The sequence below is a fragment of the Pseudophryne corroboree genome, chromosome 5 (genome assembly GCF_028390025.1).
Source record: "Pseudophryne corroboree isolate aPseCor3 chromosome 5, aPseCor3.hap2, whole genome shotgun sequence".
NCBI lineage: Eukaryota > Metazoa > Chordata > Amphibia > Anura > Myobatrachidae > Pseudophryne > Pseudophryne corroboree.
Window position 1 is genome coordinate 734040023 of NC_086448.1, and position 105075 is coordinate 734145097.

Here is a 105075-nt window from a genome sequence, read left to right on the forward strand (position 1 = left end):
CTCTTCATATTATACCACAGTTCTTCCACTTTATATTATGCCAAATACAGTTCCCTCCAGTTTATAATATGCCACATGACAGTGCCACAGTTCACATTATGCCACATAACACTGCCCTCTTACCATTATAACATCCGCTACACGCAGCATTGAAAATGGCATGTCATCCCATTCAGCCCCAGCACCCACTATAGCTACACCCATGGTAACAGTATTGGAAAAGCTTTCAGAGTGGGATCCTTACTACACTCATGTACCTTTAAAAAAATAAACTTGTCTGAATTATAAAAAATAATGTAGATGTGATATCTTGTTCCCTGGGACACAATAAAGGGTTTTCTTTTCTCCATGAAACTATTCATAGCCATTTAAAAATTAAAATATCTAAATGCACAAATACTTTATTCACTTTATACATGCGATGTGGAAGACAGGAATAAAAATGTATTACAACTTAGGTAAACGTTGTACTCATTCTGTGATTATTTCTTCAGTATAGAGTACTAAACTTAAATAGAAAAACGTATCTACTGTATTATAAAAATATATAAGATGTGTGTAAATTGTAATTTGTGAGGTCAGAACGCTTGATATTCATAATGAACATTCGGTGTTTGTGGAGACTTATAACTACATATATGGGTAATTATTCCTCTGGCTGATGTTAGCGAACTCGAGCGCAGACTTGGAAGGGCCGAGGGCTTAAGTTGAATGTAAATACAGGATCATCCCGGGGACGTGGCTGATCATCTGGAATGTGGAATTGAAAACGTTGCAGCAGGGATGTGAAGAAGATGAATAGATCCATTCTTGCCAGCTGTTCTCCCACACATATACGGCGGCCTAGAACAAGCGAAGAGCAATAAGAGAGAGAGAAACACAAGCCGAACATGTACTATTCTGAAGATCAGAAGTGTTCATAGCCACCCCAACCATCTCTTTGGGACATATAGTATGTACCAAACAGCGGCTTAGATAGTTTCTCTAAATGTGCACCAACTGAGGAATCCTGGGAACTAATTCAGTACTTGACACAGATCTCCACACTAAGAAAAGAAGAGATTTAGCAAACATTCTAAAGAGTACAGGTGGAGGTGGTGCCCATTTCAACTAATAAAATTCTAGCTATCATTTATCTACTACATACTATAAAATCATGGCTATGACCTCACACCCCCCCCCCCCCCTTCCCCCATAAAAGCAATTTTTATGTACTAGCAAAGCCAAGGACAATCATGCAGGGGTGGGACTAATATTTTTGAATAAAGGTTTTTTTTCTCCCCCTCTTATAACTGTACGGTTGTAGGAAAATATTATTGGCAACAGTAAGATCATTCTCTTTGAAACACTGTTCAGAATCTGGCAATCCATCTGGATTGTTCCTACCTGCTGAAAATGGAATGAATGCTTCGTTCTTTACAAACTTTCCCTCTGCATCCAAGAAATGTTCAGGGTAGAACTGATAAGGCTTCTTCCAAATGGTCTCATCTTTTAAAACGGATGTCAGGTTGGGTATAATTGTGGTACCCTTAATAAGCACAGACAAAATACATAAATAAGTTTTATTGGCTTTTATATCTTTAGACTTTTAAAAAACATATGTTCCAGTAACTGATGGGTGCATTTACTATTCCCTCTGAAGAATGGAGGTGTAGCGGTTACAATAAGACACGTCTGCAGAATTCCTTTCAATAGCCCGTTTTTTTTCAAATCTGGGTTCTGATTAGAGCAATGGCTTTAAAGCCTGATTCAGAGGCAGCTGGAGGTGCAGTAGTGGCTGAGACTATTGTCACAGCTGCTACTGCAAATTTATGCTAATGCGGCAACTGATTGGCTTCCTACTGAGACGCCAACCGGCTGTGGCTCTAATTCATTGAAAGTCACACCACTAGAAATTACAGCAACCGTACGGTTGCTCAGAATATCTGATGGTACCACTAATGCCAGTTATACTGCATCTTTTGACTCAGTCCCTGAAATCAGCACGCACCCGACATGCCTGCCAATGAGAGCCAGCCCCCAGTCACTGCCCAGGAACGCCTATCAAAATGACATAGATCTTCATGCAGTTCTGACATGTGTCCATCGGTGGGGACCATCAGGATTCATGTCTCTTGGACGCATGAGCAGATTTAGAACATTGGGCTCTTGCATCTGATTTTCTAAATCCATCCACCTCTGAATCTGTAATTTACAGTTCCTACATATTTGCACCATAACAAAGCCATCATGTGCTCTGACAAAAAAAACTGTATAAAATAAATGTATGTGGTAAAAGTGACAAAATGCTCAATAATTAATCATTTTCTGACCTCCTGAATTTCTCGCTACTTTTTTGGGTGGAGAAACTAGTAATATTACCATCATTTTGAAAATTACAATAACACTTCCATTTAGAGCCCATGCAGAGTACCTTGGGGATATCAAAGCCTTGGATGTTGGTGTCTCTGCAGGTCATATGAAGCAGGGCCATAGGCAAGATATTTCCATAGCGTTGCACCTCATAGATGACCGCGTTGGTAAATGGCATGTTGGATGCATCTTCTGTTGTGGGCAACTTATCTCGGCCAATCACACGGTCTATTTCTTCATGAACTTTTTCTGTATGACAATATAGTGACTTAAATATACTGTTCATTACAAAAGAATCAGGTTCCGGAAATCATTTACTGTAATAGACCAGTCTGCGAGTGTTTTAGAAGAGATAAAGATATAAGGACAGGAACATTAATGTATTTATAATGGGTGCCTGGGGGCAGGAGGGCTCCGCACTGTACACCCTGCACCCAGAGCAGCATAACTCACTGGTCACCAGTGGTGGGCAAGCAGGTGCCTCCCTCTATTTAGTGTGCCGCTCAGGGTAGATGAAAGGTATCCAAGGCAGGTGCAAGGTTTATCTGCACCCTAGGCAAAGCTTCGGTCTACAGCCCCCAAACTACCCACTTTCCAGCCCTTCAGATGAAAGTGTGACATAAATTCCACAGGCACCACTTGCATTAAGTATAGCAAGGATGTTTCCTTCAGAGACACCCTTAATTTTGTGATAGGCAGACTCAGTGGCAACTCCCCCCCCCCTCCCCTCGCCCTCCCTTCCCACCCCCAGATCCCGGCGCCATAGGCAGCTGCCTACAGCTGCCTAATAGTAGAGCCGGCCCTGAAGGTACAGTATGTCAACACCCTAGGGAAAACTTCTGCACTCTGAGGGACTGATGATCTGGGAAATGTAATGCTGCTAGGGTAGGGGAGCAGTAATATAGCAATGTGGACATATAGATACTGGGGGAAGGGGACGCTAGACACCCCCTAGGCATATTTCTTTCACAAAATATTTGAATACATTTTTTTTAAATATGTTTAGGACTTAATAAATTTAATGACAAAATCGGTAATCATGTAGAAAACGAGTGAATAAAGAAGTGTGCGCCTCCCATCCAATCAGAGATGTAGCGGTGCTGTTATATAACTAGTGGAGAATCCCTGAGAGGTACTTACCCTGGATGTGAGGGTGGAGCAGCATCATTAACAGGGACCAGCGTAACGTGTTGGATGTTGTATCTGTACCAGCTACAAAGAGATCGGCCATTACGATGAGAAGCGTCTTCTCACTGAAACTGCTGCTGGGGTTATCTTTAGTCTGAGACACAGACAATAGAAGGAGTAGTAGTTGATTTACCGACGGACACAATACCGACGGTCATAATCCCGACAGCAATTCACCAACAGTCAAAATACAGACACGGACAAAATACCGACATTCATTATACCGACATGTTCAAAATACCAACATAGTCAGAATACCGACATTTGAAATGCTGACATGCTTTTTAAAGGTATTTTTGCCCAAAAACAGACTTGTTCATACTTTACCATCCCAGTGGATTTGGAGGGGGAACATAATAGTGTGCCCGAAGTATGGCGAGCCATGCGAGGGGACACGGTACACTTACACGGCGTTCATGTCAACCTATGTCGACATTGGGGGGAAAAACCCAGAAAAACAGAGTTTTGAAATGTCGGCATTTCAAATGTCGGTATTCTCACTATGTCAGCATTTTGAACATGTCGGCATAATGAATGTAGGTATTTTGACTGTCGGCCAATGACTGTCAGGATTATGACTGTTGGAAGTGACAAAAAAATCACGTTAGTTTATTGAGTACAAAAAATAGGCTAGATTAAGGAGGACATTTACTATGCAGTGATAAGAGCGGAGAAGTGAGCCAGTGGAGAAGTTTCCCCATCAACCAATCAGCAGCTCTGTATAATTTTATAATATGCAAATTATAGATGTTACTTCAGTGCTGATTGGTTGCCATGGGCACTTTTCCACTGGCTCACTTCTCCTCACTTATCACTGCTTAGTAAATGTCCCCCATAAGCTAGAAATATAAGTGGGAGTATGGTAGTGAAGACCCTTAAAGTAGAAGTTTGGTATTTCAGATGGAATACAGAATTTGATAGGAAGCCAGCACTGATTGCAGTAAAAGAGTGATTGATAAGAAACCAGGAGATGAGCTTCTATCTCGGCAGCTGCATTTAGAGGGAGATGTATAAAAAAAACTGCAAAAGAGGAAAAGTGGGGAAGTTGACCATATTAACCAATTAGCTTCTAGCTATCATTTTAAAGAATGCAATAGATAAATTATAGCTAGAAAATTGATTGGTTTATATGGGCAACTGCTCTTCTTCTCTTTAGAAGGTTTGGTACTGTACATCTCCTCCTTAGAATGAATGAGAGTAGAGATGTCTTGGCTAAGGAAGTCCAGCAAGAAGGGGTTTACAGTAATCAATATGAGCAAGTACTGTACTGTACAAGTATTTGGCAGTGGTGATATATAGGAGACGTCATATTCTACCAGTGTCATGGAGTAGGAAAAAGTAGGATTTGGCTGTTCCTTTAATGTGTTCTTAAAATTAAAGAGAGGAACTATGTGACCCCTAGACGTGAACCATGTGATCTGGTTCAATGACTGTATTGCTAGCTGTGAAGCCTATTGATGAAGACTAATCTAGGTTAATTTAACCTCTATCTCTGCCATCCATATTAAATTGTCTGAGACATTCACAGCTATTAGCAAATTAGGTAGAGAGGTCAAATTTAATATGTTGGCAGATAAGAGCTTAGGACCCAAGACAAATCTTTGAGATACCCCTAAAGACTTAAGGCACACTTGGAATGCTTATTGCTCCATTTGGCCACAAATCTGCCCTCTTGAACAAAGCAACCAGATATCATCTAACTCCATTCTCCTTGTGTCCAGACATAGACAGTATAACTACAGTACAGTATGAGCCCATGTTTTTCATACTCGTCTGTCTAAATCAATTTTTAATAGTGGCGATGCTTTCACTTGTTCAAGATGTATTTTTGAGTCCCTCATTTAAAGCTTAATGCATAAGTTGTGTTTTATGTGAATTCAAAGCTACTCGATATACAAAAAGCTATAACAGTAGCAATTGTAGAAGCATCAAATTCTCCACCAATAAAGTACAAGTGTTAATAATCAGCAGTTGTATTTCCCAGAAGCTTTCTCCTTCCTTAGATAATTGTTTTAAACATTGAAGAGAAACAAATTACTAACCAATCAGCTCCTGTCATTTTTTTCAAACATTGCCTGTATGACCAACCAACAAATAACAAGTGGCGCTTGACAATCAGATGAAATTAAAAAACATTTATTTGTATACAATGTGTAAAAATTACAACAAACTCCCGGGAGAATAAAATAATAATATAAATTTCACAGCAATAAAAATGTGCACTATTTTATAGCTTCATTATCAATTACTCAGAAAACCATTAGTAATAGGTGAACTTATTTGCACATGCTTATTTGGTAACTGCGCCTGGGAAGTTTTCAGCTGTGTTAAGTTCACTAAGTACACACAAAATTTTAATGAAAAAATGTATGTAACTAATGAATATTAGATCTGAACATGAGTCACTCACGGCTTAATATGCCAGAAGAAATTGCGTGCATCACAGATCCATTGCAGTGGATTACTGGTTAAACAGTGAATGAAAGAGTTACCTCCGCTGGGCAGGAGCCTGTTCTATCCTTACTCCCTGGTGTCGTCTCACCGATCCGTCAGGGACACACACCAGAGCCTCAGCGGGTATGATTGATGCTGCGCCGTGCAGGGAGCCCCAACAAGCCGTTCCAAGTGGTCCACGCTACCTCCGGTACCTCCGCACTTTGCAGACAGGAGGCTATGTAGCTGGTGATCCGGAGTTTACCGGTCTGCGCCGGGCTGAGAAGGAGCGGCACCCGCTGCTTGCGCTTCCCCAGGTTACGTAGTCGGCTGTGGCCACGGGAACTGGAGCTGTCATGCAGGTGCTCCCGATGGTGATGATGAATAAACGGGCTCCTATGTACGGTTTGAAAGTTGAACAGCAGCTCTGCACGGCGCAGCATCAATCATACCCGCTGAGGCTCTGGTGTGTGTCCCTGACGGATCGGTGAGACGACACCAGGGAGTAAGGATAGAACAGGCTCCTGCCCAGCGGAGGTAACTCTTTCATTCACTGTTTAACCAGTAATCCACTGCAATGGATCTGTGATGCACGCAATTTCTTCTGGCATATTAAGCCGTGAGTGACTCATGTTCAGATCTAATATTCATTAGTTACATACATTTTTTCATTAAAATTTTGTGTGTACTTAGTGAACTTAACACAGCTGAAAACTTCCCAGGCGCAGTTACCAAATAAGCATGTGCAAATAAGTTCACCTATTACTAATGGTTTTCTGAGTAATTGATAATGAAGCTATAAAATAGTGCACATTTTTATTGCTGTGAAATTTATATTATTATTTTATTCTCCCGGGAGTTTGTTGTAATTTTTACACATTGTATACAAATAAATGTTTTTTAATTTCATCTGATTGTCAAGCGCCACTTGTTATTTGTTGGTTGGTTTTGGTTTCAAGGGACTGGCAATTCCCTTTATCAGGAGGCTGCTGACAATCAAAGTGCAGTGCTTCTCACCCAAGCGCTTAGTTTTTTTCCTTTTCTGCATTGCCTGTATGACAGTTGGAAGCTAATTGGTTGGTAACTTATCTCTCTCCTAAGGTTTGATATATCTACCTTTTACTCTTATAATTCATCCCACAATAAAGCCAGGTAAAAGTTCTCTTACTTTTTCCATTTCCTCAAAAAATACATCAATGAAATCCCTCCTGATGGCGGGATCCCAAGTCTGTCTGTGTTTCTGGATGATTGTTTCTAGGAAGTCTAGATAAGTACGTTGAATTGAGAAGAGCTTCTGATGGGGTCCAGGCATCTTCATGAGCCAAGGAAAAGGTTTGTATAACTAAAAGATAAAAAATCAAAATCAACAGTCAATTTAGATCAAATTCTCAGAAGGTGGAATGGTTAAACAAGTCGGATGTACAGTATGGACAGTCTTTTACACAGTGATGTGTTTAACACAAATATCTTGTCTGATATTTGCCAGTAACCTCACATCACTACTCGTGTTATATAAGGGATATGTATTAAGCAGTGAGGAGAGATAAAGTGGGAAGAGATAAAGCAGAAATAAATAAGAACCGGTCAATCAGATTCCACCATTTTACAGGCTGTGTTTAAAAAATGGTACTTAGTAGTTGATTGGTTGGTACTTTAACTCTCTCCACTTTATCTTTTTCCAAGCTTTGATACACCTCCTTCCAAGTATCTTTTACCCCCTCACTATCTAACTGTCATTCTATAGTTCCCTGCATCTTCCTGTGTCAACCCCCCCCCCCCCCCCCCCCCAGACCATTACACTGCCCTCTTACATGCACCCCATCCTAATGTTACACAGTAACATGAGTGCACGGGTGAGTGCCTTCCTGCACCATTACCACTCTCCTCTGAAGAAGTAAGCTTCAGTCACTCACTTGCCATACATGATGACTTCGTATGAGTTCTGGACACTGGCATATCCTGGTTCTCATCCTCCTCATAAAATCCCTTCTTTCAGTGTTTGTTTCTCTGGACCTCCATCTTCTGTATACAGTATTACAGAGGTTCTCAAATGTGGTCCTCAAGGCACCCCAACGGTCCAGGTTTAAGGTATATCCATGGCTCAGCACAGATGGTTAAAGTAAATTTACTGAGGTGCTTATTAAGTCACCTGTGGCCAAGCATGGATATACTTAATACCTGGACCATTGAGGACTGCGTTTGAGAACCTGTGATATATACCATTACTAATAGAAAACGAATATGCTTCTTTGGATTTCATTGTGACCTTTATGTGAATGAAACAGAAATCTATCCTCTTCGGATATTTCATCATCTGTTTTGGTCTTACTTAATGTCTTTCTGCCAATTCATTTTGGATATTCTTTTGCCAATTCAAAATCATTCTATCAGAAAATGAAATAATCTTCACACCAGTCCACGGAAGCTACAGTACTGTACTTACCTGACGTAAGAGACAACCATAAACCCTGTTCCATAAACTCGCTGACTAGGTGGTGTCATCCTTCACTCAAAACTGTCCTTCATACCCCACATGTAATATTTATTAGAAATCCTGTTAAAATATATAAGGTCGGCTGACCATATTATCCCTTTAACCTGGGACACTCATGAATTACACAGGTTCTGTGGCTGCTTAAAACCAGGTGAAATGCAGGCTTGTAGTCAGCCAGCCACAGAACCTGAGTACTTTGCATGTGTATCACAAAAAACACTATAACAATTTTAATTCATGCATTCAGAATTTCTTGCATTTACTATTGCAATTGTCTTCTTATGTTGTTCCTAACTAGACCCATGCACTTGAATGCAGTAGTTAGACTGATTTTCCTTGTAAAATATTCTGCCATTCCTCTGCTCTGACACAGTCTACACTAGTTATCTGTATTTTACCAAAACCCAGCCATCTACCTTGAGAGGACGCGGCCAAGCCCCAGCCTCTCTGACACAAATTTGTGCCCATGAGCAGCTATAAACAGTACATCCTTAATGCTGTGCTTTCAAGAACAGAGTAATGGTACAGCAGGGTGGCACTGTCAGTGCAGTTAGGGTGTTCTAGGGGGGAATAGGAAAGAGAGGACATGAGAGGGGAGCAAGAAAGGGGGCATATGAAGGAATCTGATAGTGGATTTTTCCACATGACCCTTACATGCAATCATACAAGCAATTACAAACCCTTAATAAACCATCAGATTCCGCTAAATGCCCCTTATATGCCATCAAACTGTTCAGCATGCCTATTTTTTGCTATCAGGCCTCCACATGTCCCTAATACGCCATAAATCTCACAGACCCTTAATATGCCTTTAAACACATTATCGTGCCAGTGGCGCACCCAGGGGGGATTTCCGAGCACCCAGAAACCCCCCTCCACTAAAAAAAAATTTTTATTTTTTATTTTTTTTATTAGCTGCATGAGTATTATTAATGGCTGTCTAGCGTCCTCTGCAGCCTGCTGTCTTCCTGGTGGCACTTGTAAGTGCAATAAAAGTTTACTTTATTTTAATTATAGTACATATATATCCATGTGCATACATATATACACATGTATATACATACATACATATAAACACACACACACACACACACACACACACACACACACACACACACACACACACATATGATATATATATATATATATATATATATATATACATGTGTATATATATGTGTACTGTATGTGTGTGTACATATATATATATATATATATATATATATATATATGCATGTTTAATATGCTATGTGTATATGTATGTGTGTGTGTGTGTGTGTGTGTGTATGTATATATATATATATATATATACACATGTATATATGTGTAGATATATGTATATATATATATATATACACACACACACACACACACACACACACACACAGACACATTAGTTTTACGGACCCAGCATATACTGGGTCACCTCAGTCCGCACCCCCATGATTGGCTCCGCCCAGTTCTGGAAACCCCCCCATGCGAAACCTGCGTTTGCCACTGCGTGCCCCTTATATACCATAAAACTCCTTCTCATGCCCTTTATATGATTTCATATAGGGTCATGTGGAGAGATCTTCTGTCATATAAGGGACATGTGGGGGAGTTTGAAGATATACAAGGAGCATAGAAAGGTGTTTAAAGGCATACACGGGACATGCAGAAGAGTTTGATGGCATACAGTATAAAGGGCATATGGTTGGATCTGATGGCGTAATAGAGGTATGTTAAGCAGTCCAATGGCAAATAAGGAGCATACAGCGCAACGGAATATGATGCACTATATAAGAAACTGTTAATGTTAATAATACGGTGGAGCATGATGGTATAGCGGGGGCAACGCACTAGTAACACACAAAAGTTCAGGAGTTAAATAATTAATACGTTTCCTCTAATCATAGTTGAATTCAAGTAAAGGTAGATGACAGAAATAATTATTTTGATTAATCACCTGAGTAAAGGGTTCTGCTTCAAGTTCAAACATAGTTCTCAGCAGGCAAATCATCCTCTGAAATGATGAGTCAGTGTAATCGAATCGTTCACCGAAAATAATGGAACAGATGACGTTGCTGACTGCATTATTTAGTACCATAAATGGATCAAAGGGACATCCTGAAAAGATATAAAGAAGAGATGGGGTCCATGTACTAAACCTTGGAGAGAGCTAAAACGGACGGAGATAATGTGCCACTGCCAACCAACCAGCTCCTGACTGACATTTATCAAACACTGGGGTCTATTTACTAAGCCTTGGATGGAGATAAAGTGGACAGAGATAAAGCACCAGCCAATCATCTCCTAACTACCGTGTTACAGGATGTGTTTGAAAAATGCCAGTTTGGAGTTGATTGGTTGGTACTTTATCTCCATTCATGCCTTAGTAAATAGATCCCACAGCCTTGACATGGCAGTTAGGATCTGATTGGATGGTATTTTATCTCCTTCCTCTTTCTATATCTTCAATGCTTAGTACATAGACGCCTTAGGGAGATGAAATTGAGAGGTTGCCCAAAGCAGCAAACAGCTTCTACCTGTCATTTATCTAGCGTAGTCATTGGTTACTATGGGTAACTGTATCTTATCTCTCTCAAATGTTTATTACATCTCCCTGTGAGGCTTCAAATTATTTCAAAGAGGAAATGGTAACAACTTTCACATAATGAACAGGTGTCTTTGTTGAGTCCAAATGTACACATTCTGCGTAGTGCAGGAAAGTACAGCAGCTGTAGACAGAATAGAGCTTAAATATACAGATTACAATTGTAAATTACAGTATTTGTACATCTTAGAGTCATCTTTTCAAAACTTTCCCACAGAAACCGAGTACAGAACAGGGATATCACTTGTTATATTAACTGTGCCGGCACGGAAAACATAAAAAGCCGTAACAAAAGTATCAAAGTAGACCAGTGGTCTCCAACCTTAATTGGGGTGTGAGCTACATTCGGAAAATAAAACCTCTGAAGGAGCTACCCCCTCCCCCCAATGCGCGTGCATTCCTGCGAAAGTGGGTGCGGCCTCACAACTACAAGTAATGCCCCCCCCCCCCCCCCCCGCGTAGTGCCAGACACACAAATAATGCCCCTCAGCAGTGCCAGATACACAAATAATGACCCCAGCAGTGCCCGGTACACAAATAATGCCCCCAGCAGTGCCAGATACAATGCCCCACCAGTGCCAGATACAATTCACCCCTGCAGTGCTATTTAAAATGCCCCCCCCCCCCACAGCGCCAGATAAAATGCCCTCCCCCCACCCGCAGTTTCCGATACAGTGCCCCACACAGTGCTAACCCTTGCTGGCTTCTTCTACTACCGCCAGTGCTGCTCCTCCTGTATGAGTGATGGAAGGGGAAGAGAGCGAATCGTGCGCCTTTCCTGTGAAGTCCGGAGAGCGGCTGCGGTGAGGGTGAAAGAGTCTCTGGCGGCGGGCATTTAAAATATGGTGCCGGTGAGCCAATCAAAACTCGCGGTCTGGCAGCTACCGAAAATACTACGGCAAGCTACCGGTAGCTCGCTAGCTACGGGTTGGAGATCACTGAAGTAGACTTTATTTCTTTGTCCTCTCCATCTAATTCACACAGTCCCATCAGCTTTGGTGCCACAATAATAGAAATTGACGTTTTGCGGAAGACCTTTTGGTAAATTGCTTCTGTGCTGCATTTAGCTTCTTTTTTTTTCTGGCTCAGAAATTTGATTTATGTCGTTACATACACTCCTGTACCCTTACCCTGCACACCCTAATGTACCCTAACCCCCCTTACCCTGCAGGAGATTTGGCATACACTGACTGTGGGGGCAGAGCCGGATTAAGGAGGGGGGGGGGGGGCTGTGGGTAAGTACCCCGGGCCCACCTTTATGAAAGGGCGCCCTGCACACCCGCCACATATCGGATCCTTCTTACTGATCTGATCTGTGGTGCTGCGCTCCCGGCTCCCCACTGCAGACTGCACTAACAAGCACCGGTGCTGCATACAGACAGTACACGCCACGCAGACCAGCTGTACAGTACAGGAAGGACAGCTGGGTGATGGCTCAGCTGTCCAATAATGGGAGAAGCAGCAGCCTGCGGCTCAGTCATTGGATTGGTTGTGCGCACAGGCTGCAGGGAACAAGAAAGAGAGATACTTTTGGACTCTCCCAGTGGAGCTTGTGCAGAGCAGTAACTAGACTTTGGTGCTCTGTGCCAGAGAGAGAATTGGCGCACCCCCATTTTTTTCACCCCACCCCCTTCCCCACTTAATGTTTTCAATAGGGACATAAGGCGCATGCACATTTATAGACTACTGCAACAAAATGGATTTTTAAACAAATGTTCTTTATACCACATCCATGCACTTAACTTGAGAGCGTGTTGTTATTCAGTTACAATACCCCTTTCTCCTTCATCCACTAGGGGCCACTGGAGCGTAGTTACAATGGGGAAATAGTAGGCAGTAATTGGGAGCTGGCACTTTAAAAAACTCTAACCCTGTGGCTAGCTCCTCCCCTACTATCTCCCCTCCAAGCCAGTCTTAGTTTAGTGCCCAAGGGAGCTGGTTCAGTTGGGTTTAGCTGAAGAATTTTTTCTTTTTTCTTTATTATTTTATTTTTTCTTTCACACACGCACAGACTGGCAGCTCTGCCACTGCCAGTCTGCACCGTGGGAGCTGCCGGCGGGGTCCCATCGCAGCTGCGTGCGGCTCGGGATGGGCCCCGGCTGAGGGAGACACTGAGCTCTCCTGAGCTGGCAGGCACCGCTGCGTGCGGCGCGTGTTGGGGCCACTCCATCCAGCAGAAGATTCCGGCAGCACGGCAGCTGTGAGTATCTGCGGCCGGACACCGCTGCGTGCGGCGTGTGTCGGGGCCACCCTCCACCACTGAAAGGTGAGTGTGTGTATTTCCCCCTCTTCCCCCCAGAGTGTTGGGATGAAGGGGTGACAGGGGGGTTTTGAATAGAATTAATTTGATTAATGGTGACTGACTGACAGGGGGACAGTGACAGGACACCCCTCCAGCACCCAAACCTCCCCCCCCCCTCGGATTATTATTTATTATTTATTTATTTAAAAAAAAAAAAAAAGAGAGAGAGAGCAGCGCAGTGCCGCGCTCCCGCCCGCCCTCCTTCCTCCCTGCTCGGATCCCCGCCAGCGCGGCTCACAGAGCCGCTACGGGGATCCGGCATAAGGACACACAGCAGCTTTGAATTTGGCGCCTTTGAGGAGGGGGGCGGGGCTTAGTCCCGCTCTGCGCGCCCGGAAGTATCGCGCGCTGGGGACCATTTCCGATCTGTAGCAGCGCAGGACGGTGACCACGCAGAGCAAAGAGAGGCACAGTGAGCAGTTACAGTGGGGAAGGGGGGCACTCGGGGGCACTGCAGGCACACTATTTGATTTGCTTCAGCCTGTCACTGCACACAGTATCGTGCAGGACAGATCGGGCTGCTGTGGCTGCATTCTTTTCCCTGCTTCCCTCCCCTCCCTCCCATTCTGCCTATAGCTGTTTTCCTGTGGGGGAAGGGTATCAAGTTTAGGTGCTGCCATGGCCAGCAAAGGCTCCAAGGCAACACAAAAGCAGGGGCAGGTTTTAGGTGAGGAGTCACAGCCATCGGCTCAGCCCTCCTCAGAACCCCAGAGCGCCCCGACATGGACGACACAACTCACAGAGGTGATGTCCCTGCTGACTGGGGAACTTAAAGCCTCTCGGGAAGATAGGGAGGCGGCCCGGTTCCGACAGCTTGTCCCGGTACCGGCGCCAGAACCTGCATGGGCAGTCTCATTGGCAAAGTCAGTGGAAGGGCTTTCCAGGGCTGTAATCCCTTCCCAAGCCCCGTCCTTTAGCCCCCCTCAACAGGCTGCAAAAAAGAGATTGCTAGCCTCTGTGTTGCAGGACTTTGATGATGATATGCCTCAATTAGATGAGGCGGGGTTAGATGTACAGGATATACAGGATGTGGATATCCAGGATACTGAGGACGATCAGGTATATGGGGACTCTGAACCAGTAGCTCAGGGTATAGAGGCTCTTATTACTGCTATTCGCTCAGTGTTACACGTGGAGGAGACGGAGGACACCTTACGCCCTTCAAGGTTTGGCACCGACCAATACCTGCCGGTGACTTTTCCAGTTTCGGAGGAGCTGGATGCGCTCATAACGACAGCCTGGAAGCATCCAGACGCAAAATTTCAGGTATCATGAAAACTGTTGTCTTCCTATCCTTTTCCCGCAGATAGCAGAACGCGCTATGAGACCTCTCCGATTGTGGATCCTTCGGTGTCTCATCTGTCCAAAAAGACGGTCCTGCCTGTTCCGGGGGCAACTTCACTTAAGGAGGCGTCAGATAGGAAGTTGGAATCTACCTTAAAGAATATTTACTCTGCGGCAGGGGTTTTACATCGCCCGGCGCAGGTAGATTGTTGGGTCAACAAGGGGTTCGAAGCTTGGGCGGAACAATTGTCCTCTGGAATTCGTGACGAATTACCGGCGGATCAATTGATAGAGTGGGCAGAACACATCCGTGAATCAGCCCTTTATCTTTGCGAAGCGTCCAAGGACATAGGTGTTCTCGGAGCTAGAATTTCCGCTTTAGCAATTGCGGCCCGCAGAGGCGTTGCCCTTTACGGGTGAGTTTCTGTTTGGTAAAGATCTGGATGCCTGGATCTCTACGGTCACCGGGGGTAGGTCGGCTTATCTTCCTTCTGCTGCTCCAGCCGCTCGCAGACCATATAGGGGTCCCTCTTTTCGATCCTTTCGTGCCCCTTCCAGGTTTCGAGGACAGGCCAGGGGTGGAGCTTCTACCTTCCGTGGCCATAGAGGTAGAGGCGGCGGCAGGGGTAGAGGTTCCGCAGCCTCAGCCCAGTCAGACGTTAAGTCTTCTACCACTGCCACCGCATGACGGGCCTCCCTCCCACCTGGGAGATCACAGGGTGGGAGCTCGTTTGTGGGATTTCAAGGAGGTCTGGATACAGTCCTGCCCAGATGCTTGGGTCCGGGATCTCATCACTTGCGGTTACAAGCTCGTTTTTCAGGAACAACCGCCCCAGCGGTTCTTTACCACGGGTTTGCCAGTTTCCGACAACCGGGGAGTTGCCTTACAAGCCGCGGTCCAGAAGCTTCTATCTGCAAGGGTTGTGATCCCTGTTCCCTCGCATCATCGGAAACAGGGCTATTACTCAAGCCTGTTTCTAGTACCGAAGCCGGACGGCTCAGTCAGACCAATCCTGAACTTGAAAGATCTCAATCCGTATTTGAAGGTATTCAAGTACAAGATGGAGTCCCTCCAGTCTGTTATTGCGGGGTTGGAAAAAGACGAGTTTATGGCATCCTTAGACATCAAGGACGCATACTTACATGTTCCCATTTGGCCTCCTCATCAGGCTTTTCTCCGGTTCGCAATACAGGACGCTCATTTACAGTTCCAGGCCCTTCCTTCCGGTCTCTCTTCTGCTCCCAGAGTGTTCACAAAGGTCATGGCGGTCATGATGGCCCTACTTCGGAAGCAGGGTGTGACAATTGTTCCCTATCTGGACGATCTGCTAATAAAAGCAAGCTCAGCAGAACGGTTACTTCAGAATATCCGGATGACACAGGACCTTCTGATTCGACACGGGTGGATCCTGAAATTCCCGAAGTCTCACTTATGCCCCTCACAACGGCTGTTGTTTCTGGGAATGATTCTCGACACAGTCCATCAGAGGGTTTTCCTTCCGCAGGACAAGATACTGTCTCTGAAGACACTGGTAAAATTGGTCCTTCAACACCGTCGGGTGTCAGTGTATCTGTGCAATCGCCTGCTGGGAAAGATGGTAGCAGCGTTCGAAGCTCTTCCATACGGTCGCTTCCATTCTCGACCGTTTCAGCTGTGTCTTCTAAATCAGTGGTCAGGATTTCATCTGTTCCTTCATCAGCGGGTGACGCTATCTCCAAAGGCACGGTCGTCGCTGCTCTGGTGGCTCGACCCATCTGTTGGAAGGAAGACGGTTCGGCATATGGGATTGGACTCTCCTCACCACGGACGCCAGTCTGCGAGGCTGGGGGGCAGTGACCCTGGGACATCGGTTTCAGGGGCGCTGGTCAATCCACGAATCCGCTCTCCCCATAAACATTCTCGAACTAAGGGCGGTGTACAACGCCCTGCTTCAGGCACATCACCTCCTGCGCGGTCGAGCGGTCAGAGTTCAGTCCGACAACGCCACGACGGTAGCGTACATCAACCGTCAGGGCGGCACTCGCAGCCGCGCGGCGATGAGGGAGGTCACCAACATCCTTCTCTGGGCGGAGAATTATGCTCTGTCCTTCTCGGCAATATTCATTCCGGGAGTGGACAATTGGGAAGCCGACTATCTAAGCCGACAGGACATGCACCCGGGAGAGTGGTCGCTACATCCCCAGGTGTTTTGGCAACTGGTACGTCGGTGGGGAAAACCACAGATCGACCTCATGGCATCCCGCCTGAACCATCAGTTGCCTCTTTATTACTCTCGGACAAGGGACCCGGCGGCGGCCCTCACGGCTCCTTGGAATTTCCGGTTCGTTTACCTCTTTCCTCCGTTCCCGCTGTTACCGAAGGTTCTGCAACGCATCAAGAGGGAAGACGCTTTGGTTCTCCTAGTGGCTCCGGATTGGCCACGCAGAGTTTGGTACTCCACTCTGCATCTGTTGTCGGTGGCCGAGCCTTGGACCCTGCCACTACGAGACGACCTTCTACAACAGGGTCCTTTTCTTTATCCAGACTTACGCAGGCTACGTTTGACGGCGTGGCTGTTGAGAAAGCCATCTTGACAAGGAAGGGGATTCCTCGTACAATTATACCTACTATGCTTCGGGCTAGAAAGTCAGTTACATCTTCTCACTACTACTGCATTTGGAAGGCTTATGTAGCATGGTGTGAACGTCGAGAATTTTCTCCTTCCGTGTATAGCTTAGCCCGTCTTCTCCGTTTTTTGCAGGCGGGTTTTTCAGCAGGCCTAAGACTGGGTTCGCTAAAAGTGCAGGTCTCTGCTCTTTCGGTTTTCTTCCAGAAAAGGTTAGCCTTGCTGCCTGAGGTTCAGACCTTCTTTCAAGGGGTTCTTCGAATACAGCCTCCCTTCCGTCCTCCGACAGCGCCATGGGACCTCAGTCTGGTCCTGTCTTTTCTGCAGTCTTCATTGTTTGAGCCCCTGGAATCAGTAGAGATAAAATATCTCACCTGGAAGGTGGTACTTCTCCTGGCGCTGGCTGCAGCTAGACAGGTGTCGGAACTGGGGGCTCTCTCTTGCAGGTCTCCTTACCTGGTGTTTCATGCGGATAGGGCCGTGCTTCGTACTCGTATGTCCTTTCTACCTAAGGTGGTGTCGGATTTTCACATCAATCAGCCGCTTGTCGTCCCGGCCCTCTCGGGGGACTCTCCGGATGCGAGATCATTGGACGTTGTAAGAGCGCTCAAGATCTATGTGGATAGGACTTCAGCTATTCGGAAGTCAGATTCCTTATTTGTTCTGTACGATGCTGCCCGCCGTGGTTGGCCGGCCTCTAAGCAAACCTTGTCTCGATGGATTCGACTGACCATCAGACAAGCTTATTTGGCAGCTTCTCGAGAACCTCCATCTTCCATTTCAGCACACTCCACGCGCTCTGTGGGACCTTCGTGGGCGGCTGCCCGGGGGGTCTCTATGACTACTTTATGTCGGGCGGCTACTTGGTCCGGCCGTCATACGTTTGTCAAATTCTACAAGTTTGACACTTTTGCGGCCTCTGCATCTCAGTTTGGCCGAGCGGTTTTACAGGACTCTCAGCACTCTCCCACCCGTTCTGGGAGCTCTGGGACGTCCCCATTGTAACTACGCTCCAGTGGCCCCTAGTGGATGAAGGAGAAATCAGGATTTTGGTACTTACCGATAAATCCCTTTCTCCGATTCCACAGGGGCCACTGGACGCCCGCCCAGCGCTGTTCCTCCTTGTTTTTTGCTTAACGGTTTGCGGTTCAAAAAATGACCGCTTGTTGAGTTCAGGTTAGCCTGTTTGTGGTTAGGTTCTATTCCAGGTTTAGTTTGGGTTATCCTGGTTGACTGGACGTCATTAACCTCCTCTACCTTAAGGTTTTCTTTATTACAGCTCTCCTTGGGCACAGTTTTACGTAGACTGGCTTGGAGGGGAGATAGTAGGGGAGGAGCTAGCCACAAGGTTAGAGTTTTTTAAAGTGCCAGCTCCCAATTACTGCCTACTATTTCCCCATTGTAACTACGCTCCAGTGGCCCCTGTGGAATCGGAGAAAGGGATTTATCGGTAAGTACCAAAATCCTGATTATTAAATAACACATTTCAATATACTGCCATGCCCATATAACTTGCTGAATTCTAATCAAACACTCTACTCATTGAGCTATTTGAGCCTACATAAAAACTCTGGACACTATATGACGCTACTGGTACTTTGAAAAAAAAAAACAGCATTGCAATTGAGCAGATCTACTGTATGTAGTGTGCAGCCACACATCCAATCTCTTGCGGCCACACCCTGCATAGATCTGCTCAGCCGCAATGCTGATCATTTTCACAAAGTACAAGGTAAGCTTCAAATAGTTAGAATTATCTAACTTAGAGTTTTCTAGCTTTCTATGAAAAGGGAAGATAGCTCAATGAATAAATTGTCTTACTGCAATGCCACAGGCGATGGGTTTGAATACCAGGTATGTCAGCATTTTGAAATGTAATAAAGGACAGTGTGACTGAATAACAAAGAAATCTCAAGTTGAGTTCATGAATGCTGTATAGGTATTAGCGACAGAAGTGGTCAGGGTAGGAGACAGGGTTGGTCAGGAAATGCTGGTCTTCAAAAAAGGGGGGAAGCTGCAAGTGAAAGTAATTAAAACAGATAATTGACAAGTGCTGACAACAGCGCCCCCTACCCTGCAGCGCTATGTGCGGTGCCCCCTCAGCACACACCTAGTTACGGCTCTGAGCTTGTGTTTGCTTCTGGAGAAAATATATCAGTGTCACAGCTGCCTGCCGGCAGAGTGTAAAAAGTAAGGCTGGAAGTATTTACATTATAGATTCTGGGTCATCATATGTATATATATATATATAAATATATATATATATATATACTGTGTATGTGTATATATATATATATATATATATATATATATATATATAATATATATATTCAGAGCCCCAATGAAAATACTACTGGCATTGAAACGTTGGTGAAACTACCAGGTTTGCTTCATGTCATTTTTTCCTGAGTGCCGTCGTTTTTCTGCATTCATGTGGTAGCCTGGCTACATTTGTGGAGGGCAACAGGGTCAGCTATTTGACATATTAGTGAGTGCCGGATATATATATATATATATATATATATATATATTTATATATATACATGCATACATCTATATATATAATCATTTTAATTTTATACCTTAGTACCCCCCTGTCTTAAGTACCCCAGGCCACCTAAAGCCTTAATCCAGGTCTGACTGGGGGGAGATTGTTTGAGTAAGGGGGGTCCCAAATTGGTACCTTGCTTAGTGCCCCATGAGGTCTAAATCTGCCTGTGTATAGATGGCCTTGCCTATCGGGCACAAGCTGTGGAAAGTTAGTCATTCTGGAGCTTGATGCATATAGGGATTGCGCCAAACCTTTGAAAACCTACATCCCTTAGACTATAAGATCTCAAGACCAGAGCCCTCTACCACCCTGTACTGTGCACAGCCCATCGGCGCTGACGTTACTGTAATGTCTTTCTGTCACTAGTACAATGACTGGTACCTAGTACAAAAATAATAATGAAGCTGTCTCATAATTACTGCTTCTAAGGAATCCATAATAAAGGTTAAGGTCCCTTCCAGTGACAAACAAGGTATATTACCAAAGCAGCACTACATTCTAATGTCATACATAGTGTCATACATAGACACACAAAAGCACTAAGATACAACTGATATTCACAACGTGTGCACAAAGTGACAAATGCTACTGCCAAGAAAACCCTGCTTTTGTGCATACAATAAAACATTGATGTCTTACCTTCTTCATCCTGAAAGGCTGAGCAGAGGTAGCCAGCCTCCTCCCGTACACGCTCTTCCATAGATTTCTTTCCCATGCCAAAGTTCCTTAAAGTTGAAAGGGCAAATCGCCTTTGCTCTTTCCAATGCTGACCATATCTTGTGAATGCGATGCCTAAAGAACAACAATAGCATTTTGGAGCTCTTTAAAAATGGAGAGAATAAGAATACAAATAGTGCATACATCTCATTGCTCTATCTAAGGAGTATGTTTTATTAAGAAATTCCCTATTTAATGTACTATGTGATATCTCCTGAGTGTTGGTCAACCCACCCTTTTTCCACCAAAATGACAAGTCCAGCCAGGGTTTTTGAACACAGCTCCAACCCATGTCACAGCCGGGTTAGACCACGATCACAGACAGGATGGACCTGACATATTGGCATGAAGACCACTTTCAAACTGCACCCATATGCAGTCTGCCTGTTTTGCCGTCACATGTGTCACTGACCTGGGTTGGGGATGTTGTGAACTCGGGGGTTCTTCCGATGGTCGGGAAGAGGAGCCACAGCTGGGTCGGAGCAAAGATGGTCGGATATAGGTTTTCCTCATATAAGACTCTGACAGTTTAGGATTGGTGAAAAATGCTGAGGAACTTTATTATGGGAAGGGAGCAATACAGCGACACATGAAAGAGAGCTTGTGGGCAATGTCAAAGGCTACTGGAGAATTTGTGAGCAATGTTTAAAGACACTGATGAATGAAGAACTTGTGAGCGATGGTTAAAGACACTGATGAATGAAGAACTTGTGAGCGATGGTGAAAGACACTGAAGAATTTGTGAGCGATGTTTAAAGACACTGATGAATGAAGAACTTGTGAGCGATGGTGAAAGACACTGAGGAATTTGTGAGCGATGTTTAAAGACACTGATGAATGAAGAACTTGTGAGCGATGGTGAAAGACACTGAAGAATTTGTGAGCGACGTTTAAAGACACTGATGAATGAAGAACTTGTGAGCGATGGTTAAAGACACTGATGAATGAAGAACTTGTGAGCGATGGTGAAAGACACTGAAGAATTTGTGAGCGATGTTTAAAGACACTGATGAATGAAGAACTTGTGAGCGATGGTGAAAGACACTGAAGAATTTGTGAGCGATGTTTAAAGACACTGATGAATGAAGAACTTGTGAGCGATGGTTAAAGACACTGATGAATGAAGAACTTGTGAGCGGTGGTGAAAGACACTGAAGAATTTGTGAGCGATGTTTAAAGACACTGATGAATGAAGAACTTGTGAGCGATGGTTAAAGACACTGAACAATTTGTGAACGCTGGAAACACTAAAGTTGTTTCAGCCCGCAGGTCATGCTGAATCCAGGGAGTGCTGGCGACTGCACTGCAGAGGAACACACTAGTTGCTAGGAACACTGGAGACTGTGCTGCAGGAAGGCACCCTGAATGCTGGAAGCACTGGAGTATAGCTGCTGGGGAACACACTACGTACGGGAGCTCTGGCATCCACTACAGAAAAGAGACGATACTCAGGTGCCGAGGCTCTGCCCGGCGTCTGGTTTTGAATCTCCCGCCTCTACTGGATTGGTTAAGCGGGTTAGTGATGTCACTCGCTCCCCGCCCACGTGACGCTGGCTGTCATGGCGGCGCCCACGCTCCGGGGAACCGCCGGGAGCCGCGCCAGCCAGACGCCGGGACCCAAGGACCGCCTGAGGTGGGGATCGCCAAACGGACCAGCAGACACGCAGGGGTAAGCGAGGCGGCCGCTGCCCCTGGCGTTTGACAGTACCCCCTCCTCCAGGAGTGGCCCCTGGACACTTCCCGGGCTTTGTTGGATGTCTGGAATGGAAGATCCGCACCAGTCGGGGAGCCATAACTTCAGTAGCTTTGACCCAGCTCCTCTCCTCAGGGCCATAACCTTTCCATTCTACCAAGTACTGCAGATTCTTGTGAAGATAACGTCAAGAATAGCTTTGATTTCAAATTCCGTTCCGGCTTCAGTCTCTACAGAGGTTGGCCTAGGGGACTCTGAATGGAACCGATTTAAAATAAGGGGACGAAGGAGAGAAACATGGAAGGAATTTGGTACCTGAAAGTGGGAAGGCAAACCCAATTTGCAGACAACTGGGTTCAGAACTTGCAACGCGGGGTAAGGAACAATGAACCTTGGGGCAAACTTCATAGCGGGCACTCTTAAACGGAGATTGCGGGTAGAGAGCCATACCCTATCACCAACTTTGTATTAGGGAGCTGCCCATCGCTTCCTATCCGCAAAGAATTTGTAGCGGCCGGAGATTTTCTTGAGGTTAACGTGAAACCTACTCCAGATTTGACTGAAGTGCCGAAGAGTAGAGGCTGCAGCAGGAACATCTTCCGGAGGACAGACGGGTAATTCTGGAACTTGAGGATGGAATCCATAATTAATGAAGAATGGGGACTCACCAGTGGAAGAGTGGTACAGATGATTATGGGCAAACTCGGCCCAGGGCAGCAGTTCCACCCAATCATCTTGTGAAGGAGAGAGATAAACGCGGAGAAAAGTCTCTAAATCTTGATTGACGCGTTCAGTTTGCCCATTGGTCTGAGGATGGTAGGCAGATGAAAACTTGAGTTTTATTTGTAAGGCTGAACAGAGGGCCCTCCAGAATCTTGCAGTGAACGGCACGCCCCGATCAGAGACTATTTCCTGAGGTAACCGATGCAGGCGGAAGTGTTCACGGATAAATAATAAAGCCAATTTGGGAGCTGACGGTAACCCGGTCAAAGGAACAAAATGTGCCATCTTAGAAAAGCGGTCAATAATCACCCAGACGGTATTGTGACCCTTGGAGAGGGGCAATTCGGTGACAAAGTCCATAGAAATATGGGTCCAAGGCCTCTTAGGAATGGACAACCCTGCAGGAGGCAGACGAAGAATTTTGTGCTGAGCACATTGAGGACATGAGTTGACATAATCTTGTATGTCCTTCTTCATAGTGTCCCACCAATATGACCTTCGTAGAAACTCCCACATTTTTTGAACTCCAGGATGACCGGAAAACTTGGAGATATGAGCCAACTGCAGCAACTTCGGTCGAAATTTAGCTGGTACAGACATTCTCCCAGGAGGAGGACCCAGAGCGGTGGGAGCTGCCGAAATAGTAACTGGACTGAGAATCAAAGCCTTTTCAACGGCATTCTCCTCATCCGAAGCCGTTAAGGAACGAGATAGAGCATCAGCCTTAGTGTTAAAAGTCCCGGCCCGGTACTTAATGACGAACGAGAATCGAGTAAAGAAGAGCGCCCATCTAGCTTGACGGGATTCAAGCACTGGGCCGTCTTGAGATACAGCAAGTTCTTGTGATCGGTGTAAATCGTAATTAGGTGTTTAGCACCTTCCTATAGGTATCTCCATTCTTCCAGGGCAGATTTTATTGCCAAGAGTTCCTGGTCTCCGATGGTATAGTTTAGTTCAGCAGGAGAGAACTTGCGAGAATGGAAACCACATGGATGTAACTTCCCATCAGAGGAGTACTGTGAAAGCACGGCACCGATGCCTACTGAGGAAGCATCGACCTCCAAGAAGAATGGTTTTGAAAAATTTGGTTGCTGGAGTACCGGAGCGGACATAAAGGCTGCTTTCAACCTGGCGAACGCTGCTACAGCTTCAGAAGACCAGTGACTTGGGTCAGACCCCTTTTTGGTTAGGGCAGTAATAGGTGCCACAATGGTAGAGAATCCCTTTATGAATTTCCGGTAGTAATTCGCAAAACCCAGAAATCTTTGTACCGCTTTCAAGGAAAGAGGCTGAGTCCAGTCCCAAATGGCAGTAAGTTTTTCCGGATCCATGCGAAGCTCCGTACCTGAGATGACGTAACCAAGAAATGGAATTGAAGGAACCTCAAAAGTACATTTGGAGATCTTGCCGTAGAGATGATTCCTTCGTAGACGAAGAAGTACCTCCTTGACCTGTACTCTGTGCTCAGTGAGATTCTAAGAAAATATCAGAATGTCATCCAAGTATACCACTACACTTAGGTATAACAAACATATCTCGGAAGATTTCATTCACAAATCCTTGGAAGACGGCAGGGGCATTGCTGAGGCCAAACGGCATTACCAGATATTCGTAATGCCCGTCCCTGGTATTGAAGGCCATCTTCTATTCGTCCCCCTGTCGGATACGTATCAAATTATAAGCTCCCCTTAAGTCGAGCTTGGTGAAGACATGGGCTCCACGAACCCTATCAAATAGCTCCGTGATGAGCGTCAAAGGATATTTGTTCTTAATGGTGATATCATTTAGGCAACGATAGTCAATACATGGTCTCAACCCTCCGTCCTTCTTCTTCACAAAAAAGAAGCCTGCTCCCGCCGGGGAGGTAGAGGGGCGAATTAATCCTTTCTGCAGATTAGACTTGATATAGTCCGACATGGCTTGGGTCTCGGGTAATGATAAGGGATAAGTGCGTCCCCGGGGTGGCATTTTCCCTGGGATGAGCTCAATGGGACAGTCCCAGGGTCTATGAGGTGGTAACTGATCGGCCGCCTGTTCCGAAAACACGTCTGTGAACTCCCGATAGGCCTCCGGAATGAGCTCCTCATCCGACTTGGAAGATACACGGAGCGGGTAGACAGGAGTGAGACAATTAGAATAACAAAATTAACTCCAGGATACTATTTGTGACGACTTCCAGTCGACGTGAGGGTTGTGTATTTTAAGCCAAGGAAGACCAAGAACCAGATCGTGAGGCATCTCCTGAATCAATAGGAACTCCAGATGTTCTTGATGCAGAGCTCCAACCTGCAGCTTGATTGGCACTGTGCGACTTGAAATAAGACCATTAGAAATTTGGGTACCATTGATAGCAGTCAACGTAATAGGTCGTTCGACAGACTGTAACTGTAAACCCAGATTTTGGACACAAGAAAGAGAAACAAAATTCCCTCCAGCAGAGCCTTAACAGGTTTGGCTATAGACCCAGAAAACAGAGACACGGAGAGTAAACAGTCCACTGTCGGAGAAGGTTTAGATGTAACCCCTAACTCCTCCGGAACAAGCTAGGACTGCCCGTTTCCCGGACGGGACTTACAAAACTTGAGAAAATGATCCGCAGCTCCACAGTAGAGGCAGAGTCTACCCTCACGACGGCGCTGTCGTTCTTCCGGGGACAGCCGAGATCAATTAATTTGCATAGGTTCGTCTGGACTTGGGCTAACCATTTGCTTAGACGGGAGAGACCGGAATCTGGATCGTTCTGACCGACTACGTTCACCACCTCGTTCCTGCATACGAAGATCCACCTTTACACAGAGTGAGATCAACTGTTCTAAGGAATCTGGCAGATCCCTGGTGATCAGTTCGTCCTTTAGACGGTCGGAGAGCCCATTCCAAAATGCGGCCCGGAGAGCATCATTATTCCAGCGCAGTTCTGAGGCTATGGTTTGGAAATGAATCACATACTGTCCCACTGAACGGGAGCCTTGTCGGACTCGGAGCAAGTCCGAGGAAGCAGCGGTCGTTCTGCCGGGCTCATCGAAGATCCTTCGGAATGACGTGATGAAATTGGTGTAACTGGAAACCAAAGTGTCAGACCGCTCCCATAACGGAGACACCCAATCCAACGCTGAACCTTCAAGCAAGGAAATAATGTACGCCACCTTGGACCGATCTGTGGGGAAGTTGTGTGAGAGAAGTTCAAAATGTACCTCGCATTGGTTGAGAAAACCACGGCAATTCTTTGGATTCCCATTATAGCGAGAAGGAGTGGGAAGCTGAAGGCGTGACCTGGTTCCAGACAAGGATTGAACATTACTAGGGATAACCACAGGAGCGGGTACTGGAGCTGGAGCCGGAACTACTGAAGCCAGAGAAGCCTGAATTTGATCCAGCCGGCCGGATAACTCCTGGAGATACTGCATCACCTGGCTCTGTGCCGCCTCCTGACTTTGAACTCGGGAAACCAGGTCCTGGATGGCGCTTGCCTCTGGGTTCCGATCACTCGGGTCCATGGGACCTGAGTATACTGTCACTGACCTGGGTTGGGGATGTTGTGAACTCGGGGGTTCTTCCGATGGTCGGGAAGAGGAACCACAGCTGGGTCGGAGCAAAGATGGTCGGATATAGGTTTTCCTCATATAAGACTCTGACAGTTTAGGATTGGTGAAAAATGCTGAGGAACTTTATTGTGGGAAGGGAGCAATACAGCGACACATGAAAGAAAGAGAGCTTGTGGGCAATGTCAAAGGCTACTGGAGAATTTGTGAGCAATGTTTAAAGACACTGATGAATGAAGAACTTGTGAGCAATGGTTAAAGACACTGATGAATGAAGAACTTGTGAGCGATGGTGAAAGACACTGAGGAATTTGTGAGCGATGTTTAAAGACACTGATGAATGAAGAACTTGTGAGCGATGGTGAAAGACACTGAGGAATTTGTGAGCGATGTTTAAAGACACTGATGAATGAAGAACTTGTGAGCGATGGTGAAAGACACTGAAGAATTTGTGAGCGATGTTTAAAGACACTGATGAATGAAGAACTTGTGAGCGATGGTTAAAGACACTGATGAATGAAGAACTTGTGAGCGATGGTGAAAGACACTGAAGAATTTGTGAGCGATGTTTAAAGACACTGATGAATGAAGAACTTGTGAGCGATGGTTAAAGACACTGATGAATGAAGAACTTGTGAGCGATGGTGAAAGACACTGAAGAATTTGTGAGCGATGTTTAAAGACACTGATGAATGAAGAACTTGTGAGCGATGGTTAAAGACACTTATGAATGAAGAACTTGTGAGCGATGGTGAAAGACACTGAAGAATTTGTGAGCGATGTTTAAAGACACTGATGAATGAAGAACTTGTGAGCGATGGTGAAAGACACTGAAGAATTTGTGAGCGATGTTTAAAGACACTGATGAATGAAGAACTTGTGAGCGATGGTTAAAGACACTGAACAATTTGTGAGCGCTGGAAACACTGAAGTTGGTTCAGCCCGCAGGTCATGCTGAATCCAGGGAGCACTGGCGACTGCACTGCAGAGGAACACACTAGTTGCTAGGAACACTGGAGACTGTGCTGCAGGAAGGCACCCTGAATGCTGGAAGCACTGGAGTATAGCTGCTGGGGAACACACTGCGTACGGGAGCTCTGGCATCCACTTCAGAAAAGAGACGATACTCTGCCCGGCGTCTGGTTTTGAATCTCCCGCCTCTACTGGATTGGTGAAGCGGGTTAGTGACGTCACCCGCTCCCCGCCCACGTGACGCTGGCTGTCATGGCGGCGCCCACACTCCGGGGAACCGCCGGGAGCCTCGCCAGCCAGACGCCGGGACCCGAGGACCGCCGGAGGTGGGGACCGCCAAACGGACCAGCAGACACGCAGGGGTAAGCGCGGCGGCCGCTGCCCCTGGCGTGTGACAACATGGAGATGACAATGGGGGTGATTCCAAGTTGATCGCAGCAGGACATTTTTTAGCAGTTGGGCAAAACCATGTGCACTGCAGGGGGGGCAGATATAACATTTGCAGAGAGAGTTAGATTTGGGATGGTTATTTTGTTTCTGTGCAGGGCAAATACTGGCTGCTTTATTTTACACTGCAATTTAGATTGCAGATTGAACTCACCATACCCAAATCTAACTCTCTCTGCACATGTTATATCTGCCTCCCCTGCAGTGCACATGGTTTTGCCCAATTGCTAACAAACTTGAAGCTGCGATCAACTCAGAATTACCCCCAATATCTCCAAGAGCCAGTGATCTGGCTCTCTATACTTTTTGGGTGGGATAACCTGGGTTGTGCCACTCCCACCGCATTGTTTCCTAAGTCAGTACCGGGTTCAACCCGTTCTCACCACATCTTTACCTAAGTCGGTACCAGGTTCGACCCATTCCCACCGCACCTTTACCTAAGTCGGTGACGGGTTTGACTCTGGCGGCTACCAGGGTCTGATTCCCAGGTAATATGACCCTGGTTATTTTTCTTGGATTCTTTTTCACCAAGCGCTGACCCAAGTTGTTCCGGAAATAACCCAGGTTATTTGTTTGGTGGAAAAGGGAGTTAGGCTTTGATCTAGTGAGTAGTGATCCTTACACGCAGTGTGCTAAAGGCTCACAGACAATAATACGTAATTTTAGTGAAGGTTAAGTCATTAAATCCTCATTGGCTGCCACCCCACTCGCTCCTGTAACACATTTAGTGTGGCAGACTGAACACTATCATGTTGCTGTACAGAGCTCCATTTTTGGTCTACAATATAAATTCCCATTACTTGTGACCCGCTAGTAGCACTCTGGTTGTAATGAAGTCAGTACTATAACAGTGTGCCTACCATTTATTATTGTGCTCTGTGCATGCTCAGAAAGTGAATGCACACAAATGCCCATATACAGAACCTTATGCATTTTGTACATATCAAACATTATGACCAGAGAGATGGGAATGGATTTAGGGGTTCACTTCATTTATCAAGAATTGTGTAAACAATGCTATCTGGGCGCAATATAAAAGTGGGATGTATTAAAGAGTACCCACAGCACAGAGGAGGGGGCTCTGAAAGCATCTCCCCTATGGGATGTGCTCTGAGTGCTGCTGAGGCTACTGCACATGCATGGTTTTTCTGACCGCACATGCAAAGTGGTCATTGCCGGGGAGGGTTCCCCAATGTCGCCACTGTTAGAACATATATATGTGAGTAAGCAACCATCGCATCTATTGTACATCAGTGCTGCAAGTACCGGTAAGAAATTGACAGCCGGTATGCAGTACCGCTTGCCCGACTGCCTTACTTGCAGCCACTGCTGTGTGTGAGAGGAGGAGAGCGCAGCACGTGCCTCTCCTGCCCCTCAATGCTCAGCCTGGACCCCGACGGCGGCATGTATCTCAAACACAGGCATTGGTTCGTTCGCCAATCAGAGCTTGCGGACCGGCAGCGGTGGCTCCTGATTGGCTGCCATACCACAAGCTTTGATTGGCTCATGAACCAGCGTCTGATGTTAGATACACGCCACCATCGGAGACCGGACTGAGGGGCAGGAGCGGCGGGCGCTGCGCTCTCCTCCCCTCACACACACAGAAGCAGCAGCTGGAGCAGTGGTGAGCAGGTGGAAAAGGGTTGGAGATTTCTATTGCACCAGGACTTATTGATGATACTTATTTCTTTGAGTGCCCCAAATTGACATGTATTTGTTAGTAGTCTATACTCTATACCTGACTGGGGGTGCTGCCTTGGACCAGTATTACATATGGAAAAATACAAGAAAGCAAAAGGAGTCAGATTCTGGTGCACTAAGTAGAGATGAGCGCCTGAAATTTTTCGGGTTTTGTGTTTTGGTTTTGGGTTCGGTTCCGCGGCCGTGTTTTGGGTTCGACCGCGTTTTGGCAAAACCTCACCGAATTTTTTTTGTCGGATTCGGGTGTGTTTTGGATTCGGGTGTTTTTTTCAAAAAACCCTAAAAAACAGCTTAAATCATAGAATTTAGGGGTCATTTTGATCCCATATTATTATTAACCTCAAAAACCATAATTTCCACTCATTTTCAGTCTATTCTGAATACCTCACACCTCACAATATTATTTTTAGTCCTAAAATTTGCACCAAGGTCGCTGGATGACTAAGCTAAGCGACACTAGTGGCCGACACAAACACCTGGCCCATCTAGGAGTGGCACTGCAGTGTCACGCAGGATGTCCCTTCCAAAAAACCCTCCCCAATCAGCACATGACGCAAAGAAAAAAAGAGGCGCAATGAGGTAGCTGACTGTGTGAGTAAGATTAGCGACCCTAGTGGCCGACACAAACACCGGGCCCATTTAGGAGTGGCACTGCAGTGTCACGCAGGATGTCCCTTCCAAAAAACCCTCCCCAATCAGCACATGACGCAAAGAAAAAAAGAGGCGCAATGAGGTAGCTGACTGTGTGAGTAAGATTAGCGACCCTAGTGGCCGACACAAACACCGGGCCCATTTAGGAGTGGCACTGCAGTGTCACGCAGGATGTCCCTTCCAAAAAACCCTCCCCAATCAGCACATGACGCAAAGAAAAAAAGAGGCGCAATGAGGTAGCTGACTGTGTGAGTAAGATTAGCGACCCTAGTGGCCGACACAAACACCGGGCCCATTTAGGAGTGGCACTGCAGTGTCACGCAGGATGTCCCTTCCAAAAAACCCTCCCCAATCAGCACATGACGCAAAGAAAAAAAGAGGCGCAATGAGGTAGCTGACTGTGTGAGTAAGATTAGCGACCCTAGTGGCCGACACAAACACCGGGCCCATTTAGGAGTGGCACTGCAGTGTCACGCAGGATGTCCCTTCCAAAAAACCCTCCCCAATCAGCACATGACGCAAAGAAAAAAAGAGGCGCAATGAGGTAGCTGACTGTGTGAGTAAGATTAGCGACCCTAGTGGCCGACACAAACACCGGGCCCATTTAGGAGTGGCACTGCAGTGTCACGCAGGATGTCCCTTCCAAAAAACCCTCCCCAATCAGCACATGACGCAAAGAAAAAAAGAGGCGCAATGAGGTAGCTGACTGTGTGAGTAAGATTAGCGACCCTAGTGGCCGACACAAACACCGGGCCCATTTAGGAGTGGCACTGCAGTGTCACGCAGGATGTCCCTTCCAAAAACCCCTCCCCAATCAGCACATGATGCAAAGAAAAAAAGAGGCGCAATGAGGTAGCTGACTGTGTGAGTAAGATTAGCGACCCTAGTGGCCGACACAAACACCGGGCCCATTTAGGAGTGGCACTGCAGTGTCACGCAGGATGTCCCTTCCAAAAAACCCTCCCCAATCAGCACATGACGCAAAGAAAAAAAGAGGCGCAATGAGGTAGCTGACTGTGTGAGTAAGATTAGCGACCCTAGTGGCCGACACAAATACCGGGCCCATTTAGGAGTGGCACTGCAGTGTCACGCAGGATGTCCCTTCCAAAAAACCCTCCCCAATCAGCACATGACGCAAAGAAAAAAAGAGGCGCAATGAGGTAGCTGACTGTGTGAGTAAGATTAGCGACCCTAGTGGCCGACACAAACACCGGGCCCATTTAGGAGTGGCACTGCAGTGTCACGCAGGATGTCCCTTCCAAAAAACCCTCCCCAATCAGCACATGACGCAAAGAAAAAAAGAGGCGCAATGAGGTAGCTGACTGTGTGAGTAAGATTAGCGACCCTAGTGGCCGACACAAACACCGGGCCCATTTAGGAGTGGCACTGCAGTGTCACGCAGGATGTCCCTTCCAAAAAACCCTCCCCAATCAGCACATGACGCAAAGAAAAAAAGAGGCGCAATGAGGTAGCTGACTGTGTGAGTAAGATTAGCGACCCTAGTGGCCGACACAAACACCGGGCCCATTTAGGAGTGGCACTGCAGTGTCACGCAGGATGTCCCTTCCAAAAAACCCTCCCCAATCTGCACATGACGCAAAGAAAAAAAGAGGCGCAATGAGGTAGCTGACTGTGTGAGTAAGATTAGCGACCCTAGTGGCCGACACAAACACCGGGCCCATTTAGGAGTGGCACTGCAGTGTCACGCAGGATGTCCCTTCCAAAAAACCCTCCCCAATCAGCACATGACGCAAAGAAAAAAAGAGGCGCAATGAGGTAGCTGACTGTGTGAGTAAGATTAGCGACCCTAGTGGCCGACACAAACACCGGGCCCATTTAGGAGTGGCACTGCAGTGTCACGCAGGATGTCCCTTCCAAAAAACCCTCCCCAAACAGCACATGACGCAAAGAAAAATAAAAGAAAAAAGAGGTGCAAGATGGAATTGTCCTTGGGCCCTCCCACCCACCCTTATGTTGTATAAACAAAACAGGACATGCACACTTTAACCAACCCATCATTTCAGTGACAGGGTCTGCCACACGACTGTGACTGATATGACGGGTTGGTTTGGACCCCCCCCAAAAAAGAAGCAATTAATCTCTCCTTGCACAAACTGGCTCTACAGAGGCAAGATGTCCACCTCATCATCACCCTCCGATATATCACCGTGTACATCCCCCTCCTCACAGATTATCAATTCGTCCCCACTGGAATCCACCATCTCAGCTCCCTGTGTACTTTGTGGAGGCAATTGCTGCTGGTCAATGTCTCCGCGGAGGAATTGATTATAATTCATTTTAATGAACATCATCTTCTCCACATTTTCTGGATGTAACCTCGTACGCCGATTGCTGACAAGGTGAGCGGCGGCACTAAACACTCTTTCGGAGTACACACTTGTGGGAGGGCAACTTAGGTAGAATAAAGCCAGTTTGTGCAATGGCCTCCAAATTGCCTCTTTTTCCTGCCAGTATAAGTATGGACTGTGTGACGTGCCTACTTGGATGCGGTCACTCATATAATCCTCCACCATTCTTTCAATGGTGAGAGAATCATATGCAGTGACAGTAGACGACATGTCCGTAATCGTTGTCAGGTCCTTCAGTCCGGACCAGATGTCAGCATCAGCAGTCGCTCCAGACTGCCCTGCATCACCGCCAGCGGGTGGGCTCGGAATTCTGAGCCTTTTCCTCGCACCCCCAGTTGCGGGAGAATGTGAAGGAGGAGATGTTGACAGGTCGCGTTCCGCTTGACTTGACAATTTTCTCACCAGCAGGTCTTTCAACCCCAGCAGACTTGTGTCTGCCGGAAAGAGAGATCCAAGGTAGGCTTTAAATCTAGGATCGAGCACGGTGGCCAAAATGTAGTGCTCTGATTTCAACAGATTGACCACCCGTGAATCCTTGTTAAGCGAATTAAGGGCTCCATCCACAAGTCCCACATGCCTAGCGGAATCGCTCCGTGTTAGCTCCTCCTTCAATGTCTCCAGCTTCTTCTGCAAAAGCCTGATGAGGGGAATGACCTGACTCAGGCTGGCAGTGTCTGAACTGACTTCACGTGTGGCAAGTTCAAAGGGCATCAGAAACTTGCACAACGTTGAAATCATTCTCCACTGCGCTTGAGACAGGTGCATTCCACCTCCTATATCGTGCTCAATTGTATAGGCTTGAATGGCCTTTTGCTGCTCCTCCAACCTCTGAAGCATATAGAGGGTTGAATTCCACCTCGTTACCACTTCTTGCTTCAGATGATGGCAGGGCAGGTTCAGTAGTTTTTGGTGGTGCTCCAGTCTTCTGTACGTGGTGCCTGTACGCCGAAAGTGTCCCGCAATTTTTCTGGCCACCGACAGCATCTCTTGCACGCCCCTGTCGTTTTTTAAATAATTCTGCACCACCAAATTCAAGGTATGTGCAAAACATGGGACGTGCTGGAATTTGCCCATATTTAATGCACACACAATATTGCTGGCGTTGTCCGATGCCACAAATCCACAGGAGAGTCCAATTGGGGTAAGCCATTCCGCGATGATCTTCCTCAGTTGCCGTAAGAGGTTTTCAGCTGTGTGCGTATTCTGGAAACCGGTGATACAAAGCGTAGCCTGCCTAGGAAAGAGTTGGCGTTTGCGAGATGCTGCTACTGGTGCCGCCGCTGCTGTTCTTGCGGCGGGAGTCCATACATCTATCCAGTGGGCTGTCACAGTCATATAGTCCTGACCCTGCCCTGCTCCACTTGTCCACATGTCCGTGGTTAAGTGGACATTGGGTACAGCTGCATTTTTTAGGACACTGGTGACTCTTTTTCTGAGGTCTGTGTAAATTTTCGGTATCGCCTGCCTAGAGAAATGGAACCTAGATGGTATTTGGTACCGGGGACACAGTACCTCCAACAAGTCTCTAGTTGGCTCTGCAGTAATGATGGATACCGGAACCACGGTTCTCACCACCCAGGATGCCAAGGCCTCAGTTATCCGCTTTGCTGTAGGATGACTGCTGTGATATTTCATCTTCCTCGCAAAGGACTGTTGGACAGTCAATTGCTTGGTGGAAGTAGTAAAAGTGGTCTAACGACTTCCCCTCTGGGATGACCATCGACTCCCAGCAGCAACAACAGCAGCGCCAGCAGCAGTAGGCGTTACACGCAAGGATGCATCGGAGGAATCCCAGGCAGGAGAGGACTCGTCAGAATTGCCAGTGACATTGCCTGCAGGACTATTGGCATTCCTGGGGAAGGAGGAAATTGACACTGAGGGAGTTGGTGGGGTGGTTTGCGTGAGCTTGGTTACAAGAGGAAGGGATTTACTGGTCAGTGGACTGCTTCCGCTGTCACCCAAAGTTTTTGAACTTGTCACTGACTTATTATGAATGCGCTGCAGGTGACGTATAAGGGAGGATGTTCCGAGGTGGTTAACGTCCTTACCCCTACTTATTACAGCTTGACAAAGGGAACACACGGCTTGACACCTGTTGTCCGCATTTCTGTTGAAATAGTTCCACACCGAAGAGCTGATTTTTTTGGTATTTTCACCAGGCATGTCAACGGCCATATTCCTCCCACGGACAACAGGTGTCTCCCCGGGTGCCTGACTTAAACAAACCACCTCACCATCAGAATCCTCCTGGTCAATTTCCTCCCCAGCGCCAGCAACACCCATATCCTCCTCATCCTGGTGTACTTCAACACTGACATCTTCAATCTGACTATCAGGAACTGGACTGCGGGTGCTCCTTCCAGCACTTGCAGGGGGCGTGCAAATGGTGGAAGGCGCATGCTCTTCACGTCCAGTGTTGGGAAGGTCAGGCATCGCAACCGACACAATTGGACTCTCCTTGTGGATTTGGGATTTCGAAGAACGCACAGTTCTTTGCGGTGCTACTGCTTTTGCCAGCTTGAGTCTTTTCATTTTTCTAGCGAGAGGCTGAGTGCCTCCATCCTCATGTGAAGCTGAACCACTAGCCATGAACATAGGCCAGGGCCTCAGCCGTTCCTTGCCACTCCGTGTGGTAAATGGCATATTGGCAAGTTTACGCTTCTCCTCCGACAATTTTATTTTAGGTTTTGGAGTCCTTTTTTTACTGATATTTGGTGTTTTGGATTTGACATGCTCTGTACTATGCCATTGGGCATCGGCCTTGGCAGACGACGTTGCTGGCATTTCATCGTCTCGGCCATGACTAGTGGCAGCAGCTTCAGCACGAGGTGGAAGTGGATCTTGATCTTTCCCTAATTTTGGAACCTCAACATTTTTGTTCTCCATATTTTAATAGGCACAACTAAAAGGCACCTCAGGTAAACAATGGAGATGGATGGATACTAGTATACAATTATGGACGGACTGCCGAGTGCCGACACAGAGGTAGCTACAGCCGTGAACTACCGTACTGTGTCTGCTGCTAATATAGACTGGTTGATAAAGAGATGTCGTAGTATGTATGTATGAAGAAGAAAGAAAAAAAAACCACGGTTAGGTGGTATACAATTATGGACGGACTGCCGAGTGCCGACACAGAGGTAGCCACAGCCGTGAACTACCGTACTGTACTGTGTCTGCTGCTAATATAGACTGGTTGATAAAGAGATGTCGTAGTATGTATGTATGAAGAAGAAAGAAAAAAAAACCACGGTTAGGTGGTATACAATTATGGACGGACTGCCGAGTGCCGACACAGAGGTAGCCACAGCCGTGAACTACCGTACTGTACTGTGTCTGCTGCTAATATAGACTGGTTGATAAAGAGATGTCGTAGTATGTATGTATAAAGAAGAAAGAAAAAAAAACCACGGTTAGGTGGTATACAATTATGGACGGACTGCCGAGTGCCGACACAGAGGTAGCCACAGCCGTGAACTACCGTACTGTACTGTGTCTGCTGCTAATATAGACTGGTTGATAAAGAGATGTCGTAGTATGTATGTATAAAGAAGAAAGAAAAAAAAAACCACGGTTAGGTGGTATACAATTATGGACGGACTGCCGAGTGCCGACACAGAGGTAGCCACAGCCGTGAACTACCGTACTGTACTGTGTCTGCTGCTAATATAGACTGGTTGATAAAGAGATGTAGTAGTATGTATGTATAAAGAAGAAAGAAAAAAAAACCACGGGTAGGTGGTATACAATTATGGATGGACTGCCGAGTGCCGACACAGAGGTAGCTACAGCCGTGAACTACCGTACTGTGTCTGCTGCGACTGGATGATAAATAATGATATAAAAAATATATATATATCACTACTGCAGCCGGACAGGTATATATATTATATAATGACGGACCTGCTGGACACTGTCTGTCAGCAGAATGAGTTTTTTATAGAATAAAAAAAAACACACCACACAAGTGAAGTCACACGACGAGTGTTTAACTTTTTCAGGCAATCACAATATAGTATACTACTAACTATACTGGTGGTCAGTGTGGTCAGGTCACTGGTCAGTCACACTGGCAGTGGCACTCCTGCAGCAAAAGTGTGCACTGTTTAATTTTAATATAATATGTACTCCTGGCTCCTGCTATAACCTATAACTGGCACTGCAGTGCTCCCCAGTCTCCCCCACAATTATAAGCTGTGTGAGCTGAGCACAGTCAGATATATAATATATACATAGATGATGCAGCACACTGGGCTGAGCAGTGCACACAGATATGGTATGTGACTGTCTTGTACTCCTGGCTCCTGCTATAACCTATAACTGGCACTGCAGTGCTCCCCAGTCTCCCCCACAATTATAAGCTGTGTGAGCTGAGCACAGTCAGATATATAATATATACATAGATGATGCAGGCATGCAGCACACTGGGCTGAGCAGTGCACACAGATATGGTATGTGACTGAGTCACTGTGTGTACCGTTTTTTTCAGGCAGAGAACGGATATATTAAATAAAACAACTGCACTGCTGGTGGTCACTGTGGTCAGTCACTAAACTCTGCACTCTCTTCTACAGTATCAGCCTCAGGTCAATCTCTTTCTCTCTCTCCTAATCTAAATGGAGAGGACGCCAGCCACGTCCTCTCCCTATCAATCTCAATGCACGTGTGAAAATGGCGGCGACGCGCGGCTCCTTATATAGAATCCGAGTCTCGCGATAGAATCCGAGCCTCGCGAGAATCCGACAGCGTCATGATGACGTTCGGGCGCGCTCGGGTTAACCGAGCAAGGCGGGAAGATCCGAGTCGCTCGGACCCGTGAAAAAAAACATGAAGTTCGTGCGGGTTCGGATTCAGAGAAACCGAACCCGCTCATCTCTAGCACTAAGTAGAAAGGTCTATTAAAATGTACTTTTTATTAATTCAATATTAAAATGATTCAGATATGTTTCAAAACTGTGAAATATGGGTTAAAAGACAATAAAGTGAATGGAAAAAAAATCAAATTCCTGTCTGTCTCTTTTATTTTCGCTCAAATTCTCTATACTGTTGTTTCAGTCTAAATACCCTATTGGGAATGATTAACCAACTGAATTATTAGGGAATAATGTATTACTGTAGGTTATTTTCTATAATTTCAGGGGAATAAACAGTGATGGGCCATGTTAACTATGTGGATATCATAAGGTGGTTCAATATGACTCTTAGGAGGAGATTTACTAAGCAGTGATAAGAGTGGAGAAATGAGCCAGTGGAGAAGTTGCCCATGGCAACAAATCATCTGCTCTGTATATTTTTATAGCATGCAAATTATAAATGTTACGTCAATGCTGATTGGTTGCCATAGCCAACTTCTCCACTGGCTTACTTCACTTTTATCACTGCTTAGTACATGTCTAACTATATGCCAAGAATAAGGTGATAACTGGGTACTTGTTAGATCCACTAATATTGATAGTGTATATTATTTGTGGATCCTGATAAACAGACAGTGTAGGTCAGTGGTTCCCAAACTTTTTTGAATCACGGCACCCTAGAATATCAGAAATTTTTTTCACGGCATTCCTAGGCCAAAAGTTTCTTATTGAGAAATTTAGAATAAAATATTAAATGAAGTAAATTGTATTTATAGGCCATGCTTAGGTTCAATTGTGTGGTGAGGGACAAGATTTGCTTCTGTTTGTCCACATATTTTATGATTGGCAGCCACCAGCACTGGCTTTGGCTATTACACTGTCAATAAATAGTTTGAATTGGTCCTGGACCACCAACCTGAGGCACCCCTGCAAGTGTGCCATGGTACCCCAGGGTGCCACGGCCCACAGTTTGAGAACCACTGGTGTACCTGGCACTGTGGGGGCATATCTGGCACTGTGGGGGCATATGTATATCTGGCACAGTACTATTGAGGTCATATATGTATCTGGCCCCCATATGTGTATCACGACCCCATTTTCATTGGCCATGCCCAGTGTGGCACCAATTTGGCGTACCACTAAAAAGTTTTTTCTATTTGCACCACTGCTGTACGTGCAGTTTTTCATCCACATTATAGAGACTGGCATTCTCATGTTTTGGGGCATTCCACCCCTCCCTGGTAGATACAGTCCAGTCATCCATTGGCTCATCCTCCTGTGTCAAACTCCAGCCTCATCTCCCCACTGACTCTCTCCTGCCGCACTCCCAACTTTGTCTCACCAGCCTCATCACCTCCCAGTGTCTCTTAGCCTTACTCTCTCCAGCACATCCCCCCCGTGTCTCTCCAGCACATACCAGAACATGCATACTGTAATTTTTGTTTTGCAATTTAGAGTATGCATATTTTTCTTTGTAACGGATACTTAGTTGTTGGGGGAAAGTGTTAGCTATTTTCTTTTGGCCTAGGTGGTGCAGTGAAAAAACTGATGAGATGCTAAGGGTGGCGTGAATTGACAACGTTTTGGAACCCCTGGCTCAGAGAATTAGAGGGATGGTATCTCTGGGGACACTGATGGTGGGAGGTATATTATATATTGCATTATAAGGTGTTGTGATTTTTACCTACAATTTCCCCAAGCCAACCCCTGATGGACCCCCTCTACTTAAGAGAAAAGTACACTCAGGTGGTGGTACTGCCAAAGGATAATATACAGTTTAGTAATAAGTGCTATTATGGAGTAAAACAAATAAAATAATACAGGTACAAAATGACAGTAAAAAACATATAAAAACATATCAGGCACATTTGTAATATTTATAGTCTTTTCAGGCTTAATGGATGTTTGGCCGGTGACTAGTGATGTGCACCGGAAATTTTTTCGGGTTTTGTGTTTTGGTTTTGGATTCGGTTCCCCGGCCGTGTTTTGGATTCGGACGCGTTTTGGCAAAACCTCCCTGAAAATTTTTTGTCGGATTCGGGTGTGTTTTGGATTCGGGTGTTTTTTTACAAAAAACCCTCAAAAACAGCTTAAATCATAGAATTTGGGGGTCATTTTGATCCCATAGTATTATTAACCTCAATAACCATAATTTCCACTCATTTCCAGTCTATTCTGAACACCTCACACCTCACAATATTATTTTTAGTCCTAAAATTTGCACCGAGGTCGCTGGATGGCTAAGCTAAGCGTGGCCGACACAAACACCTGGCCCATCTAGGAGTGGCACTGCAGTGTCAGACAGGATGGCACTTCAAAAAATAGTCCCCAAACAGCACATGATGCAAAGAAATAAAGAGGTGCAATGAGGTAGCTGTGTGACTAAGCTAAGCGACCCAAGTGGCCGGCACAAACACCTGGCCCATCTAGGAGTGGAACTGCAGTGTCAGACAGGATGGCAGATTTAAAAAATAGTCCCCAAACAGCACATGATGCAAAGAAAAAAAGAGGTGCAATGAGGTAGCTGTGTGGCTAAGCTAAGCGACCCAAGTGGCCGACACAAACACCTGGCCCATCTAGGAGTGGCACTGCAGTGTCAGACAGGATGGCAGATTTAAAAAAATAGTCCCCAAACAGCACATGATGCAAAGAAAAAAAGAGGTGCAATGAGGTAGCTGTGTGGCTAAGCTAAGCGACCCAAGTGGCCGACACAAACACCTGGCCCATCTAGGAGTGGCACTGCAGTGTCAGACAGGATGGCAGATTTAAAAAATAGTCCCCAAACAGCACATGATGCAAAGAAAAAAAGAGGTGCAATGAGGTAGCTGTGTGGCTAAGCTAAGCGACCCAAGTGGCCGACACAAACACGTGGCCCATCTAGGAGTGGCACTGCAGTGTCAGACAGGATGGCAGATTTAAAAAATAGTCCCAAAACAGCACATGATGCAAAGAAAAAAAGAGGTGCAATGAGGTAGCTGTGTGGCTAAGCTAAGCGACCCAAGTGGCCGACACAAACACCTGGCCCATCTAGGAGTGGCACTGCAGTTTTCTAGCGAGAGGATGAGTGCTTCCATCCTCAGGTGAATCTGAACCACTAGCCATGAACATAGGCCAGGGCCTCAGCCTTTCCTTGCCACTCCGTGTCGTAAATGGCATATTGGCAAGTTTACGCTTCTCATCAGACGCTTTTAATTTTGATTTTTGGGTCATTATACTGAACTTTTGTAGTATACTTGACAACACAGAGGTAGAGCAGTGGACTACTGTACCGTACTGCTATATATATACTGGTGGTCACAGCAACATTCTGCACTGTCCCCTCCTACTATATACTGCGCACAACTAAAATGCAGCACAGGTATGGATGCATAGTATACTTGACGACACAGAGGTAGAGCAGTGGACTACTGTACCGTACTACTATATATATACTGGTGGTCACAGCAACATTCTGCACTGTGCCCTCCTACTATATACTGCGCACAACTAAAATACAGCACAGGTATGGATGCATAGTATACTTGACGACACAGAGGTAGAGCAGTGGACTACTGTACCGTACTGCTATATATATACTGGTGGTCACAGCAACATTCTGCACTGTCCCCTCCTACTATATACTGCGGACAACTAAAATGCAGCACAGGTATGGATGCATAGTATACTTGACGACACAGAGGTAGGTAGAGCAGTGGACTACTGTACCGTACTGCTATATATATACTGGTGGTCAGCAAAATTCTGCACTGTCCTCCTACTATATATACTACGCACAACTAAAATGCAGCACAGGTATGGATGGATAGTATACTTGACGACACTGAGGTAGAGCAGTGGACTACTGTACCGTACTGCTATATATATACTGGTGGTCAGCAAAATTCTGTCCTCCTACTATATACTACAATGCAGCACAGATATGGAGCGTTTTTCAGGCAGAGAACGTAGATATTTTCAGCACACTGAGCACAGATATTTGCAGCACACTGAGCACAGATATTTGCAGCACACTGAACACAGAAACTGAGAGAACGCTGCACGTCCTCTCGCTACCATCTCCAATGCACGAGTGAAAATGGCGGCGATGCGCGGCTCCTTATATAGATTACGAATCTCGCGAGAATCCGACAGTGGGATGATGACATTCGGGCGCGCTCGGGTTAACCGAGCAAGGCGGGAGGATCCGAGGCTGCCTCGGAACAGTGTAAAATGGTTGAAGTTCGGGGGGGTTCGGATCCCGAGGAACCGAACCCGCTCAACACTACCGGTGACAGTGATGTAAAATGTCCCAGAGCAAACAGACCCTAAGCTTACCCTGTCTTGTACCTGGTGGATCGCGAGGTTCTCCGGTTGTTGACACTCAGAACCACCAAGAACAAGATACGGTAAGCTTAGGGTTATCGTTATCACCAGCTAAGCATCCACTAAGTCTGAAAAGACCATAAACATTTTAAATGTGCCTGATATGTTTTTATATGTTTCGTTACTAAACTGTATATTCCCCTATAATTGACTTGAGCAGATCACCTCACATCAAGTGCAGATCGCTCAAATGTTTTTACACTACCAAGGGATAAGATACCATATCCCTGCAGTACCATGATACCCTTTCATCTATATCATCTGCAGGTGAACCCGTGAGCAGATGTTCTATCATTGGGACAGATGTATTAAGCCCAGAGAAGTGATAAAGCAGTGATAAGTGGAAGGTGATAACGCACCAGCCAATCATTACGGGTTTGAAAATGACAGGTAGGAGCTGATTGGCTGGTTCATTGTCACCTTCCACTTATCACTGCTTTATCACTTCTACATCTGCCCCATTGGGTGATTCTCATTGTTCTGTTATCTTGTGTTCCGGTTTTGCCAACACTTATGACTTTCACTGAGCTCCCCCATCTTTGACCATTGCTTCATGTGACTTCTCCTTAGCCTGATTATTTCCTACTGTTGCTGATCTTAAGGTTCTTTGCCCCAGGCATGCCAGCAGCTCACAGAGCGCTGGGCATGCCCCGTCACTGATGACAACGGGGCGTGGCTCGCAATCGCGGGTCATCCCGTGAAGCCACACACCCTTTTTGTTGGCCACACCCCTTTTCGCCGCGTGTGTGTGTCCCTCCTTATGCCTGATGAAAGCTGGGAGGTATGCACCCGTCTGCCTGAAGAAAGCTGGGAGGTATGCACCCCTGCCTGTGCCATGCCCATACCATCTGCTTCTGCTCCTAGTCTCCTATAGATTTGCCCAGATCTGTGACTCATTTGACTAACTCTGCCCAGTGTTGTGACTCCGCCCAGCGTTAGCAAATGAGGCACAAAGTCACAGATCTGGGCTATTATATAGGAGATACATATATATATATATATATATACACATAAACATATACATATACACATACACACTGTATATGTATGTATATACATTTTTTTTTTTTTTTTATGGGACCAGGTCGGGATCCTGGCAGTCAAAATACCGACACCGGAATCCCGACACTTCTCAGAATCCCGACCACCGGAATCCCGAATGACTGCAGGCCCATCGGAGAGGTAAGCCACAAGGGTGGAGGTTAGGTTTAAGCTGCAGGGGGAGAGTTAGGGTTAGACTGTGGGGAGGGGGGTTAGGTTTAGGCACCCCTGGGAATGGTTATGGTTAGGCTGCGGTGGGGAAGGGGGGAGGGTTTAGGTTCAGGCTGCGGGAAAGGGGGTTAAGGTTAGGCACCTCGCGGGAGGGTTAGGCTGCGGGGGTGTGGGAGGGTTAGGTTTAGGCTGTGGAAAGTGAGGGTTAGGGGGAAATTAGGGAAAGGAAAGTATACTTACCTTGCTCCTGTTGGGATTCTCACCATCGGGATGCCATGGTCGGTATTCTGACCGCCGGCATATAAGACCCAATCCATATGTATGTGTGTGTGTGTGTGTGTGTGTGTGTGTGTGTGTGTGTGTGTGTGTGTGTGTGTGTGTGTGTGTGTGTGTGTGTGTGTGTGTGTGTGTGTGCATACCTCCCAACTGTCCCGACTTTGGCAGACCGTTTTTCACGGTCTGTTCCACTGTCCCACCCACGGGTCGCAGTGTCCCGCGAGTGGGGAGGCAGTTGGGAGATCCCTCCCTGTCACTCGCTGCTCTGAGGAGAGCAGCGGTGAATAGACGCTGTGCGCATGCGCACAGCGTCTATTCCTGGCAGAGAGGGACAGGGGGCATGGCCAGCAGCTCTCACAGCGCTGTCCATGCCCTCATAATGCCGAAAATGGGGGCGTGGCTTGCGATTGCAGCACTTGCCGTGAGGCCACGCCCCATCATTACGGCGCGCGCTGATGTCCCTCCTTAGATGCCAGGAAAGCTGTGAGGTATGGTGTGTGTGTGTGTGTGTGTGTGTGTGTGTGTGTGTGTGTGTGTGTGTGTGTGTGTGTATTTAGTTTTATACCTCAGGGCCCCCCGTCTTAAGTACCCTGGGCCCCCCAATGTCTTAATCCAGCTCTGGCCCCAGTTCATTTTTAATTTTACTTCACAGCTTATTTTATATTCTCTATACCTGAGTAATTAACAGTAATACTCATGCAGTAGTCTTGTTGGGTAACAGAGTACCGGGCTATACATGTCTGCAGTAACTGTATACTCCTAAATGGAAAATGGGTTAGTGAGGTAAAAATAACAAGTACAGGTAGCTTGGGTGTATAGGGGTAGATAATATATGAGTTATTAACCATGAGCGGCAAATTAAATTTTCATTTCCAGCATTAAAAAAAAGAAAGAAACGTGAATTAAGTAACAGATTGCACAATGGGGGTAATTCCAAGTTGATCGCAGGAGAATTTTTTTTAGCAGTTGGGCAAAACCATGTGTACTGCAGGGGGGGCAGATATAACATTTGCAGGGAGAGTTAGATTTGGGTGGGTTATATTGTTTCTGTGCAGCATAAATACTGGCTGCTTTATTTTTACACTGCAATTTAGATTGCAGATAGAACTCACCACACCCAAATCTCTCTCTCTCTGCACATGTTATATCTGCCCCCCCCTGCAGTGCACATGGTTTTGCCCAACTGCTAAAAAATTTCCTGATGCGATCAACTTGGAATTACCCCCAATATGAAATGACATTACCAATATAAGTAGGATAGATGATAGCGTTTACCTTTGATTCTGCAAGCCATGTGTATCTGATAGCTCATGTGATAATGATTGCATGTAAGTGATGATGTGATGTGACAATATTTGTGCAGTGATGCAATGGGCTGTCCATATAGGAAAAGAATATTTGTGTATGCAACAGTCACTGGACTTTGAACTATGATACATCAGCTCATAAACTATTAGGATGACATAAAGTTCACTATTTCCTGTTTGAAGCATCCATATGAAGTGTAACACATACTGGGTGGGCTGTACCAAACAAAAATGTGGTAAAACACAATTTTCAGGGCTTTTACCGCATTTTCAAATGTACTAAGCCCTGCTCACCAGGCGCCGACGTGGAGAGTAACGCCAGCTTTTGCTGTTCAGATGATGTTTGTTCCCGGAGCCCTGCTCCTTCCTATGAGAAGAGATCCGGGGATACAAAGAGGCACCTGAGCAGATCCCTCTGCCGCCTCCTCACTGTGTGCCCAGCAGCTGTGTGCACCATACTTGCCTACTCTCCCGGAATGGCTGAGAGGCTCCCGAAAATCGGGTGACCCTCCCGGCCCACCGGAAGAGCAGGCAAGTCTCCTGATTTGAGGGGTCTCCCCTGCCCGTCCACCCACTTTGTGTGTAAAGTGGGCGGTCCGGGCAGTCGATGACGCAATTCTTGCTGAATCGCGTCATCATAGCCACGCCCCCTGCAGTGTAATGCCAGTGATCGCGGCATTACAGAGCGGGAGGCGTGGCTTAGAGGAGGCATCACCGTAACCCCGCTCCCGTCCCGTCCTTGCTCCGCCCCTGTCCCGCCTCTGGCCCACCCCCTCCTTATGTCACAGCGCTCCCCGGCCCGCCTGTTGAGCCGACCTGGCTGCTCTCTCCCGCAGAGAGCAGCCAGAATGTCGGTAAGTATGGTGTGCACATGTGACCGCGGCATACACATGTGCAGAAGCTGGCAACAGGGGTGGTAAGTATCGCTGCTATGGTACCTCTGTAGCAGTGTTACTGGTCATGGGACAGCTGCTTTTTTGGAATTAGCCGTCCCCGTTCCGGAGCAACACTGGATTACTCCAGTAATTGAGTATTTCCTGCTGCAACTTGCATCAAATTGTAGAATTAATAATCGGTAGTTATCACACATTTTACTCTTGGGAACACCAGAATTTCGCTTACGTCCTAGAGGATGCTGGGACTCCGTAAGGACCATGGGGTATAGACGGGCTCCGCAGGAGACATGGGCACCTAAAAGAACTTTCTAGTATGGTGTGCACTGGCTCCTCCCTCTGTGCCCCTCCTCCAGACCTCAATTAGATCTTGTGCCCAGAGGAGATAGGGTGCATTACAGGGAGCTCTCCTGAGTTTTCTGTAAAAAGAATTTTGTTAGGTTTTTTATTTTCAGGGAGCTCTGCTGGCAACAGACTCCCTGCATCGTGGGACTGAGGGGAGAGAAGCAGACCTACTTCTTAAGAGTTAAGGGCTCTGCTTCTTAGGCTACTGGACACCATTAGCTCCAGAGGGAGTTGGAACACAGGTCTCACCCTGGGGTTCGTCCCGGAGCCGCGCCGCCATCCTCCTCACAGATGCCGGAAAAAAGAAGCCGAGTGAGTATGTCAGACATAAGAAGACATCAGGCGGCAGAAGACTTCAGATCTTCATGAGGTAAGCGCGCAGCAGGAAGCTGCGCGCCATTGCTCCCACACTTACACACACACATGGCACTGAGGCAAAAAAGTATGTAGTTAGGCTGCGGAGGCAGTAAACTACGGATCCCCGCCATTTTTTCAAATTCAGGGTCAGTTGGCGCTGGTGTGTGCTGGCATACTCTCTCTCTGTCTCTCCAAAGGGCCTTCTTTAGGGAATTGTCCCCTTATAGTTATATCCCAGTGTGTGGGGGGTGTCGGTACGTGTGTCGGCATGTCTGAAACGGAAGGCTTATCCAAAGAGGAGGTGGAACAGATGAGTGGTGTGTCTCAGTCGGCGGTGCCGACTCAAGATTGGATGGATATGTGGCATATGTTAAATGCTAGTGTAGCTTCACTGCATAAAAGACTGGACAAAGCAGAGTCCAGTGCGTCGGCAGGTAATCAATCTACGGATTATACCGACTCACAGGACCCGTCGGGGTCTCAGAAACGTCCCTTCTCACAAATAAGGGACACAGATACCGACACGGACTCTGATTCCAGTGTCGACTATGATGAAGCAAGATTGCACCCCAGGGTGACAAAAAGTATTCAGTGCATGATTATTGCAATAAAAGATGTGTTGAATATCACTGATGAGCCCTCGGTGCCCGACACGAGGATACACATGTTTAAGGGAAAGAAACAAGTTATAAACTTTCCTCCTTCCCATTAAATGAATGAGTTATGTGAAAAAGCATGGGAAACTCCAGATAAGAAACTGCAGATTCCCAAAAGGGTTCTTATGGCGTACCCTTTCCCTACACAGGACAGGGTAAGTTGGGAATCCTCTCCCACAGTGGACAAAGCCTTAACACGCCTTTCCAAGAAGGTGGCGCTACCGTCCCCTGACACAGCGGCCCTCAAGGATCCTGCGGACCGCAGGCAAGAGACTACACTGAAGTCTATCTACACTCATACTGGTACTTTGCTTAGACCGGCAATTGCGTCGGCATGGGTATGTAGTGCAGTAGCAGCTTGGACGGATACACTGTCAGCTGACCTTGATACCCTAGATAGGGATACAATTTTGTTAACATTAGCTCATATTAAGGACGCAGTCTTATATATGAGGGACGCTCAAAGAGACATTGGTTTACTGGGTTCAAGAGCCAATGCTATGGCTATTTCGGAAAGAAGAGCCTTATGGATCCGCCAATGGACGGGGGATGCAGACTCAAAAAGGCATATGGAGGTTTTACCTTACAAAGGTGATGTATTGTTTGGGGACGGCCTCGCGGACCTGATCTCTACAGCTACCGCGGGTAAGTCGACCTTTTTACCTTTTGTTCCCCAACAGCAAAAGAAACCCCCACAATATCAGATGCAGTCCTTTCGGTCGCATAGATCCAGAAGAGGTCGGGGCTCCTCTTTCCTCGCCAGAGGTAAGGGTAGAGGCAAGAGGACACCTGCTGCGGCTGGTTCCCAAGAGCAGAAGTCCTCCCCGGCTTCTGCTAAGTCTAAGGCATGACGCTGGGGCTCCCCTGCGGGAGTCCGCACAGGTGGGGGCACGCCTTCGACTATTCAGCCAAGTCTGGGTTCAGTAGACGTGGACCCTTGGGTGATAGAAATAGTCTCCCAGGGCTACAAGCTGGAATTTGAAGAGGTGCCCCCACGCCGATTTTTCAAGTCGGCCTTACCAGCTTCTACCCCAGAGCGGGAAGTAGTGCTAGCTGCAATTCAAATGCTGTGTCAACAGCGAGTGATTATCAGGGTTCCCCTGAGCCAACAGGGAAAAGGGTATTATTCAACCCTATTTGTGGTTCCGAAGCCGGATGGTTCGGTAAGGCCCATTTTAAACCTAAAATCCCTGAACCTGTACCTGAAAAGATTCAAATTCAAGATGGAATCGCTCCGAGCGGTGATAGCCTGCCTGGAAAGGGGGGATTTTATGGTGTCACTGGACATAAAGGATGCTTACCTTCATGTCCCCATATATCCCTCTCATCAGGAGTACCTGAGATTCGCGGTACAGGATTGTCATTATCAGTTTCAGACGTTGCCGTTTGGGCTGTCCACGGCCCCGAGGATTTTCACCAAGATAATGGCGGATATGATGGTGATCCTGCGCAAGCAAGGAGTCACAATTATCCCATACTTGGACGATCTCCTGATAAAAGCGAGATCAAGAGAGCAATTACTGGAGAACGTGTCACTCTCTCAGAGAGTGCTTCAACAACATGGGTGGATTCTCAATCTACCAAAGTCACAGTTGGTTCCGACAACTCGACTACCGTTCCTAGGCATGATACTGGACACGGAACAAAAGAAAGTTTTCCTCCCGTTGGAAAAAGTCCAGGACCTCCAGAACATGGTCCGAGAACTACTAAAGCCGAAAAGAGTGTCAGCTCATCAATGCACTCGGGTTCTGGGGAAAATGGTGGCAACTTACGAGGCCATTCCCTTCGGCAGGTTCCATGCAAGGACGTTTCAATGGGATCTTCTGGACAAATGGTCCGGGTCCCATCTACAATTACATCAAAAAATAACACTGTCCCCCAGGGCCAGGGTGTCTCTTCTATGGTGGCTACAAAGTGCTCACCTTCTAGAGGGTCGCAGGTTCTGCATTCAGGACTGGATCCTGGTAACCACGGATGCGAGCCTCCGAGGATGGGGAGCAGTCACCCAAGGAAGAAATTTTCAGGGACTATGGTCAGACCAGGAGTCCTGTCTACACATCAACGTGTTGGAGCTAAGGGCCATATACAATGGCCTTCGACAAGCAGAGAATCTTCTTCGCAACCTACCGGTTCTGATTCAATCAGACAATGTCACAGCAGTAGCTCATGTGAACCGCCAAGGCGGGACAAGAAGCAGAGTCGCGATGGCGGAAGCCACCAGGATTCTTTGCTTGGCGGAAAATCACGTAAGCGCTCTGTCAGCTGTCTTCATTCCGGGAGTGGACAACTGGGAAGCAGACTTCCTGAGCAGACACGATCTCCATCCAGGAGAGTGGGGACTTCATCAAGAAGTCTTTACAGAGATAACGGGTATCTGGGGAGTTCCTCAAATAGACATGATGGCGTCACGCCTCAACAAGAAGCTTTGGAGGTATTGTGCCAGGTCTCGGGACCCTCAGGCAATAGCAGTAGACGCTCTGGTAACGCCATGGGTGTTCCAGTCGGTCTATGTGTTTCCTCCGCTTCCTCTCATCACAAAAGTGTTGAGGATCATAAGATGAAAAAGAGTACAGACAATACTCATTGTTCCAGACTGGCCTCAAAGGGCCTGGTACTCAGATCTTCAGGAGATGCTCACAGAAGATCCTTGGCCTCTTCCTCTAAGAGAGGACCTGTTACAGCAGGGGCCCTGTCTGTTCCAAGACTTACCGCGGTTACGTTTGACGGCATGGCGGTTGAACGCCGGATCCTAGCGGATAAGGGTATTCCGGAGGAGGTCATACCTACTCTAATAAAGGCTAGGAAGGAGGTGACGTCAAAACATTATCACCGTATCTGGCGGAAATATGTCTCTTGGTGTGAAACCAAGAATGCTCCTACGGAAGATTTTCATCTGGGTCGTTTTCTCCACTTCCTACAGACAGGAGGATATGGGCCTAAAGTTAGGCTCTGTTAAAGTACAGATTTCGGCTTTGTCAATATTCTTTCAGAAGGAATTGGCTTTTCTTCCAGAAGTCCAGACTTTTGTAAAAGGAGTACTGCACATCCAGCCTCCTTTTGTGCCCCCAGTGGCACCATGGGACCTGAACGTGGTGTTGCAGTTCCTTAAATCACACTGGTTTGAACCCCTTAAAACGGTGGAGTTAAAATTTCTCACTTGGAAGGTGGTCATGTTGTTAGCCTTGGCATCTGCGAGGCGTGTGTCAGAATTGGCGGCCTTGTCTTACAAGAGCCCTTACTTGATTTTTCATGTGGATAGAGCGGAATTGAGGACTCGTCCTCAATTTTTACCCAAGGTGGTGTCTTCATTTCATATGAACCAACCTATAGTGGTGCCTGTGGCTACGAGTGACTTGGAGGATTCCATGTCCCTGGATGTAGTCAGGGCCTTAAAAATGTATGTAGCTAGGACGGCTAGAATTAGGAAAACAGATGCATTGTTTGTCCTGTATGCTGCCAACAAGATTGGCGCGCCTGCTTCGAAGCAGACTATTGCTCGCTGGATCTGTAACACGATTCAGCAGGCTTATGTTACGGCTGGATTGCCATTACCGCATTCAGTAAAGGCCCATTCCACTAGGAACGTGGGCTCTTCTTGGGCGGCTGCCCGGGGCGTCTCGGCATTACAGCTTTGCCGAGCAGCAACTTGGTCGGGGTCAAACACTTTTGCTAAATTCTACAAGTTTGATACCCTGACTGATGATGACCTAGCATTTGCTCAGTCGGTACTGCAGAGTCCTCCGCACTCTCCCGCCCGATTGGGAGCTTTGGTATAAACCCCATGGTCCTTACGGAGTCCCCAGCATCCTCTAGGACGTAAGAGAAAATAAGATTTTAAACCTACCAGTAAATCTATTTCTCCTAGTCTGTAGAGGATGCTGGGCGCCCGTCCCAGTGCGGAAAATCTGCAAGACTTGTATATAGTTATTGCTTACATAAGGGTTATGTTACAGTTAGAATCGGTCTTGGACCGATACTGTTGTTTGTTCATACTGTTAACTGGTTAGGTGTATTCCAGGTTATATGGTATGATTGGTGTGGGCTGGTATGAATCTTGCCCTTAGATTAACAAAATCCTTTCCTCGTATTGTCCATCTCCTCTGGGCACAGTTCTCTAACTGAGGTCTGGAGGAGGGGCATAGAGGGAGGAGCCAGTGCACACCATACTAGAAAGTTCTTTTAGGTGCCCATGTCTCCTGCGGAGCCCGTCTATACCCCATGGTCCTTACGGAGTCCCCAGCATCCTCTACGGACTAGGAGAAAAAGATTTACCGGTAGATTTAAAATCTTATTTTTTTATTTAAAGCCTAAAAATCTCTAAAGATTTTCCATTTGTTATTTGGTAGTTTACATATCTAGTTCTATCAGGGCCGGTTCTTGGCCTTGTGGCGCCCCGGGCAAAGTATAGGGGCGTGGCTTCAAATGGGGGCGAGGTCAGTTACGCCCCCATTTGTTCCCCCTGTAGCGCAGCTGAAAGAAAAAAAAATATATATACTTACTATCCCCGTTCCTGATCCAGACCGCTGCAGACCTCATCCGCCGGCGCCGCGCCGCTCTTCTCCTCTCCTCTCCTCGATCTATGGGAGAGACATTATTACGTCTCTCCCATAGAACAGCATAGACACTAGAGGTCAATTATGACCCCTAGTGTCTGTGCCACTATGCTGTGCGGTGCGCGATGACATCATCACGCACCGCACAGCAAAGATCCTCTCCATGAAGGGAAACTGGACCGTAGCGTCTAGTTTCCCATCATGGAGAGGACCTTTGCTGTGCGGTGTGCGATGACGTCATCGCGCACCGCACAACAAAGGTCCTCTCCATGAAGGGAAACTAGACGCTACGCGTCTGGTTCCCTTCAAAGTGGGGGGCACAGCGGGGCACAGTGGCGGATCTTGCCATGGTGTGGCGCCCTCCGGATGGCGCCGGCGCCCTCCGGAAGGTGGCGCCCCGGGCAAAAGTCCTGCTTGCCCGTGGCAAGATCCGCTACTGAGTTCTATATATCTATATATGCAGTATGTATGTAACTTTGTACCATATCTTGTTCAGTCTCCTCTCATTCCTCTTGTAAAATGTAGTGTGTCCAAGACATATAAATGCTAGATCCATAGGGGGTCATTCCGACCCGATCGCTCGCTGCAGTTTGTCGCAGCGCAGCGATCAGGTCGGAACTGCGCATGCGCTGCAGTGCACGGCGCATGGCAGTCGTCGTTGCCTAGCGATCGCCTCTAGGAGGTGGCTGAACGGCGGCGTTAAGCCGCCGTTTAGGGGGCGTGGTACGGCCAACGCAGGCGTTGGGGGGGCGGGCCGCGGCATCTGCGTGACGTCTCACGCAGCCGCTGCAGCCAGCGGCAGCGACGAATAACTCCCGGCCAGCCGCAGGAGCTGCGCTGGCCGGTAGTTACTCCAGAAATACAAAAGCATCGCCGCTGTGCGATGCTTTGGTATTTGTGCGGGGGGGGGGGGGGGCGGCACTGACATGCGTGGCGGACTAACCCTGTGCTGGGCGTCCCCCGCATGTCAGGGAAGATGATTGTAGCTGTGCTAAATTTAGCACAGGTACGATCAACTCGGAATGACCCCCATAGTTAGAAGCATTCTAAGCATTTATGGTCTTCAGATAAGCAACTGAAAACCATAGAGAAAACCGACGTTATTTAGACATAGAGGAAAACAAAATCCACCTACCATTATGAAGTCCAAGATGTTCAAACATAGGTATAGAGGGTCGGTCAGCAGTGTCCTCTGATTTTGTAACCAGTCCCTCTTTTATAGCGTTATATCCGTTCAATACAACCGTGTCCTCAAAGAATAACTTCAGGCTGAACACGTCTCCATAACGTGTCCTCAACTGGAAGCAGAAAACATATGATTTACATACTGTATATCTACACAGACCTACAAAAGGCTTCAATTCAGGATAATTATTATCACAATATGCCACACACCCTGCACTCACAGCCTATACTTACATCTCCACTCCACCACTATGATCACAAGGAAACGGTCATCTGCACCATTCTTTCTGAAGATCTTTGCACGCAAATTAGGGTGCATTCACCATTTTCACAGAGCTCCTCTGTTCATGCGCAGTAGCCTCTGGCAGGGCACCAAACCATGCACCGACGAGAGAAGGGTCAACCAACACAGGTCCCCCATCTCTCTTAAACCGCCCCTAGTCAGAATCATATACAGTATATGATTTTGCACAGTAAATCTGCAATAGGACAATCAGAAGCATTTAGCTCGTGCTGGTGACCCTCACTAACATCACCGTGTATATTAGAGATGAGCGGGTTCGGTTCCTCGGAATCCGAACCCGCCCGAACTTCATGTTTTTTTTCACGGGTCCGAGCGACTCGGATCTTCCCGCCTTGCTCGGTTAACCCGAGCGCGCCCGAACGTCATCATGACGCTGTCGGATTCTCGCGAGACTCGGATTCTATATAAGGAGCCGCGCGTCGCCGCCATTTTCACACGTGCATTGAGACTGATAGGGAGAGGACGTGGCTGGCGTCCTCTCCATTTAGATTAGAAGAGAGAGAGTGAGATTGATTTGAGACAGAGACACTTGATTTACTGGAGCTTAGGAGTACTGTAGAGAGTGCAGAGTTTAGTAGTGACTGACCACAGTGACCACCAGACAGTGCAGTTTTATTTAATATAATCCGTTCTCTGCCTGAAAAAAACGATACACAGTGACTCAGTCACATACCATATCTGTGTGCACTGCTCAGCCCAGTGTGCTGCATCATCTATGTATATATCTGACTGTGCTCACACAGCTTATAATTGTGGGGGAGACTGGGGAGCAGTGCCAGTTATAGGTTATAGCAGGAGCCAGGAGTACATATTATTAAAATTAAACAGTGCACACTTTTGCTGCAGGAGTGCCACTGCCAGTGTGACTGACCAGTGACCTGACCACACTGACCACCAGTATAGTTAGTAGTATACTATATTGTGATTGCCTGAAAAAGTTAAACACTCGTCGTGTGACTTGTGTGGTGTTTTTTTTTTTATTCTATAAAAAACTCATTCTGCTGACAGACAGTGTCCAGCAGGTCCGTCATTATATAATATATACCTGTCCGGCTGCAGTAGTGATATATATATATTTTTTATATCATTATTTATCATCCAGTCGCAGCAGACACAGTACGGTAGTTCACGGCTGTAGCTACCTCTGTGTCGGCACTCGGCAGTCCATCCATAATTGTATACCACCTACCCGTGGTTTTTTTTTCTTTCTTCTTTATACATACATACTACATCTCTTTATCAACCAGTCTATATTAGCAGCAGACACAGTACAGTAGTCCACGGCTGTAGCTACCTCTGTGTCGGCACTCGGCAGTCCATCCATAATTGTATACCACCTACCCGTGGTTTTTTTTTCTTTCTTCTTTATACATACATACTACATCTCTTTATCAACCAGTCTATATTAGCAGCAGACACAGTACAGTACGGTAGTCCACGGCTGTAGCTACCTCTGTGTCGGCACTCGGCAGTCCGTCCATAATTGTATACCACCTACCCGTGGTTTTTTTTTCTTTCTTCTTTATACATACATACTACATCTCTTTATCAACCAGTCTATATTAGCAGCAGACACAGTACAGTAGTTCACGGCTGTAGCTACCTCTGTGTCGGCACTCGGCAGTCCATCCATAATTGTATACCACCTACCCGTGGTTTTTTTTTTCTTTCTTCTTTATACATACATACTACATCTCTTTATCAACCAGTCTATATTAGCAGCAGACACAGTACAGTACGGTAGTCCACGGCTGTAGCTACCTCTGTGTCGGCACTCGGCAGTCTGTCCATAATTGTATACCACCTACCCGTGGTTTTTTTTTCTTTCTTCTTTATACATACATACTACATCTCTTTATCAACCAGTCTATATTAGCAGCAGACACAGTACAGTAGTCCACGGCTGTAGCTACCTCTGTGTCGGCACTCGGCAGTCCATCCATAATTGTATACCACCTACCCGTGGTTTTTTTTTTTCTTTCTTCTTTATACATACTACATCTCATTATCAACCAGTCTATATTAGCAGCAGACACAGTACGGTAGTCCACGGCTGTAGCTACCTCTGTGTCGGCACTCGGCAGTCCGTCCATAATTGTATACCACCTACCCGTGGTTTTTTTTTCTTTCTTCTTTATACATACTACATCTCATTATCAACCAGTCTATATTAGCAGCAGACACAGTACGGTAGTCCACGGCTGTAGCTACCTCTGTGTCGGCACTCGGCAGTCCGTCCATAATTGTATACCACCTACCCGTGGTTTTTTTTTCTTTCTTCTTTATACATACTACATCTCATTATCAACCAGTCTATATTAGCAGCAGACACAGTACGGTAGTCCACGGCTGTAGCTACCTCTGTGTCGGCACTCGGCAGTCCGTCCATAATTGTATACCACCTACCCGTGTTTTTTCTTTTCTTTCTTCTTTATACATACTACATCTCATTATCAACCAGTCTATATTAGCAGCAGACACAGTACGGTAGTCCACGGCTGTAGCTACCTCTGTGTCGGCACTCGGCAGTCCATCCATAATTGTATACCACCTACCCGTGGTTTTTTTTTTCTTTCTTCTTTATACATACATACTACATCTCATTATCATCCAGTCTATATTAGCAGCAGACACAGTACAGTACAATAGTCCACGGCTGTAGTTACCTCTGTGTCGGCACTCGGCAGTCCATCCATAATTGTATACTAGTATCCATCCATCTCCATTGTTTACCTGAGGTGCCTTTTAGTTGTGCCTATTAAAATATGGAGAACAAAAATGTTGAGGTTCCAAAATTAGGGAAAGATCAAGATCCACTTCCACCTCGTGCTGAAGCTGCTGCCACTAGTCATGGCCGAGACGATGAAATGCCAGCAACGTCGTCTGCCAATGTCATAGTACAGAGCATGTCATAGTACAGAGCATGTCAAATCCAAAACACCAAATATCAGTAAAAAAAGGACTCCAAAACCTAAAATAAAATTGTCGGAGGAGAAGCGTAAACTTGCCAATATGCCATTTACCACACGGAGTGGCAAGGAACGGCTGAGGCCCTGGCCTATGTTCATGGCTAGTGGTTCAGCTTCACATGAGGATGGAAGCACTCAGCCTCTCGCTAGAAAACTGAAAAGACTCAAGCTGGCAAAAGCACCGCAAAGAACTGTGCGTTCTTCGAAATCCCAAATCCACAAGGAGAGTCCAATTGTGTCGGTTGCGATGCCTGACCTTCCCAACACTGGACGTGAAGAGCATGCGCCTTCCACCATTTGCACGCCCCCTGCAAGTGCTGGAAGGAGCACCCGCAGTCCAGTTCCTGATAGTCAGATTGAAGATGTCAGTGTTGAAGTACACCAGGATGAGGAGGATATGGGTGTTGCTGGCGCTGGGGAGGAAATTGACCAGGAGGATTCTGATGGTGAGGTGGTTTGTTTAAGTCAGGCACCCGGGGAGACACCTGTTGTCCGTGGGAGGAATATGGCCGTTGACATGCCTGGAGAAAATACCAAAAAAATCAGCTCTTCGGTGTGGAAGTATTTCACCAGAAATGCGGACAACATTTGTCAAGCCGTGTGTTCCCTTCGTCAAGCTGTAATAAGTAGGGGTAAGGACGTTAACCACCTCGGAACATCCTCCCTTATACGTCACCTGCAGCGCATTCATAATAAGTCAGTGACAAGTTCAAAAACTTTGGGCGACAGCGGAAGCAGTCCACTGACCAGTAAATCCCTTCCTCTTGTAACCAAGCTCACGCAAACCACCCCACCAACTCCCTCAGTGTCAATTTCCTCCTTCCCCAGGAATGCCAATAGTCCTGCAGGCCATGTCACTGGCAATTCTGACGAGTCCTCTCCTGCCTGGGATTCCTCCGATGCATCCTTGCGTGTAACGCCTACTGCTGCTGGCGCTGCTGTTGTTGCTGCTGGGAGTCGATGGTCATCCCAGAGGGGAAGTCGTAAGCCCACTTGTACTACTTCCAGTAAGCAATTGACTGTCCAACAGTCCTTTGCGAGGAAGATGAAATATCACAGCAGTCATCCTGCTGCAAAGCGGATAACTGAGGCCTTGACAACTATGTTGGTGTTAGACGTGCGTCCGGTATCCGCCGTTAGTTCACAGGGAACTAGACAATTTATTGAGGCAGTGTGCCCCCGTTACCAAATACCATCTAGGTTCCACTTCTGTAGGCAGGCGATACCGAGAATGTACACGGACGTCAGAAAAAGACTCACCAGTGTCCTAAAAAATGCAGTTGTACCCAATGTCCACTTAACCACGGACATGTGGACAAGTGGAGCAGGGCAGGGTCAGGACTATATGACTGTGACAGCCCACTGGGTAGATGTATGGACTCCCGCCGCAAGAACAGCAGCGGCGGCACCAGTAGCAGCATCTCGCAAACGCCAACTCTTTCCTAGGCAGGCTACGCTTTGTATCACCGCTTTCCAGAATACGCACACAGCTGAAAACCTCTTACGGCAACTGAGGAAGATCATCGCAGAATGGCTTACCCCAATTGGACTCTCCTGTGGATTTGTGGCATCGGACAACGCCAGCAATAATGTGTGTGCATTAAATATTGGCAAATTCCAGCACGTCCCATGTTTTGCACATACCTTGAATTTGGTGGTGCAGAATTTTTTTAAAAACGACAGGGGCGTGCAAGAGATGCTGTCGGTGGCCAGAAGAATTGCAGGACACTTTCGGCGTACAGGCACCACGTACAGAAGACTGGAGCACCACCAAAAACTACTGAACCTGCCCTGCCATCATCTGAAGCAAGAAGTGGTAACGAGGTGGAATTCAACCCTCTATATGCTTCAGAGGTTGGAGGAGCAGCAAAAGGCCATTCGAGCCTATACAATTGAGCACGATATAGGAGGTGGAATGCACCTGTCTCAAGTGCAGTGGAGAATGATTTCAACGTTGTGCAAGGTTCTGATGCCCTTTGAACTTGCCACACGTGAAGTCAGTTCAGACACTGCCAGCCTGAGTCAGGTCATTCCCCTCATCAGGCTTTTGCAGAAGAAGCTGGAGACATTGAAGGAGGAGCTAACACGGAGCGATTCCGCTAGGCATGTGGGACTTGTGGATGGAGCCCTTAATTCGCTTAACAAGGATTCACGGGTGGTCAATCTGTTGAAATCAGAGCACTACATTTTGGCCACCGTGCTCGATCCTAGATTTAAAACCTACCTTGGATCTCTCTTTCCGGCAGACACAAGTCTGCTGGGGTTGAAAGACCTGCTGGTGAGAAAATTGTCAAGTCAAGCGGAACGCGACCTGTCAACATCTCCTCCTTCACATTCTCCCGCAACTGGGGGTGCGAGGAAAAGGCTCAGAATTCCGAGCCCACCCGCTGGCGGTGATGCAGGGCAGTCTGGAGCGACTGCTGATGCTGACATCTGGTCCGGACTGAAGGACCTGACAACGATTACGGACATGTCGTCTACTGTCACTGCATATGATTCTCTCAACATTGAAAGAATGGTGGAGGATTATATGAGTGACCGCATCCAAGTAGGCACGTCACACAGTCCGTACTTATACTGGCAGGAAAAAGAGGCAATTTGGAGGCCCTTGCACAAACTGGCTTTATTCTACCTAAGTTGCCCTCCCACAAGTGTGTACTCCGAAAGAGTGTTTAGTGCCGCCGCTCACCTTGTCAGCAATCGGCGTACGAGGTTACATCCAGAAAATGTGGAGAAGATGATGTTCATTAAAATGAATTATAATCAATTCCTCCGCGGAGACATTGACCAGCAGCAATTGCCTCCACAAAGTACACAGGGAGCTGAGATGGTGGATTCCAGTGGGGACGAATTGATAATCTGTGAGGAGGGGGATGTACACGGTGATATATCGGAGGATGATGATGAGGTGGACATCTTGCCTCTGTAGAGCCAGTTTGTGCAAGGAGAGATTAATTGCTTCTTTTTTGGGGGGGGTCCAAACCAACCCGTCATATCAGTCACAGTCGTGTGGCAGACCCTGTCACTGAAATGATGGGTTGGTTAAAGTGTGCATGTCCTGTTTATACAACATAAGGGTGGGTGGGAGGGCCCAAGGACAATTCCATCTTGCACCTCTTTTTTCTTTTATTTTTCTTTGCGTCATGTGCTGTTTGGGGAGGGTTTTTTGGAAGGGCCATCCTGCGTGACACTGCAGTGCCACTCCTAGATGGGCCCGGTGTTTGTGTCGGCCACTAGGGTCGCTTATCTTACTCACACAGTCAGCTACCTCATTGCGCCTCTTTTTTTCTTTGCGTCATGTGCTGTTTGGGGAGGGTTTTTTGGAAGGGCCATCCTGCGTGACACTGCAGTGCCACTCCTAGATGGGCCCGGTGTTTGTGTCGGCCACTAGGGTCGCTTATCTTACTCACACAGTCAGCTACCTCATTGCGCCTCTTTTTTTCTTTGCGTCATGTGCTGTTTGGGGAGGGTTTTTTGGAAGGGCCATCCTGCGTGACACTGCAGTGCCACTCCTAGATGGGCCCGGTGTTTGTGTCGGCCACTAGGGTCGCTTATCTTACTCACACAGTCAGCTACCTCATTGCGCCTCTTTTTTTCTTTGCGTCATGTGCTGTTTGGGGAGGGTTTTTTGGAAGGGCCATCCTGCGTGACACTGCAGTGCCACTCCTAGATGGGCCCGGTGTTTGTGTCGGCCACTAGGGTCGCTTATCTTACTCACACAGTCAGCTACCTCATTGCGCCTCTTTTTTTCTTTGCATCATGTGCTGTTTGGGGAGGGTTTTTTGGAAGGGACATCCTGCGTGACACTGCAGTGCCACTCCTAGATGGGCCCGGTGTTTGTGTCGGCCACTAGGGTCGCTTAGCTTACTCACACAGCTACCTCATTGCGCCTCTTTTTTTCTTTGCGTCATGTGCTGTTTGGGGAGGGTTTTTTGGAAGGGCCATCCTGCATGACACTGCAGTGCCACTCCTAGATGGGCCCGGTGTTTGTGTCGGCCACTAGGGTCGCTTATCTTACTCACACAGCGACCTCGGTGCAAATTTTAGGACTAAAAATAATATTGTGAGGTGTGAGGTATTCAGAATAGACTGAAAATGAGTGTAAATTATGGTTTTTGAGGTTAATAATACTTTGGGATCAAAATGACCCCCCAAATTCTATGATTTAAGCTGTTTTTTAGGGTTTTTTGAAAAAAACACCCGAATCCAAAACACACCCGAATCCGACAAAAAAAATTCGGTGAGGTTTTGCCAAAACGCGGTCGAACCCAAAACACGGCCGCGGAACCGAACCCAAAACCAAAACACAAAACCCGAAAAATTTCCGGCGCTCATCTCTAGTGTATATGCATCAGTTGTCAGGTACCAGCCATTGATATTGGTTTGTCAGGCACATATAGGTGTTCCTGTGCAGGAATGCATCTGTTTGCAGTTATGTAAGCATGCCCTTACTGCACTTCAGTCTTACCTACTTTTGTAGTTTCCTCTCCAAGAGGAGCCCGGAGAGAAGATGCAAGTGGGCAGTGATGGGGACAGGACCGGACCATTTGCATCATTAACCCCCACTGCACTAGCGGTAAAATGCCATGAATTGTAATTATTTGAATAGGGGTGGGGCCAAAATGATGTGATTATCATAGAATCATGCCACTAGGCACCGCCCCCCTCCATGGACAACGGTTTGCTGGTATTAGTCCATCATCCTGCCCACTTCACTAGTAAGTGGTCAGGATGAGGGAGGGTGCGGGGTGCTACACACAAAAATCGTGAGTCTCCTTCAGAATCTGGAAGATTAGGAAAGTGTGGTATCCAAAATGGTGTTTATGCCCCTTTAAGGTATGACTTACAGGTCCGCAGCAGCACAAGGGCAGAGAGTGGCACAGCAGAGGTTAAAACAGGGACCCTGGTGAGATCACATGGTCTGGAATGCGAACCGCTGATTGGACAGAGGAAGCCTGGAGGCCAGAGCCTTGTGGGAAGAGCAAGGGAGGAGTTGGATGAAGAGACAGGAGGTGCTGGGACGCATGCTGCATACGGAGCAGAGCGGGAGCTGAACACAAGTGACAGTCGCTGGATGGTGGGTGGTGAGATCAGCGCTGCAGAAGTGCAAGCAGCGGGGTGCAACCGGAGAGACAAGTGCGGGGTGAGCGGGTGTTGAGACGCCGCAGCCAGAGACCAGACACCGCAAGGCCTGAGGAAAGGCATGGACACTGTGGCCATTTTGTGACTGTGAGGAATCATGAAGAACAGGAGGTCCAGCAAGTGAATCATATGCTTAAGAGGGTCTGAGTGAGTTCATGAGTGAATAAGTAACTAAAGCCCCAGGAAAGCTTCATACCCAGTTAAGGAAACACTATCACCAACTGTGCAGTTAAACACTGTAATGCCATATTCCACAAGCTGAACCCTCAACATGGTTATTACGGTAAATCTTTTCCCCTTCCACATTGAGACTGTGAGAATACTTAAGTTGTGTTACAAGTAGTGATGAGCGGGTTCGGTTTCTCGGAATCCGAACCCGCCGAACTTCAGCTTTTTTTACACGGGGCCGAGCAGGCTCGGATCCTCCCGCCTTGCTCGGTTAACCCGAGCGCGCCCGAACGTCATCATCCCGCTGTCGGATTCTCGCGCTGCTCGGATTCTATCGCGAGACTCGGATTCTGTATAAGGAACCGCGCGTCGCCGCCATTTTCACACGTGCATTGAGATTGATAGGGAGAGGACGTGGCTGGCGTCCTCTCCGTTTATAGAGAAGAGAGTAGAGAGTTAGAGACACTATTTACTAATTTTGGGGAGCATATTAGGACTGGAGTACTACTACTTGCTGATAGTGTGACCAGTGACCAAAGTACAGTGCACACTTTTGCTGCCAGAGTGCCACACTGCCAGTGTGACTGACCAGTGACCACACTGACCACCAGTATATTGTGATTGTCTGCTTAGGACGGAGTACTACTTGCTGATAGTGTGACCAGTGACCAGTGACCACCACCAGTTTAATTAATCCGTTCTCTGCCTGAAAAAAAACGATACACAGTGTGACACAGTCACATACCATATCTGTGCTCAGCCCAGTGTGCTGCATCATATGTAATACTGTATATCATTATCTGACTGTGCTGAGTGCTCACTGCTCACACAGCTTAATTGTGGGGGAGACTGGGGAGCAGTTATAGCAGGAGTACATATTTTAAGTACAGTGCACACTTTTGCTGCCAGAGTGCCACTGCCAGTGTGACTGACCAGTGACCACTGACCACCAGTATATTGTGATTGTCTGCTGACCACCAGTATATTGTGATTGTCTGCCTGAAAAAGTTAAACACTCGTCGTGTGGTGTTTTTATAAACGCATTCTGCAGACAGTGTCCAGCAGGTCCGTCATTACATAATATATACCTGTCCGGCTGCAGTACTAGTGTGATATATATATATATATTTTAATTTTATCTCATTATCATCCAGTCTATATTAGCAGCAGACACAGTACGGTAGTCCACGGCTGTAGCTACCTCTGTGTCGGCAGTCGCTCGTCCATCCATAATTGTATACCACCTACCCGTGGTTTTTTTTTTTTCTATCTTCTTGATACTAGTAGCTTACTTTAGGAGTCTGCAGTGCTGACAGACAGTGTCCAGCAGGTCCGTCATTACATAATATATACCTGTCCGGCTGCAGTACTAGTGTGATATATATATATATTTTAATTTTATCTCATTATCATCCAGTCTATATTAGCAGCAGACACAGTACGGTAGTCCACGGCTGTAGCTACCTCTGTGTCGGCAGTCGCTCGTCCATCCATAATTGTATACCACCTACCCGTGGTTTTTTTTTTCTATCTTCTTGATACTAGTAGCTTACTTTAGGAGTCTGCAGTGCTGACAGACAGTGTCCAGCAGGTCCGTCATTACATAATATATACCTGTCCGGCTGCAGTACTAGTGTGATATATATATATATTTTAATTTTATCTCATTATCATCCAGTCTATATTAGCAGCAGACACAGTACGGTAGTCCACGGCTGTAGCTACCTCTGTGTCGGCAGTCGCTCGTCCATCCATAATTGTATACCTCCTACCCGTGGTTTTTTTTTTTCTATCTTCTTGATACTAGTAGCTTACTTTAGGAGTCTGCAGTGCTGACAGACAATGTCCAGCAGGTCCGTCATTACATAATATATACCTGTCCGGCTGCAGTACTAGTGTGATATATATATATATTTTAATTTTATCTCATTATCATCCAGTCTATATTAGCAGCAGACACAGTACGGTAGTCCACGGCTGTAGCTACCTCTGTGTCGGCAGTCGCTCGTCCATCCATAATTGTATACCACCTACCCGTGTTTTTTTTTTCTTTCTATCTTCTTGATACTAGTAGCTTACTTTAGGAGTCTGCAGTGCTGACAGACAGTGTCCAGCAGGTCCGTCATTACATAATATATACCTGTCCGGCTGCAGTACTAGTGTGATATATATATATATTTTAATTTTATCTCATTATCATCCAGTCTATATTAGCAGCAGACACAGTACGGTAGTCCACGGCTGTAGCTACCTCTGTGTCGGCAGTCGCTCGTCCATCCATAATTGTATACCACCTACCCGTGGTTTTTTTTTTTTCTATCTTCTTGATACTAGTAGCTTACTTTAGGAGTCTGCAGTGCTGACAGACAGTGTCCAGCAGGTCCGTCATTACATAATATATACCTGTCCGGCTGCAGTACTAGTGTGATATATATATATATTTTAATTTTATCTCATTATCATCCAGTCTATATTAGCAGCAGACACAGTACGGTAGTCCACGGCTGTAGCTACCTCTGTGTCGGCAGTCGCTCGTCCATCCATAATTGTATACCACCTACCCGTGGTTTTTTTTTTCTATCTTCTTGATACTAGTAGCTTACTTTAGGAGTCTGCAGTGCTGACAGACAGTGTCCAGCAGGTCCGTCATTACATAATATTTACCTGTCCGGCTGCAGTACTAGTGTGATATATATATATATTTTAATTTTATCTCATTATCATCCAGTCTATATTAGCAGCAGACACAGTACGGTAGTCCACGGCTGTAGCTACCTCTGTGTCGGCAGTCGCTCGTCCATCCATAATTGTATACCACCTACCCGTGGTTTTTTTTTTCTATCTTCTTGATACTAGTAGCTTACTTTAGGAGTCTGCAGTGCTGACAGACAGTGTCCAGCAGGTCCGTCATTACATAATATATACCTGTCCGGCTGCAGTACTAGTGTGATATATATATTTTAATTTTATCTCATTATCATCCAGTCTATATTAGCAGCAGACACAGTACGGTAGTCCACGGCTGTAGCTACCTCTGTGTCGGCAGTCGCTCGTCATCCATAAGTATACTAGTATCCATCCATCTCCATTGTTTACCTGAGGTGCCTTTTAGTTGTGCCTATTAAAATATGGAGAACAAAAATGTTGAGGTTCCAAAAATAGGGAAAGATCAAGATCCACTTCCACCTCGTGCTGAAGCTGCTGCCACTAGTCATGGCCGAGACGATGAAATTCCATCAACGTCGTCTGCCAAGGCCGATGCCCAATGTCATAGTACAGAGCATGTAAAATCCAAAACACCAAATATCAGTAAAAAAAGGACTCAAAAATCTAAAATAAAATTGTCGGAGGAGAAGCGTAAACTTGCCAATATGCCATTTACCACACGGAGTGGCAAGGAACGGCTGAGGCCCTGGCCTATGTTCATGGCTAGTGGTTCAGCTTCACATGAGGATGGAAGCACTCAGCCTCTCGCTAGAAAAATGAAAAGACTCAAGCTGGCAAAAGCACAGCAAAGAACTGTGCGTTCTTCGAAATCCCAAATCCACAAGGAGAGTCCAATTGTGTCGGTTGCGATGCCTGACCTTCCCAACACTGGACGTGAAGAGCATGCGCCTTCCACCATTTGCACGCCCCCTGCAAGTGCTGGAAGGAGCACCCGCAGTCCAGTTCCTGATAGTCAGATTGAAGATGTCAGTGTTGAAGTACACCAGGATCAGGAGGATATGGGTGTTGCTGGCGCTGGGGAGGAAATTGACAAGGAGGATTCTGATGGTGAGGTGGTTTGTTTAAGTCAGGCACCCGGGGAGACACCTGTTGTCCGTGGGAGGAATATGGCCATTGACATGCCTGGTGAAAATACCAAAAAAATCAGCTCTTCGGTGTGGAAGTATTTCAACAGAAATGCGGACAACATTTGTCAAGCCGTGTGTTGCCTTTGTCAAGCTGTAATAAGTAGGGGTAAGGACGTTAACCACCTCGGAACATCCTCCCTTATACGTCACCTGCAGCGCATTCATAATAAGTCAGTGATAAGTTCAAAAACTTTGGGCGACAGCGGAAGCTGTCCACTGACCAGTAAATCCCTTCCTCTTGTAACCAAGCTCACGCAAACCACCCCACCAACTCCCTCAGTGTCAATTTCCTCCTTCCCCAGGAATGCCAATAGTCCTGCAGTCCATGTCACTGGCAATTATGACGAGTCCTCTCCTGCCTGGGATTCCTCCGATGCATCCTTGCGTGTAACGCCTACTGCTGCTGGCGCTGCTGTTGTTGCTGCTGGGAGTCGATGGTCATCCCAGAGGGGAAGTCGTACTCGTAAGACCACTTTTACTACTTCCACCAAGCAATTGACTGTCCAACAGTCCGTTGCGAGGAAGATGAAATATCACAGCAGTCATCCTGCTGCAAAGCGGATAACTGAGGCCTTGGCATCCTGGGCGGTGAGAAACGTGGTTCCGGTATCCATCATTACTGCAGAGGCAACTAGAGACTTGTTGGAGGTACTGTGTCCCCGGTACCAAATACCATCTAGGTTCCATTTCTCTAGGCAGGCGATACCGAAAATGTACACAGACCTCAGAAAAAGACTCACCAGTGTCCTAAAAAATGCAGTTGTACCCAATGTCCACTTAACCACGGACATGTGGACAAGTGGAGCAGGGCAGGGTCAGGACTATATGACTGTGACAGCCCACTGGGTAGATGTATGGACTCCCGCCGCAAGAACAGCAGCGGCGGCACCAGTAGCAGCATTTCGCAAACGCCAACTCTTTCCTAGGCAGGCTACGCTTTGTATCACCGGTTTCCAGAATACGCACACAGCTGAAAACCTCTTACGGCAACTGAGGAAGATCATCGCGGAATGGCTTACCCCAATTGGACTCTCCTGTGGATTTGTGGCATCGGACAACGCCAGCAATATTGTGTGTGCATTAAATCTGGGCAAATTCCAGCACGTCCCATGTTTTGCACATACCTTGAATTTGGTGGTGCAGAATTATTTAAAAAACGAGAGGGGCGTGCAAGAGATGCTGTCGGTGGCCAGAAGAATTGCGGGACACTTTCGGCGTACAGGCACCACGTACAGAAGACTGGAGCAACACCAAAAACGCCTGAACCTGCCCTGCCATCATCTGAAGCAAGAAGAGGTAACGAGGTGGAATTCAACCCTCTATATGCTTCAGAGGTTGGAGGAGCAGCAAAAGGCCATTCAAGCCTATACAACTGAGCACGATATAGGAGGTGGAATGCACCTGTCTCAAGCGCAGTGGAGAATGATTTCAACGTTGTGCAAGGTTCTGCAACCTTTTGAACTTGCCACACGTGAAGTCAGTTCAGACACTGCCAGCCTGAGTCAGGTCATTCCCCTCATCAGGCTTTTGCAGAAGAAGCTGGAGACATTGAAGGAGGAGCTAACACAGAGCGATTCCGCTAGGCATGTGGGACTTGTGGATGGAGCCCTTAATTCGCTTAACAAGGATTCACGGGTGGTCAATCTGTTGAAATCAGAGCACTACATTTTGGCCACCGTGCTCGATCCTAGATTTAAAACCTACCTTGGATCTCTCTTTCCGGCAGACACAAGTCTGCTGGGGTTCAAAGACCTGCTGGTGAGAAAATTGTCAAGTCAAGCGGAACGCGACCTGTCAACATCTCATCCTTCACATTCTCCCGCAACTGGGGGTGCGAGGAAAAGGCTCAGAATTCCGAGCCCACCCGCTGGCGGTGATGCAGGGCAGTCTGGAGCGACTGCTGATGCTGACATCTGGTCCGGACTGAAGGACCTGCCAACGATTACGGACATGTCGTCTACTGGCACTGCATATGATTCTCTCCCCATTGAAAGAATGGTGGAGGATTATATGAGTGACCGCATCCAAGTAGGCACGTCAGACAGTCCGTACTTATACTGGCAGGAAAAAGAGGCAATTTGGAGGCCCTTGCACAAACTGGCTTTATTCTACCTAAGTTGCCCTCCCACAAGTGTGTACTCCGAAAGAGTGTTTAGTGCCGCCGCTCACCTTGTCAGCAATCGGCGTACGAGGTTACTTCCAGAAAATGTGGAGAAGATGATGTTCATTAAAATGAATTATAATCAATTCCTCCGTGGAGACATTGACCAGCAGCAATTGCCTCCACAAAGTACACAGGGAGCTGAGATGGTGGATTCCAGTGGGGACGAATTGATAATCTGTGAGGAGGGGGATGTACACGGTGATATATCGGAGGATGATGATGAGGTGGACATCTTGCCTCTGTAGAGCCAGTTTGTGCAAGGAGAGATTAATTGCTTCTTTTTTGGTGGGGGTCCAAACCAACCCGTCATTTCAGTCACAGTCGTGTGGCAGACCCTGTCACTGAAATGATGGGTTGGTTAAAGTGTGCATGTCCTGTTTATACAACATAAGGGTGGGTGGGAGGGCCAAAGGACAATTCCATCTTGCACCTCTTTTTTCTTTAATTTTTCTTTGCGTCATGTGCTGTTTGGGGAGTATTTTTTTAAAGGGCCATCCTGCGTGACACTGCAGTGCCACTCCTAGATGGGCCAGGTGTTTGTGTCGGCCACTAGGGTCGCTTATCTTACTCACACAGCTACCTCATTGCGCCTCTTTTTTTTCTTCTTTGCGTCATGTGCTGTTTGGGAAGTGTTTTTTGAAGGGCCATCCTGCGTGACACTGCAGTGCCACTCCTAGATGGGCCAGGTGTTTGTGTCGGCCACTAGGGTCGCTTAGCTTACTCACACAGCTACCTCATTGCGCCTCTTTTTTTCTTTGCGTCATGTGCTGTTTTGGGAGTAGTTTTTTGAAGGGCCAGCCTGCGTGACACTGCAGTGCCACTCCTAGATGGGCCAGGTGTTTGTGTCGGCCACTAGGGTCGCTTAGCTTACTCACACAGCTACCTCATTGCACCTCTTTTTTTCTTTGCGTCATGTGCTGTTTGGGGGGTGTTTTTTGGAAGGGCCATCCTGCGTGACACTGCAGTGCCACTCCTAGATGGGCCAGGTGTTTGTGTCGGCCACTTGGGTCGTTGAGCTTAGTCACACAGCTACCTCATTGCGCCTCTTTTTTTCTTTGCATCATGTGCTGTTTGGGGAGTGTTTTTTGGAAGGGCCATCCTGCGTGACACTGCAGTGCCACTCCTAGATGGGCCAGGTGTTTGTGTCGGCCACTTGGGTCGCTGAGCTTAGTCACACAGCTACCTCATTGCGCCTCTTTTTTTCTTTGCGTCATGTGCTGTTTGGGGAGTGTTTTTTGGAAGGGCCATCCTGCGTGACACTGCAGTGCCACTCCTAGATGGGCCAGGTGTTTGTGTCGGCCACTTGGGTCGCTTAGCTTACTCACACAGCTACCTCATTGCGCCTCTTTTTTTTCTTCTTTGCGTCATGTGCTGTTTGGGGAGTGTTTTTTGAAGGGCCATCCTGCGTGACACTGCAGTGCCACTCCTAGATGGGCCAGGTGTTTGTGTCGGCCACTAGGGTCGCTTAGCTTACTCACACAGCTACCTCATTGCGCCTCTTTTTTTCTTTGCGTCATGTGCTGTTTGGGGAGTAGTTTTTTGAAGAGCCAGCCTGCATGACACTGCAGTGCCACTCCTAGATGGGCCAGGTGTTTGTGTCGGCCACTAGGGTCGCTTAGCTTACTCACACAGCTACCTCATTGCGCCTCTTTTTTTCTTTGCGTCATGTGCTGTTTGGGGGGTGTTTTTTGGAAGGGCCATCCTGCGTGACACTGCAGTGCCACTCCTAGATGGGCCAGGTGTTTGTGTCGGCCACTTGGGTCGTTGAGCTTAGTCACACAGCTACCTCATTGCGCCTCTTTTTTTCTTTGCGTCATGTGCTGTTTGGGGAGTGTTTTTTGGAAGGGCCATCCTGCGTGACACTGCAGTGCCACTCCTAGATGGGCCAGGTGTTTGTGTCGGCCACTTGGGTCGCTGAGCTTAGTCACACAGCTACCTCATTGCGCCTATTTTTTTCTTTGCGTCATGTGCTGTTTGGGGAGTGTTTTTTGGAAGGGCCATCCTGCGTGACACTGCAGTGCCACTCCTAGATGGGCCAGGTGTTTGTGTCGGCCACTTGGGTCGTTGAGCTTAGTCACACAGCTACCTCATTGCGCCTCTTTTTTTCTTTGCGTCATGTGCTGTTTGGGGAGTGTTTTTTGGAAGGGCCATCCTGCATGACACTGCAGTGCCACTCCTAGATGGGCCAGGTGTTTGTGTCGGCCACTTGGGTCGCTTAGCTTAGTCATCCAGCGACCTCGGTGCAAATTTTAGGACTAAAAATAATATTGTGAGGTGTGAGGTGTTCAGAATAGACTGAAAATGAGTGGAAATTATGGTTTTTGAGGTTAATAATACTTTGGGATCAAAATGACCCCCAAATTCTATGATTTAAGCTGTTTTTTAGGGTTTTTTGAAAAAAACACCCGAATCCAAAACACACCCGAATCCGACAAAAAAAATTCGGTGAGGTTTTGCCAAAACGCGTTCGAACCCAAAACACGGCCGCGGAACCGAACCCAAAACCAAAACACAAAACCCGAAAAATTTCAAGTGCGCATCCCTAGTTACAAGTAGTGATGAGCACCGGAAATTTTTCGGGTTTTGTGTTTTGGTTTTGGGTTCGGTTCCGCGGCCGTGTTTTGGGTTCGAACGCGTTTTGGCAAAACCTCACCGAATTTTTTTTGTCGGATTCGGGTGTGTTTTGGATTCGGGTGTTTTTTTCAAAAAACCCTAAAAAACAGCTTAAATCATAGAATTTGGGGGTCATTTTGATCCCAAAGTATTATTAACCTCAATAACCATAATTTCCACTCATTTTTAGTCTATTGTGAACACCTCACACCTCACAATATTATTTTTAGTCCTAAAATTTGCACCGAGGTCGCTGGATGACTAAGCTCAGCGACCCAAGTGGCCGACACAAACACCTGGCCCATCTAGGAGTGGCACTGCAGTGTCACGCAGGATGGCCCTTCCAAAAACTACTCCCCAAACAGCACATGACGCAAAGAAGAAAAAAAAGAGGCGCAATGAGGTAGCTGTGTGAGTAAGCTAAGCGACCCTAGTGGCCGACACAAACACCTGGCCCATCTAGGAGTGGCACTGCAGTGTCACGCAGGATGGCCCTTCCAAAAAACACCCCCCAAACAGCACATGACGCAAAGAAAAAAAGAGGCGCAATGAGGTAGCTGTGTGACTAAGCTAAGCGACCCTAGTGGCCGACACAAACACCTGGCCCATCTAGGAGTGGCACTGCAGTGTCACGCAGGATGGCCCTTCAAAAAACTACTCCCCAAACAGCACATGACGCAAAGAAGAAAAAAAAGATGCGCAATGAGGTAGCTGTGTGACTAAGATAAGCGACCCTAGTGGCCGACACAAACACCTGGCCCATCTAGGAGTGGCACTGCAGTGTCACGCAGGATGGCCCTTCCAAAAAACACTCCCCAAACAGCACATGACGCAAAGAAAAAAAGAGGCGCAATGAGGTAGCTGTGTGACTAAGCAAAGCGACCCTAGTGGCCGACACAAACACCTGGCCCATCTAGGAGTGGCACTGCAGTGTCACGCAGGATGGCCCTTCAAAAAACTACTCCCCAAACAGCACATGACGCAAAGAAGAAAAAAAGATGCGCAATGAGGTAGCTGTGTGACTAAGATAAGCGACCCAAGTGGCCGACACAAACACCTGGCCCATCTAGGAGTGGCACTGCAGTGTCACGCAGGATGGCCCTTCCAAAAACTACTCCCCAAACAGCACATGACGCAAAGAAAAATGAAAGAAAAAAGAGGTGCAAGATGGAATTGTCCTTGGGCCCTCCCACCTACCCTTATGTTGTATAAACAGGACATGCACACTTTAACCAACCCATCATTTCAGTGACAGGGTCTGCCACACGACTGTGACTGAAATGACGGGTTGGTTTGGACCCCCACCAAAAAAGAAGCAATTAATCTCTCCTTGCACAAACTGGCTCTACAGAGGCAAGATGTCCACCTCATCATCATCCTCCGATATATCACCGTGTACATCCCCCTCCTCACAGATTATCAATTCGTCCCCACTGGAATCCACCATCTCAGCTCCCTGTGTACTTTGTGGAGGCAATTGCTGCTGGTGAATGTCTCCACGGAGGAATTGATTATAATTCATTTTAATGAACATCATCTTCTCCACATTTTCTGGATGTAACCTCGTACGCCGATTGCTGACAAGGTGAGCGGCGGCACTAAACACTCTTTCGGAGTACACACTTGTGGGAGGGCAACTTAGGTAGAATAAAGCCAGTTTGTGCAAGGGCCTCCAAATTGCCTCTTTTTCCTGCCAGTATAAGTACGGACTGTCTGACATGCCTACTTGGATGCGGTCACTCATATAATCCTCCACCATTCTTTCAATGGGGAGAGAATCATATGCAGTGCCAGTAGACGACATGTCCGTAATCGTTGTCAGGTCCTTCAGTCCGGACCAGATGTCAGCATCAGCAGTCGCTCCAGACTGCCCTGCATCACCGCCAGCGGGTGGGCTCGGAATTCTGAGCCTTTTCCTCGCACCCCCAGTTGCGGGAGAATGTGAAGGAGGAGATGTTGACAGGTCGCGTTCCGCTTGACTTGACAATTTTGTCACCAGCAGTTCTTTGAACCCCAGCAGACTTGTGTCTGCCGGAAAGAGAGATCCAAGGTAGGTTTTAAATCTAGGATCGAGCACGGTGGCCAAAATGTAGTGCTCTGATTTCAACAGATTGACCACCCGTGAATCCTTGTTAAGCGAATTAAGGGCTCCATCCACAAGTCCCACATGCCTAGCGGAATCGCTCTGTGTTAGCTCCTCCTTCAATGTCTCCAGCTTCTTCTGCAAAAGCCTGATGAGGGGAATGACCTGACTCAGGCTGGCAGTGTCTGAACTGACGTCACGTGTGGCAAGTTCAAAAGGTTGCAGAACCTTGCACAACGTTGAAATCATTCTCCACTGCGCTTGAGACAGGTGCATTCCACCTCCTATATCGTGCTCAGTTGTATAGGCTTGAATGGCCTTTTGCTGCTCCTCCAACCTCTGAAGCATATAGAGGGTTGAATTCCACCTCGTTACCACTTCTTGCTTCAGATGATGGCAGGGCAGGTTCAGGCGTTTTTGGTGGTGCTCCAGTCTTCTGTACGTGGTGCCTGTACGCCGAAAGTGTCCCGCAATTCTTCTGGCCACCGACAGCATCTCTTGCACGCCCCTCTCGTTTTTTAAATAATTCTGCACCACCAAATTCAAGGTATGTGCAAAACATGGGACGTGCTGGAATTTGCCCAGATTTAATGCACACACAATATTGCTGGCGTTGTCCGATGCCACAAATCCACAGGAGAGTCCAATTGGGGTAAGCCATTCCGCGATGATCTTCCTCAGTTGCCGTAAGAGGTTTTCAGCTGTGTGCGTATTCTGGAAAGCGGTGATACAAAGCGTAGCCTGCCTAGGAAAGAGTTGGCGTTTGCGAGATGCTGCTACTGGTGCCGCCGCTGCTGTTCTTGCGGCGGGAGTCCATACATCTACCCAGTGGGCTGTCACAGTCATATAGTCCTGAGCCTGCCCTGCTCCACTTGTCCACATGTCCGTGGTTAAGTGGACATTGGGTACAACTGCATTTTTTAGGACACTGGTGAGTCTTTTTCTGAGGTCTGTGTACATTTTCGGTATCGCCTGCCTAGAGAAATGGAACCTAGATGGTATTTGGTACCGGGGACACAGTACCTCCAACAAGTCTCTAGTTGGCTCTGCAGTAATGATGGATACCGGAACCACGTTTCTCACCGCCCAGGATGCCAAGGCCTCAGTTATCCGCTTTGCAGCAGGATGACTGCTGTGATATTTCATCTTCCTCGCAAAGGACTGTTGGACAGTCAATTGCTTGGTGGAAGTAGTAAAAGTGGTCTTACGATTTCCCCTCTGGGATGACCATCGACTCCCAGCAGCAACAACAGCAGCGCCAGCAGCAGTAGGCGTTACACGCAAGGATGCATCGGAGGAATCCCAGGCAGGAGAGGACTCGTCAGAATTGCCAGTGACATGGCCTGCAGGACTATTGGCATTCCTGGGGAAGGAGGAAATTGACACTGAGGGAGTTGGTGGGGTGGTTTGCGTGAGCTTGGTTACAAGAGGAAGGGATTTACTGGTCAGTGGACTGCTTCCGCTGTCGCCCAAAGTTTTTGAACTTGTCACTGACTTATGATGAATGCGCTGCAGGTGACGTATAAGGGAGGATGTTCAGAGGTGGTTAACGTCCTTACCCCTACTTATTACAGCTTGACAAAGGCAACACACGGCTTGACAAATGTTGTCCGCATTTCTGTTGAAATACTTCCACATCGAAGAGCTGATTTTTTTGGTATTTTCACCAGGCATGTCAATGGCCCTATTCCTCCCACAGACAACAGGTGTCTCCCCGGGTGCCTGACTTAAACAAACCACCTCACCATCAGAATCCTCCTGGTCAATTTCCTCCCCAGCGCCAGCAACACCCATATCCTCCTCATCCTGGTGTACTTCAACACTGACATCTTCAATCTGACTATCAGGAACTGGACTGCGGGTGCTCCTTCCAGCACTTGCAGGGGGCGTGCAAATGGTGGAAGGCGCATGCTCTTCACATCCAGTGTTGGGAAGGTCAGGCATCGCAAACGACACAATTGGACTCTCCTTGTGGATTTGGGATTTCGAAGAACGCACAGTTCTTTGCTGTGCTTTTGCCAGCTTGAGTCTTTTCATTTTTCTAGCGAGAGGCTGAGTGCTTCCATCCTCATGTGAAGCTGAACCACTAGCCATGAACATAGGCCAGGGCCTCAGCCGTTCCTTGCCACTCCGTGTGGTAAATGGCATATTGGCAAGTTTACGCTTCTCCTCCGACAATTTTATTTTAGATTTTTGAGTCCTTTTTTTACTGATATTTGGTGTTTTAGATTTTACATGCTTTGTACTATGACATTGGGCATCGGCCTTGGCAGACGACTTTGATGGCATTTCATCGTCTCGGCCATGACTAGTGGCAGCAGCTTCAGCACGAGGTGGAAGTCGATCTTGATCTTTCCCTATTTTTGGAACCTCAACATTTTTGTTCTCCATATTTTAATAGGCACAACTAAAAGGCACCTCAGGTAAACAATGGAGATGGATGGATACTAGTATACTTATGGATGGACGAGCGACTGCCGACACAGAGGTAGCTACAGCTGTGGACTACCGTACTGCGTCTGCTGCTAATATAGACTGGATGATAATGATATAAAAAATATATATATATCACTACTGCAGCCGGACAGGTATATATTATATAATGACGGACCTGCTGGACACTGTCAGCACTGCAGACTCCTAAAGTAAGCTACTAGTATCAAGAAGATATAAAAAAAAAAAAACACAACAGGTAGGTGGTATACAATTATGGATGGACGAGCGACTGCCGACACAGAGGTAGCTACAGCCGTGGACTACCGTACTGCGTCTGCTGCTAATATAGACTGGATGATAATGATATAAAAAATATATATATATCACTACTGCAGCCGGACAGGTATATATTATATAATGACGGACCTGCTGGACACTGTCAGCACTGCAGACTCCTAAAGTAAGCTACTAGTATCAAGAAGATAGAAAGAAAAAAAAACACCACAGGTAGGTGGTATACAATTATGGATGGACGAGCGACTGCCGACACAGAGGTAGCTACAGCTGTGGACTACCGTACTGCGTCTGCTGCTAATATAGACTGGATGATAATGATATAAAAAATATATATATATCACTACTGCAGCCGGACAGGTATATATTATATAATGACGGACCTGCTGGACACTGTCAGCACTGCAGACTCCTAACGTAAGCTACTAGTATCAAGAAGATAGAGAAAAAAAAAACACAACAGGTAGGTGGTATACAATTATGGATGGACGAGCGACTGCCGACACAGAGGTAGCTACAGCCGTGGACTACCGTACTGCGTCTGCTGCTAATATAGACTGGATGATAATGATATAAAAAAAATATATATATCACTACTGCAGCCGGACAGGTATATATTATATAATGACGGACCTGCTGGACACTGTCAGCACTGCAGACTCCTAAAGTAAGCTACTAGTATCAAGAAGATAGAAAAAAAAACACACCACAGGTAGGTGGTATACAATTATGGATGGACGAGCGACTGCCGACACAGAGGTAGCTACAGCCGTGGACTACCGTACTGCGTCTGCTGCTAATATAGACTGGATGATAATGATATAAAAAATATATATATATCACTACTGCAGCCGGACAGGTATATATTATATAATGACGGACCTGCTGGACACTGTCAGCACTGCAGACTCCTAAAGTAAGCTACTAGTATCAAGAAGATAGAAAAAAAAAAACACCACAGGTAGGTGGTATACAATTATGGATGGACGAGCGACTGCCGACACAGAGGTAGCTACAGCCGTGGACTACCGTACTGCGTCTGCTGCTAATATAGACTGGATGATAATGATATAAAAAATATATATATATCACTACTGCAGCCGGACAGGTATATATTATATAATGACGGACCTGCTGGACACTGTCAGCACTGCAGACTCCTAAAGTAAGCTACTAGTATCAAGAAGATAGAAAAAAAAAAAACACAACAGGTAGGTGGTATACAATTATGGATGGACGAGCGACTGCCGACACAGAGGTAGCTACAGCCGTGGACTACCGTACTGCGTCTGCTGCTAATATAGACTGGATGATAATGATATAAAAAATATATATATATCACTACTGCAGCCGGACAGGTATATATTATATAATGAGGGACCTGCTGGACACTGTCAGCACTGCAGACTCCTAAAGTAAGCTACTAGTATCAAGAAGATAGAAAAAAAAAACACCACAGGTAGGTGGTATACAATTATGGATGGACGAGCGACTGCCGACACAGAGGTAGCTACAGCCGTTGACTACCGTACTGCGTCTGCTGCTAATATAGACTGGATGATAATGATATAAAAAATATATATATATCACTACTGCAGCCGGACAGGTATATATTATATAATGACGGACCTGCTGGACACTGTCAGCACTGCAGACTCCTAAAGTAAGCTACTAGTATCAAGAAGATAGAAAAAAAAAAACACAACAGGTAGGTGGTATACAATTATGGATGGACGAGCGACTGCCGACACAGAGGTAGCTACAGCCGTGGACTACCATACTGCGTCTGCTGCTAATATAGACTGGATGATAATGATATAAAAAATATATATATATCACTACTGCAGCCGGACAGGTATATATTATATAATGACGGACCTGCTGGACACTGTCAGCACTGCAGACTCCTAAAGTAAGCTACTAGTATCAAGAAGATAGAAAGAAAAAAAAAACACCACAGGTAGGTGGTATACAATTATGGATGGACGAGCGACTGCCGACACAAAGGTAGCTACAGCCGTGTACTACCGTACTGCGTCTGCTGCTAATATAGACTGGATGATAATGATATAAAAAATATATATATATCACTACTGCAGCCGGACAGGTATATATTATATAATGATGGACCTGCTGGACACTGTCAGCAGAATGCGTTTATAGAATAAAAACACCACATGACGAGTGTTTAACTTTTTCAGGTAGACAATCACAATATACTGGTGGTCAGTGGTCACTGGTCAGTCACACTGGCAGTGGCACTCTGGCAGCAAAAGTGTGCACTGTTAATGTACTCCTGCTATAACTGCTCCCCAGTCTCCCCCACAATTAAACTGTGTGAGCAGTGAGCACTCAGCACAGTCAGATATACATAGATGATGCAGCACACTGAGGCTGAGCACAGATATGGTATACTGTGTCACTGTGTATCATTTTTTTTCAGGCAGAGAACGGATTATATTAAATAATAATAAAACTGCACTGGTGGTCACTGGTCAGTCACTAGTAAACTCTGCACTCTCTGAGTACTCCTAAGCTCCAGTAAATCAAGTGTCTCACTCTCACTCTCTATCTATTTCTATTCTAAACGGAGAGGACGCCAGCCACGTCCTCTCCCTATCAATCTCAATGCACGTGTGAAAATGGCGGCGACGCGCGGCTCCTTATATAGAATCCGAGTCTCGCGATAGAATCCGAGCCTCGCGAGAATCCGACAGCGGGATGATGACGTTCGGGCGCGCTCGGGTTAACCGAGCAAGGCGGGAAGATCCGAGTCTGCCTCGGACCCGTGTAAAAAGGCTGAAGTTCGGGGGGGTTCGGATTCCGAGGAACCGAACCCGCTCATCACTAGTTACAAGCACAATGCAGACATTCATTCTGAAAGACTGAGTTTGTGGCAAGTTTAAGTACAGCCCGGTAAACAGGAAAGAGTCAGATTTTGTTTCATTGGAAAAACCCTCATTGTAAAGTTAGTTTAAACCAATGCAAAACACTATGATTCCTTCACTAGCTATATTCTTTTTGCATGGAATTGTGAACATTTGTCTTCGTTACCATCCAGGATTTCCCCTTTCATTTGTGTGCCAATCCCCCATTGGCACACTACTACCTGAGCGCCAACGTTTAATACCTGTGAAGATTGTCATACTGTATCTTGGCTAGGGAAAGCTAGAAAGTTAGGATTTGCTATTATCGATTGTGTTTTTTTATAACTCTCCTCATCACCACATTATAGACTGTGAATTCAATAACCTAATGCCAACAATTGTGATTCTATTTAACATGTTCATCTGTGATTCCAATGATGTCCTGCCATTCTTCTGTGATTCCAACTAATTGTCTTTTGCATATTGAATACTCCTTTGTGGTGTGAATTGTAGCCAATTGTCTTCTCTTTGTTCAACTTTTATGCCCAAATTCTTCTTTTTGTGATTATTCAAATTTATTGGCAATTATTCAATCATCACCTTCAATCCAGAGTTTATTGCAGCTCAATAAAGACATCCTGTTGGAATTGCTGACTCATTCCTGTTTTGTATCAATCTATCCTACCTGTATGTGCATAGTCCTGCAGGACAAGGTGTGGCGAGAAACATTTCAGGGGAAAGGTCCACCAAATAGCCACCCAACACGCATGATACCTCTCTCAACCACTTAGACATACCCGCCAACCCCGAGGTGTTACAAAAGTATGCTACATTGGGCCACTGCTTCCCTTCAGCATCCCACTTCACCAGTGTCATATGTGAGCAAATCTGCATATGCAAATATGTGTGCTGCCTATTCTGTAGGTGTGCACAAAATTAATTTGCTTATTTATTTTGAAACCATGTGCGAGTCATATAGACCATGATCAAGCCTATTCAGCAATGTTTAAGTTGGTTTGAACTTTGCATCCTTTATACAATTTAGCTAGGTCAGAACCATAACTAGTCATTTTGATTACCTGTTCCAGTAGAGAATTGGTGCCTCTTCCCACCCCGTATGTAAAATAGGGACAGTGCACACGCAAAAATAGGGTGTGTGACTTCATTGGGTAGGGGCATGGCCACAGAATAGTACCAATTCACATTACACCATCCAGTAGTGTCCGTTACTCACATTCAGGGGTGTATCTACCTATTGGCCAGGATGGCACTCGCCAGGGGCGCCAGGCAAGGAGGGGGCGCCATCCGGCTGTGCCATCCATGGCCAGGGGGTAGAACCAAGTGGTAATGTTAGACTTGGTGACTGTCTGTTAGTGCCGGCGCCAATGTCCGGCAGCAGCGCACTGCAACTAGCTTGTAATCAGAGTCAGACTCAACATAAACTACAGCCCCCAGCAGCCCTTGTTACTGGGAGCTCCCGGCACCAAGGGCTGCTAGAAGCTGTAGTTTACTTTGAGTCTGATTGATCACTAGTACTGGCGCCGGCATTTGGCTAGGGCCGTGGACGGAGTGGAAGCACAAGGGTGGGACTACACGACACTCACTGCCAGGTAGCCCAACAGCATGGAGGAGAGGGAGAGAGGACAATGAGCTACTAAAGTACATGCAGTCAGCGTACCCTGTCTGTAATGTGGGGGGTGGGGGGGATACTATATAGTCTGTCTGTATTTGTGTCTGTGACTGAATTTATGTATGTGTGTGACTATGTATGAATGTATGTTTGTGTGTGTATAAGTATCTACTGTATTTATGTGTTTTAGTGTGTGACTATGTATGTGAATAAGTGTGTAACTATGTACAGTATGTATGTGACAGTATTTGTATATACTGCATGTATGACTGGACTGTATATCATATGTATGTGTTTTGTTTGTGACTATGTATGTATTAGTGTATATGTGTGTGCCTATGGGCAGGATCAGATATACTAATGGATATGTGGTTTGACCGCATTCCACATATAAAATTAGGAATATATTTATTAGCACTGGTCCACATTTCCATTTTCTATTTGCATTCCCCATATGCCCTTTATAGACTGTGTTTTCTATAGGGGTATGACTGTGTGGCGTAACGTGAATAAGAGCAGGGACGTGCAGTCAGGGGAGGCAGGGGAGGCAGTGCCTCCCCTGTCATTATGATTAGAATAATATAAAGAAGATACTTATGACACATATTCTGTGTCATAAGTTATTTCTTTATATTATGCTACCCATTTCAGCTCTTTTAATCAGTTTGGGAGGCACTGATAGCAGTGCCTCCCGTCATCAATAGAAATGGGCTAAAATGGGGGCGGGGCAAAGGACTGGGCCATAAAAGCTCATTGAAAATCAACGGGGTAAGCGGCACTTATGCAAGTGCCTCGTTGACAGGGGAAACCCGCCCCTGTCAGCGAGGCAGATGTGATTGGACAGCGGATCCAGTACTGGATCCGCTGATCCAATCACCGGTGGGCTGAAGCGGCGGCGGGACCCGGCGCTGCTGTGGCGCTATCACGTCTGGACAGTAGCACGGGCAAGTGAAGCGGTGGCGGGACCCGATGTTAAAGCTGCGCTACAGAAGCAGGCGCTACGGAGGCAGCGGGCTGGGGACCGCGCGGCGGCGCTGGGCAGCGCTGTAACTGCAGCACACCTTGATCGTCCTCCGCTCTCCTCACAGCAGCACCTGCACCCTCCGGAATGGGGCCCATCACCACACAGGCGAGGTGGTGGGGTTGTTGTTGTTGTTGGTGGTGGTGGTGGTGGTGGGTGGTGGGTGGGGAGCCGGGGGGGCAGTTGTACTGGGTGGGAAGTGACTGGGCAGCTCACCCTCAGATCACCTGGACTGCAGCTCACCTTCAGATAATCAGGGGATGAGCTGCTGTCCAAGTGATCTGGGGGTGAGCTGCAGTCCAAGTGATCTGGGGGTGAGCTGCAGTCCAAGTGATCTCGGCCAGATCACTTGGACTGCAGTTCACCCCCAGATCACTTGGACTGCAGGGACAATGAGGAATAAATAAAATAAATGTAAAAAAAAAAAATATATGTATATATCACAGCCGCCCGCCGCTCACCGCTGACCAACGCTCACTGCCGCACGCTGCACCGCCACTGAAAGCTGACCACCGCAGACCACAACTGGCGGTGGTCAGAGGGACATCAACGCCGCAGCAACAAAGTACAGCTTAGTACCGCCGCATCCCCCGCAGACCATGGGCTCCTCCGCCACCGCCGCCGACAGTCCCTTCCACACCTCCGCTGCACATATCAGGTAATGTTTCCCTGCTTCCCTATGTCCTCTGCTGTCACTTTCCCTGTCCTTTCTGTCACTCTCTCTGTCACTGCTGTCACTCTCTCTCCCTGTCCCTGAAATGTGTATCATACCGTGTGCTGTAATGTGAATTTCGTCTCATACCGTGTGCTGTAATCTGAATTTCGTCACGTACCATGTGTTGTTATGTGAATTTTACCTCATACCATGTGCTATAATCTGAATTTCGTCTGATACCGTGTGCTATAATCTGAATTTCGGGTCATACCGTGTGCTATAATCTGAATTTCGGGTCATACCGTGTGCTGTAATGTGAATTTCGGCTGATACCATGTGCTGTTATGTGAATTTCGGCTCATACCGTGTGCTGTTATGTGAATTTTGGCTGATACCGTGTGCTGTAATGTGAATTTCGGCTGATACCGTGTGCTATAATCTGAATTTCGGGTCATACCGTGTGCTATAATCTGAATTTCGGGTCATACCGTGTGCTGTTATGTGAATTTCGGCTGATACCGTGTGCTGTTATGTGAATTTCGGCTCATACCATGTGCTATAATGTGAATTTCGGGTCATACCATGTGCTGTAATGTAAATTTCTGCTCATACCGTGTGCTGTAATGTGAATTTTGGCTCATACTGTGTGGTATAAGGTGAAAGGGGCACAGTATAGTATAAGGGGTCCTACTACACTGAAGGATACGCCCCCATTTGAGTGGCCATGCCCCCCTTTTCCGGAGGCACGCGCATAACCAGTGCCTCCCCAGCCAATGTACTCACCGCACGTCACTGAATAAGAGACACTACTGTGCGTTGTAATGTGAGTAATGGACACTACTGTGCGGTGTAATGTGATACTGTTCGGTATAATTTGAATTGGAAGTACTATTGTGCGGCCATGCCCCTTCCCCACAAGGCCACATTCCTTTTTTGACACGCCTCCCTTATTTCAAATATGTGTATGTGTTTATGTGTGGGGGGGGGCTGCCCCTGACTTTGCCAGGGGTGCTCGGACCCCTAGATAAGCCCCTGCTCACATTACACCACACAGTAGTGTCTGTTACTCACATTACACCGCACATTAGTGTCCTTTAATCACATTACACTGCACAGTAGTGTACATTAGTCACATTACACCACATAGTAGTGTCCGTTAGTCACCTTACAATGCACAGTGGTGTCCGTTACTCACATTACACAGCACAGTAGTGTGCGTTGTTCACATTACACCACACAATAGTGTCCATTAATCACATTACACCTCACAGCAATGTCCATTAGTCACGCTATAGTGCACACTAGAGCCCCTTGTTTATGATACACCACAGAAGATCCCCTTATACACATTATGGCAGGAAGAGCCCCTACACCTCATTCCCCCCTCCCCCCAGGGTCTAGTGTTCATGAGCAGTGTGTGTGAGAGAGAGAAGGGTGTAGTGTTAGTGAGCAGTGTGCATGTGTGTAGAGTGTAGTGTCTGTGAGCAGTATGTGTGAGCTGAGTGTTGGTAAGCAGTGTGTGTGTGTGTGTGTGTGTGTGTGTGTGTGTGTGTGTGTGTGTGTGTGTGTGTGAGAGAGAGAGAGAGAGAGAGAGAGAGCAGGGTGTAGTGTCATTGAGCAGTATATGAAAGGGTGTTTGTGTGATTGTGTGTGCACAGAGCAGGGCTTAAAGAGGTCCTGGAGAGGTGGTGGAGCTCATTTTCCTCACCACCGACTCCCCCTCCCCCCTCCTCACATTAAGTGGAGCAAGGGCCAGTTTTTGGCACCCACCTGCAAACTATAAATTAGTACCCTACTCCCCATACTTTATAAAGGGACACTGATCTCACAAAGAAGCAGCATGGACACATAATAGTACCCCAATTCAAATTAACCACACAGTAGCACAATCTTATTTCATATTACACTGCATGTAGTGCCACTGATTTATATTACACCACACAGTAATGCCCCTTATTCAGGTTATGTCACTCAGTAGTGCCTTTTATTCACAATGCACTACACAATGATACCCTCTATACATGTTATGCCACACAGTAGTGCCCCTTATATATAATGCCCACAGTAGTGCCCCTTATCCACAATTCCCACAGAAGTAGTGCCCCTTTACACATAATGCCCACAGTTTTAATGCCCCATACACATAATGACCACAGTAGTGCCCCTTATACACATAATGCCCACAAAAGTGCCCCTTATATACAAAATGCCCACAGTAGTAGAACCGATTATATACAGAATGCTCACAGAACTAAGGCTTCTTACACATAATGACCCCAGTAGTGCCGCTTATTCACATAATGTCCACAGTAGTGTCCCTTATACACATCTCTGACTGGATCCCTCCAGCAGCTTCCCCAATTCTCTTGTGCCTCCAGATCCCTCTCATCTTGTCTTCAAGATGCACAGAGTCTGCTCCTCTTCATGCCTCCTCTTCACTTCAGCAGCGGCGACAGCATGATTTCACATATGCTGTGCCAGAAAAGGAAGCCACTGGGACCTGAGAAAGGGATGAATTCTGTTCAAGATACACAGCATGTGTGAGTTCCAGAAGAGCTAGGCTGTAAATGGAGGACCGTGGAGCCACCAGGACCTGAGGAAGGAGGAGGTGGCTGCAGCTCATCAGTAACACTAGCACCGCCTGCATCATCTATTGATGTATGTGATGGGGCAGGTTTTTCTGTTGGAATTACTGTGCAAGGTAATGGAGTTGGTGGAACTAGTTCCCCTACCATTACTGGTGGGGGAACTCCACCTCGTTCCCCCCCACTTTAACCCCTGGTGTAGAGTGTAGTGTCAGTGAGCAGTATGTGTGAGCTGGGTATAGTGTTGGTGAGCAGTGTGTGTGTGTGTTTGAGTGCATTTCTTGCTGCTGCTGAGGATTGGCTCCTGTGCACCAGTCCCACCTCAGACACTGCAGGAGACGGAGGTGGGGTGGAACATATTAGGGAGAAGAAGCAGGAGGAATACTGAGGTAGAGTAACCCAGCAGGCAGTAGTAACTGCCGTGTCTGTGATGTCAGTGATTCAGGGAGAAACAGAGAGCTTGGGATTGGCGTAGCCAGCCATCACTCTCGCCGACGCTGCCCTCTGATTGGGCAGAGGCTGCTGCTACTCCCCTGAGAGTTGGAGCTCGGGGTCTGCAGGCGCTGGGTGGCGGATACTTGCAGTCCGCACAGGGGAGCATGAGGAGTATCCATCAGCAAAGCACATGGAGGAATAGGCAGCCAATCAGGATGGGTGAGGCGGGTGCGCCCAAAAGCGCTGTGGACTAAGCACTGTCAGCAGCAACCTAATTATAGCCCTGTGTTAGGTTATAATGGTTATTAATTGCAAATGGAAAACGCAGACAGTGAGCTTCAGACTTTGAAAACATTACAAAAAGTTATTTAAATATATTTAGCCACAATTGTTAACTAGAACCACAAAAATTGGCTTGACAACTGAAATTGTGAATTGCGTATGCATCCTTCTCATGACTGTATATGCACGCCACAAATGGCTACTCCTTGCATATATGCAGATTGCAGCATTATAAAAATATAATTTACCTTTGCTAAACTTTCAGGAAAGTTTTTGAAATCCAGAAGAAACATGTTTCCAACCAGAGGTAGAGGGAAGGGTTCTGGCGGGTAGTTACTTCTTCTTTTGTTCTTCACCCAGTGCATTAGCAGACCTAGTGCCAGGACAGCGAGCCCTAGAACAGTAGTGCTCCAGGCAGACAGCAAGGACAATTGAAAAGACAGAAGATCCATGTCTAAATATGACATCCCCTCAGTTATGTTGCACGTTTTCCTTCTAAAATGTCAATAAAACTCATGTAAGATACACCGCCTCCCATATGACCTTATTTCCCCTATATTCCATTCCTCTATACTTGTAAACAATACTACTTTATACTCCCAGCCTCGGCCAGACACATATACTTTATACAGTCAAAACTCTGACACAAACATTAGTATGACAGGAAAGGCTCTGCCTCACCTGCCTCACCCCACCGCATGTCACTGCCATATACCTATGCCCCTACCCGTGTGTGCCTGTGCCCCTACCCGTGTGTGCCTCTATCATTACCTGTAGGTGCCTCTGTCCCTACTCATGAGTGCCTCTGGCCCTACCCATGGGTGCCTCTGCCCTTACACGTGGGTGCCTCTGCCCCTACCCGTGTGTGCCTCTGCCCGTACCCGTGGATGCCTCTGCCCTTACACGTTGGTGCCTCTGCCCCTACCCATGTGTGCCTCTGTGTAACTTGCTCCAGGCATTCCAGAGTTATGCTGAAAACTATTGATTTTTACTAGAGATGAGCGGGTTCGGTTCCTCGGAATCCGAACCCGCCCGAACTTCAGCTTTTTTCTCACGGGTCCGAGCGACTCGGATCCTCCCGCCTTGCTCGGTTAACCCGAGCGCGCCCGAACGTCATCATCCCGCTGTCGGATTCTCGTGAGACTCGGATTCTATATAAGGAGCCGCGCGTCGCCGCCATTTTCACACGTGCATTGAGATTGATAGGGAGAGGACGTGGCTGGCGTCCTCTCCGTTTATAGAGAAGAGACTAGAGTAGAGAGAGACACAGTATTTAGTAATTTTGGGGAGCATTAGGAGTACTACTACTTGCTGAAGTGATAGTGTGACTGTGTATATCTGACTTGTGGGGGAGACAGTGGGGAGCAGTTAGAGTCTGAGAGCAGGAGTACATATTTTAACGTACAGTGCACACTTTTGCTGCCAGAGTGCCACACTGCCATTGTGACCACACTGACCACCAGTATATTGTGATTGTCTGCTTAGGAGTACTACTTGCAAGTTGCTGATAGTGTGACCAGTGACCTGACCACCAGTTTAATTAATCACCACCAGTTTAATATATATATATATATATATATATATAATTGTATATATATATAATTGTAATATACCACCTACCCGTGTTTTTTTCTTTTTCTTTCTTCTTGATACATACTATAGTAGCTTACTGTAGCAGTCTGCGGTGCTGAGCTGACAGTGTCCAGCAGGTCCGTCATCAGTCATTACATAATAAATATATATACCTGTCCGGCTGCAGTACTAGTGATATTATATATATATATATATATATATATTAATTTCATCTCATTATCATCCAGTCTATATTAGCAGCAGACACAGTACGGTAGTCCACGGCTGTAGCTACCTCTGTGTCGGCAGTCGCTCGTCCATCCATAATTGTATACCACCTACCCGTGGTTTTTTTTTTTCTTTCTTCTTGATACATACTACTATAGTAGCTTACTGTAGCAGTCTGCGGTGCTGAGCTGACAGTGTCCAGCAGGTCCGTCATCAGTCATTACATAATAAATATATATACCTGTCCGGCTGCAGTACTAGTGATATTATATATATATATATATATATATATATATATATATATATTAATTTCATCTCATTATCATCCAGTCTATATTAGCAGCAGACACAGTACGGTAGTCCACGGCTGTAGCTACCTCTGTGTCGGCAGTCGCTCGTCCATCCATAATTGTATACCACCTACCCGTGGTTTTTTTTTTCTTTCTTCTTGATACATACTACTATAGTAGCTTACTGTAGCAGTCTGCGGTGCTGAGCTGACAGTGTCTAGCAGGTCCGTCATCAGTCATTACATAATAAATATATATACCTGTCCGGCTGCAGTACTAGTGATATTATATATATATATATATATATATATATATATATATATTAATTTCATCTCATTATCATCCAGTCTATATTACCAGCAGACACAGTACGGTAGTCCACGGCTGTAGCTACCTCTGTGTCGGCAGTCGCTCGTCCATCCATAATTGTATACCACCTACCCGTGGTTTTTTTTTTTTTCTTTCTTCTTGATACATACTACTATAGTAGCTTACTGTAGCAGTCTGCGGTGCTGAGCTGATAGTGTCCAGCAGGTCCGTCATCAGTCATTACATAATAAATATATATACCTGTCCGGCTGCAGTACTAGTGATATTATATATATATATATATATATTAATTTAATCTCATTATCATCCAGTCTATATTAGCAGCAGACACAGTACGGTAGTCCACGGCTGTAGCTACCTCTGTGTCGGCAGTCGCTCGTCCATCCATAATTGTATACCACCTACCCGTGGTTTTTTTTTTCTTTCTTCTTGATACATACTACTATAGTAGCTTACTGTAGCAGTCTGCGGTGCTGAGCTGACAGTGTCCAGCAGGTCCGTCATCAGTCATTACATAATAAATATATATACCTGTCCGGCTGCAGTACTAGTGATATTATATATATATATATTAATTTAATCTCATTATCATCCAGTCTATATTAGCAGCAGACACAGTACAGTAGTCCACGGCTGTAGCTACCTCTGTGTCGGCAGTCGCTCGTCCATCCATAAGTATACTAGTATCCATCCATCTCCATTGTTTACCTGAGGTGCCTTTTAGTTGTGCCTATTAAAATATGGAGAACAAAAATGTTGAGGTTCCAAAAATAGGGAAAGATCAAGATCCACTTCCACCTCGTGCTGAAGCTGCTGCCACTAGTCATGGCCGAGACGATGAAATGCCATCAACGTCGTCTGCCAAGGCCGATGCCCAATGTCTTAGTACAGAGCATGTAAAATCCAAAACACCAAATATCAGTAAAAAAAGGACTCCAAAATCTAAAATAAAATTGTCGGAGGAGAAGCGTAAACTTGCCAATATGCCATTTACCACACGGAGTGGCAAGGAACGGCTGAGGCCCTGGCCTATGTTCATGGCTAGTGGTTCAGCTTCACATGAGGATGGAAGCACTCAGCCTCTCGCTAGAAAAATGAAACGACTCAAGCTGGCAAAAGCACAGCAAAGAACTGTGCGTTCTTCGAAATCCCAAATCCACAAGGAGAGTCCAATTGTGTCGTTTGCGATGCCTGACCTTCCCAACACTGGACGTGAAGAGCATGCGCCTTCCACCATTTGCACGCCCCCTGCAAGTGCTGGAAGGAGCACCCGCAGTCCAGTTCCTGATAGTCAGATTGAAGATGTCAGTGTTGAAGTACACCAGGATGAGGAGGATATGGGTGTTGCTGGCGCTGGGGAGGAAATTGACCAGGAGGATTCTGATGGTGAGGTGGTTTGTTTAAGTCAGGCACCCGGGGAGACACCTGTTGTCCGTGGGAGGAATATGGCCATTGACATGCCTGGTGAAAATACCAAAAAAATCAGCTCTTCGGTGTGGAAGTATTTCAACAGAAATGCGGACAACATTTGTCAAGCCATGTGTTGCCTTTGTCAAGCTGTAATAAGTAGGGGTAAGGACGTTAACCACCTCGGAACATCCTCCCTTATACGTCACCTGCAGCGCATTCATCATAAGTCAGTGACAAGTTCAAAAACTTTGGGCGACAGCGGAAGCAGTCCACTGACCAGTAAATCCCTTCCTCTTGTAACCAAGCTCACGCAAACCACCCCACCAACTCCCTCAGTGTCAATTTCCTCCTTCCCCAGGAATGCCAATAGTCCTGCAGGCCATGTCACTGGCAATTCTGACGAGTCCTCTCCTGCCTGGGATTTGTCATGACTGAGGTTTTTGTGAACCCGGTGTAGTGAAGTCTGTGCGGGCGACTGGAGGATTATGTGAATACTACCACTGACCTGGTTTGGAAATGTTGTGGACTCGAGTATTCTTCCGATGACTGGAAAGAGGAACCGCGGCAGAGATGGCCGAATCTAGGCTCTCCTCATACAGGATTAGGTCGGCAGACAGGAAGCACGTGGGGGCGCTGAAGGTCTCCTGAAAGACAGAACTGGAAAGGCGCTGATGAATCAGTGAAGAATACCAGGTTCAACTGTGCTAAAGGGCACGGGGTGCTTGGAGACACTAAGGTGCTTGGAGACACTGAGGTGCTTGAGGACACTGAGGTGCTTGAGGACACTGAGGTGCTTGAGGACACTGAGGTGCGTAGAGGCACTGGGATGCGTGGAGGCACGGAGGTACTAATGCACGGAGGTGCTGAGGCACGGAGGTACTGAGGCACGGAGGTGCTGGAAGCACGGAGGTACTGAGGCACGGAGGTGCTGGAAGCACGGAGGTACTGAGGCACGGAGGTGCTGGAAGCACGGAGGTACTGAGGCACGGAGGTGCTGGAAGCACGGAGGTACTGAGGCACGGAGGTGCTGGAAGAACGGAGGTACTGAGGCACGGAGATGCTGAGGCACGGAGGTACTGAGGCACGGAGGTGCTGGAAGCATGGAGGTACTGAGGCACGGAGGTACTGAGGCACGGAGGTGCTGGAAGCATGGAGGTACTGAGGCACGGAGGTACTGAGGCACGGAGGTACTGAGTCACGGAGATGATGAGGCACTGAGGTACTGAGTCACGGAGGTGCTGGAAGCACGGAGGTACTGAAGCACGGAGATGCTGAGGCACGAGGTGCTGGAAGCACGGAAATGCTGAGGCACGAGGTGCTGGAAGCACGGAGATGCTGAGGCACGAGGTACTGAGCTCTGGAGATCCCAACTACAACAGTAGTAAAACTGAAACACGACTTCTGTGGTTTTCAGTGGAGAACACGGAATTCAGTACTGTGCCTTTAAGACGAAACATTGCAGCTGTGCCTTTACATTGAGACTCGGGGAAAATGATGAAATCAAATGGCAACACACAAGTAAACCAAACGGTAACAAGGGAACAGAGTTCCCACAGGAACTTAGGTACAAAGGTTACCTTAAGGGAGCTCAGCATAAGACTCACACAAGGCTGTATGTGACATGAGGAACTGGCCCAGATTCCAACTCAGCCTCCTGATTTATACTTCCTGGTCCCTGATGATTGGTGGGCAGGATTAGGTGATGTAGAGAGTCTCAGGCTGGCAGAGGATTGGACAACTCTGGGTCAGGTGAAGTCACTGTCATGTGACTACTCTAGAGGAGGCTGTGAAGTGCAGCGAGGCCTAGCAGGCCGAGAGAACACTGAAGCCTGAACTTCAGATTACTGAATTCAGCCTCACACAGGAGATCACCACAGGTGGAGCTAATTAACTATTACCTCTCAGGCAGAGAACTCAGGAAAACTGACAAGCTGTTTAACTCCGTGAGTGAAAAGACACAGGATCCAGGACAGATGGCAGGGGTAAGTCACCAAATATAAAACCTACAGTCAGGATTGTGACAGTATCCCCCTCTTCAAGGGTGGACTCCGGACACCCATCTTGAATCTTAGAGGAACTTGAGAAATTCATACAGAAGAATTTAGGACCTTCGTTGATGCAGATTCCAAAGGTTTAGGACTAAATTCTTTAACTACAGCGTTACTGAAAGTCTGTAAGTCATGGAACACAGGATCATTACTCTCAAAGAGCATGTTGGCCCACTCCAAAGCTCTTCCTCTGAATGCCAGGAACAGATATCGAGTAACGTTGGAAAGAGTTACTGCACCTGAAGGATCAGACTCCATCCGAGAGAGAAATTGTTCAACCAGAGCGGCATATTGCAATAAATCTCCATCAAAGTTAATAGGTGGAAAACCATCAGACGAAAGCTTAGAGGATGAAACTGAAGAAAGCTTTGGCTGGACGAGTAGGACTGGATTGGATCCGAGGATACTTGGATTGGCTGGAGCCAAAGGAGACGGACCAGGCTGGTCCTGGAGTATTGCTGGACCGGCTGGAACCGGGACGGACTGACCAGGCGGAGCCTGGAGTATTGATGGACCGGCTGGAACCGGAACGGACTGGCCAAGCTGGGCCTGGAGTATTGCTGGACCGGCTGGAACCGGGACGGACTGACAAGGCGGAGCCTGGAATATTGATGGACCGGCTGGAACCGGGACGGACTGACCAGGCGGAGCCTGGAGTATTGCTGGACCGGCTGGAACCGGGACGGACTGACCAGGCTGGGCCTGGAGTATTGCTGGACCGGCTGGAACCGGGACGGACTGACCAGGCAGGGCCTGGAGTATTGCTGGACCGGCTGGAACCGGGACGGACTGACCAGGCAGGGCCTGGAGTATTGCTGGACCGGCTGGAACCGGGACGGGCTGAGCCCTTTCTTCACAGGGCTGGGCTGAGGCAAGAGCCCCCACTTCACGGGGCTGGGCTGAGGCAAGAGCCCCCACTTCACGGGGCTGGGCTGAGGCAAGAGCCCCCTCTTCACGGGGCTGGGCTGAGGCAAGAGCCCCCTCTTCACGGGGCTGGGCTGAGGCAAGAGCCCCCTCTTCACGGGGCTGGGCTGAGGCAAGAGCCCCCTCTTCACGGGGCTGGGCTGAGGCAAGAGCCCCCTCTTCACGGGGCTGGGCAGCACTCTGTAGACTCTCTGGCTGGGCAGCACTCTGTAGACTCTCTGGCTGGGCAGCACTCTGTAGACTCTCTGGCTGGGCAGCACTCTGTAGACTCTCTGGCTGGGCAGCACTCTGTAGAATCTCTGGCTGGGCAGCACTCTGTAGACTCTCTGGGGCTGGGCGCTCTGAACCCCTCACTGGGGCTGGACGCTCTGAAGACGCCCCTCCTGGGGCTGGACGCTCTGAAAACGCCTCTCCTGGGGCTGGACGCTCTGAAGACGCCCCTCCTGGGGCTGGACGCTCTGAAGACGCCCCTCCTGGGGCTGTGGACACGGACTCCTCTGTGACTGTAAATGGCTTGAACATTCTTCTCTGGACACCCAACTTGGGATAAGGTCTTTTAACCACCGGACCCCAGTCATAAATTTGAGTCTCTCTCAGAAGAGTAGCCTTCTTGATACCCCCGTCAGCAGCAGATGGATCGGATACTGTGGATGACTTGTAGACATGAGCACTATGATACTGAGATTTGTCACTATTACCTGGCTTGCGAAGAATACAGTCTTTAACAAAATGACCAGAATTTCCACAGTAAAGACAGAGATGTAGCTCCTTACGCCGCTGACGTTCAGCTTCAGAGAGCTTGGGCCGTGGATAGCTCTGATGAAAAACTTTCCCTTGCGCAGAGGAAGAGACTCTATTAACTGAATGGGACAAAACAGGATCAACAACGTTGGTAGTATTCCTGAGGAGATCAGGCATCACAGAGAGAATACTAGGCAAAAGTTCTTGTAACTGTAGTAACATCTGGTAGAAAATCTGCAGTTGGTCAGGAGTCTTAGAGCAGAAGGTCATAGAATCTCTGGAGGACGAATTCCGCTGCAGACACTGTGCCAATCGATGCTGAGTCGACTCCAGACCTCCCAAGCGTCCTGCAATATTGCTTAGGAGGTCATGCGTCAGACAAACACTTTCGGCCGGGTCCATGTGGCCAGTTCCTACTGTCATGACTGAGGTTTTTGTGAACCCGGTGTAGTGAAGTCTGTGCGGGCGACTGGAGGATTATGTGAATACTACCACTGACCTGGTTTGGAAATGTTGTGGACTCGAGTATTCTTCCGATGACTGGGAAGAGGAACCGCGGCAGAGATGGCCGAATCTAGGCTCTCCTCATACAGGATTAGGTCGGCAGACAGGAAGCACGTGGGGGCGCTGAAGGTCTCCTGAAAGACAGAACTGGAAAGGCGCTGATGAATCAGTGAAGAATACTGAAGCACGGAGATGCTGAGGCACGAGGTGCTGGAAGCACGGAAATGCTGAGGCACGAGGTGCTGGAAGCACGGAGATGCTGAGGCACGAGGTACTGAGCTCTGGAGATCCCAACTACAACAGTAGTAAAACTGAAACACGACTTCTGTGGTTTTCAGTGGAGAACACGGAATTCAGTACTGTGCCTTTAAGACGAAACATTGCAGCTGTGCCTTTACATTGAGACTCGGGGAAAATGATGAAATCAAATGGCAACACACAAGTAAACCAAACGGTAACAAGGGAACAGACTTCCCACAGGAACTTAGGTACAAAGGTTACCTTAAGGGAGCTCAGCATAAGACTCACACAAGGCTGTATGTGACATGAGGAACTGGCCCAGATTCCAACTCAGCCTCCTGATTTATACTTCCTGGTCCCTGATGATTGGTGGGCAGGATTAGGTGATGTAGAGAGTCTCAGGCTGGCAGAGGATTGGACAACTCTGGGTCAGGTGAAGTCACTGTCATGTGACTACTCTAGAGGAGGCTGTGAAGTGCAGCGAGGCCTAGCAGGCCGAGAGAACACTGAAGCCTGAACTTCAGATTACTGAATTCAGCCTCACACAGGAGATCACCACAGGTGGAGCTAATTAACTATTACCTCTCAGGCAGAGAACTCAGGAAAACTGACAAGCTGTTTAACTCCGTGAGTGAAAAGACACAGGATCCAGGACAGATGGCAGGGGTAAGTCACCAAATATAAAACCTACAGTCAGGATTGTGACAGGATTCCTCCGATGCATCCTTGCGTGTAATGCCTACTGCTGCTGGCGCTGCTGTTGTTGCTGCTGGGAGTCGATGGCCATCCCAGAGGGGAAGTCGTAAGCCCACTTTTACTACTTCCACCAAGCAATTGACTGTCCAACAGTCCTTTGCGAGGAAGATGAAATATCACAGCAGTCATCCTGTTGCAAAGCGGATAACTGAGGCCTTGACAACTATGTTGGTGTTAGACGTGCGTCCGGTATCCGCCGTTAGTTCACAGGGAACTAGACAATTTCTTGAGGTAGTGTGCCCCCGTTACCAAATACCATCTAGGTTCCACTTCTCTAGGCAGGCGATACCGAGAATGTACACGGACGTCAGAAAAAGACTCATCAGTGTCCTAAAAAATGCAGTTGTACCCAATGTCCACTTAACCACGGACATGTGGACAAGTGGAGCAGGGCAGGGTCAGGACTATATGACTGTGACAGCCCACTGGGTAGATGTATGGACTCCCGCCGCAAGAACAGCAGCGGCGGCACCAGTAGCAGCATCTCGCAAACGCCAACTCTTTCCTAGGCAGGCTACGCTTTGTATCACCGCTTTCCAGAATACGCACACAGCTGAAAACCTCTTACGGCAACTGAGGAAGATCATCGCGGAATGGCTTACCCCAATTGGACTCTCCTGTGGATTTGTGGCATCGGACAACGCCAGCAATATTGTGTGTGCATTAAATCTGGGCAAATTCCAGCACGTCCCATGTTTTGCGCATACCTTGAATTTGGTGGTGCAGAATTTTTTAAAAAACGACAGGGGCGTGCAAGAGATGCTGTCGGTGGCCAGAAGAATTGCGGGACACTTTCGGCGTACAGAAGACTGGAGCAACACCAAAAACGCCTGAACCTGCCCTGCCATCATCTGAAGCAAGAAGTGGTAACGAGGTGGAATTCAACCCTATATATGCTTCAGAGGTTGGAGGAGCAGCAAAAGGCCATTCAAGCCTATACAATTCAGCACGATATAGGAGGTGGAATGCACCTGTCTCAAGCGCAGTGGAGAATGATTTCAACGTTGTGCAAGGTTCTGCTGCCCTTTGAACTTGCCACACGTGAAGTCAGTTCAGACACTGCCAGCCTGAGTCAGGTCATTCCCCTCATCAGGCTTTTGCAGAAGAAGCTGGAGACATTGAAGGAGGAGCTAACACGGAGCGATTCCGCTAGGCATGTGGGACTTGTGGATGGAGCCCTTAATTCGCTTAACAAGGATTCACGGGTGGTCAATCTGTTGAAATCAGAGCACTACATTTTGGCCACCGTGCTCGATCCTAGATTTAAAACCTACCTTGGATCTCTCTTTCCGGCACACACAAGTCTGCTGGGGTTCAAAGACCTGCTGGTGAGAAAATTGTCAAGTCAAGCGGAACGCGACCTGTCAACATCTCCTCCTTCACATTCTCCCGCAACTGGGAGTGCGAGGAAAAGGCTCAGAATTCCGAGCCCACCCGCTGGCGGTGATGCAGGGCAGTCTGGAGCGACTGCTGATGCTGACATCTGGTCCGGACTGAAGGACCTGACAATGATTACGGATACGGACATGTCGTCTACTGGCACTGCATATGATTCTCTCCCCATTGAAAGAATGGTGGAGGATTATATGAGTGACCGCATCCAAGTAGGCACGTCAGACAGTCCGTACTTATACTGGCAGGAAAAAGAGGCAATTTGGAGGCCCTTGCACAAACTGGCTTTATTCTACCTAAGTTGCCCTCCCACAAGTGTGTACTCCGAAAGAGTGTTTAGTGCCGCCGCTCACCTTGTCAGCAATCGGCGTACGAGGTTACTTCCAGAAAATGTGGAGAAGATGATGTTCATTAAAATGAATTATAATCAATTCCTCTGTGGAGACATTGACCAGCAGCAATTGCCTCCACAAAGTACACAGGGAGCTGAGATGGTGGATTCCAGTGGGGACGAATTGATAATCTGTGAGGAGGGGGATGTACACGGTGATATATCGGAGGATGATGATGAGGTGGACATCTTGCCTCTGTAGAGCCAGTTTGTGCAAGGAGAGATTAATTGCTTCTTTTTTGGTGGGGGTCCAAACCAACCCGTCATTTCAGTCACAGTCGTGTGGCAGACCCTGTCACTGAAATGATGGGTTGGTTAAAGTGTACATGTCCTGTTTATACAACATAAGGGTGGGTGGGAGGGCCCAGGGACAATTCCATCTTGCACCTCTTTTTTCTTTAATTTTTCTTTGCGTCATGTGCTGTTTGGGGAGTATTTTTTGGAAGGGCCATCCTGCGTGACACTGCAGTGCCACTCCTAGATGGGCCAGGTGTTTGTGTCGGCCACTAGGGTCGCTTATCTTACTCACACAGCTACCTCATTGCGCCTCTTTTTTTCTTTGCGTCATGTGCTGTTTGGGGAGTGTTTTTTGGAAGGGCCATCCTGCGTGACACTGCAGTGCCACTCCTAGATGGGCCAGGTGTTTGTGTCGGCCACTAGGGTCGCTTATCTTACTCACACAGCTACCTCATTGCGCCTCTTTTTTTCTCTGCGTCATGTGCTGTTTGGGGAGTGTTTTTTGGAAGGGCCATCCTGCGTGACACTGCAGTGCCACTCCTAGATGGGCCAGGTGTTTGTGTCGGCCACTAGGGTCGCTTAGCTTACTCACACAGCTACCTCATTGCGCCTCTTTTTTTCTTTGCGTCATGTGCTGTTTGGGGAGTGTTTTTTGGAAGGGCCATCCTGCGTGACACTGCAGTGCCACTCCTAGATGGGCCAGGTGTTTGTGTCGGCCACTAGGGTCGCTTAGCTTACTCACACAGCTACCTCATTGCGCCTCTTTTTTTCTTTGCGTCATGTGCTGTTTGGGGAGTGTTTTTTGGAAGGGCCATCCTGCGTGACACTGCAGTGCCACTCCTAGATGGGCCAGGTGTTTGTGTCGGCCACTAGGGTCGCTTAGCTTACTCACACAGCTACCTCATTGCGCCTCTTTTTTTCTTTGCGTCATGTGCTGTTTGGGGAGTGTTTTTTGGAAGGGCCATCCTGCGTGACACTGCAGTGCCACTCCTAGATGGGCCAGGTGTTTGTGTCGGCCACTAGGGTCGCTTATCTTACTCACACAGCTACCTCATTGCGCCTCTTTTTTTCTTTGCGTCATGTGCTGTTTGGGGAGTGTTTTTTGGAAGGGCCATCCTGCGTGACACTGCAGTGCCACTCCTAGATGGGCCAGGTGTTTGTGTCGGCCACTAGGGTCGCTTATCTTACTCACACAGCTACCTCATTGCGCCTCTTTTTTTCTTTGCGTCATGTGCTGTTTGGGGAGTGTTTTTTGGAAGGGCCATCCTGCGTGACACTGCAGTGCCACTCCTAGATGGGCCAGGTGTTTGTGTCGGCCACTAGGGTCGCTTAGCTTACTCACACAGCTACCTCATTGCGCCTCTTTTTTTCTTTGCGTCATGTGCTGTTTGGGGAGTGTTTTTTGGAAGGGCCATCCTGTGTGACACTGCAGTGCCACTCCTAGATGGGCCAGGTGTTTGTGTCGGCCACTAGGGTCGCTTAGCTTACTCACACAGCTACCTCATTGCGCCTCTTTTTTTCTTTGCGTCATGTGCTGTTTGGGGAGTGTTTTTTGGAAGGGCCATCCTGCGTGACACTGCAGTGCCACTCCTAGATGGGCCAGGTGTTTGTGTCGGCCACTAGGGTCGCTTAGCTTACTCACACAGCTACCTCATTGCGCCTCTTTTTTTCTTTGCGTCATGTGCTGTTTGGGGAGTGTTTTTTGGAAGGGCCATCCTGCGTGACACTGCAGTGCCACTCCTAGATGGGCCAGGTGTTTGTGTCGGCCACTAGGGTCGCTTAGCTTACTCACACAGCTACCTCATTGCGCCTCTTTTTTTCTTTGCGTCATGTGCTGTTTGGGGAGTGTTTTTTGGAAGGGCCGTCCTGCGTGACACTGCAGTGCCACTCCTAGATGGGCCAGGTGTTTGTGTCGGCCACTAGGGTCGCTTATCTTACTCACACAGCTACCTCATTGCGCCTCTTTTTTTCTTTGCGTCATGTGCTGCTTGGGGAGTGTTTTTTGGAAGGGCCATCCTGCGTGACACTGCAGTGCCACTCCTAGATGGGCCAGGTGTTTGTGTCGGCCACTAGGGTCGCTTAGCTTAGTCATCCAGCGACCTTGGTGCAAATTTTAGGACTAAAAATAATATTGTGAGGTGTGAGGTATTCAGAATAGACTGAAAATGAGTGGAAATTATGGTTTTTGAGGTTAATAATACTTTGGGATCAAAATGACCCCCAAATTCTATGATTTAAGCTGTTTTTTAGTGTTTTTTGAAAAAAACACCCGAATCCAAAACACACCCGAATCCGACAAAAAAAAATTGGTGAGGTTTTGCCAAAACGCGGTCGAACCCAAAACACGGCCGCGGAACCGAACCCAAAACCAAAACACAAAACCCGAAAAATTTCAAGTGCACATCTCTAATTTTTACATGTCACTCCCTTCCCACCAGGCCCGGCACTACCCGCTCAGCAAAGGGTTGCAGTGCAGGCAGGCACCAGGTAGGAGAGGCGCTCTACCTGCCCTGCATCCCCGCTGCTCAGCAGCTGCGTCGCCTGTCCCCCTGCTGCGCCGCCTGTCCCCCTGCTGCTGCCGGCTACTGTGCCTGTCACACTGACAGGCAGCGGCATCGGCAGCTTGTATCCTCCTACTCTCCCTTCCCTGTTACTGCGGAAGTGTTCATCTGAAAAGGGGAGGAGCTACACAGAGCTGAGGGGGCGGAGCTAAACGTGACTTAAGGGAGCGGAGCTACACAGGACCAGGCTGCTACAGTACAGATCCTGCCTGCCAGACAGCTCGGTAAGTGGATGAAAAGTGAGTGAGTGAGTGAGTGAGTGAGTGAGTGAGAGAAAGAAAGAAAGTAAGTGTATTTGTGTGTGTATGTATGTATGTATGTACTCCTATATCTGTGTATGTATGTGCATGTGTGGGCCAGTGGCGGAACTAGCGCCAGTGCAATGCACCAGGGCCCAACACCATGAAGGGGCCCATTACCAGCGGCATTACAATGAGTCAGATTGACTCATGACATGCCGCCCATCGCTGTGCCACTGGCCACAAAAAAAGAGTATGCCGGAGCCGAAGGAGCTGTGAGTCTTAAAATATGTTTGTTTCTGTTCTGAAAATTAAAAAAATGTGACTCCCGGGCACACTCATTTAGTCTCTCCCTCCCTCTCCATCTTTCTCTCCCTTTCCTTCTGTCTCCCTCTCTCTCCCCCCTCCCCCTGTCTCTCTCTTTCTCCATCTCCCTTCCTCTCTCTCATCTTTCCTCTCCCTTTCCATCTGTCTCCCTCTCTCTTCCACTCTCCATTTCCCTCTCTCTCTTTCTCCATCTACCTTCCTCTCTCTTTATCTTTACCTCTCCCTTTCCATCTGTCTCCCTCTCCATCAGTGGCATAACTACTGTGGGTGCAGGGGTGCAGCTGCTATGTGGCCAGGGCTGCTTTAAGGACCCGCTGCTCCACCTGCACTCAGTCATGGGCTTCCTCCAAGGCCCGTAGCTCCCCTTCACACCAGCTAAGAATGACCGCCGCCATTAGTATAAACCTGGGCCTAATGCCGGTACGTGACCGGCCCCATCAGAGACCTCTGCTGGAGTCAGATAGTGCTCGCTTCCCCCTCCCTCACTGGCACTCTCTTGCTACTTTCTCTCTCTTTCTCGCACCCTGACAATGCTATCTCCCTCCCTCATTTTTCCTTCCCGCTCTCTCTCCCTGACACTGTCTTTTGCTCTCTCCCTGACACAGTCTCCCTATCTCCCCCTCCCCGGCTCTCTCTTTATCTCTCTCCCATTGTCTTTCTCTCCCTCTCTCCTTGACACTGCATCTCTCTCTCTCTGACACTGACTCCCTCTCGCTCTCTCTGACCCTGTCTCTCCCTCTCTCCATGACACTGTATCTCTCCCTCTCCCTGCCACTGTTTCTCTCTCTGACACTGTCACTCCCTCTCTCTGACACTCTCAATTTTTCTCTCCATGACACTCTCTCTCTCTTGTTCTCTCTCTCCGTCTCTCCCTCTTTCTCTCCCTGACATTCTCTTACTCTCTGTTGCACCCCTCTCTCTCTCTCTCCCTGACTTCTATCTCTCTCACTCCCCTCCCTCTCTCTGTTGCTCCACCCCCTCTCTCTCTCTGGCACCCTCTCGCTCCCTGATGCCTTCTCTCTCTTTTCCTTTCTCTTTCTCCCTGAAACCCTCTCTCTCATTCCTCTCTGTCTTTCCCTCACCCCTTTTCCTGACACGCGTCTTAGGCACGCGCGCTATCACTTTGTAAAGTGTGGGAGGGTGCAAATTTATTGTTTGCAGGAGGGAGCCGAACACCCTAGCACCGGCCCTGCTTCCCACCTCTAACCCTTGGAATGCTAAGGGTGTCTTACCCCCACATTATTTTTGTCCAGATTGTAAGTGATATGTGTACCAAGTTTGGTGTAAATTGCACTGGGCATTCCATAGTTATGCTGAAAAGTATGGATTTTTACATGTCACGTTCTTCCCCCCCACCCCTAGGGGTGCTAGGAGTGTCTTACCCCCACAGTAATTTTTTCCAGATTGTAAGTCATTTGTGTAACAAGTTTGGTGTTCATTGCTCCAGGTATTCCAGAGTTATGCTGAAAAGTATGGATTTTTACATGTCACACCCTTACCCCTCCCCCCCCCTTCACCACCCCTAAGGGTGCTGGAGGTGTCTTACCCCCACAGTATTTTTTGCCAGATTGTAAGTGTTATGTGTACCAAGTTTGGTGTAAATTGCTCCAGGCATACCAGAGTTATGCTGGATCGTACACACATACATCCTTTTCTATATATATATATATATATATATATATATATATACTAGGTGATTCATCGCGCCCTACGGGCGCTCTTCACACCGTTGTAGGGGACTACGCCCCCTTAACCCTTGCACACCCTTGTGGCGTGCAATATTTTTATTATATGGAGTATTACATCCAATCATAATTGTGTGAGTGGGTAAATATTGCACGGACAAAGGGCGTGCAATGGTTAAGGGGTCGAAGCCCCTTGCAACGACGTGAACAGCACATGCAGGCCCTGGTGAATCACCTAGTAGGTGCTGTGGTTGGGGGAGTGGCGGGTGCGGGGAAGATGCGGATGGGACCGGAAGGTGGCATGGCTGTGTGTTGTATGTTTTTGGAACTTTGTGTATGGTATTGTAGTGTGTGGAAGTTGGGGGGGGGGAATGTGTTGGCATGTTATTCCGTGTGTGTGGGGGAGGGCTCCATTGTGGGCATATGGTTGTGTTTTTGTGTTGTCAGAATGCATGGGCTGTATAGAGAGGGTGGTGGGTGTGTAGTAGGGGTTGTGTGGTGGTGTGCAGGATTGTGGAGGGTCTGGAAGGTTATGTAGGTGTTGCAGTGTAATTGCAGAGGGGTAAGTGGTTGTGTGTGTGTGTGTGTGTGTGTGTGTGTGTGTGTGTGTGTGTGTGTGTGTGTGTGTAAAAAGTGTTGGGTAGTGATGTATGTTGTTAGCGTAGTACACCCAGCTTCACCACCACGTCGGCGCAGACAGGGGCAACATAGAGGTCTGCAAAGCCCCCCAACATGTGTTGGTTTGCAGGTGTGCTGGGGTCACACAGTGATGGAAACAGGGGGGCTACAGTGAAGGTTCCAGGCCTCCCCACTACCCCAGCAGAAAGTGTATAATACAGGGGACTCCGTCCCACACTGTTTCGGGAGTGGGCATCACCACAACGTCCGGACCCTGTGCACGTCCACAGTAGCGTCAGCTGCCTGGGTGGGGGTGACAGGGCTGTTGGCAGTCCTGTCCCCAGCGGCAGGTGTAAAAAAAAAAACCTCTCCCATCGCAGCACCTCCACCATGGCAAGAGGGAAAAAGGCACACAAGAATAGATGGGCACCCCCCATAACATGAGCCATCCCCCTCCCCCAATATCAGTCATCTCCTCCCCTTTATAAGGCATGCCCCTCCCTCCCTTCGCCCATAATATCAGGCATTCCGTTATCTCCCCCCCCCCATATCAGCCTTTCTTCCAAGGTGGGGAAGGGGGGAGGGGTGCGCTGCTGCTGCCTCGTATATAAGCCACATAGATTATTGTGTGGCTGATGGTGTTGGGGGCTACGAGTGGATGGGGAGGGTGTTGGGTGAAGGTTGCAGTCTGTGTTGCTGGAGTGGCAACAGGAGTGTCTTGCACAGGTAGACAGGTGCGGGTGACGGGCTTGGTGAAGGGCAGAGGGAGCTGGCGTGCTAGTGAGGGAGGCTGGTGAGAGAGTGTGTGCAGCGGTAGTAGGGAGGGGTGGAGCGGTGTGTGCGGGCCTGTCGGGCGGTGGAAGACAGGTGCAGGTGAGGGGGCTGGTGAAGGGCAGAGGGAGATGGGCTGGTAGTGAGGGAGGATGGCGGCCAGGTGTCGGACAGCTCCGTGTGAGAGTGTGTGCAGCGGTAGAGGGGAGGGGGGAAGCGGTGTGTGCGGCCCTGTCGGGCACAGGAAGACAGGTGCGGGTGACGGGGCTGGGAGTGAGGGAGGCTGGCGGTGTGCTGTCGGGTGCTTCCGTGAGAGTGTGTGCAGCGGTAGTGGGGAGCGGTGTGTGATTAGCCGTGAGTGTGTGGCCGCGGCGCGGCTGCACTCGTACAGATGGTAGGGGGGATTAGCGGCGGGCTCGGTTGGGGCTGTGTGTCCCGGTGTGGTAGGTGGTGGGTCTTTGCAGCGGAGGGGTGGTGTGGGGTGACGCTGTCTGGGTGTCCATGCTTACCTGCTAGTGTGAGGCGTCGATGCACTGCTGACTTGTGCCTTGCCTGGGAATGGTGGTCCCTTCTGCTAGTGGTGTGGTGTGCTGCCACTGGGACAGGGCAGGCGATGCTAAGTCCGCCCACGTCTGTGACTCCACCCAGCGTTAGAAAGCCAGCCACAGAGTCACAGGGCTAATATATAGGAGATATATATATATATATATATATATATATATAGATGAAAATAACAGGAATTTGGTACTTACTGATAATTCCCTTTCTCCGAGGTAAGACTGAAGTCTTCTTACGATGGGGAAATAGGTGGTGGCAGATAGGACAGGCTCCTCCTCCTCCCTTTTTCCCCCAGACACCAGTCTTGGGAAGGTGCCCGAGAGGAGTCGGAGACCAGGCAATCTCCCGAGAGGAAGTAAGCAGGAGAAGACAGAACAGGATCAGAACAGAAGAACACACGATCCAAGCCATGCAGACACAGACATACTGCAACAGGAAGCAGCGCTGGGAGGGCGTTCAGTGTCCCCTATGGCCTCGGAGAAAGGGAATTATCGGTAAGTACCAAATTCCTGTTTTCTCTTACGTCCTAGAGGATGTTGGGGACTCCGTAAGGACCATGGGGGTATAGACGGGCTCCGCAGGAGATAGGGCACCTAAAAAGAACTTTGACTATGGGTGTGCACTGGCTCCTCCCTCTATGCCCCTCCTCCAGTCCTCAGTTAGATCTTGTGCCCAGAGGAGAATGGGTGCACTGCATAGAGCTCTCCAGAGTTTTCTGTGGAAAAAGAATTTTGTTAGGTTTTTCATTTTCAGGTAGTCCTGTTGGCAACAGGCTCCCTGCATCGTGGGACCGAGGAGAGAGAAGCAGAGCTGGCTTGTCAAGTTGGGCACTGCTTCTAAGGCTACTGGACACCATTAGCTCCAGAGGGAGTCGGAACACAGGTCTCACCTGGGGTTCGTCCCGGAGCCGCGCCGCCGTCCTCCTCACAGATGCCGAAGATAGAAGCCGGATGAGAAGACAGAAGACATCTTAGGCGGCAGAAGACATCAGATCTTCATGAGGTAAGGCGCGCAGCGGTAAGCTGCGCGCCATTGCTCCCAGTCACACACACACTGAGCAGCACTGAAGGGTGCAGGGCGCAGGAAGGGGCGCCCTGGGCAGCAATAGACCTCACATTTTGGCCAAATACAGTTTGATTAGGCTGCGGAGGCAGTAAATCTATGATCCCCCGCCATTTTATTGAAAAATCACTGGGACCGAAGCCCGCCGTTGGGTGGGCGGGGCTTGATCCTCAGCACTAACCAGCGCCATTTTCTCCACAGAAGCTGCATGAGGAAAACGCTGGCTCCCTGGTCTCTCCCCTGCTGAACTTCACAGGCTGGAAAAAAGAGGAGGGGGCACATTAGCGACGCAGTGAGTGGGAATTGGCTTATTATATATAAAAAAGCGCTATCTGGACATATTTTTTCCAGTGTTTTTAAGCGCTGGTGTGTGCTGGCATACTCTCTCTCTGTCTCTCCTTAGGACCTGGTTGGGGTTTTGTCCCCTTATAGGTTAATCCCTGTGTGTGTGGGGTGTCGGTACGTGTGTGTCGACATGTCTGTGGCAGAAGGCTTCTCCAAGGAGGAGGTGGAGCAAATGAGTGGTGTGTCCCCGTCGGTTGTGCCGACTCCAGATTGGATGGACATGTGGCATATGTTGAATGCAAGTGTGGCATCTTTACATAAAAGGCTTGATAAGGCTGATTTAGGGGGGACATCAGGGGGTCAATCCTCGGATTGGACCGACTCACAGGGCCCGTCGGGGTCTCAAAAGCGTCCCTTAACACAAGACACTACTACCGACACGGATCTGATTCCAGTGTCAATTATGACGAAGTAAAATTGCACCCTAGGGTGACTAAAACCATTCAGTGTATGATTGTGGCAATAAGGGATGTGTTGCATATTGTGGATGAACCCTCGGTCCCCGACACAAGGGTACACATGTTTAAGGAAAAGAAACAGATTATTAACTTTCCCACATCTCATGAATTAAATGAATTCTTTGGAAAAGCTTGGGAGACTCCGGATAAGAGACCGCAGATCCCTAAAAGAATTTATATGGCATACCCTTTCCCTAAGCAGGACAGGGAGATTTGGGAATCACCCCCCACTATGGACAAGGCCCTGACGCGCTTGTCCAAGAAAGTGGCGCTACCGTCTCCTGACACAGCGGCCCTTAAGGACCCTGCAGATCGCAGGCAAGAAACTACCTTAAAGTGTATTTATTCTCATATGGGTGCTGTGCTAAGACCGACAATTGCGTCGGCATGGGTGTGTAGCGCAATTGCAGCTTGGACAGATGAGCTGACAGATCAATTTGATAATATGGATAAGGATACTATATTCCTAACTCTAGCCCATATTAAAGACGCAGTCTTATTTATGAGGGATGCTCAAAGGGACATTGGATTGCTAGCTTCTAGGGCCAATGCCATGTCTGTCTCAGCGAGAAGATCCTTATGGACTCGCCAATGGACGGGTGATGCGGATTCCAAAAAACATATGGAAGTACTACCCTATAAGGGTGATGTATTGTTTGGGGATGGGCTGACGGACCTGGTTTCCAGAGCTACAGCAGGTAAATCAAATTTTTTACAATATATTCCCCAACAGCAAAAGAAAGTAACACCCTATCAGATGCAGTCCTTTCGGTCGCACAAGTCCAAAAGAGGTCGGGGATCCTCTTTCCTCGCCAGAGGTAAGGGCATAGGCAAGAGAGCACCTGCTTCGGCAGGTGCCCAGGAACAAAAGTCCTCCCCGGCTGCTCCAAAACCCACAGCATGTCGCTGGGGCTCCCCTGAGGGAGTCCGCACCGGTGGGGGCACGTCTTCGACTTTTCAGTCAGGCCTGGGTCAGTTCGGACCTGAATCCCTGGGTGTTGGAAATAGTTTCCCAGGGTTACAAATTGGAATTCGAGGAGGTGCCCCCGGGCCCATTTTTCAAATCGGCCCTACCAGCTTCCACATCGGAAAGGGATATAGTGTTAGCTGCAATTCAAATGCTCTGTAAACAGCAAGTGATAATCAAGGTTCCCCTGCACCAGCAGGGAAGAGGTTACTACTCAACCCTATTTGTGGTCCCGAAACCGGACGGTTCGGTCAGACCGATTTTGAATCTGAAATCCCTAAACCTGTACATAAAAAGATTCA

The 105075-nt window shown here is 47.6% G+C and overlaps 1 protein-coding gene across 1 annotated transcript; it reads right to left on the reverse strand.

Moving 5' to 3' along the window:
* Positions 1 to 432: 432 nt before the first annotated feature.
* Positions 433 to 84704, reverse strand: LOC134928385 (cytochrome P450 2D20-like). Its single transcript, XM_063924072.1, has 9 exons — positions 84368 to 84704; positions 52568 to 52730; positions 20446 to 20598; positions 10416 to 10576; positions 7142 to 7315; positions 3493 to 3634; positions 2414 to 2601; positions 1387 to 1528; positions 433 to 843 (listed from the first exon to the last, which is right to left on the reverse strand). Exons 1-9 carry the CDS (start codon positions 84584 to 84586, stop codon positions 665 to 667), a joined length of 1521 nt encoding a protein of 506 aa, XP_063780142.1. The 5' UTR covers positions 84587 to 84704; the 3' UTR covers positions 433 to 664.
* Positions 84705 to 105075: the final 20371 nt, after the last annotated feature.

Excerpts from the sequence above, each read along its gene's own strand:
- LOC134928385 (XM_063924072.1), bottom strand. The coding sequence starts at position 84,586 with ATGTCATATTTAGACATGGATCTTCTGTCTTTTCAATTGTCCTTGCTG. Across the intron at positions 10,577-20,445 it reads AGCCTTTCAGGATGAAGAAG|GATGTCCCTTTGATCCATTT; the intron begins GTAAGACATCAA and ends ATATCTTTTCAG. Across the intron at positions 2,602-3,492 it reads GCTCCACCCTCACATCCAGG|AAAAAGTTCATGAAGAAATA; the intron begins GTAAGTACCTCT and ends ATTGTCATACAG.